The 141589-nt window shown below is 50.5% G+C and overlaps 2 protein-coding genes and 1 long non-coding RNA gene across 9 annotated transcripts; all 3 read left to right on the top strand.

The window, feature by feature from the left end:
• Positions 1 to 52674: 52674 nt before the first annotated feature.
• Tmem250 (transmembrane protein 250) lies at positions 52675 to 56404 on the top strand. 5 transcript variants are annotated; one of them, XM_034507369.2, is made up of 2 exons: positions 52675 to 53072; positions 54290 to 56404. In XM_034507369.2, exon 2 carries the CDS (start codon positions 54401 to 54403, stop codon positions 54818 to 54820), a length of 420 nt encoding a protein of 139 aa, XP_034363260.1. In that variant the 5' UTR covers positions 52675 to 53072; positions 54290 to 54400; the 3' UTR covers positions 54821 to 56404. The 5 variants fall into 5 exon arrangements, with proteins under 5 accessions (XP_034363260.1, XP_076793721.1, XP_076793722.1 ...); XM_076937606.1 differs by lacking the exon at positions 52675 to 53072 and adding an exon at positions 53115 to 53381; XM_076937607.1 differs by lacking the exon at positions 52675 to 53072 and adding an exon at positions 53402 to 53550.
• A 4025-nt stretch (positions 56405 to 60429) lies between these two features.
• On the top strand, positions 60430 to 67887 carry LOC143442910 (uncharacterized). Its single transcript, XR_013111535.1, has 3 exons — positions 60430 to 61554; positions 63377 to 64162; positions 66512 to 67887. It is a non-coding gene; the product is annotated as an uncharacterized LOC143442910 (long non-coding RNA).
• A 5300-nt stretch (positions 67888 to 73187) lies between these two features.
• Positions 73188 to 141183, top strand: Nacc2 (NACC family member 2). Of its 3 annotated transcripts, none has more exons than XM_076937604.1 (7): positions 73188 to 73563; positions 107266 to 107506; positions 107588 to 108205; positions 132074 to 132238; positions 134412 to 134517; positions 135064 to 135161; positions 136270 to 141183. In XM_076937604.1, the coding sequence occupies exons 2-7, from the start codon at positions 107326 to 107328 to the stop codon at positions 136779 to 136781; spliced, it is 1680 nt and encodes a 559-aa protein (XP_076793719.1). In that variant the 5' UTR covers positions 73188 to 73563; positions 107266 to 107325; the 3' UTR covers positions 136782 to 141183. The 3 variants fall into 3 exon arrangements, with proteins under 3 accessions (XP_076793719.1, XP_076793717.1, XP_034360853.1); XM_076937602.1 differs by adding an exon at positions 105585 to 105989 and having other exon boundaries at positions 107266 to 108205; XM_034504962.2 differs by having other exon boundaries at positions 73189 to 73563; positions 107266 to 108205.
• The last annotated feature ends 406 nt before the right edge of the window (positions 141184 to 141589 follow it).

Here is a 141589-nt window from a genome sequence, read left to right as displayed (position 1 = left end):
CCTCCCTGACCAGTGATCCCCCTCTTGGCATTTCCAAAGCAGGTGTGACACCGGGAAGCAGCTGCCATATCTGGACATATGGGGAGAGGCCAAGATCATGCCTGAGAAAGGTCCCGGTTCTATAGCCTGCAGGGGCAGTGGAGTTGCCCTGACATATCACAGATGACACCCAGCCAGAGTCCTCAAATGCGTGGATTCTCCCTGAACTGTCGGGGAGGGGGGGGCAGGTATCGGGTATCGGGCAGGCATTTCTGCAAGGCTGAGTGAGCCTGGCATCTTCAGAGATGAGCAAGAGGGGCGGGTGTGGGGTACTGGATGCAGGGTGGCTACCTGGGATTCTCTGTGAGTCCCACCAATCCGGTTACTGATGACCTAGTAAAGCTGGAGCCTTGCTGTGGGCCCTCTTCAGGCAGCTTTTAGCTAGCTGCAAGGTTTCACATTGGGATAGGTTCCCCCACTCCCCCCACCCCCAGGCTGGGGTTGGGGGTTGGAGATGTGAGATCAGGGGAAGTCCTGGAACATCAAAGGGAGTAGTTCATGGAGAACTTTGGGTGGAAACTCAGCTCTAATCTCAGCTCACTTTTGGTCAGCTGTGAGACCTGGCTGTCACTGGGCTGGACCATCTTTGAGCCTCATTTGCACTTTCCTTAGCTTCATTTATCAGGAAAATGCAGATCAGAGTACAGCAGGTCAGCAATCCACACCTGTGGGAGCTGTACCTCGGTGGCACCACACTCTTTCAATAAGTGCAACACTCTGGGGACAGTTCCCAACACCACCAAAGCAAGCAAACAAACAGTGAAAAATGCCACAAATGTGGGGAAATGCACCTCAGTCATGCTGCTAGGTAAAGATGGTGCCACGGGACTGGGGGAAAAACGTACAGAAGTCCCGTAAAAGCAAACAGTTTTCATCCAGTCCAGGCTTAGGTTCACACCCTGTAGAATTGAAAATAAGATCCCAACAGATACCTGCTCACAGATGCAGCACTGTTCACTGTGGGCAAACAGAAGCAGCCCAAACGCCCATCAGTCAATAAATGTACAACTCAAACTTCGGTCCTCATTACTGAGGGGATGTTTTCAGTCACACAGAGGGGATAGTGCACCTTGGGGTCCACACAGGAAGAGGAAAAGGCATGTGACTCCCAATCACATGAACACAAGAAATGTCCAAAAGATCTAATGCAAGTAGAACTTGGGATAAGCCAGGAAAGCTGAGGGACCCAAGCTCTGTTCTGGAAGATGGAATTTCATGGAACCCAGTGTGGGGGAGGAGGTCAGCATTCGCTTTATAACATCTAGTTCTGTTTCTTGACTTTATCTCCTTTAAAAAGAAAGATTCCCTTCTCTTGCCACCAGAGTGTAGCTCCCAGCAAATGGGCACACTGAGCAACTGTGCTCTGGTGAGCCTACCCTAGCTTCTCCCTAAGGTGGACATGGGCCTTATGGCAGCAGACAGTGGGCTTATTCTTTCAATTTTAGGGACCCTCTCCATAGCCTGACTGGCACCAGTTAGGGTCTAGTCCTTAAGCCATTAATGTTAGGTACTCTACCAACACATGAAGACTGGAGTCCTACAGGTTAGCCTTGACCTTGGAGCACCCTTTCTGGTGAGGAGGCTTAAGGAACCTATCGCCTTCCAAGGGCCTAGTGATCATTTCTAACCCCTGGTAATGCCCCTGGCTGGTCCACCCTGGTCACTAGCTTTGTCTGACCTCAAAAAGGTCAGAGATAGAGTTCTGTGAAGTTCATCTAATCCCTCCCTGTTGTCTCTCTTTGCTTAGGGAACAATGTTCCTGGGAGGGTAGCATTCACCCTTTGGAGAAATGGGTTTAGCAGCCACTGGCTCTGAATGGGAGGGGGACTGCCCATTCAGAAACACTTGCATGAAATACTTACCATGAAATACTTGCAGAAGGCATGGAAAACCATAGGTCCAATCTCCTTGGAAAGGAGCCAGCTACTGTTGCATCATCTGGGCATTCAGGATCCAGTGATGTGGTCAGAAGACTTCTGACCATTTGTCTCCAGGACAGCACCTATAGCCAGGCATGTCCCAAACTGCCTTGTAGATTTTGGAACATGGGAACCCTATACTTTCCAGAAGATTCTTGTTTGAGCTAATCCTCTAGGAAAGATTGCACCCAAGATCTATGCCCCTATTCCATGAGTCTGGCAGGAAAAACTGGGCCCCATACCTAGCTCCTCTGGAAAGGGCTAGCAGCCCCTCCCACCCTCAGTGTTTTGCTCAGACCGCTAGCTAATCCCATGAATGACAAGGTTTAAAATTTAATTAGCAGGTTTCCCCTATGCAAACTCTCCTCATTAAACTGAGTGTCCCATTAGTTAAAATGGAGGATGGTGGGGGATGGGGTGGAACTAAGGCTGGCAGGCTTGTCTGAGGTGTATAACTGGCAGGGAGCTTTATGGGCAGGCACACCCATTTCTCACACCTCTCCCTCCCCAACCCCCAGGCCTTGACTACCTCTGTTTTGGGTCAGAACAGAATTGATGTCCTTCAGGGGACATTAGTAGAACTCCCAGAATGACCAGGTTGTTAAGGGGTGTGGCATCTGGGACCCTCTACCCCTGTCCCAGATGATGCTGTGGCCAGCAGGGTCATGAAGTCTAGACACCACCAGGCATTTAGAAGTGTGATAGGGTAGGTAATACTGCCCCTCACCCCTGCCACCTGCTAAGGGCTCAAGTCACAAAGCCTGGTGGCCGCTGTGCCCAGGACTCTCACTCAGCTCCCTCCCCTTCAGTTTCAAATACCAGGGCCAGAAAGAAGAGGGTAGAGCTCAGTGTTTGTGGACCTGTAGAGCTGGCATTCCCGCAGGAGAGTTTGGAAAACACAAGGCCTCAGTGCGCGCGCGCGCGTGTGTGGTGTGTGTGTGTGTGTGTGTGTGTGTGTATTCTGCCTGGGGAAGAGTTTACTTTAAAAATTCTGCTTTGAAAACTTCTTCCTAGCTGGGAATGATGATACCTTTATTCTAGTGCTTAAGAGGCCAATCTCTGTGAGTCTGAGGCCAGCCTGATGTACACAGGAAGTTCCAGGACAGCCATATTGATTGTATAGAGAAATCTTGTCTCAAAAACAAACACAAAGAAAGCTGTTTCCTTAGGAAATGGTCAGTGTGGTCACTTCTCTGGTCCCTGATGACCCTCCAGAGCTATTGGACAGAGCTGGCTTTAGGACTGCTGGGATCTCAGGCCTGATGCCAGGCTTCTGGCTTTAGAAAGTCTCTGAGAATAGTAGTGTGACAGAGGAAGAGAACGTGGGCGAGCAGTAAAGCACCACCGTCTCCTCACATGTTTCTGCTATTCATGAATTTGTCAGAATAAAGAGTTGGAGGGAGCAACACTCTCCAGATATCCTATGCCAAGGAGTCAAGGTGTCAGGGTGAATCTTCCAGAGACTTCATGAGTCTTCCTGTAATTTGAGCATACATAGGGCTCTACCCAGGAGGACAATGCATTCCTTAGACTCAGATGTGACCTTGAATAAAGCAGCAGAGTTCTCCAGAGGGTCATAGGACAGAAATAAGGCTGAGCTGGTGCAGTTTTGAGTCTGGTATCTTTGAAGCACTGTGTGATGACTTTAAAAAAATTATTTAATTTTTATTTCTATGAGTACACTGCAGCTGTCTTCAGACACACCAGAAGAGGGCATCGGCTCCCATTACAGATGGTTGTGAGCCACCATGTAGTTGCTAGGAATTGAACTCAGGACCTCTGGCAGAACAGTCAGTGCTCTTAACCACTGAGCCATCTCTCCAGCCCTGTGATGACTTTTAACGCCACATGTACAGACTGAGTCTAGAGGTTAAAAGAATCTTTGTGTTGTTGCTTTTATTTTTAAGATTTATTTATTTTTAAAATTAATTTTTATTTATTTTTATGTGTATGAGTACTCTATCTGCACGTATACCTGCATGCCAGAACAGAGCATCCGATCTTATTAGAGATGTCTGTGAGTCACCATGTGGTTGTGAGCCACCTGATGAGGGTGCTGGGAATTGAACTTAGGTCCTCTGGAAGAGCAGTAAGTGTTCTTATCACAGAGCCACAGCGTCATGCAATTTATGTTATGCTTTTGCCTGGGTGAAAGCAGCTTGTCCATTAACAACAGGTAAGTGCAGGATCCAACTAACCTGTTTAGTGAAATGACAGGTGCAAATTCAGCAACAGTGAAAGACACACTGCAAGCATTCAGAGATTGGGAACCAGCCTATGGTAACATGAACCCTGTCTCAAACAAGAAAACAAACAAATATTAAGTGTTTAAAGAAAGTTAAGTACATTACAAAAGTTCTTAACCGAGTTCTTCCAGGGTCCCCTAAGTCACAGGAGCCCAAGTATGAGTTTTTCATATAAGAGAGAAAAGCATTTTTAAATGTGTCTGTTCGTTGAAATTAATCCCACACCCCAACTGTTTTAGGCAGAGCCTCATGATGTAGCTCAGGCTATTCTCAAACTGAGCTGGGTTTGAACTTTTGATCCCCATCCTCAGCTTCCCAAGTTCTAGGATTACAAGCTCATCCTCCAGGCTCATCTCTCCCAGGAACTTTTCCCTCCCTAGGCCTCAGTAGCCATATCTTTGGGCTCTCACAAGTCACAGCTGGGCAAAGTGAGCAAAAAGAAACTCCAGGTTGATCCCAGCTCCTCAGTTGTCTTTAGCCTGTCTCTTGGCCAATGGCTCCCAGACTGTTGCCCCTAAAGAAGCACCAATGGCCCCTTGTCTTGTACTTATAGCTGCCTTTTCAATTGTTTGGGTTCTTCTGTTTAAAGACACAATATAGTTGCTAGACTCAAAAGTTGACAGACCCAACCAAATGGTCTCAAGCTATCCCATCACTCAGGGCTGCACAGCTGCAGACAACAGAGGCAAAGGTGAGACTGTTCACCACCCAGGCTTCAGAGTATAGGAGAGCCTGTGCCGATTCTCCTTCTGAGCCAAGAAGGGAACAGGCTTTCTGCACCTGAGTCTGGGCTGAGATACACCTGAGCTGTTCCAGTTGCCAAGTTGGTGGTCCTTTCTTACTGCAGCCTTAACATTTCTAGAATAATAGAAGAGCCCAGAGTGGCTCCCTTCTGGAGCTGACTGGGCTCTTAGGACATTGGTGTGGGGACATGCAGGTCCCTATTTGGTACTGAGCATAAGTACTTAAGGAGCCAGCACAGGTGGACAACAAGCCTACAAACGCCTTTCTTCCTAAGACCTGGTGCCTTCACCAGTCCCTTGCAGCTGTACAGTCTGATAGCTTGAGCATGGTCTGTTGCTGCACCCCATGACCCAGCAGACCCCCCAACCATCCATCACCTCTTTATAACCTGATAGGGATGGGTTATAAACCCCTTGGCCACCCTAAGGCCCAATGACCCTGCTCTGGCCTCCCAAATCCGACAATATTACAAAGGATTTGTGTCCCCGAGGAATAATGCAGAGTTAAATTACATCCGCTCTGGCTTAAAATTTCATATTCCTATCTCTCATCTCCATAAAGAATTTCCACTCGAAGCTTCATGGGGTTGCCTCTCCCAGCTGCGCAATGCTCCTAATGAAATTATTTCTTCAGTGGGAGAGGTAGGCTTCCAGGCGGCCCGCCCACTGGGGGAAAGGTAAAAAGCCAGAGTTCAAATTATTTATCTCCCTAATAACTTAACAGAGCACATGCATTATGTGTCAGAGGCCGGCAGCTGTCAGGGCCTCAAGCAGCCCTGGCGGTGATGTGTGAGGAGGCAGGAGTGGAAGTCATCCCAAGGGCACAGCTGGAACAAAGGTGCTGTCGCATGGACATGTGCTGGGAGAAGTGGGTCCCTGAGCTCTAACTCCACATTGTAGGATGGGGACAGCAGCTTCCTGTGGGTGGCTGCTGCAGCAGCTCCTTGCTAAGCACAGGCTTTCCCCAGAGGCTGTCAGGAGCGATGGAGGGTTAGCATCTGCAGACTTCCTACCCAGGCCTGCACAGTGTTCAGAAAATGTGGCATGAATGAAGAGGCCCAGCTCAGGAGCTGGGCAGGAGTGTGGGGAGGAGGAAAGCTAGGAGCCTGTCCCCAAAGGGGACAAACAGAAGAAGGTGGGTTCCAAGGCAGCACCAAAGGAGGCCTATGGGGGACAGACACCCAGGATAAAGAGAGACACTCAAGGCAGGGAGCCTTAGAGGCCAGTTCCAGCTGGGCAAAGTGAGCAGAAAGAAACTCCAGGTTGATCCCAGCTCCTCAGTTGTCTTTAGCCTGTCTCTCAGCTCCCAGATGGCCGCTCCTTAGGAGACACCAATGGCCCCTTGTCTTGTACCTATAGCCACTTAATCTGTTTGAGCGGATAACCCCCAATATATCTCCAAATATTGATCAGCGTTAGGCTGATAGAAGTTCAAGCTCACAAGGTCTTGCTCTTTGACCCCCAAATAGGGTATGAATCTCAATCGAATAGACTGATATTCACACTTGGCTTCTACGCACGGGCCGGAGGCTGCGGGAAAATCAATGAAGAGTGCAGAAGACTCAGGATTTATAGAACACCTGCCATTTTAATATTAGAATAAATGTTATATTGCACAGGGGGAGGGGTCGCAAGGAAAATATTTCTTAGAGAGCCGTTTCCGTTGGAGAATGATGTGCGCGGGATTTTATGAAGTTAAATTTATAGACCTCATTTAGGCTTATAATTTAAAACTCCTGATGAGAAAGACATTAAGTAGAGTGGTGGGGTGGGGGGGAGGGGCTGGACAAGTGGGTGGGCCCAGAGCTGGAGTGAGTGCGAGCTGGGGCATGGGGCCAGGAGGCCATCTCTGCTGAGGCCTATACAGCTTGGCATGAGGTCATAGCAGGCTCAAAGAGCTAGGCTGGGCCGGGGGCAGCAAGTATCTCCTTCTCAGGACTCCAACCCTGGGGTGCTTGACACAGCAGACTTAGATCTCAGGACTCCAACCCTAAGGTGCTTGACACAGCAGACCTGGAGGGTGAGCCCACTTGCAGAGCTACACACACACACACACACACACACACACACACACACACACACACATTCGTTCAACATTTCCACCCAGCCAGGTCTACCTACACACGCCAGGCTTGGACCAGGAGGTACATTCCATACATCAGAACAGTCCATTTTCTCTGTTTGTTACTCACAAGCCTTTTCAAACTTCTTGGTCCGGTCTGCTTATGTCTGGTCTTCTGCCCAAAGGACTGAGAACTAAAGGGGAAGTGGAAATGCACATGCCCCATAGCAAAAATACCAACATATGAAAGATCAAGCCTGGGTTGGAGGCAATAGCCTTGCCCTCGGCTCAGCTCCAACCAGAGAAAAGGCCATTTGGTGACTGCCTAGCTTGTCCCTGGTTCCGCAGGTACTGGCCACTTCCGAGGGCCCACATCAACTGTCCAGTAGGTGAAGTCTGCATGCACAGTTGGGAAGTGGACCCCTCAGCACCACACAGAGACCTCTGCACCCTTCTCCCAACCTTCTCTTTCTCCGTCAGCACCAATGCTTCCTTGGTTCAGCCCTGCCCCTGTGATTAGGAACAGCTCCACTATGTGACCTGCAGGCACCAGAATAGCCCGGCAAGGACAGAACAGGAGTGTGAGGAGTGTCCTGAACAACAAATGGGTCCCAGGACTGTAAAGGACAAATTACCAGTGGAGCAGGGCACCTCACAACCCATACCTTCCAACAACATGGAAACCCACAGCGTTATTTTTATCCCAGTTCCTCTAAATGCCACCTGCTGCAAGTACCTCCTGGTCTGGGAATGTCACTTCTTTCCTGGCACGGTTTATAGGTGATCGGCTGCTGTCCTAGCCTTGCTGCAGCCCCGGGCTCCAAAGCCCCTGAGGTGTGGGGACAGTGCCTCCCCACCCCCACACAGTGCTGGGCTCTCTGAGATGCCCAAGCACTTTAATCACAAATGCTTGCTTGGGCAGTGGCCTTCGAGCCACTGGCTCTGTCTCTCCTGTAATGAGATGAGGGCTCTGTCCTGTACTTCCTTCCATAAACCCTGCCCACTGCCCACAGCACTGCTTGGGGTGGAGCAGGCATATTTTACATTTTCAACTTTATTAAAGGAGTGGGTTGAGCCAGGGAGACTGCATCCTCTCCGTGGTCCGTTCTGCCCCCAGAGGCGATAAATCTCAAAGCCTATGATTTGTGGCTTTGCGCTCCCAATAAATTAAATCTTTCTCGATGAAAAGGTTGGAGCTCCGGGCTCAACACAGGTCACTGTATTTGTCCACAGCGAGTGGCTGGAGAGCAGGCCCAGTCTATGCTGTCTACCCAGCAGTGCTCTCCTGCGTGTGCACAGCTTACTCTGAGGAAGGGCGTGGGTATGTGGGTGTGTGTGTGTGCAGAATTATTCAGCTGGGCCTTCCACATCAATAGACCCCTAGGCAGCTCTGTGGTTCCCTTTAAACCTTCACCGCCAGGGGACATTTTATCTCTTGACCTAAAAATTCCAAATTCCATCCCAGAGATGAAGTAAGCCCCTCGCCCAGCACAGATAGAATGGGTCAGGCAGCTCCACTCTCCATGGCTTCCAATAAGTGTGAAAGGAAGAGGTGGCCACCCTAGGAGCTGGCACTAAGCCTCAAGTGCAGTCAGCACTTGGGGATATGCTCTAAGGCTAGGACCTAGGACAGAGAATAGGGAAGAGGTGGACTCCAGCCTCTGGGTCTCACTGCCAGCTTGCCCCTGGCTCACTAGTGGGTGTCAGTGCCCTGGACAGGTTGGTACTGGAAAATCTGTGCTCCATCAGTTTCGTCTCAAACAGGAGAAGCCCATCCCCATCAGAGCCGAGCTCCCTGCCTTTCCTCAGAGGTGCCATGAGGGTTGGGGGTGATAGCGAATTCACAAAATCATTTAAGACTTTAAATACAGCTCCTGACTGTGTTTAAACTTCAAATCAGTGTCAGCGACCAAAAGGGCTGCATTTTAGAACAAAAAGATTTATGGCCCTAGTTAACACCTGACCTCCAAGAAAGTGCCTGAATTACTTGTACAGAGTAGCCTTGCAGAGTCTGAAGGAGCTGGGACCCTGTCCAGGAGCCAGAGTCAACACCGCTCCTGTTTCAGGCAGTGGGATTGACTGGGGTCTGGGAGCTCACATTTTTGATGGGCAGGGGCTTAGGCACTGGCACCGGACACAAAAGCCTTAACCCCAGCTTCCTGGACTCAGGTTGCAAAACCATTACGTTGATTAATCAAATCGCCCGCAAAGCCCTAGGCCTCTTTGGCTGATTGCATTGGGCAGCCCCTCCTGCAGCCCCCCTCCCCTGAAGTCCTGACTATTTATTTTCTTTTGGGTGGGAGAGTGAGGGGCTGGGCCAGGTCACCCTGCATTGGGGAGGGTTTGGTGTGGGAAGGAGGAACAGGCTGATGGACACTTAATTGCCATACAAGATATTGGCATTGATCCTCAAGTGGACAAAACAAAGACACACCTTGTATCCCAGAGGAGGCTCAGCTCAGGGAGGGAGCAAAGCAGGAAGAGGCCAGGCCTGTGTCAGAGGGTTTGTGTTCAAACTCAGAGTTGCATTTCTGGCCCACTTGCTGCCTGACACCTGTACACCTTAGAGGGGGAGACCTGAGAAGACCTCTCACCAGTTTTCAGAAGCACAGGTTTTACCTGTGTTCTCCCCATCTGAAGTAGAACCAGGCCACGCCCACACAGGCAGTTGGGCTCACAGCTGGAAACAGCTGCCATCTCCAGCACATCCCTGCTGCACACTCCCAGCTTCCTGGGAGTCAAGTCGGCCTCTCTTCCTTACACACTCCTGGACTCTTGCCCAAGGCTGGCCAGCAAACCGCTCTTTCAGAGACCCTCTCTCTCCCAATCCAACTGTGACCTCAGTGGCTAGAATCACGGTATGATCCAAGTCTCTGTGTGTTGCCCAGGCCTTGTAAGTCAGGATAGGAAAGGGAGTTAAGAGGCAGAGTGGAGTTGGCATGGATCAGACAGCAGAGCCAGGCTTGGGGCGATCATACATCAGGTCTATGTAGAAGTATTCTGAGACTAACACCACAGCTACCTACAGTGTGGCTTGATACAAAGGGAAATATTAGCCCTGGAGGCCAGAAGTCAGAAGCCTGGATGTGGTGAGACTGTGTTCTCCCAGAGGCTCTGCCTTTCTCTATGGCTCCACTGTCCCTTGGCTTGTGGTCACATCACCCAAATTGCCACCTCTGTCATCCCATGACTATTCTTCCTTTGCCCGTCTCTTTAAGGATAGCTGTCACTGGATGAAACTCACCCTGATCACAGGGTTCACCTAAATCTTGTGTGCAGAAACCCTTTCCTAGAGGCTGGGGAGGGGTTTAAACACTTCCTGGGGCACAATTTAGCACACTGCTATGGGAGACTCAGTTCTGCTGTGGCACAAGCTGGGTCATGCCCCAACATCTACCTAGATAGATATGTCTCTCCTCATTTAAAACAATGGCAGGGCCTACAGAACCATCCAGTAAGCCCTACTAGAGAGACCCTGCCCACTTCTTGGCCTAAACATTTAGAACTTGGGGCTCTTTCCACTTATAGGCAGGCAAGGAAGGCAGAAGGAAGGACCGGAAAGCCATGGGTGGTGAGCTGCTGCATGCATCTGCTCTCCCAAGCAGGTGTCTTAGTCACACAGAGCATGCTCCAGATGCCTTTGTGGCTCTGAGCCCCTCTTCAAGTGGAAGTTCTTTCTTATCCAGATTGAAACCCCAAGCTCTGACATTGGAACATCAAAACCCAGCAGATTGGTGCTACTGCGGCCGAGGCTCCACTACTGCGGCCAAGGCCCCGCTAGTAGAGTGTGTCTAGTCAGCATGAAGCCCTTGGTCTGTCCCCAGCACCAGTAAAATCTGGGTGTGGAAGCACACGCCGATGGCCCCCAGCACTCAGATAAAAGAAGAAAGATTGGGAGTTCAAGATTATCTTTCACTACATAATGAGTTCAAGGCTAGCCTGGGCTACATGAGGCCCTGTTTCAGAAAGTGGCGTGCAGATCATGAAATGGCTACTCTCAAGTGTGTCAACTACCTCTTTGGGTCATTAGCAGTGTACCAGGTACTAACTGCATCTCCTTGGTGTGTGGGCTGAGGCCTGTCCAGCCAGAGGAGCTAAGGACCAACTCACCCCACTGTGAGCCTTTGGAGGGCTCTTGCATGCCAGGCCTTCTGATCCCCCACTTTTCTCTGCACACTATGCAAGGTCAGAGGCCACCTTCTCAATCAAAAAGGACTGGGAGAAAACCTGAGTCCTTCTCCAGCAGTGCTGGAGTGAGGCCCCACCACACACTCATAAGAGGCTCCACAGCTCTGGCCCCACTGCCTACAAATTAGGATCCTCTCAGCTAGGCAGGTTCCTACCAACATCTGTGCCTTGGGGACCATGACCTGCACAGCGAGTCAACTGAGCCCCAGAAGCACGGAAACTTGCTCAAGGCCACACGGAGCCAATGTCACAGACTTGTTTGGCCTCCTGCCCTATCTCCCACCCCACAAATGCAGTGGAGTTCAGCTGCAGATCTGAAGCCACAGGGGACAGCAGCCTCATACTTCCTCAGAGACCCTGCTAGGTCCAAATCTGGGGAAACAAGTTCCAGGGTGCGGGAAGTGGATTCCATAGGCCCCTGCATACCACGTGCAGAGGCAGAGGATCTGCCTCTACTCAACTAGCTCAGCAGCTCACCCCTCTTGGTGCTGTCTCCTTTGTGAGGGTTAGGTGGGGCTCTGAAGAAGTGGGCCATGCAGAGCCAGGACTGGCAGGAGAGAGGAGGCTGCCAAAGGGTTTCTGATGGCATTGGGTTGCAAGGCACAGAAACCAGACCCGAAAGAGCAGTATCTGAGAAGGGAAGAGCCTTTGTTTGCTCTGGGGGTGAACTGCAGCCTCTGGCCTCCCTCTGCCTTCCTGCTGACTTAATCTAGGCTTTTGTTTGTGAAGCACCTCACAGCAGGAATTACCTGGGCTTTGGTTACAGCTCCCGGCCTAGCCATGGTCCTACTAATGTGCTCAGGAACAGGTGGTGAGGGGTAAGCAGGAGGCTGTGCAACCCTGGGAACTTTCACAGGAGCCCCCCCCCCTCCCAAATCTAGAGGCTTCCTGTGGCTTCCTGCTCTCTCTACACATGTGAAGACTGGAGGGGTGCAAGCTCGCAAGTGGATTTCTAAACTTGCAACCCAGCAGCCCAGCAGAGAAGGGCCACAGACCTGCAGATAAGTGCTTTACACAAACTAGAGGTGGTACTTGGTGAAGGCTTCCCTCTCCCATCTTTCATTTTAGAAAGGATCACATGTCCAGGCTGGCCTTGAACTTCTGATGCTCCTGCCTCTACCTATCAAGTGTTAGGATTACAGGCATGCACCGCCACACTTGATTTCTTAAGAGTCAGGCACTTGGAGCTGGAGAGATGGCTCAGGGGTCAAGAGCACCAGCTGCTCTTCCAGAGGACTAGGATCTGATCCCCACCACCCCCACACAGACAGAAAGGCATACATGTAGGCATAACCAACAATGCACATAAAAGTAAATAAGTTTTGTAAAAAGTCACTTGATATGTTGTTCAAGCCACCTTCAAACTCTTGAGCTCAAGCAATCCTCCTGCCTTAACCGCCAGAGAAGCCAGAGAAGCCGGAAGGATAGGACTACCCCAGGTGCAGGTCTGGTCAGCCGGAAAGTATAGGTCCTAAGGCTGGCAAGAGACTGTGGTGGGGAAGAAGGAGATGGTGACTCAGACTGGTGAAGCTGCGAGGAGAGGGAAAGAAGGAAGCTTCTAGGCAGAGAGTGACCTAGTCTGGCTGGCCCTGTCCTCAGTCACCAAGGAGAGAATGGAGTGTGAGGACCACTGGTGGGTGGTAGAGGGGGTCAGTACCAGGGGCTGCCTCGGCTGAGCAGAGGGCAGGCAGGCTTTGCAATGAGACCTACTCAGTAGTGCACTCATCTGAAGAGGAAACCAAGGGTCAGACAGTGTCCTGGTGACAGAGCTGGGTGTCTGCCTGCCTCACCTTAACTGCAATTGGATCTAGGATCCACTTCCCTAGGGGGTGACCCAGATCTAGCTGGTGACCCTGCCAGGCTTCCAGAGGAGTCTCAAGCTTGACACAATGGGAGTCCCTTGCCATCACTGGATAGCCTCTGCTGCCCCCTGGCTGTCACCCTGGCCAGGGACATCAACACTGACATTCCCCTTCCTATGCAACCTGGGATTCTGCAAACAGGTTCACCAAATTGTCAATTAAGTAGAAATCAATTCCAGGCCATTTATCATGGGCTGCTGGGGCTGAGCACAGAATGCCATCGATTGGGAGTGGTCCCTAGGGAGCGATTGAGGCCAAGTGCAGCCCCATGTCTGCTACACCAGGGCAGACACTGCGATCCATCACCTGCAGAGGTTACTGTGCTGCCCCAGGATCCAGGTCTCCCAGCAGGAAGGGCAGTGTACACACACAGGCCTGTGAGGCTCTCAATACTCTGGCCATGATGCTAAACTAAGTCCATAGGCCCTTTCCTGCTGTGCAAGGCTTTATCCCCTGCTTGGGACACTTTGGAATCTCCCTCACCAAGCACTGTGCTGATGCTGTCAAGGCTGCAGCCCTGGCCGGCGGTGGCAAAGGCAGGCAGCTGTCCCTGCCCCTATTCAGCTTCACCTCCAGGGCATACTCCCTATTCCCACCATCACTGGCTTGACCCCTGGGCTCAGACATGCTCCCTTTCCCGTCTCCACCCAGGGCCTTCTGTATGGACAGGGTTGGTGAGATCCTAGCTAGGGACAGGGATGTCAGCAGAGGAGAGACTCCACTTGAAACTTCCACAGACACTCCTCCAGGACTCCGCCCACACTACAATATCTACTTTGCCCAGGAATGTCTGCATTTCGATAACTCCTCCATATTCCAATATGTTGCTGCCACTACCTATTAAAGGAAATAAAACACCCGCTCCTCCCTCAATCCACAGCGGTGCTCCTCCATCATTGCACGCCCATGCTTCTCGCTCGCCCGCTCCTCCCTCAATCCACAGCGGTGCTCCTCCATCATCCCACGCCCATGCTTCTCACTCGCCCGCTCCTCCCTCAATTCACAGCGGTGCTCCTCCATCATCCCACGCCTGTGCTTCTCGCTCGCCCGCTCCTCCCTCAATTCACAGCGGTGCTCCTCCATCATCCCACGCCCGTGCTTCTCACTCGCCCGCTCCTCCCTCAATTCACAGGGGTGCTCCTCCATCATCCCACGCCTGTGCTTCTCGCTCGCCCGCTCCTCCCTCAATCCACAGCGGTGCTCCTCCATCATCCCACGCCTGTGCTTCTCGCTCGCCCGCTCCTCCCTCAATCCACAGTGGTGCTCCTCCATCATCCCACGCCTGTGCTTCTCGCTCGTCCGCTCCTCCCTCAATCCACAGCGGTGCTCCTCCATCATCCCACGCCCATGCTTCTCGCTCGCCCCACACCTGAGGCTCCAGGAGAAGCTGCCCACAGTGAAGCTGGGAAGTGACAGTGACCAAACAACAGAATTAGAGGAATGGAACAGTGGCCAAGAGCACTGGCATTTTTCCAGAGGACCCAAGTTCAATTCCCAGCATGCACATGACAGCTTACAACTGTCAATCCAGTCCCAGAGGATTTGACGCCCTTTCTGGCCTCAGCAGTATTCATACATGCATGCAGGGAAAGCATCGTACACATAAATAAATCTTTAAAGATACCCTAGTGCTTGCACATATACACACATATATGTATATATACATACATATGCACGATATATGTATACATGTATGTGGCTCTTGTGTTCCTGTATCTCCTTCTATTCCTTTGCCTCCAGGTCTTCTGAAAGTGACAGCAAAATCACATTTCAACAATTTACATAGTATACTTCTTATTTTTTCATATACATATGTATGCATATATAATGTATATATACATAAATATATGTATATATAAATATATGGTATATAATATATGTATATAATAGATGATAATATAAATATATGTGTATTTATACATAATATTTCCATATACATATGTGTGTATATATGTATATATGCATGCACACATATGTTTGTTTGTATGTATGTATGTATGTATACAAGAAGAAACAAGAGACTGTATAAGTTATTGAAATGGGACTTTGCTGTGTCACTTTCAGAAGAACCTGGAGGCAAAGAAACAGGCGGAGTCACAAGAGCCAAGGATCCAGTTTTATAAAATTTCTATACTAAGTCCAGGAGTCTCCAGAAACCTCAAGCAAAAGATATACAAATAAAGCAATATTAAATTACATTAGCTACAAGTATCTTCAAACCGGGGGGCAGAGGACAAGGCAGCTTAGCTCAGAGTCAGGGCAGTGAAAGGCTGAGTCCAGTGCTTCGTGCCTAGGATGGGGCCTGGGCTGTCCCCAGCACTGCACCCCATTAACCCCAGCACTCCAGGCAAAGGCAGGCAGATCTTTATGAGTTCTTGGACACCCTGGTTTACACAGTGAGTTTCAGGCCAGCCACGGCTATGGTGAGAGCTTATTTCAAAAAAGCTTAAAAGAAAACCTTAATTATCATGATGTGTTTTGAGGCTTACAATGCACAGTGGCTGGAGACATGTTACAGAAATAGGAGTGGACGTAGCCTGTATCACTCTAAGACAGGCTGTGCTATGTCTCAGACTCTGATCCCCAGTGCAACCATGAAAACACAGCAGAGGGTTGCCATATAAACCAGCAGAGGAGAAATGAACAGATGCTTGACTAGGGCTGGAGAGATGGCTCAGTGGAAACAGTGCACGCTTTGCAAACACGATGCCATGAGTTCAGTTCTCCAAAACGCTGTAAAAATGCCAGATGTGGTCAGCATTCAGGGAGGTGGAGACAGGGAGGTCTTTGGGCTTGCTGCTCAGTCAGTCTAGTGTAATTGGTGAGATCCTGGTTCAGTGAGACCCTGTCTTACAGGTTTTCCTGAGGACAGTGTCTAAGGTTTCCACATGCATATCACACATGTTCTTGTGCACCTGCACACACATGGGCATACACCCATGAACGTGTACACACACAACAAAAGACTTGATTGTTCCAAAAAGCCAGAAAGGGGAGCAAGGAGCAGAGGGGGAAGAGCAACGGAAGAAGTGGGAAGTGTCTGCCTAGCTGGGTAGCCGTGCAGGCCCTTAGTCCCAGCACTGGGGCCAGGAACTGGGGGGAGCAGGGGCAGGCAGATCTCTGAGTTGGAGACCAGAGCAAATTTCAGGCTAGCATGGCTACACGAAGAAACAAAACAAAACATACATACAAACAAAATGGTGCTGATAACCCTGATGCATGTCACAGCCTTAACATCTCCTTCAAAGGTCAGGGCTACAGTGTGTGGCCTCCGCACGGCCGGAAGAGTTCTGATGTCTCCTCTGCTGGTTGCATTTCTTGTCAACTTGACATAAGCTGGAGTCATCTAGGAAGAAGAAACCTCAGCTGAGAAAATGCCTCCATTAAACTGGTCTGTGGGCAAGTCTGTGGGCATACTTAGCTAATGATTGATGTAGAGCCCAAAACACCACACACACACACACACACACACACGCACACGCACACACACACACACGCACACACGCACACACGCACACACACGTCCCCACACACTTGTCAAGTGTGGTGTGACCATTCCACAGAACATACATATGTACACACCACACACACACACACACACACACACACACACACGCACACATGCACACGTCCCCACATACTTGTCAAGTGTGGTGTGACCATTCCACAGAACATACATAGGTACACACCACACACACAGTCTCTGCACATCTGTCATGCTTCATCTGCATTTGCAGGTAAGGAGCTGAGACGCAGGGCACGTGACGACCTGCTCAGAGCTGACTGGTGCCCGGGAGGATGATTCTCCCTCCTGATGACTTCTCCCGGGGTTGACCCAACCCCAGAGCAGTGTGGCAGCCTGCTCCCTCCCAGACTGAGATTCTTTGGTGATCATAGCTGCTCCTGAGCACCCCCAAAACCCTGTCTGGTTCCTTAGCCACCCTGTGGGTCCCCATGTAAGGAAACAGAGACAAACCTCTGCTTCTGATCTTGCTGCCCCAGGAACAAATTAGAACCTCACTGAAATCCTCATAAATCTTCCAAAGGAAAACTAAGGCGGAGGAAGAAGGGGGCGGGGAGTGAGCTGGGTCCCTTGTTAATTCTTCCAAACTGCTGTTTATTGAAATGAGGCTCCAGGGATAAACAGGAACCAGATCAATAGCGGCCTGTCTAATACAATCAGAATGGGGCCTTCCTAGTGACACTGGTGGCAGAGGCTGGGAGGGGCCAACCTGGGATCTGAGCCTCCCCTTCCCTCTGCAACACTAGAGGCACAGGCAGCTGACCTCTGGGCACACAAGGCTGCCTGCTCCTTCTCTGTCACAGGCCCAGGGTCCAGCTGGTGGGGAGCTGCATGACTCCTGCCAACTCTGATCCCCCCGCCTAATCCTGAAGCTCCAGGCCAGTCTCCACAGTCCCCCATTGCAGAATGCTCCTAGTTCAGTTCCACTTGGCCAGGCTGCACCCCACTTTTCCTGGCCTGTTCCCTGACCAAAACAACTCCTAGACCCAGAAGTAACCAGCGACTCATGCCTCAGACACCCTCCATCCCTTCATGCCGCCCCAGCCTTCTCATTCTGCTCTGTGTGGCCTTGAACTTTCTGTGTAGCCTAGGCTACCTTTAGACTCACCATCTCTCTGCCCATGTCTCTCTAGGCATGGTAGGCTTGAGCCACCATGCTCAACCCTTTTCTGTAATTTATATGAAGTGGTTGTCTAGGGTGAGGCTGTCGGCCTGTCTGTGTAGAATAAGTCGACAGATTGCCCCAAGCCTCATGCCCTGTGGTTCTGACTAGTTGGTCAGCCAAGCCCTGAAGCACCAGACCCAAAGACCTCCCCAGGGGCCATGGGTCTAGGCCTCTGCCTAGGAGTGGGTCAGCAGGAATGAGGAAATACAGCACCTCCTTGACATAGATTTGACATTTGTGGTACCCTGCTTACCGATTGCCCTGGTCTTTACACACCGGCCGGAGAATGACGGAGAAGGCCCTCATAGGCTGCTTCCCTCCACATCTGGGGCTGTGAGCCCTTTAACAGCCTTCCCATCCACCATGGCGGCTGTACTTCTCAGCTGCCTCCACCACCTTCTGTTGTATAAAAACTCTAGGCCGTGGTCTCATGGAGGCCTTGAATCAGTCTTTCAAGAGCGTTCTCCAAGCTCCCCACATTGCTGCACAACAGTCACTGGGCTCGGAGATGAGTTGATCTATGGCCTGGTATGGCTGCTGAATTCATCAGCTGTTTGGAAAAGAGGCCTGTGCAGTGGACATGTGCTATATAGTCTTCAGCCAGGCTCACAGGCTAGCCTTGTCCGTCACTGAGAAGGCCTGGGGGTTAGATAGAGGTCTGTGAACTGGCTGCATCCTTACCGCCCATGCGTGAAAAAGGCTTAGATGAAGCCATCAAGGCAAATTTCACCACAAGTCAGCCTGAGCCATTCACAGTGTGTGTGTGTGTGTGTGTGTGTGTGTGTGTGTGTGTGTTCTTCCAGTGGAAGAACAACAGGTCTTTAACCCTTGGGAGAGAGTAGAGGAAGGTCAAGACCCTCTACCCAGGTCCATGGCTGGGATCCAGTCTGAAAACATGAGACTGTTCTGAGAAACTTGGGTAACTTCAAGTCAATCAATCCATGCCAAGCTTTGCCTGCATCTGAGTCTAAACATAACTTGTGAAATTTGGAAAGTACAGCCACTTTGTTTCTGGGCCTTTCCCCAGAATGTACTCACCTAGGGCTGCTGGCGAGGAGTGATCACACAGGTAACCCGAGGAGGCCAATTTGCTGGCACCTCAGAATGGACAGGGCAGGGTATGGTTCTGTTTCCTGATAAAAACAAAAGGGGAAACAGGTGAAGCCCTTATGGAGTCTGCTTCCCCACACCCTTGCCAGTGAAGTCAGCCTCCACCTGGATCTGACTTCTTATGTCATATCTGCCGGGGTGTGAGGACCTTGTGGGCATCTTTGTGGACCCTTGAGGACCTTATGGACAGGAACTGGCAGTTGTCAGGCCGCAAAGCCAGGCCAGCTCCTCAAGCTTTCTCTTCCCTTACAACCATCCTGTCTGTGACAAACGAAGGAAACTGTCCCCTTAATACCACAATGCCAGTGGACAGAGGCATGACTCTCAAGAGACAGATCTGAGCAGAGAGTAGGTGTCTGTTTAACTACCTCCATTTCCTCCCCCCAGCAGCTTGGGCCCTCACAGACTGCCCCCAGGGTCTTACCTTCACATCCACAGAAATCCTGCTACAGAGACAAAGCCACCACAGGCACCTTAAGGCTCTGGGTTTGCAGCTCTGACCCTGTTGCCCGAGGATTACTTGGGGACCATGTGTGTGTTGTTGGGGTCAGCCTGTTTTTTGCTCAGAGTGCAGCTGCCCAGAGAGGGGCACATAGCAGGACCAGAGGAGAGGTGTCCCTGGTTTGACCTGAATGTCCACCTTTATGAAAAGATAAGTTTGCTGGCTGAAGAGAAGCTACTGTACCAATGGCTCAGTGGGCCTAGGAAGAGAGACCTGGGTCCTTTCAAGCTTCCATCTGGTACTTGGGACCCGTAGCTGAGTGGTTATGGCCCCAGAGGCTTCTGCCTGTCTATTGTCTCTGCTGGTTTGAGTCCCAGGCTATATTCATACTTCCCTTCCGTCTGTTTCTAAATACCCTCCCCTCTGGCCTCAGTTTACCCCTTTGCAGGACCCCATCTGTTTCCACTGTATGGATGTCATCATTGGGAGCTACAGTATCCTGTAGAAGCCAGGAGTGAAAAGATTTTTCTAAAAGCCCAACCAGGGATTGAGATATTTTACTCAGACAGCTCTGTCCTCAACTACCCAGGTGTCCTGGACCGCCCAGGAACAGGTGAACTGGGAAATAGGCTGGAGGGGCTTTGGAAGACAGTGAGCCAGATTCGCCCAGATCAGCTCTGTTAGAAGCTGGGCAGGGGGCAAGAGCAAAGATGCCCCAGCAAGGACCACCCCAGGACCCTCTCCCCTCCACACAAAATGAGGGCCCCTGGCTCGCACATGGGGAGGAAAAAAGTAAAAGGAGCTGTGGAGGCTAAGAGGAAATCAAAAGCAAATTATTTTCAGGATTATAGCTCCAAAGCCCCGGCGAGGTATTACCCATTTTTCATAGCAGACAAAAACATTTTCTAAGGGATCAATTTTGCCTGCAGAAGTCGCCTTCTCTCAACCCACAATCCATCATATTTCCACATTTGCAATTTCTGGGTGTCTGAGTGTTTTAAGTTTCCTATGAATTATTTTATAAAGCTTTCTTTCCTCCTACTGAAATGAGGTGGCCCGGCCCTGCCAGGAGGGCCCGACACCATCAGGCCAGGGCCGTGGTGCCTGGTGGGGGAAGGGATGCACTGCGGACAAGGGATGGGACAGACTTGTCTATCAGATGGGATCCCACATCCCTCAGCCATGATCAGAGTCTATCAGAGACCCAGAGCAGAGGTGTCCAGCAGAGACAAAGGTGGGGACTTGCAGCCCACCCCTTGGGCAGGGGGTGATGGGAAGACCGGTGGGATGGGCCGGCTCACCTGCTCCTGGGGCTTGGATGGTGGACGAAGGGAAAAGTTCCAGAAGAGATTTATTCTGCTGCATTGCTGAGGGTGGGTCATCCCTCACAAGGCTGTGTGTGTAAAAGCTCCGGCCTGTTGATTGGTCTGTCAGGGTGATTTGTGGCTCCCCCTGTAGTAATGGGGAGCAGGGGGGCTGGTGAGAGGCAGCCGGACAGATTGCTCAACAGAGTGGCCACCCTGAGATTTATTGACCTTGATCCACAATGTCCCTTCAGTGCTTTTAATCTGCCTTTTCTGTTGTCACTGGCTGTGGTAACGCCCCACCAGGGGCCCTGAGGCTTGGAAGGACAGGGACATGGGTGACATATCCTGAGAGCTGTACCATCTGTCCCTGGGGGTTTCTTCTCAGAAGAGGGCAGAGGGCGTATCCTCTGTGGGCCTGGGTATTTGCTTTTAAAAAACAGCTTTGGGACTGTGGAGATGGCTCAGTGGATAACGTGCTTGCTGGGCAAGCACGAGGACCTGAGTTCGAATCCCCCACCTGGGGAGGTGTGGTGGTTGCTTATGATGCTAGCATAACTTGAATGGCAGCAGTGTGAGTCCCCTAGAGAAAGCTGGCTATACAGACCGTAGACTAGCTGGAATCAGTGAGCTTGAGGTTCAATGAGAGACCCAGTGTGAACTTCAGGACACCCCCTTTTACTTCGCCCATGCGTGTTTACCTGTACACAGGGCAATCTGAACACACATACACTGGAGGGGGGAGGAGAAAGACAGAGAGACAAAAAACAAAAAAACAAAAAAAAACAAGAGAGGCAGTGAGAGAGAGAGAGAGAGAGAGAGAGAGAGAGACAGACAGACAGACAGACACACACACACACACAGGGCAAGCACACAGCCCGGGATTCGGCTGAGGAGTAGAACATCGGCTTGGTATGGACTGTACCCTGGCCTCTGTCTCTATCCCAGGACTAAGAAGGTTGAGGCAGGAGGATCAGAGGTTCCCAGCTAGCCTGGGCTACATAGGCAAACCCAGTTTCAAAGACAAATGTACAAAACATTTCCATTGCCTTCGAAACCCTCTGCCTTTTAGTTGTCACCTCAGCCTTGTCCTATCTGTGGCCACACCCAGGTGCCTATAGGTCTTTCATATAAACAGAAGCACATGCCATGTACCTTGTGTACTTGCCTGGCTCTTTCATTGCACATATTCCGAGGACCACCCTGACATGCTGTGTATCATAGTTTGGTGGGTATGTTCTAGTTCACAGCATGGGTGGAACCGTTTTCTTTGCCCATTTGTTTGAGGCAGAATGACTCTGAGTTGCTGGTCTTCTGCCTCTGCTCCCAGTGTTCAGGTTACAGGCGGTTCCAGCAAGCCCGGCCCAGACAGTGCTTTCTAACCCCACTCACCTGTCAATGGGTACTTGGGCTCTGTCCATCTTTTGATTGGACTTAATGCTGCTGGGCACCTGTTACAGTTGGATTATGGACTATCCCCATAGCCGCCTGTGTTTAACACTTGATCCCCAGGCAGTGGTAACGTTTTGGTACATGCAGGGCATAGGGTTGAGTCTGTGAGGCTGGAGGCACAGCCAATTTCTGACCTTTAGCCTCTGTTTCCTCATCCATTGACTTGTGTGCTGAGTAGTTCAGCTTGGCACAGGCTAGACTCATCGGGAAGAAGGAACCGCAGTTGAGAAAATGCCCCCACCAGATTGGTTTGTGGGCAAGCCTGTCAGGGCATTTCTTGATTAATGATTGCTGGGCAGGGGATAGCTTACGTGACCAGTGCCATCCTTGGGCTGGTGGCCTTAGGAGTGCATAAGAAAGCAAGTTGAACTGGGTGGTAGGGGTGAACACCTTTAATCCCAGCACTCAGGAGGCAGAATCAGGCAGATCTCTGAGTTTGAGGCCAGCCTAGTCTACAGATTGAGTTCCAGGACAGCCTGGGCTAAAAAGAGAAACTCTGTCGAAAGAAAGAAAGAAAAGAAAGAAAGAAAGAAAGAAAGAAGGGAGGGAGGGAGGGAGGGAGGGAGGGAGGGAGGGAGGGAGGGAGGAAAGGGAGGAAAGGGAGGGGAGGGGAGGGAAGGACGAATGAACAAATGAAAGAAAGAAAGCTCAGGACGCCAGAGTTCCCCGGTGGCTTCTTCTTCAGTTGCTGTCTCCAGAATCCTGCCCTGCTTGAGGTCCTGCCCTGACATCTCTCAGTAATGGACCATTTTCTGGAAGCATAAGATAAAATAAGCCTTTTTCCCCCACAAGTTGCATTTGGTCAGAGTGTTTCATTAGTGACAGAAACTCAAAGACAAGGTATGAGCCAACTGCCCTCAGGCTCCTGCCACCCCCACAGGCCCAGCTGCCTCGGCTACCCTGTCCCCATCCACCATGGAGGAGCAGAACCTCCTTCCTCCTCTAATTTGTTTCTGTCAAGGATCTCACCATAGCAACAAGTTAGGCAACAGGCTGTGTGTCTGTCTCTCCAGGTAGACCTGTTCTGGTGACTCACGGCTGCTCACTGGCAGGAGCACTTTGGGGTCACAATTACATGTTTGATCAGTGTGAGCAGCTGCAGGCTTGTCGGCCTCTTCTCCATTTTCCATATCTAACCTCACTATCAGAGCAGTCCCTGCCCACACCGCTAAGATGCAGAAAGCCACAGGGAAGCGCAGCTTGCCTGTCCATGGGCCTTGGGGGCTGAGGCTCCCCGGGCTCCCTGCCACTCACTGCCTCCTCTGTACATTCTGTTTCCTAGCTGGTCTTCCTGGCCGTGGCTTCGCAATCAAGGTAGAGGTTGCCTTGTGCTCACGAGTTCTTCCACTCATCATTTGCTGATCTCTGCAGTGACAGGCTGGTTGTCTGCCGCGAAGATCTTTCTAGGAATTCCTGGAGCCCTGCAGAGTAGTGACAGTGCCCAGAGTATTGGAACAAAAATCTCCCGGAGGTGCCATACATGCCTTCCCAGCCATCTGGCCGTGGCATCTTCCTGCTCAGGGACCAATGATGAATACCAAGTATTCTCAACCTAAGCGCAACAGACTGACCATTCCTCTCTCTCTGTGAGTCCCACGGAAGCCACATCCTTCCTCTGGACCTCCAGCTGCCCCCAAACAAGGTATTGCCTGCGAGGACCCAAAGGGCAGCTGTGACTTCCTGGTCCTAAACAGAGAGAGGATGGCAGGTAGGATCCTTGTTTTGTAGAGACATCCTGTGACTAAGCTTTTCACACCACACTCCCATCCTACCCCATCTCACACCTAAGCAGATTTTGACCCAGGATTAGGTGAGTGCTCGGGGTCCTGAGGCTGCCAAGTGGTAGGTATGTGGGAACCCAGCTGTCTTCCTCTCGGTAGCCTATTTGGGCAGAGTGTCCATCTCTGAGTGGGTGCCAAGGACCATGCAGAAGCACTCAGTGGTTAAGATCACTTGCTACTCTTGCAGAGGACCTGAGTTTGATTCCCAGCACCCACATGACACGTGGGTTCTTCCTTGGCTCACCTCAGTGTGCTCAATGGATTACACAGCACCCATGGCCTCTTTCCAAATCCATTCTTCCTAACTTCCTCAGTGAACCTGCCTTCTACCATCTTGCCTCCACTCGCTCGTCCATCTCTTCCTGACCACACTAAGCCCTGACCCCTATGAGGGCCTGAGCCCTGAGGATAGCTCTCATTCCTAAGTGGAGCCCTGGTCCTAGAGGAGGGGTGTACTGAACAAGCTTCTGTTCAGAGCAGAGGGCTGGCAGTTCACCCTTAGGGCAGAGATCTAGGATCAGGGTTTCCTAAGGTGCCGAGCACGGTTTCACTTACACCTTCCCTCAGAGCCTTGATTGTTGGACTCCTGTGACAATAATCCCCATTCTGAGACATGTCTAGGGAGGCACCATACACAGCCCCTAAAGCCTGCTGCCTAAAACTTTGTCATATGGAAGACAGAGATGCAGAGCGGGGACAAGATGCACAGTGGCCACCAGTTTTCTTTCCCAGCACCCAAGGGGGGAAGTGCCTGGGGCTCCCGGTGTTTGGAAGAGCTTCTCATCCCAGGCATTCAGGACACCTGGGGATGATCTACTCTCCACCTTCGTGTGAATCAATTTCCCTTTCTGCACACTGCAGTGTTTAAAAATCAGTGAGAACTTCAGCAAAGCAGTGGCTGGGCAGACACTATGAGGAAGTGACAGCAAACGGCACCGCCTCTCCCCAGACTCTCCTGGCCCAGGGACTCCCCCGCCCCGTGACCATCTTGGGGATGCCAGCAAGCAATCTGCACTGCCTTTGCACCTGGAAATTAAACTCCCTCAGCCGAAGGAGCCTCAGCTTCAATCACTTGAGCCTCCCAACCCCCACAGCAGCATCTTTTAAGCATGCAAATGGTGACACCTTGCTAAACGGTCAGTGGGATTGATCCTGGTGTTTTCATCCAGGAAATAAAATTAAAATGGAATTGGGTAGTTATTGGGCTGCCCGAGCACTCCCCAAGGGCCTGTGCCCTTCAACTGCTTGGGCATTTTCAGGACAGCTGCCTGCTCTGGCCCCTGACCCCCTTCCCGCTGGGATGTGTTCTGACCTTGAGAACTTCTGGAAGACACAGGTGAGGCTGCTGCTGACAGTGGGAGGATAGGATGTGGAGGCATCTGCTTCATGTCTCAGCTGGTTCTTTGTGGCGGGTTCTAGTTTCACATCTGTCATTCATGCCCCCCTTCACTGAACTGCTATTCAGGAAGAGAGCCAGGGCTCCCCAGATCTGCCATTTGTGGTCCCCATAAATCAGACTGGCTTAGAGTGACAGAAGTCTGGATCCAGGGTCCCTGGCAGAGGTGGATCAGCCAGGGCATTGCTGAGGACCTAACTTCCCCTTATCCTTTTGCACAAGCCCAAACCCCAAATGCTGTAGACTCTGTAACCCTGCTTTGCCTGGCTCTGACTCTCAAAAACACAGCCAGGGCAGAGGCCCGTAGGGTTCCCTGACTGCTGGTACTGTGAGACTGGGCTTCCTGGAAAGAGGCTGCAGAAGATGGAAGGAGCCCTCATGGACTTTGAGAGTAGCCTGGGGAGGTAGGAAGATGGAGCAGGTTGCCAAACTGTAGCCTGAGGCTCACCAAGTCCCAAGCATCAGAGATGGGGTAGTCTGCCTGCTGTCTCTGAAGGGCATTAGGGTAGTGGCACAAACCTGGGGCATGCTCACTGAGAACAGTAACGTGAGAATTTGGGAGTGTGCCTGGGACAAGGATGTCAGAGATGGTGACATTAAGAACTTGCTAGAAGGAAACCAGTTGCTGTTGCCCTCCTCTAGTGCACTGCCCATCCCCCAGCTCAGCCTACAGGGCCTGCTTTGCAACCTGCTTCGGAGGCTAGAGAGATGAGTCTGTGAGCCTGGTGGGCACTAAGGCTGGACATACAGCACGCAGAGCCATGGTCTAGGACCATGAGCACAAGCCAAGCCCTTGCTGACTCCCCTACCCATCTCCCAGGCCTTCCGTTCCTTAAGAATAAGCTCAGGGGCTACTGGATGAGCACAAGCCCATTGGTCTCTGCTATTTTGTTTAAAGTAATTTTCATCCATTGTGTGGGCTTGTCTTCTCACAAAACAGAAGTTGTTAACTTCCACAGTCAGCTCCACAGAAGGACAGTCGTCTCCACGAGAGACAGTCAGCTTCATTGCAAAACTTACCACAGCAAGAAGCACGTAGAGGCCAAGCCTTCACCGAAGCAGTGTGGCACCATGTAGTGTCCTTTGTACTTCCTGAGAGAATCTGTCCCAAATCCCTGTGGGAACGCTTTTGACTCCCACAGCCTCTGGCTGCGTCCACTGTGTGTGGATGTGATATGCCAAGTCCCCTTAGAAAGGCTGAGTATCTCAGGGCCTCCTTGTCCTGATTATGGTCTTGGCGACTTCTTCTTATGTGGTCATGTTTCTTTGGTACCGGGGTGGGGAGCAAGAAGCTCCCACCCTCATCTCTGATTTAAAATGAGAATGTTAATTGTGATGCGTGATTCTCTAATAATTAAACTGATTCATTTCCAACCACTGAGGTTATGCTGCATAATGTATTTAATTACCTAGATCTCCTGCACACGTTGGCAGGATAGCTCTGGAAAGTTCTAGGAAAGTAATACGCTTAATTATGAAATAAATCACTGTTTAGATTGATGTACATCTGGGCTTTCTGTGCCCTAAGGACCAGAAGCATATAGGGTGGGGTTTGGCATCCCCAGCCGGAGCCAGACTGATGGGCTGTTTGGCCCTGTCCTCAGAGGAAACTCAAGGGCCAGGCTAGAGGGCTGGACGAAACCATGACATCGCCTGGAACTTGGATTGTCTTGTAGGATGGTGGACACCTGACCTGTGTCCTATGGCTTTGGAGGTATATAGAGTCCTAGGCACCTGAGAGGCAATCTCATGAGGGTCAGTACTGGGGAGTCCTGAACCCCTAGTACTGCCTCCCAAGGCCCATGAAAACTGCTCTGCAGCTTTCTCTCCAGCCCTACCATTTTGGGCTAACAAGCGAAGGCCCCTATCCCTAGTAAAAGCCTAACTGTGGTGCTCCAGGCATAATTTCAGGCACCACTTGGACTGGCAGAGAAATTGGCAAGTCTTGGCATTACAAAGGAAGGCGTTGGCAGTGACCCAGCCAATGGGAAGAGATATAGTGGGGGCAGCCAAGTGTAGCTCTCCCATCAGGCCTAGATCCCTCTGCTATGAACCAAGGCCCCCACCCCACCCTGTGCTCAACGCTTGCCTTCCCCTCCCTAGCCCTGCCCATCTGGGGAGATCCCTGCCCTTTGGAATACTATCTTCCTGTCTTCTCAGCAGTTGCTTCTGCAGCTCACAGAGCTAGTGACTGGGAGGAGTCAAGGAGCTGTGACATCCGACCATCTGGGACATACAGAGGGACACATGCAAGTCAGGGGGCTGTTCCTGGGACCCCAATTATGCAGACTCTTTGTCCCTTGCAGTGGAATCCCTAGGTGGGAGGAGCTCCCTATGTGCACCCTTGGCCCCCTGGGAGAGGAGCAGGAGAAGGGGAGGTGCCTGCTGACAGGGCTCTGGTTACTGTGTGCACTGCCATCTGCCGCCTGGGTGGCTGGGCCTCGTGTATAATTCAGATGCCTTAGACAAGCCTCAGTGAGGCCCTGACAGCTGGAATGGCCTGATCGGATGTCATGACACTGGACACTGGCTGTACAAGACACGTGTCCTTTTGCCCCCTCTTCACTGGGTGACAGGTTGGGTGAAGAGCTGAGTGGGAGGTCTCTTACACTGACTGGGGGATTCTGGGACCTCATTAGTCAACAGCAGCTGGAGAGGTCATGGTGGGCTTGGGCCCTGTTTTCATTTTTTTGTAGTGTGGCCACGAGGATGCACCCTCAGACCCCAGGCCTCAGTTTCTTTATCTGTAAAAGGTCCCAGGGCAGCACCTGGGGCTGCTGTGTCTGACCAGTGAGTGACCTCTGGAGACTCAGAGTGCTCAGTTCCAAGCAAGAGTTCCTCTGGGGGGGTTATCCTTAGTCTTGTTCTGGCCCTGGCTGTACCCTCTGCTCCTGGACACCAAAGAGGCAGGTCCAGCCTTATTTCTGACTCTAAAACTGGGGTTAGTCCTTGGTCTGTGATGCCTGAAACTCATACCACTGTGTGGACTGTGTGGCCTAGTGGGGACACCAACTGGGATCGCCATTCATGGCTGTGTCCTGTGGTTCCCCAGGAAGCTGGGGCAGGGGAGGGGCTTTTGTCCTGTCTGTCCTGCAAGCTGCTGGGTGGCCTCTCTGCTCAGTCTCCACCCCCCACCCCTGGAGGAAGCAGGTAAGAGCTGGGCTCTAAGACCTACTGTTCTAACAGGTGTTAGGCCTGGCTATCCAGCAAGGACCCAACCTGAGTGACCCAAAGTCCCTAACCGACTTCCCAGGGAAGTGCTGTCCCTTGAGAAGAGGCAAAGAATGGGGAGGCAGGGCAGCCTTCCTCCATAGTCCTCAGGGGGAGTAGGGCTTCCTGGTGAGGCACTAGATGAGCTTCCAGCTGAGGAAGCTCCCAAGCTGTCACTTCCTCCCAGCCTGTCATGGGTGTGAGCAGCTGCTGGAGGGCCACTGCTCCTCATACAATTGAAGGACCTGAGGCCGTGCCCCTCCCGACTCTTCTCAGCTGTCTGAGCTGGCACTGGTACCTTTAGAACGGGTAACCAGAGCCACTCCCAGCCACCTGCGGCACTGCTGCTTTTTAAGAGGGATGCCGTTCCTTAAATAATTGATGAGCTGGATCTACAGTTGGGCCTGGGAAACATCTGGCAGGTGGGGAGCTTTTCACCCCCAGAGGAATTAGATTGAACCAACTGCTCAGCCATGGGGCTTAGAGGGTGGGAAATGGGGTTGCACCTCCCCTCCCACACCCTGGGGATTTACCCAAGCAAGAACCTATCAACAAGGGGGACCTCTTCAGGGTTCTCTTCTCCAGTGGCACACATGTGCTCATGTACACACTTGTGTGTGCATACAACACAACAGACACAGTTGAACACACGATACACACAAGAATACAAAAAGACACATTACATGTGTATGTCTTTCCCGTGGGTGCCAAACCATCACAAGCATACACACAAGTGTATACAGGTTTGCACACAGCAGACTATATTATAAATGTGTGCACATACTTCCGGGTACACGTATCACACACACAAACTACAATATTAGTGTGCACATATTGCATATACATACACCATGTATGTGTGCACCACACGTATATGCACACTTTGCACATGTACACACTACACATATACACATATCACATGTGTGCACCCTGATCCCCTAGGCCCATCAGAGGCCTCAGGGACCTTGGGATCCTTTGTTGTCTGAGAGAGTTCCATGTAAGTCTGGCTTCTGAGGTGGTGGTGGGAAAGAAAGGGGCACACAGCACCTACCTGGATCCAGCACCAACTTGTTGAAGTAACATCTCTTTTCTAGCCTGGGGACCTAGTGACCAGAGAGTAACACCAGTGGGTCATAGTGGTAAAGGGCAGAGGAGGCGGACGGAGCCTGGAGACTTGGAAGAACACCGGAGGGTATTTCATCCAAGGATGCCCTTGCCTGCTTGAGGGTTCTGACATCCCTGTGGCTACACAGGAAGACCCTCGCTTCCACTCACTCCTTAGAATATGGCACTGTTATCCCACTTTTTAGCTGAGAAGACTGAGGTCCAAATAAGAAAGAACATGCCCAGAACTGTTCAGCTGCCACTCTCAGTTCTATACACCTTCGTCATCCCACATCTGGCTCTGCACTGTCAGCTGTGCACATCTGGCTCTGCACTGTCAGCTGTGCACATCTGGCCCTATGTATACACCCTCAGCTGCTCACATGCAGCCTCAGGTCACTGCTTACCCATGTGGTAGTAACAGGGGCTCCACCAGAGGGCCTGGCAACTGGCTCTGTCTGGCCCCTGCCTTCTCACTGCATGTCTAGCGCCCCCAAAATGCCACTGTGTCAGAGTGCACACATCACATCTGTGTCAGAGTATCATTTGTGAGTGTGTTAGGGAGAAATAGGCTGGGATCCAGAACCTTCAGCAACTCATTCTAGAAGTCATGGCATCAGAGAGGAAAGGGAGCACCCTCCTTCTGCAGGTGGCACCTGAGCTATGAGGACGGACGTCAGCCCAGGACCCTGGGTAGTGTAGGGGAGGACACAAACATCACAATGGCTCAAGGGCAGTGTAGCTGTTCCAGCAGCCCTGTCTTCTGTCACTGGTTATGGCGTGTGGCAGACTGGATGAGACTGTCCACCATAGGATCTGGCATTGGAACATTTGCTTCTGAGTTGTATGAACTGTTTGTAGAGGTCTAGGCGATGTGACTTTGCTGGAGGAAGTACATCACTGGGGCCAGGCTTTGCAATTTCAAAAGCCTGAAGTCATTCCCAGTTTGCTCTCTTCTGCTTCTTGCTAGCTGTTGCTGTGGGTGTGGCGGCGCACGCCTTTAGTGCCAGCACTCAGGAGGCAGAGGGGAGTGATTTCTGTGAGTGTGAGGCCAGCCTGGTCTACAAAGTGAGTTCCAGGACAGCCAGTGAAACCTGTTCTATAAAACAAACAAACACAAAAAAGAGCCCCTCTCCCACATGATGGGCTCATGCCCTCTGAAACTGTGCGGTAGTTTGATTGAGAAGTGCTTTCCATAATCCCTGGTATTTGAATGCTTGATGGTGGTGCTCCATCCGTGGTCTTTGGGGAAGTTTGGAAGGTATAGCTTCACTGGGGGAGATGTGTCATTGGGGTAGTTTTAGAAGCATAACGACTTACAGCATGTCTAGTTTACTCTGCTTTCTGCTTGTGGTTTGAGGCCACAGATCTTCGGTATAACCGGTGCCTGTGGCCACACTGCCCCACCATGGTGGTGATGGGCTCCTGTCCCTCTGGAACTGGAAGCCCAAAAAAAACCCTTCCTTCTATAACTTGCCTTGGCCACAGTGTTTTATCACAATAGAAAAGTAACCAATGCACTGACCCAGTCCCTAAGTAACCTTTCAGACGTGTGTTACCTTTTCACTGGGACTTGTGTGGGTGCTAGCCCTTCCTCCTGCTATGTGCATTCATGTCACTCCACACCCCTGCCCCTGTCCCCAAGGTCATGGCTTTCTTGGAACAGCAACCCTCTGTGACTTGTGGACACACCTATTAGCTGACTTCAAGGAAGATCCTCAGAGGATGTCCAGAGTAGATGACCTGCCTCTGTAACCTTGACCTAAGCATACCTTCCTCGGGACTCTGGGAGTTGGGAGCCAAGGTGTGCTGAGCCAGCAGAGAGACTGCAGCAGGAGCCAGCTGGAGAGACTCTGAAGTCTCTCCATCAGGACCAGGATGGCACCTGCATCCTTTCTTTAGCTTTGTTGGCTTTGGTGACATGACACCTTGAGCCTCAAAGTTTCTGTTTGTCAGTGCGTTATCATCCCCAAACACCCTCTTGAGTCTTCCTGTCACCGCTGGGCTCTGCTGAAAACAAGGAGACAAAGATCTGAGAGTTGAAGCTGCCTGCTGACCTGCTATTTGTCCACATTACAGGAAAGGAGAGGAATTTGGGACTCAGGGGTCACAGTGGCTGATGGCCAGAGACCTCCACAGAGGTCTAGGGAAGAACTCTCAAAAGTGGCCCCACCTGGCTGGAGAGGGAGTCGAGTTGATAAAGTGCATGTCTTGTGTAAAGCCCTGGGGTTGGTCTTCGATACCCTGTACAGAGTGGCGAGGTCTGTAATCCTAGCACTGGGAAGGGAAGTGGGGGCAGGAGATTGTCCTCCACTACATAGTGAGTTTGAGACCATGCTTCAGATGTGTCAAAGAGGAAAGAGGTAGTGGGGTTGAGGGATGGGGTGGGAAGAAAAGAAAGATATAGATTCCCATTCTAGATAGAAACTGAATACCATCTCAACTCCTCCACCTCCCCTTACTCATCCAGAGAATGGGCAGAAGCAGAGTTGCTCATCCCCTACCACTGGGACTTCCTGGAGGGGTTGTCCACTTACATCTGGGTGGCTCACTCAGCTGAGACTCTGGTTGTCCTGTAAGGAGCCCAGCCGGGTCCAGTGAGGATCATTCTTAAAACCTTCCCAGGTGACTCAAATAGGCAGTGGGTGGAATCCCTGTGTGGGGAGCCTCCTACTAGCTCTTTCTTGGATCTGAAGGTTGGATGGCCTTGGGAAGGAGTGGTGAAGGGGTTTTCCAACCTCAGCCTTCTGCTAAGGACCTTAGGGCAGAGAAGGGGTAGCCAGTTCCTCACACCCTCAGGCCTGGAGCAGGATTGAGAGGTAGAGGGAAGGCAAGTTGTCTGGTTCTTCTCCTAGCCCTGACCTTCCTCTTCTCTTGCTCAGCTGGTGACAAATGGACTTGAAGGTTGGCAGAAAAGCAGTCTCTGAGGTTCCCTGGCTGCAGAGCTACAAGCCTGGGGTTCTCATTGGAAGAAAGAAAGCCAGAGTCCCCATCTAAGGCTCTGTCTCAGTTTCCCTTACATATCATGGATTGATGTTCCAGTCACCTTAGGACTTGTGGGAAACATTAGAGGGTCACAAAGGCAACTAGACTGTAGGAGCCTGCAGGCAACATGGAGGTGGCCTCCAGGCCAGGCAAGCACAAGGGGCTCTCTGGACTTCAAGTGCCCAGGCCATCAATAGGGACAGTGGGGATACCATGGATAACTCAGGCTGGGGTCTCAGTACTGTATATATCCCACACTTTAGCATCTGTACCCCACACAGGCCCAAGGCTGCTGGGTTGGGTCTTGCCTTAAGCATGAGTCTTGAGGTATCAGGGGCCATAACTCTTTTCTCTCCCAAAAAGCCCCTCTTCCTGTCAAGATGACTGTCCAAAAGTCATGCAAATTAAGCCCTCCCCAGTGTCTGCAGCCAGGCCTGACACCTCTGATCTCAGAGCCCTGTCATTCCCAGAGGTCATGCAGTGGGCCTAGAAGCAGATGACTAATATGTTCTAAATTTTTCCAATTTTACAACCTGAAGACGGCCTTTTAGCTGATCTCAGCAGTCAGAAAGGTAAGGGTGTCAGTTTATGAGGGGAGTAAGCAGGGCCTAAGCACGTACACATGCCTGCCCCCATCCCACCCAAAGATCGTTCCAGAGCCCCCAAGGAACATCTGGCCATAAGCAATGACATCTGATGGCCGTGGGGACTATTCTTCTGGCTCATAGAGTTGTTATTCTGGCCCTCACTCATTGATCTCTCTGAGTTTTTAAAGGAAATTTTATTTGTTTAGGGTTTCTAGTCATTAAGTTAAAACCAGAAAAATAGAGCAAAATCAATAGACAGAGCCATGTATTACCATGTAAAACAGACAGGGCAGGTCCTGAGCAAGGGTTCGCACTGGGGGAAGGGCAGCCAACAAGAACCCAGGATGGCTGAGGGATGGATATCTGTGGGGGTGGGCATAGGCTAGGGAGCACTCTGCAGGCCTTACTGGAAACCCAGGGGGCAGTTCTGGGAGACTACCAACCAGGTACGCTCTCATCTGCCCTGCCTCCCTCACAGAGAGAGGGTCCTAAGTTGGGGTAGGTGGAAGAATATCCTGATTAGGATAGGCCTGGTAGGCAGGCACTGGGTATCACTTACCTGGACATTTCCAGAGTATCGCCTGAGAGTGGTGCCTTTGACCCTTTCGGTGTGACTTGTCCTGGGGGTCATAAACATCTGTGCACCTGGGATAGGTCATTGACAATGGATCAAAGAAGCAGTTCTACCCAAGTGTGGTTTCCAGAGCTGGTGACCTCACTGCGATTACTTGGTTCTCAGCACTGTGAGTTTCCTAAAGTGTCTGTACCAGGACAGGAGACAGGGGACAATGACCCTGTGTGTGTCTCAGATAACAGGGCCTAGGAATCTGTACCTCATTGCCAGGGAACAGAGGGTGGGATGACTGGAAGAGGCTGAACCTTTGAGTTTGTGTATAATAGCTCAATTAAGAGATAAATCACGCCGGGCGGTGGTGGCGCACGCCTTTAATCCCAGCACTTGAGAGGCAGAGGCAGGTGGATTTCTGAGTTCGAGGCCAGCCTGGTCTACAGAGTGAGTTCCAGGACAGCCAGGGCTACACAGAGAAACCCTGTCTCGAAATCCTGGCCCCCCCCCCCCAAAAAAAAGAGATAATTCACAGAGCCAAGTGTGGTGGCACACAGTTTTAATTGGGAAGCAGAGGTAAGAGAATCTGTGAGTTCAAGGCCAGCTTGTTCTACAGAGTGGACTCCAGGCCAGCCTGATCTCAAAAAAACTGAAGAAAAAAAGAAGGAGGAGGAGGAAGAGGAAGAGAAATAATTTGTAGGCTGAGATGCAGCTTAGTGGCATCTCATGGCTCTGTGCCTCCTATGGCTTTGGGCATTTGATTCTCCAGCATCAGAGAAGAGAGGGTAGCATTTAGTGGAAGTGGATACATTCATTGTCAGTATCTACATAGATGTTTGCAGTCACAGTCACGAGCAAAACAAAGGCCTTCTGAGTGTTGGGCTCAGTTACACCCTCTCTCCCTGACGTCTGAGCTGAGATCGGGTCTCTCACCCTCTGGGTCTAATGTGGATATTCCCTCCTGTGGCACCTGAACTCCTTGCTTCTGTGATCATGATGACCTCAAATCCATGCATGTTTCAGGAGATCTGGGATTTGTCCTTTTTCACAGCCGGCTAATATCTCGTGTCATCCAGGCTCCTGGTTCTCTTCTATGTGGCCTGTACACTGTTGGCTCCCCTGGGCCTCCAGCTTGTAGATAGATGATGGACACATGATGGGGGGGGGGTGCTGTCACCCTCCAGAATCACAGGCCACTCTCTGGTGGCAAGTCTCTTTCCATCTATAGACAAAGGTCTATTGTGATTTTTTTAAAGATTTTATTTATTTCATGTATGTGAGTACACTGTCACTGTCTTCAGTCACACCAGCAGAGGGCATCAGATCCCACCGCAGATGGTTGTGAGCCACCATGTGGTTTCTGGGATTTGAACTCATGACCTCTGGAAGAGCAATTAGTGATCTTAACCACTGAGCCATCTCTCCAGCCCTATTGTGATTTTTTAAATTTTTTTGTTTTTGAGACAGGCTGTCACTATGTAGTCCTGAATGGCTTGGAACTCACTCTGTAAACCAGGCTGGCCTCAAATTCACAGAGATACTCCTGCCTCTGCCTTCAAAGTGCTGGGATTAAAGAGACATAGACCACCAAACCCAGAAATCTCTTGTGATTTTCAAGATTTTTAAAAATTGTGTGTGTGTGTGTGTGTGTGTGTGCATGAGTTTATGTGTATAACTTATATGCAGGTTCCTCAGAGACCAGAAGAAGGGGTCAGATCCCATGGAACTGTAGTTGCAGATGGTTGTGGGCTCTATGATGTGGGTGCTGGGTATTAAACCTCATTCTCAGAGCCAGAAGTGTGCTTAACCACTACACTGTAGCTCTCAACCTGTGGGCCACAGCCCTTTTGGTGGCTCAGTGACCCCTTCACAGGGGTTGCCTACGGCCATGGGAAAACACAGAGATTTACATTATGATCATATGAATAGCAACATTACAGTTATGAAGTAGCAATGAAAATAAGTCTATGGTTGGGGGTCACCACAACATGGGAACTGTTTGAAAAGGTTGCAACATTGGGAAGACTGAGAACCACTGCACCTCTCCAGCCCTGTTGTTGTTTTATATGTAAGATCTAGAATCTTCTATGAGCTCATGGTTCTGAACTCATTCTTCTGCTTCTCTGGAGAAACTGAACTGAAAGGAATTTTGTCGTTTTCTTTTTATTTGAAACAGAGTCCAGATAAAAAAATTTAGGCTGGCATGCTGACATCGAACTCAATGTGTGGCTGAGCGTGACCTTGAACTTCTGACCCTCTTGCCCCTACTTCCTGGTAACAGACTTGTACCCCCACACCCACTTATGAAGCACTGGGGAGCAGATCCAGGGCTTCATGCATGGGACTCTACTCACATCCCCAGGCCCCAAATGGTAATTTTTTTTATGTTTCCTTCCTTCCTTCCTTCCTTCCTTCCTTCCTTCCTTCCTTCCTTTCCTTCCTTCCTTCCTTCCTCCCTCCCTCCCTCTCTCCCTCCCTCCCTTCCTTTCTTTCTTTTTTTAATTTATTTTTATTTTTGTACATAATTGGAAGGGAGGGTTTAGGGAGAGGAAGCCCTCTTAGCCCTGGCTAAGCCCTGGCTGACCTGGTCTCTGGGTTTTCCCAGGCTAGACTGTTCATCTTTTCAGAATCACAGGACAGCACAGTGCCCCGCACCCATCTTCCCGCACTCGTGAAGCGTGTTTCATTCATTTAAACATTTTTAAATGACTATTTGTTTATCATGTGTGGAGGGGATGTAAATACAAGGCCAGAGCATGTGGAAGTCAGAGGTCACCTTGCAGAAGTCAGTTCTTTCTTAGTGGCTTGATCCTGGGTCCTGGGGATCAAACTTGGATCATCAGCTTGGCACATCAGTAACAAACCGTTACTGACAAGAGTGGCATCCCTTTTTATGGCCAAATGATATTCCTTCCCAGGAAAAATGATTGATGTGTTAGCAGTTGGGGGGCATTCAGATTGTCTCCACATTTGTGCACCGTGAGGATGTTGTTATGATCCTTTCCAGAAAGCTCTCTGCAGCCTGGAACTTTGGCTCTGTAACATTGGCTTCCACCTGACCACGTGACCACTGTGCTTAAAGAACCAGCAGGTGTTTTCCAAGCTCAGTCTCTATTAAATAGTGCTTTCAAGCTGGTGACTCGGAGTTGTAGCTATTGATTTGGCTTGTCCCTCACACACCCAGGACGGGCAAAAGCTCAAGGGCTTCCTCAGCTATAAAACTAGCTAGAGGTTAGCTTGGGCTACATGAGATCCTGACACAAAATTAACTACCTAAGTGCTCAAGTTCAATTAAAGAAAGTGAGTTTCCTTTTCTACAGCACCTTCCTCCCTGAGTGCCCAAAGGTCGCAATGTTTCACCCCAGTCTTTAAGAATACATCTGTAGCCGAGCAGTGGTGGCGCACACCTTTAATCCCAGCACTTGTGAGGCAGAGGCAGGTGGATTTCTGAGTTCGAGGCCAGCCTGGTCTACAAAGTGACTTCCAGGACAGCCAGGGCTACACAGAAAAACCCTGTCTTGAAAAACAAAACAAAAAACCCAAAAAACAAACAAACAAAAAAAGAATACATCTGTAATTCTAGCACTCAGGAGGCAGAAGCAAGTGGGTCTCTGAGTTCAAGACCAGCCTGATCTACAGAGTGAGAGCTTCAGGACAGCCTAGACTATACACAGAGAAATCCTGTCTAGAAGAGAAGAGAAAAGAGAAAGAGAAGGAAGGGAGGAAGGGAGGAAGGGAGGAAGGGAGGAAGGGAGGAAGGGAGGAAGGGAGGAAGGGAGGAAGGGAGGAAGGAGGGAAGGAAGGAAGGAAGGAAGGAAGGAAGGAAGGAAGGAAGGAAGGAAGGAAGGAAGGAAGCTCAGAGGCTGGAGGCATGGCTCAGTAGAGAGGAATGCTTCTAGCTCTTGCAGAGAGGACTGGAGTTGGGTCACCAGCAACTACACTGGGCCATTCACAACTGCCTGTAACTACAGATCCAGGGGATCAAATGCCTTCTTCTGGTCTGCATGGGTACCTACATACACTTGTGCATATACATACATGCATGCACGTACACATACATACATACATACATACATGCAGATACACAGACATATACATAAACAACAATTAAAAATAAATCTTAGAACTATAAGAACAGTGAAGTCCCACTGCCCACACAGTCACCATGGGGAAGTTTCCACCTGTTGCCTGGGACCGTGGAGTCCCCTCCACATCAGAGCTCTGGTTCTTCCTACAGATGCTGGACAGTTTCATGTGTCGACTGCATCCTGGAGCCTGGAGCCATTGGGCCCCAGTGCAGCCATAGAAGCCGTGCTATACTCTGGAAACCCTGGCAAGAGGACATTTGAAGTGCCTTGCTCAAAACCTGCTATTGGGCAAATGGCTTCCATGATCTCAGGTCAGCGATTGGTCACACTGTAAGACAACTCACCAAACAGATTCCTTTCCGCAGAAGCCACAGTCATGACATGGTTTCTGCTGTCTAAGGCCATTGTGGAAATATGTCTCTCCTCAACCCTGAAGAAACTGAGACCTGGGCCCTGTGGAGGCTCACGTGGGTGGGGGATGGGGGACTAGAAGTCCATTTTACAGTAGGGTTCAGGCTGGGGAAAGCTGAGAAGCAGTGATGAATGATGAGAGATCAGGGACAGAGTTCCCTTCTGATCATCACCTACATCCCCAGGATTCGGGGGTTCACATGATAGCAATGTTCATCCCCTAGGATTTGGGGGTTCACCATAGAGTTATTTGGCACTTGAATCCCATAGAAAATTAAATCAATTACCCAGTCTAATCAAGAACTCCAGGTTTTTAATTAAACTAAGCTTAATTAAATGGCGACCACGCAGCTCTGTCGATGTCCTGATCAGGCCCTGGGGGCTGGGAGCAGCTGAGTGGTCCATTGCTGGCTGCCGGCAGCTGGCTGAGAGGATCGATGGGTTATTTGTTCATAGGCGCTGGCTCTACGACAGGAAGCATGGCAGGGTGATCAGCAGCCAGGGTTCCCAGCCTGCCCTCCAGCCCTGGACTCTGGGAAAACCCCATGAGCACAGAGGAGACACAAGGGGACACTGATGAGATACATTAAGGTTGCACAGGAAGCTGGGAGCCCTGCAGCTGAGGTCCTGTGGCATCTGCAGGTAGGTGGCCATGACTCCAGGATCTGGTTTTGGAATGCTTGGCTTCTGCAGCATATCTGGACCTGGCAGTTCTCAGCAGGGCCCTGGCTGGGCCTCCACTCATCTTCCCTTATCTTTCTTGGCCCCTCTGGGTTTTTTATGCTTCCCCTTCCTCCCTCAGTCTAAGCTCATTGGTGATCACAGGGCCTGACTTGGTCAGAGGTATCAGTCACCTTTGCCACACTGTGACTGAAGACACAGGGGAGCCCTGGGGAAGCTGGCTTTCCTGAGGGTCACTCCACTGCCCCTGCAGATCCCAGTGCACATGCTACCCAGAGCGGGTGAAGTCTTTGACAGGTACTGTTTGCCTGGTCTACAGTGGAAAGTGAAAATGTACTGAGCCATTCTGAGACTGGGGGGTGGGGGGGATAAGGTACAAGAGAGACTGACTGTTTTAGAGTCTGCTCCAGGCCCACACGGGGGCGGGGACGGGGGCGGGGTTGGGGTTGGGGGGCCACATGTGAACAGGCCTGGGCTGGAGTCCCAGTTACCAGGCACCTGTGCCTAGAGACTTTACGTCTGTACTCATTGGAGATGCAGCCATCCAGAGCCTTCTTACTGCCCAGATGGTGCTCACAGTGGCCCTGAAAACCCAGTTGACTCAGAGACCCCACCAGGTCCTCTTCTATCTCCTAGCCCTTCTATCCTGATCCTGACCTCTCTCTCTAAGAGCCCATGTTGCCACAAACTCACTATATAGCCAAACTTAAACTTCTGATCTGCCTCTACCTCCCAAGGGCTGGGATTCAAGCTTGTGCCTCCATGACTGGTTTATACAGTGCTCGGCTGGAAGTCAGGGCTTTGTGTACACTAAGCAAGCATACTACCTACTGTGAGCCATATTCCCAACTCCTGACCTGGCCTCTCTAAACCATACTGGGACTCCACGGGCATCAGCAATAACTACTTCATCATCTTTTGCCTGGGAGAGTGAGCAGTCTTTGGGTGCTGGGGGGAACTCCGGGGCTCCAGCACTGCCAGGGGCTGCAGAGCAGCCCCTATCCTGGCATCTGAGATTCACAGACTTTTTGGTCTCATGAAGCACCTGGGACACAAGCCTGCTCCATTCTTGTGAGAACTCTCCATGCCTCTAAGGTCTACCAGCCTCATCCTCAACATGCAGCTGTGTTGCACCCTTCCCCCACTGAATCTCAGCCCTCAGCCTCGCAGCCTGTGAGCAGGTGCAGCTTCCAGCCAGCCTGGGCACCCGCTCTGATGGATGTCTGTCAAGGGAAGCCTTGCACCAGCAGCATCCCACCCCAGACACGGGAACCAAATGCATAATAAAAAAATAGAACCTTGACTGCAATTGTCTGATCTATATTTATTTCATAACATGTAGAATTAATAAGATACCGGGTTTGAGGTTGCTATGGCAACAGAATGCACAGAGGCTTGTCCAGGCAAATAGATAAATTCATAAATAATGCCAAAGTGCTGATATCAACAATCAAGGGACCCTGCGCTAAGGCTAGTCCCTCACCCCGGTCTCTGTGCACCCACATCTGGGGGCAGGTCATGAGCTTGTGCCACGCCACAAATGTCTTTTCAGGATAAAGGTTTCCCGAAGCCTGCCATGTAATGGTCTGAAGCTGTCAAGTAGGAGGTTTTGCTTAGCTGCTGTCTTCTGTAGGGACCAGATCAGGAGATGAATGGCCATTGAGATTAGGACGGGTGGATGACAGTGAGACACCCTCCCAACCCTCTTACTGTGCAACTGCTCAGACAGCTAGGTGCTCAGCCTCCTGTCCTGCTGTCATGAAAACAGGACAATTCACACGAAAGCATCCACTCATTCAGGAGACCACCTGTTTACTCGGCCCACGCCAACCAGACACCAAGTATGTGAGGGTCAGCGAGGGCTACTGCATAAGGGCACCGTCACACTGGCTGACGTGCTGGGTCACCAGGGACCTGACATGGAGACCGCCCCCGGTAAATGTTCTCCAGTGTAAAACGCTGGCCATACCCACACTACACCTGCGATCTTGGGAACCTCCCACTCTTCAAGAGCAAAATGACTTCTTCCCAGAAGCTGGAACTGTTGGCTGAGCGCCCACCGCACACAGCTTCCTACCAGGTCACAGACAGGACACAGCTAAGGCATGGATGGTCTGCTCTTGCCTTTCCTGGACTCACTGGTGTAAGCCCCTTGGTTCCTGCTCTGTGCCTCTCTGTATGGACAGTGTGGGGCCCTCTCCAACCTGAACGGACAGAACACAACTTAAAGAGGCAGGAAACTCTTTGAGTCCGAGGCCAGCCTGGACTACAGAGCTAGTTCCAGGTCATCCAGGGCTACACGGAGAAACCCTGTGAAAATAAAATAATAAAATAAAGCTGTGCGATGCCCTGTGTAGCCCTGTGAGGGGCAAATATCACATACCCCTGCCAAACCCACAAACCCTCAGACTATACAACATCAAGAGGGCCCTTGTGAAGCTGTGGACTTTAAGAAGGATAAGGTAGTCCTGAAACTGCCCCAGCAATAAGCCCTTTGTATTTTAAGGATACAGTCCACTTTTTACTACTATGCCCCCCTTTTTTTTTTTTTAAAAAAAAGAGACAGGGTCCCATGTAGCCCAGGCTTGCTTTGAACTCAATATGCTAGTGAGGAAGACCTCAAACTCCTGATTCTTCTGCTTCAACCTCTGGAGTGCTGGGATTATAGCCATGTGCCACCACATCCAGCTTAAGTGTTGCTAGAGATTGAACCCAGGGCTCCATGCACGCTAAGCCACCCCTCTACCAACCGGGCTACAGCCTCAGTCCAACGCCAACTCTTCCGTTGGCCCACATTCTCCTTGTAAGAGGCTATTCAGATTGTTCAGCCCTAACGGAACTATTCAGAACCCTTGGAGCACCTGGGGCCTGCCAAGACCGTCTCTATCCCGAAGACCTATCTGTCCAACAGATGTTTGTTGAGATGTAGCTGGTGACAAAAATGTGTAGGGGTATGAGTACCTTGGTTCAAGCCGCAGCCAACACTTCCGGGTGTGGGCCAGTCACAGGATTGTGGGTGATTTCCACACTTGTTCGTGACAGTTGCACCAGTTGTTGCACCAGCAAGTCTCCTTGCACATGTGCTGGGAGCACTCAGAATGTAGCAGTTCTCTCATCTATCAACCTCAGGCTTTACCAGCTCCACTAACTGCTGCTCCTGGCTCTCTATGCCCAGCAGCCTGTGTGAGCCAGCCACACTCACCTCATTGGACGGATGGTCTAATGCTTGTGTCCTCTATGTCCACTGAGAGGATGGACACCATGAGCATCCTGGAGGAACCTGACCCTGCTTTGTTTCCATCACAAATAACTGGGTGTAAGCCTTGCACTCCAGCCACCAGCTTTTCCACATCTGTGTTCTCCATTTCCTCACCTGGGAAAGGTGTGTGTGTGTGTCTGTGTGTGTGTGTCTGTGTGTGTGTGTGTGTGTGTGTGTGTGACAGGAGAATGAACCTTGGGAACCTAGGAGTGGTCTTAGCAGGTGTGCAAGAAAGCCTGTAGCCGCCCCCAGGATAGCTCCTTCTTTCAGAATAAAGCAGCGTAGGCTGCTCCCCTGCACAGAGGAGCTGTCACCCCCACTGTCACTACCACTCCACCATCATTGCTCCAACTGCACCTCTGTAGACAGGGCGAGAAGTGGAAAGAAAGCACAAGACTGCCCTCTAGTGTCCTCAGCAGAAAACTGCTCCAGTCTCCACTGGCTCCTCCAAAAGTAGCAAGCTCTTGGTGTGGCAGACCCTCTCACAGGGCTCTCTGGGAAGCAGGCCCTCTAGAGGTCAGATGGGGACCCAGCCCACTGAGTCAGCACTCTGGAGCTGTGGCGACCTAAAATAAAGAACCGCAAACAGCTCAAGGGCAGCACGGTGCCGCTCAGTACTCCCACACCCCTGCCTACCAACTGGCTCCACCCTGGTCATCGGTGACAGGGATATAAACACTGTTAGGCTTGGTGTTCATCATCACCCCACTAAAATATCCCCTAGGTGCTCCAAGGAAGCCTAGGCTTTTGCTCAGAGCCCACCATCTTGCTGAGGTCACTAAGTCAGGGTCCAGCATGGCTGCCACTTACTGTAAGAAGGTCCCGTATCCCACCTTGCACAAAGAGCTGGGTAATCAAAGTGAACTGAGGTCCTCAGAGGTGAACCAAGGTGAAGTGAGGTAAATGGAGATAAACTCTGTTCTGGAGTGCACAGAGTGACCCAAGGTGAGATGAACGGACTGAAGGGTATGAACTGGCCTCATACCACAGTCAGAGACAACAATGGGCAGAGCTCAGAGCTCCACCAGCCCCACCCCAGCAGAGACTGAAGCCTCGGACTAACCACAGCTCAAACCAGACGCATTCCCCCCCCGCCCCCCCACTCCCCCAAGCCCCCACCCCCCCCATCCCCGTGGCTGAGCCTGGACTTCAGGCCAGACCTTGGGGCAAATTCCCTGAGTGGCCCTCCTAGCCACTGGTCTCTGGCAGGTCAGGTGCTGTACCACTTCCACACTGACTGCAGGCTCTTAGGATACAACTCAGAACCTTGCTAGAAGGCAGAATTGCTTACAGTTGGCTGAGAAGCACTGCAGGGAAGGTGTTCAATAGGTAGGCCTGGGTTCTCCTCCACTTTAGGTAAAACCTGACTTTGAGGCACCAAGAACAGGTTGAAAGATCTGCCTCAGGATACAGCCTCCTGCCCTGGACCCCCTCTAGAGAGCTTCTGAAATGAAAACGGGCAACAAGCTTCCTGCTTTCTGTTCTCTTTCTTCTCTTTTCCCTTCCTTCCTTCCTTCCTTCCTTCCTTCCTTCCTTCCTTCCTTCCTTTCTTCCTTCCTTCCTTCCTTCCTTCCTTCCTTCCTTCCTTCCTTCCTTGTTTGCTTTTTTTTTTTTTTTTTTTAGACAGGGTTTCTCTGCATAGCCCTGGTTGTCCTGGAACTCGCTCTGTAGACCAGGTGGTCCTTGAACTCAGAGATCTGCCTGCCTCTGTCTCCCAAGGGCCACCACCACCAGTAATTCCTTGTGCTTTCTGTACCTAGGATCACCAGCCCATGGAGGGCCCCATCCACAGTGGACTGGGCCCTCCCCACATCAATTATCAATCAAAAAAAAAGTGTCCTTCAGAACAACCCTATAGAAGCATTTTCCCAATTAATAGTCTTTCTTCCCACCACAGATAGAAATGCCATAGTCCATGCTGTAGCCAGACTTCCATGTGGAGTCCTTGATCTGTGCTGCCGCTGACTATACAGGGCAAGGAAGCTTCTTTTCCGGGGGTGTGGATGACTGCAGACTTCCAGTTAAGAATGAGAGACTAGAGGTTTCAGGATCTTCAGAAATCAACCAGAGGGAGCCATGTGCATCACAGCTGAACAGGCATGAATACCATGTGACCCCAAGGATGTGTTTGCCAGATGGACCAGGTCACATGGCTTCTATATAAATTGGGATCCAGGCTCAACAATGTGTCCTCAGCAGAGACACCAGACCCACCCTGACTGCCCACCCTAGGAAGGCCACACAGCTGTACAGACTAGTGAAGATGTCTGTGTTCAGGTACAGAAAGAGCTCTAGGGTTCAGGCACTAGGTGTGTGCATGGGTCTTGTAGGTCCACTCAGAGTAGGGGTCTGGAGCAGGCAGACCCACGAAGGTAGGCACTGGAGCTCATGGGGGCAGACTGTTAGGTTGGGAGGACGAGAGGAATCTGTGGGTGGGGGCTGTTATAGAACGTCATCCTTTTCAACAGAGCAGCTATGTGACCACTTACAAGTCATTCCTGCTGCCTTCTCTCAAGGAGCATACAAGGAATGTCCTTGGACTTCTACCTGATATCTCAACCACTCCCTCCTGCACCTTGCTTGCATCTTTCAGCCCTAATTGCATGTAGCTTAGTGGTGGTGATCATGGTGGCAGCTAAAGTATAGATTGTGGAAGGTTAATTGAAAGGGGGATTGTTCCACCTATGCAGTTATGGGGACATTATATCCGTGTTGGGGTGAGAGTTTCTGGTGATGTGGGTACTTAGGTGACACCCATGCCCCAGTGAGCAGCTCCTTGACCAGTAAACTCTAGTTTGACAGGTTGAGCCTTGGTGGAATTGGTCTTGCTTTTGTCTTTGAATCCTGGAAGGAGATGATATAGATAGATAGATAGATAGATAGATAGATAGATAGATAGATAGATAGATAGATAGATCTATAGATATATATATATCTATAGATATCTATATCTATATATAGATATAGATATATATATCATCTCCTTGATGGCGTTGTTACTCTGCCACAACAGACTCACTGTGTGCTTACAAATGGACAAGACAAAATGGTACATTTTATGCTGTGTATGTGACATACTAGAGAGAGACTTGCAAAAGGCAGGGAGGGAAGGAGAAGCAAGCACTCCTGACCCTGGCCAATCAGATCTCTCAGGTCTACATCATTTGATCTTCCATTGTAGGCATGTCCTATTTACTAAAAAATCTTGATGATGGTGATGATGATGATGGTGTGATGATGATGATGATGTGATGACATTATGCCAGGCTTACTGGCACATGTCTTTAATCCCAGCACAGCAGTATTGGAGGTACCAGCCTGCATGTCCCTGCACCAGCCTGCACCAGTCTGCACACCCCTGTACCAGCCTGCACGTCCCTGCACTAGCATGCACCAGCCTACATGTCCATGCACCAGACTGCACACCCCATGCACACCCCTGCACCAGCCTGCATGCTCCTGCACCAGCCTCTTGCATTTGCAGTACCCTGCAGCCTTCACTGCCATCCAGTTCACATCTTCCTGACTCCTTAGTGCACACCAACTCCATAGCCTACTCCACCCCCAAGCCATTTATGTTTAGCAGCTTCCAGGCAGCCTCAGGCTCTGTCCCAGAGACTCTTGAGCCCTGGGATGACCAGTACTTAGGGCCTCACTGGGGTGTTCCTCAAACAGTACTGTTTGCCCTTGCTGTGAAGATGCCTGGTTGAGGCCAATTCCCTTAAGCAGCCAGCAGCTGGTTGCTTTGCCAGAAAGTAAGTCTGTTCCCAGGGGAAGCACAGGTATTCCAGAGGACCCCACGGTTGGACTCCCATGCTGGAAAGTGGGCAAGGACCTTTCCATGCAGCCAATGAAATGACACTGTGTGGTGTCTGGTGTCCAGACTCTTGAAAAGTTAGTCACGGCTGGCTGGACAATTCATCCCAAGGGACTTGTTGAAGTATGAATGCCTGCAGGTTTATTACAAGGATGCTCACTGTGGCATTATTTATAATTACAAAAACTTGGCACCGGCTCACGTTTCATTTCTGAAGGATGGGAGCGAGAAGGTGGGACGTGCTAAATGTGACACAGCCATTGAACATTATATCTGTGAAGGGGGTTCACAGACACAAGGAATGTTCATTCTATATGGTCGGGCAGGAAACACAGCAGGATGCAGACCCAGGTCCTCGCCATTTTTCCTATTCTGCTAAATAAAAGGAATAAAGTGTCTGCAACCAGGCCTGGGATGAGGCTTTATCCACTTTGGGGGCTCCAGGGTGGCTGGAGAAACAAGAGGGATCCAAATACCTCACACTAAAATGTAGGGGGAGGAGTCTAAGTGGGACCTCCCCCCACCCCCAGGCAGCAGACTAAAACAAGCATTTTCCCCTCTTTCTGTGTCTCTACCTCTGCATCCTTGTCTTCCTTTCTTTATCTCTATCTCTCTCCTCCCTAATTCGTACACTTGCTTCTGATTAAATCAGTTCATTATATTTTACAAAAAGCAACATGATGTCTGTATAATACTGGCCATGTTTGTGGAATACACACACTGTACAGGTCTCAGGGTGTCCCTGCAGTCTGTGAGATCTCTTAGATGTGGCCATAGTCTGCAGCACCAGATGGTTCAGTGTGGACAAGGTATGCCTCTGTGTTGGCTCTGTTCCACAGTGTACATGCCAAATCCTCACCTCAGGCATGGTTGCAGGCCACAGTCCTGTGTCCATCTCTACAGTGAGTACCTAATACTGCCCACCCCACAAAGACATAAGCTGCACTGGGAAAGCGAAGCATCTCCAAGCACACCCTTCTCGCGTGAGGGATGCATGGTAGAGATGCGAGCTTCTGAGGCCTTACAGAAGGCCAGGAGAGAGCCAGAAGCTCAGAGCCAAGCAAGAGGACAGGTATCAGTATGGAGGATACCCACTCTTCATTTCCCCAATCCCAGGCTATGGAGGTGGCTATTCTCCAGACTAGAATCTGTCTTCTTCATAGGAGGTGCAGGTAGGAGCAACCTCCCAAGTAAAAGCAGTAGAGTGCTTGCTTGCCACACATGAGGTCCTGGGTTCCATCCCCAGTATGGCAAATAAATAAGTAAAGCAATTAGATGTAGATCATGCTGCTCTTCATGGTCCCCATGGCCACAGGGCCACTGCCTCGGTTTGGAGCCCTGCCTGGACCCCCTTAGGGTGTGTTCACAGGGATTCATCTTTTCCGAGCCTCCACATCACTCTGGGCTGATTAAATTAGCGAATGCAATCACAATCTGAAGCAAGTTAATTGAGAGAATTTATTTGGGCCTGACAGTTTTATGCATAGTTGATTAAGTATTATAAGGTTTGTTTTTGATTTTGCATAATTTAACTTTAAATCCTGCACTGGGGGGCCTATCAACCATTAACGACCAAAATAAACCTCTTTTAAGATGCATCCATTTATGATTTATTTCTGAGTGCAGTATCTTCCAGATTTTTTTTTTTTTTTTTTGGTTCTGTTGCCAAAGTGACAAATATGTTTAAAGTGACATTTTAAGCCATCCCCTTTGCCCTATAAATCTTCTGGACTGGATACAAGTCATTAAAAGTTTTGAAAGAAGTACAAGTTAGTATTTATATTGTAACACGTGACATATAAATGCCCGTGTTTGTCTTTTGTCTGCCATAAACTATATCTTAATGCCATTCCCTGGGAGCTGAGCAGATCTCCCACGCTCCAGAGCAAAGATAAGATTGGTCACAAATCCTTACTGCTGTTGACAAGAAACCATTCAATCAACAGTGGTCCAGTTAAGTCTACAGTGAGATTAGCACAGGACTGGAACCTGGGGAAGACTAAGCTTGAGCCCAGCTTCTTTGACCCTGTTGAGGTTGAGGGCTAGGTAGTTCAAAGGGCATGCCCACCACCAGCTAAGGGCCTGAGGCCTTGAGGAAAACATGGTGCCTCTGTCTTCCTGTGCTGGGGTCTCCTACCTCCACAGGCCAAGGAACATTTCCCCCTATTCTGATGGCAATGTTTCTGAGCGTTTATTCTGCCCTATGCCTTGACTAAGGGTTAGGGTTGCTCTGTCATTAATCATTTAGGGTACTTCAAGGTCTGCCAACTCAGATTCAGGAAAGTGAAGCACGGTACCTGTGAGAGGGCAGGGGGCATTTCAGACCAGTGTGGCTCTGTAAGTGTGGTTCAGCCACCCTGGTGGCTCATGCCCCTCACAAAGCATCCAGAGGCATGTCTGGGTGTTTCCTCAGCATCCAAGGCAGTCTCTGTCCTCCTGTGTGGTGGGACCTGGGCAGGTTAATGCACCTTGAGGCCCCTGGGCCTTGCGAGCCTGAGGCCTATTACCCTCCAGCCTCTGTCGTGAATTTTCTTCACAAGGCAAGCATGTAAGATGGCGCACACGTGGTGTAAAGCACATCTCCACAAGAGGTGGGTTCATCCTGCATTTTGGAGTCAAGCTGTCTCCTTGTCAGTAAAATGGAGGCTAAGCTGTCGTCCTTGAAGTAGTTTATAAAGATTAATGTGGCCTGTTTTCTCACTGCAAAGTGAGAAAGACACTTGTTTCAAAGGATGACTGCTCCTGTTTTCAGATGGTGCAGACAGCAAGAGAGCCAGTGGGTTCCTGACACAGCTACCCAGCTCTGAATGCTGTTAGGATGATACCAAACAGGCACAGACAGGAATGAGCCTGTTCCATGCATGTTCACACTGGAGCAGAGCAGAGAGCAGAGGCAGCCTTGGCCCAGAAGCCCCTCGCTTGAGGCTCCCAGCAATTTAGCTGGGAGAATAACTCACAGGGTGACTAAGGTGCAAGGCGGTGGTGGCTTGGACAGTGTGTGAGGACTTTAAATGATGAGGGACTTGAGAGGTGAAGGTACTGAGGGACAAACAGAGGATGTTGGGACCACACTCCCTCCCTTACCTGGGGAAACAAGGGTGGCTAGTCCGTCCCCAGGAAGAGGATGCCCTGTGGAGTCTATTGGCCTGTGTGGTCTATAAGCTCAGGATGTTCCTTGTCTGAGATCAACGGCATCCCACAGAGAGTGATGGGCTTCACTGAAATACAACACGGGCAGAGTATTGGCCCAGTATGCTTAACTCTGGTTGAACCCTTAGCACCACCAAAATAAAAAATACATTAAAAAAAAAAAAAAAAAAAACAAGAGGAGGAGAGGGGAATGGACTAATCTACACCTCTTGCTGTAACCAATGCCTAGAGATAGGCAGCTCACACAGTAGGTATCCACTGCCTCCCATCCCAGCCTTCATCTTCCCATCCCTCCTGTGTGCGTGCGTGCGTGCGTGCGTGCGTGCGTGCATGTGTGTGTTCCTCTGCATGTTTGTCTGTACCATGATCTCCAGTCATCCTGGGTCATCATAGAGACTCCACTTTACAGTACTGACCTCTTTCAAGGCCTTAGTTTCCAAATAGTTACATGCTGAGGCCCTAAGGGTTAGGCTTCAACATACAGATGTACAGAACATAATTCATTTCACGGGTACTCTCTCGCTCCCAGTTCTACAAGCCAGGAGCTGGGGCAAGGTGGGGCTGAAATCTGTTCTGGAGTTTCTTTTGCAGGCTGCAGAAAGGATGTTTGGGCTGTCAGCTGGAGAAAGGACTTGCAGTGTTCCCAGGTTGGCAGTGTTTCTGGGTCATCTCACTGCAGAGAGCAAGCTGTCATTGGCTGCTGGCCAGAGGCCTTTGGTTCCTCCCTACAGGGCTCAAGGTGGCAACTGTCAGCTGTTATGCCATCCCTCCAGTTCCTGGGAGAGATCTGTGAGGGCAGGAAGGGTACCACAATGATCACTGTGACCTGGCCTCCTAAGTCACTCAGCTCTGGGCAGTACAGAGGAGTGGTCCTCATGGAGGGACCACACAGGGCTATCCGAGTGTTGCCTCTGGAGCAGAAGCAAGAGATCAGCCTTGCTGTGGCCAGGCCACCTTCTGCCAGCTCCACTGAACCAGAGAAGCTAGGTCCACAACTTTCTGTGAGGGCTTGTGTATTGCTTCCCCACTTTACAGACAAGGAAACTGAGACTCAGAGAGGCTGAGACTTTTACCCTTGGCTTGAAGTGGTGGCTGGGACACAGAGCAGGTGGGAAGCTCAGGATAATTTTTTGTTTTTGTTTTTGTTTTTTATTGTTTCAAGACAGGGTTTCTCTATGTAACTCTGGCTGTCCTAGAATTCACCCTGTTGACCAGGCTGGCCTCATACTCAGAGATCTGCCTGCCTCTGCCTCTGGAGTGCTGAGAATAAAGGTGTGCACCACCACCCCCTGTCATTTCTACCATGACCACAGCCTGGGAAGGGCATCTTTCTTGGACTCCTGGGGTAAAGGAGTAATTGTGTCAGGGATACAAGAGACCAGGGCATTTTATCAAGAACTATCGCTGTCTCAAGAGGTTGAAATTCTGTCACCAAGAGCCAGTAAGGAATGGGCCACCACTAGACAGTGGGCTCTAGTGTGCAGAGTGCTATAGCCCGCTGTGACACCTGCTACAGCCCGATGTGACACCTGCTACAGCTGTCCCAACAGCTATGCTGTGTGAGGTGAAGAGGGTGTGCAAGGACATGCATGCCACATGGTACTTAACTTAATTTTGGAGTCAACCCAACTTAAGAAAAATCTTCGCCTTGTCAGTAAAATGGAGGGCAAGGGGTTGTCCTTGAAGCACTTTATATGAATTCACATGGCCTGTTTCCCCACTCTGATCACAGAAGAGAAAAACTCAAAGTGAGGAAAACATTATTTCAAGTGAGGGTTGCATTCACTCTCAGCCAGTGCAGACAGCAAGAGGACCACTGGGTCCCTGATACTACCCAGCTTTGCCTGCTCTGTAAAGATGACACCAAAGCAGCCACAGACACGAATGAGCTGGCCTTAGTCCCCTGGGCCCCATGCCTGGGGTTTGGATTATAACATCTGGGACACCACGTGCACTGTCCCAGCAGGTGGCGCCAGGCCACTGTCCAGCGCTTGCCCACAGAGAAGCCCAGAGCAGATAGAGTGGACGCTGACAGAGAGACTTTAGGTTGACTTTCTATGGTAGGACTGGCCTGCAGCAGACAGAACAATTGGGACTCAGTCCTATCCTTGGGGATGACCCTGCTGTGGTTAGGCTTCAGGTCCTCAGAGGGTTCTGGAATCAGTTCAGTGGTGGCACGCTACACTTCCAAGAAGTAACAGAAAGCAAGAGAGAGGAGGTAACAGGAAGCATTCTTTAGTGAGATGTTCTGAGGGCTTTCAGTCTCTGAATAAGGGGGAGGCCAGCAGCGGCCAGGAGCAGCTCCCTACCCAACCTCAGAGGGAGAGACCCTCAAAGTCAGAGGTGAAGAGGACTCTGAGGGGGTCTTACAGGAGGAACAGGGCTGAGCAAGTGGAAGAGGACAGAGGGACAGAAAAAGTAGAGAAATGGGACTTTGCCCTGCAATGTGTCATGGAACCAAGGAGGGAAGAGTGAAGAAAACAGATCCTTACTCCAGGGTGACAGAAACTCAGGCCAGGGGAGAGAATGTTTCTTTTGGTTTTGAGACAAGGTCACATAGTTCAGGGGCTCCAGCTGACTTCCTACCAGCTACAGAAGACTTATTGTAAGCATTACTTCTGCGCGCACAGGGTGTGTGTGTGTGTGTGTACGTCAGAGGGGAACATGAGGGCATCGATTTTCACCTATGTGCCTTGGTACCTATGTGGATACCAAGGATGGAACTCAGATTGTCAATTTGGTGGCAAGTGCCTTTACCCACAAAGCCATCTCACTGAACTAAGATGTTTGTTTGACATACTCTAAGTAGACCTGGCTGGCATAGAGATCTGCCTGCCTCTGCCTCCTGAGTGCTGGGATTAAAGGAGTGTATGGCACATCCACTTGTTTTTACATGCATTCATTTATCTGTGGGCAGTACAGGCAGGATGTGCACACACCACAGCTTGCAGCTTCTCTTGGTCTCGAGTAGGCTGGGGTCTCCAAGTGTTCCAAGTGGAGAGCAAAGGTGCCTTTCCTGCAAAGGGTCCATTTCCCTTCCCTGGGGAGTGGGTACCACTTGCACTTGCCGCCTGGGCGTCAGTAAGCAGGACAGTCAATGTGGGATAACCCGTAAAGCTACTTTCTGGTCCTTCATGGGATGATGGCCTGACCCTACCTCCCCTCCACACCCTAACAACAAACGCACACATCAACTTTTAGCTGAAACCCACGGCACCTGCTTGTAGGACCCAGGCAAGGTCATTTAGGCCGGTGACACACCAGCTTAACTCTTTCTTTTGGCGCTCCCAGGATCCTTGTGCTCCACAGCGAGTACCCTTAAAGCCAGAGATCGCTTCATCTGCAACCATCTCTGCTCTCTGGGTGCCAGCGGTGCTCGTTGGCACACAAGAGACCGGGGCTCCACTGCACCACCAGAAAGGCGACAACTACCTCACACCTGAGCGAGAAGCCCCGTCCCAGACTCGCGCACGCGCACGCGCAGTGACACGGAGGCGACCAGCGTGGTCGCCCTTGGCTCCCCCATTTGCGCCTGCGCAGGACAAATCAGGTCTCCGGCTAAGGCCGCAGACCATGACGTCATGAACGGCTCGGGGCGCGAGCACGCGAGCGCGCGTCCTCCGAGAGTGTTGAATTCCTGGATGCTCCGCGCGGGCCCGCGGCGGGCGTTGCGAGGCTTCACCGTGTCGGTGGCGCGGGCGGAGGGGGCGTGAAGACCGCGCTACGGTGGCCGCCGAGGGACGACACTACGGCTCCCACGCTGGGACAAACGCCTCCGGCCCGGGCCGGGCGCGCCTTCCCCTCCGGGCCAGAGCCAGCCGGGGGCAACTGAAGGGCCGCGCGAAGCGACCCCATCTTCGGCGGCATGTGCCAGCCCTGGCGTCGCACCCCCGGGGCACAAGCTCAACCGCAGGCCCGGCCCCCAGCGCCGTCGGCCTGCCGCATGGTTCCGGACACCGGCACCGCCACGGAGAGGGCACCGGGTGAGCGGCCGAGGACGGGCGGGTACCGGCCGCGGACCTAAGGGCCGTCTCCACGGCAACGGCGCCCCGACACCGGAAGTGGCGCCCGCAGAGGACGCGTGCTGAGGGCCGGGGTCGCGCGTAGTCCACGGGCTTGTGAGGGCCGTCTCTCCACGCGCCGAGTTAGTGGGCCCTGGAGACACGTGCCCCGGTTCCGGGCCGCCCCATGGCGTGCACCTCCACCCTAGTACACCTGCTGCAGAATGCAAACCCCTCCTGTGGGGTGTCCAGTGACACGCCTGAATGAGGGCCATTGCCCTGTGTAGCTGGGTAAAACTGCTAAACCTCCCTGGCTCCGGACAGGTTTCCTCCCGTTGCGTCTCGGCCGCAGCTGCACTGGCGGCCATTTGCTCGGGACCTGCGGCGGTGAAGGAAGATGATGGAGTGGGAATCGCAAAACCCTGTTGGCGATGTTACCCTGTCCTGTTACCAACTTTTGGTCTCTAGTGTCGTATAGTTTGAAATTTAGGGTTTTTTTTTTCCCCCCATCTGCGAATTAACATAGGCAGCTGCAAATGACATTTTGCTTGGCGAAACAAGGAACCACACGCCATTTCTCCTCTCTTTGTGTCTCAGTTTGGAGAGCTCTGGCACTATGCCCGGCCTAGACAAGCCAGCAGTGCTTCTGTGTACAGGCAGCCCCCAGGGAAGAGGTCTTGGTGCCTCCATTTACAGAACAAGAGTAGTGGGAGGTGAGGTGGTAATCTGCCAAAATAATGCCAGAGTTCAGGCCTAGCAGACGACCTTAGGGTCTTGCAATGTGGACACCTCGTCTTCATCCCAATCCTTCTGTGATTCTGCATGGAGTGTCCTTGAAGGAGGTTGTCATTAGATAAATCACTACCGAAGCACTGCTGAGTAACGGGCCTATGGAAAGCAACCAGGAGCGGAGTGCATGGGGTCTTCAAGAAGCTGTAAGGAGTGGGCTTAGCTAGAGCTCTACTGTCCCGATCTATCGCTGGCAGCCCTTAGCGGGGACCCTCCCCGGCCGCTGCTGAGAGAGGGGCACCGTTGCTTTCCTTTCCCAGCACTGTGAGGTAAAATGTTAACCTTTGACCTGCACAGGTTGTGGGCATATGAAAAGAGTAAAGGGATAATCTTGGGATGCAACTGATATACGGACAGGAACAGCCTTGAGGAAGTCTCACCTGGCGCTCTCCTTGTATCTCTTCCTGCAGGCCAACACCTCCCCCAAGGCTCAGCTGAGGGCTCCTAGATGCTGATGACACCTATGCTAGCCACCTGGACACTGCACCACCACTGCAAAATAGCACTGCCGCCCGGGCCCAATGCCGGTCATGCCCATCCCGCGGCGGGTGCGCTCCTTCCACGGCCCGCACACCACCTGCCTGCACGCAGCCTGTGGACCAGTGAGAACCTCTCACCTGGCTCGCACCAAGTACAACAACTTCGATGTGTATGTCAAGACCCGTTGGCTCTACGGCTTTATCCGCTTCCTGCTCTACTTCAGTTGCAGCCTGTTCACAGCGGCCCTGTGGGGCGCGCTGGCCGCGCTCTTCTGCCTGCAGTACCTGGGTGTGCGGGTGCTGCTGCGCTTCCAGCTCAAGCTGTCAGTGCTGCTGCTGCTGCTGGGGCGCAGGCGCGTGGACTTCCGCCTCATGAACGAGCTGCTCATCTACGGCATCCACGTGACCATGCTGCTGGTCGGGGGGCTGGGCTGGTGCTTCATGGTTTTTGTGGACATGTGAGGGCCCGACCTCCATTGGCTCTTGATTGGGCCATATCAAGCTTCTTTCTTTGGAGGGTGGGGGGGGTTGGGGCTTTTTTTTTTTTTTTTTTTTTTTTTCCCCATCCCAGAGGTAAAGCCTGAAGCACACACAGAAAAGGGCTGAGACTACTCTGTAATGGGGGCACCACACAGCCTCCCTGTTGGCTTCTATGCTATCCTTCCCGTGTGCTTTCCCAGACGTGATATCCCCCATAGCCTCTTGCTTTGGGTTGCCTGTATGTTTTCAGGTTGTCCAGTGGGTGGCCCATGTCTTTTCTGCACCGTGAGACCTTCTGTGTGACATTCTCACCAACATCAGATCCAACCAGTGGGACACGAAGGGGTGCCTTTGGCCTGCACAGCCTCTTTATGTACCCTGTCCTGGCTGTAGCCTCAGGGACCCATCTGGCTATACAAGCAGACACACTACTGCCACTAACTGCGCCCACTTTGAGCTGCTTGAGTCCTAAGCTCATGGACCACTCTCTGCTGTCACAAGTGGCCGTGTCAGTCTTGAACCCCAAGTCAGGCCACAGAGTCACCGTGGTTTGCATAGGTGCAGTCTAGCAGAACAGCATATATGGGATTGGCCAGGTACAAGGGAGCACAGGCACCAAGGCTTTGACTCCAGAGCAGGGGCTGGTCCACACCCTGGGCAGGTCTGTGTGTCAAGCCATGCTGGAGCTCTGTCAACTGAAAGAGCCTAGAAAAACACTTCCGCTTAACACTGGGAGGAGTTTTTACTGTCTCTGAGGGATGAGTCCTCCAGCAGCCTCCCAAAGTCTTGGCCAGACCCCTGGAAAATAGGAGCAAACTGACTGTACTCCTTCAGTGGTATTTACCAGGTATTTACCGGCTGGCTGGGCTAGCTGCACCTTTCCCACATGCTGTTAGGCTTGATTTGTGAGATAAAAGACAGAGTATCTGACCACCTTTGGCCTCTGTCAGGGGCGGGATATGCTCTCACTGGTGACAAGGACCTGGGTGGCAAGTGAAGTGGTTTCAGTAGTAACTCCAGGGGTACGACATTGAGCATATCCTACTAACACATGCTTCACCCCAAATTGTCACCCTGGGAATGGGGGTGGCTCCTTTGACCCTACCCTGCCAAGAAAACCAATTGTGTTCCACTGATGAGAAACATAAGAAACCCAAGCAGGGAGCAAAGATGTAGGACTATTGACCTAGCTTTTAAACTTGTAGCCAGCTGCCGCCATTGGTCTAGCAAGAGGGCTCATGGAGGACGTCTGTCTGCCTCCCAGGATAGCAGATGAGGTGCCTTCCCAGGGGACCCTGCTGCTGTTTGCTTGCTGCAGAGAATTGTTTGCACTAAATCCCACTCTCCCCCAAAGCAACATTGTTCTTTGTTAATTAGCTCATGTTCCTCAGAGTGGCCTGAAACCCCTTTTTGCTGGGTGATGGTGGGTGTGTCAGGGCTGGTGGTGGGATAGATGATGGGACCTTGTCACTCATTGCACACCCAGCTGCCCAGTGCCCTGAGTGCCTGTTAAATTCTTTATGAGATGAATCAATCACCTGCATTAAACCTATTTTTTTAATGTGCTGATGGAGTGATTGCTTAAGTTTTGCTGTACTGGAGCCTCACACATGTTGGACAAGTGTGCAGGGACAGTGCTGGTATCTTTGTAAGGCAGAAAATCTTGTCCTTTTCAAAAGATGTCATTTACAATGTCATAGAAACTGTTCCCTACAAAATTGAGTTTTGAAAGCCGTTGATTTTAATGCTGAGTGTTGAAGCCTCAAAACCAGTGGTTCTATAGTCAGGTGGTCTGCCAAGGACCTAGAGTTGAGTTGGTCAATAAAAGTGAGGGCTGTGTTTCTGGTGCTTTCCAGGAAGGATGGGAGCAGCTTGAGGGTGCCATGCACACTTGAAGATGCAGTGTCTACATGCTGGGAGAAACAGGAAGCCATGTTTTTGTTTTTTAAGTGTGTTTGTGGGTCGTGTTACTAGGGGATTTCTTTTTTTTTTTTTTTTTTTTTTTTTTTTCATATTCTATTTTGTATGTACGGGTGTTTGGCCTGCATGTATGTCTGTGCACCTTTTGCATGCCTGGTACCCATGGAGCCCAGAAGAAAGTATTAGATAGAGTCTGTGGGACTGGGTTAGACAGTTGTGAGCCACCATGTAAAATGGAGAGCCCCTGGGAGAGCAGCCCGTGCTCTTAATTGTTGAGCCATCTCTCCAGCTCTGTTACAAGGATTTTGAGGTAGGGTCTCACTAACTTGTTCAGGCTGCCTTCAAACTCATTTTCAAACTGATTACCAGCATGAGTCACCATATCCAGCTTGAGGTTTGTTGAGTGTCTGTCTGTCTGTCTGTCTGTCTGTGTATTTTAAAAGATGGTTTATTTTTGTTTTGAATGTGTGTTTTTCCTGCATGTATGTGTGCCATGTGTGACTTGGTGTCCACAAAGGCCTGGAGTCATAGATGGCTGGTTGTAAACAACCATGTGGTGCTAGGAACCAACCCAGGGTCCTCTGGAAGAATAGTCAGTACTCTTAACTAATGAGCCATCTCTCCAGCGCTGAGTTTGTTTTGTTTTTGAGATAGAGTTTCACTATGTGCCTAGGTTGTGCAGGCCAGGCTGGCCTCAAATTCATAGCGATCCACCTGCCTCTGCCTTCTGGAATTAAAGGAATGAACCAGTTTTTGATAAGAGTAAATCACAAAATCCTTTGCCCCAGACAGCTCAGGACCTGAGGAGAAGGGGCTGGGGGAGGTCAGCTTCACAGACCAGGGCTGGTGTGTGGTAAAGATGAACCTCCTGGCCCAGGAAAAGCCATGCTGAGGGACAGTGCTGGGATGGCTGCTAAGGCACACTTATCCAAGAATCCAAAGCTGGGCTCAATAGCAGATAGGCATGATGAGGGTGGTTATGCAGTGACAGTAACCCATGGCGCTCTAAGCCACTGATCACACCTGAGGGGACAACATGTACTTTCCAGAAACCCCTAGACTGCTTTCTGTTATATGGGTCTGAAGAGGTGGGTGGGTGGGTTGGTTGGTTGGTTGGTTCATTTTACAGTGCTAGGGATAGAACCCAGAGCTGAACATGCAATAGACAATTGGCTTCCAAAGACTTGAAGTGTCTTCCATTGTCCCTTGGCTGGTAAGAGCAAGAAACCAAGATTTAACACCTTCTTTGAGTAGATGCCATCCTCACTGTCCAGTGGAGCCTCCAGGTTGAGAGGCCACTGAGCACAAGGAACATGGCTCTGGAGAGCAAGCTGCTCAGACTCAAGAAAGCTGAGGACCGGGAGTTGTGCACTAAGGTTACTGACCTGTTCTGTGCTCTAGAAGTGATGGCTTCCTAGCGGTGTCACAAGGCCTTGGAAGACCCTGGTTGAACCAGCTCCTTCTCACAACCAAGAGCCCCTCTGATACTTGGGGGTTATGAAGCAACTCCTGGCTTCTCTCATCAGCAGGACTGAGTTTGTGGGTCCTGGACATTAGCACTGTTTTTGAGTGTGTTAGGCTTGTGGCTCTAGGTGACATTTGAGTTATACCTAGGGTTGCAGACTGTCTGAGGAAGGCTGGAGACTGCCCTCTGTGGCAGACATGTAAGCCAGGCAGTGATCTAGGTCCTGGATAAGGCAGCATTTGGAGCCATTCATTTGCATAGCTCAAGAAACACCAGTAGTGACTGTGTAGAGACACTGCAGAACTACCCCCAGGCTGGGGCATTCTGCAGGGTAGAGACACTGCAGAACTACCCCCAGGCTGGGGCATTCTGCAGGGTAGAGACACTGCAGAACTACCCCCAGGCTGGGGCATTCTGCAGGGTAGAGACACTGCAGAACTACCCCCAGGCTGGGGCATTCTGCTAAATGCCTTGTTCAAGTAGATTTGTCTGTTTATTAAGGCAGCACGTAAGAGCATACAAATGGGAACGAGCCACCTGCTGAAGGGCAGGGTGGGGAGACAATGAAGGGCCAGACTTGGGCACAGACAGGATGGACCTGCCGACAGGAGTCCTCAGTGGCTGGATATGAAACAGGATCAACAGTAATAAAGCCACCCATCTGGTCAGCTGCTGTACCCTAGGCCCCTGATGCCATGAGGTAGAAAAGGCGACAGGGTTCACTTTCATGCTAGCCTTGTGAACTGACTTTGTGAAGAAGGGAAGGCAAGGGGCTGCCGCTGCCCAGGGGATGGGAAGGAGGAGTGAATAGGAATCCAGCTGCCTGCTAGGACAGTTCTGAGGTTTGCAGAGCTGCCCAGCTAGAGCTGGCTCAGGGGACCCAGTAAGAGCATTTAGGGAGCAGTGTCAGGGGGCTAGATGTTAATTTGAGAGATAGGAGCTGGGTTCTGGATCTTCCTGGAGGATGAGTCTACACCTCACCACCACCACCACCACCACCACCACCACCACAAGAAAGGGGCATCTTAGGAGAGGGGACTGTGCCCATGAAGACCTGGGTCTGGTCTCTAGGCAAGATGGCTGGGAGCTAGGGCCAAAAAGGAAGGAGTAGAGGTGAGCGGGCTCAGCCAGGTATAGGAAGCACAGATGGAAAGAAAGCCTGAAGCCAGTCCTGTCTACCCATGTGAGGTGCAGAGGCAGCGGCACTGTTACCTACAACCCTGGGGAGAAAATATATATTCTCCATCAGTCACAAATGGGATCAGAGCTAAGGAGCCAGCAGAGGGCTAGTGACAAGAAGGGCGCTGTGGCTGGGGATTTGTAGAAAAGAGAAGGCAGGTGCTGCAGGGCCCCAGGCTTGGGATGGACTGGTGGCTCTGAACACCCATTTGCTGCCCCTGTACCAAGTAGCAGCTTCTGCAATCCCTGGTGGAGACACAAACACAGTACCTGTGACCTTCCCAGGGTAGCGTGAGGAAGAGAGCCAGATGGTCCCTTACTCCCAAGGATGGCAGGGGCAACCCAGAGCACAGACCTGTGCCGCCACAGACTCAGCTGCGGTTATTGATGTCCCCTGACCTTGGGAAGGCCCAGTCCCTGCCAGCGTGTGAGGGGGAGGGGAGGGAGCGGCGGCGCCTTCACATGCTGATTCAGCGTTTTCTGGGGACAAAAAAACGTGCTAGATCCACAGCAGCAGGGTGCCTTTCTCTTATCCGTTTTTGGTCTTGTTTAGAAAGAAGGGTCCCCTTCTGGCCGGCCCTCCTAGGAATCCTTCCCTCCCCTAGAGGCACTAGCTCCCAGGAAACAGTAGTCCCAGCCAGAAGCAAGCAGGGGAGATTTTCCGGAAATCCCAGCATTCTGGCTTGCCTCCCCAACAGTTCCCAAAAGAGGGAGCTGCCCCCCAGCAGCAGCAGCCTTGCCCAGGCAGGGATGGTCCAGAGCAGCTGATTCAGCAATCTGGGGCCCAGTGCCCCTCCCCCACCCCGCCAGGCTGCTTGCCCAGGCCTGTTGGCAGCTGTGTCACATGGGGCCTCAGGCAGAGTTGTGTGGCCCGCACTGCGCCTGGGGGTGGGGTGGCAGACTGAAGGGCACAGGCTGCCAGGTGACCCTTCTCTGCCTGGCCAGCTACCCTACCCCATTCCCAACTTCCCCGCCCCCAACCACCCCACCCCCGACTCTCCCCGCACTGCTTTTCTAGTCTCCTGCCGGAGAGCAGCCATAGGAGGGTGCCCGTGGACCTAGGGGGAGGCACGGGTTGTGGTGCTGCCGAGCTGTGTGCTTTGAGGACTCTGGTACTGTCAGCTCTAGGAAATCTCATCCCAAGGAAACAGCAGCTACTCCCCATAAGCCAAGGTCTGGGGCAGATTTCTCATCTATCTCTGGTGGAGCCAACTATGACCATCTCCCAGGACTGCGGTTATAACTAAGCTGCATCTCATCCTGAGCCAGCCCAAGACCTCTAGAGCTTGGGCCCTCGGGAGCGCCTATATCAACAGGAACAGCAGGGAATAAAGCAGATACCCTCTTCCCTGGAGGTCTGGCTTATAGCTGATATTACTCCAGGCTGGGGTTTTATCTAACTGTGGACCTTGGGCAGGACATGGGAGTCTGTGTGAACCACTGACCAGGTCTTGGGGCAAGGCTGTGTCAGCTACTTGAGAACATGGGGCCTATAAACAAGCTTGCTGAGTTGGTACGCGGCCCTTGGTATCTTGTTACAGTGGGACCGTGGGTGTAGGTAAGCACTTCGGGCAGGGTGGGAAAGAGCCAGGGCTTTGGTCTGGAGTCATAGAGGAAGCTAGAAAGAAAGGGTGGGGTGAGGCAGGTCCGAAGCTGAAGGAGAGAACTGGATTGATCAGGAAGGCATGGCCAGTAAGGCAGGCAGGAACTTTGAGGGGTCATCTATCAAAGGGTGGGATGGGGGCAGCAGTGAGGGTAGGGTGGCCATCTTGTCAAGCTTGGGAGCCCATAGGTAGATGCAGTAGTCATGAGCTGCAGATCGACCTCCCCCCTCTTAACTCATTAAGTGAGGACAGGTATTCTTTTCCCTTTCTTGGAATATTAATGACAGTCTGCTGGATGCTGCATGAATATTCATACAGAGATCAATCAAGTCCAGGCTTCTGGTAGTGGCACCCGTGGTGGCACCAAGAGACAAGACCCGCCAGGTAGCTGGTGCTGTGTGGAGGGAGTGTCATCAGGAGTGTGGCCACACACCCTGCCACTCCTGCAGGTCCCTTGGCCCTCTGGACAAGCAAAGAGCATCCTGCCCTGTGGTCACTCTCAACCTGGGGACGCTGCAGCAGTCTGCTCAGGCTTTGGAGTGGGTGTGGTGAGTAGTGAACTTGGTGTGTTCATGCCCTCAGGTTCGCAGCCAAAGATGGACCCCAGGGAGATAAGAGAGGAATCAGAGCTCTTGAGCAAGGTCCAGCCTGCTGTCCTGCACAGCCTGAGCTAGTCTTTCAGACAGCCCCAGTAATTCCAGGCTGCCTGTTTGGACCTGGAACTTTATTCCCATGACCAGCCCCCTGACAGCCAGTAGACACATGGGTTTCCAGGTCCATCCAGTGGGCACAGCCAGTTTGGCCTCTCCCTTTTTGCCTCTGTAGGGAACATGGTTGTTATCTAAAGGAGACTAGTATGGAAACTCCATGTTTGTTTCTCCCAGTCCCCGCTGTAGCAGACTTTGTTCTGCCCCCACTGCCTGCCTGGAGGGTGAGGAAGTCCGGCATTAGTGAAAATTCATTATTTACTGCACTATGACATCATACCAAGATGAATTATTTGTGTGTTTTTTGAACTGTGCTATGATAGCCCTGTCTGTTTTCCTAGCTCTGTAATACACAGGGCACCTCTGGACACCATCCTCTCTGGCAGCACCGGCCACAGCAGCTGAAGCCCAGGTTTACTCTTCTAGCCCACTCCCATCCCTGCCAGCAGCCAGGCATGTACCTGCCGAGCGTCTGTTAGTGGAGAGGTGTGATAGCTATTTTTATCATTAGCATCTGGAATCACCATAAACTCTAAGGTTAAATATCAACTCGAAATGCATTCTCTTGAATTACAGGTTATTTTGAGAGTCTTTCATGGCCATTTGTTTGCAGAGAAGGCAAACCAATGGCTAGCCATTTGACTTCTATTTCTTTGAGAACGGAGTGTGAGCGGTGAGTGTGCAGGTCATTTAGATGTTTCGATGGCTAGAAGAAGCCCAGATGGCAGTCTCTGCCTTGCTCCCACAGTCTTGCCAGAGACAAGATGGCAGACAAATGTTTTTCCCATGCCATACCACACTTAGCTGCCATCTCCTCCAGGACCAGTGGAATAAGAGGAGTGGGGAGAGGCAGGACCAAGGCAGCAGGGTACAACCCTCCCATGGAAAAGGGAAACGGTGTTGGGAGTGCCCTCAGTGGGCAGAAGACTCTCCCAGATCCCTGCAGCCCCATTCTGTGGAGGCCTGGGTGGGATCTCAGTTCCACCCTGCTGCTCTCACTGCCCCTCGGCAGTCCTCCAGGTACCAGGCTTGGAGGGAGGATCGGAGGAACTGCATAGCACAATCGTGTTTCTGAGCCTTACCCTTAGGGTTGCATCCTGTGGGCTAGAGTCTTGAGGAGTCAGACCTGACTTCTGACCTCTGAGCACTGGCCTTGAACTCAGTGGCCAATTGTTAAATGAGTGAACAAGCAAGCGAATGAATGGATTGTTGTCTCTCACCTCCCTAGGCCTGGCACATGGCAGGCCATTGGTGTTCACTTTCTGAATGACTATGTCCAGCCTAGCTGCTGGCCTAGCCTGGACTTCTTTCTGTAAACAGTATGCCCAGCTCTTACCTACCATGGCCAGCAAAGGGCACAGTTGACCCCTTTGTCATACCCATTGGGTAGGACATATCTGTGGCTCTGTTGTCCCTCCTGGGAGATGAGTCCCTGCAACCAGCTCGACCCTCAGCCTTCTTCAGAGCAGGAGGCAACAGCTGTGAAGCAGCTGCACTAAGGGAAATTTAGGACAAAAGAGGAAGGAGATTAGAGCATCCAATTTAAATGGAGGGGAGGCATTCAGAAACCAAAACCGTCCTGCCCTAATTCCTGAGCAGAGGGAGTCACGGGCTCTGCAGCAATGACAAGAAACCAAAATACTCACCCAGTTTTCTCCTACAGAAGGAATCCAAGAGCTCTTGGCTAGGAGCCCACTCATGTCCCTGTCCTAAAGAGAGATCCGTACTCTGAGGATGATGATGAGGAGGACGAAGAGGAGGAGGAGGAGGATCCCACCTGTGTCTCCTGGTCACACTCTTCAGGATCTGGACTGGGATGTGGGTCCTGTTCTTTGTTTGGCAGGGACTCAGTGAGCATCTACAGGGAGGGTCCAGTGGTGGGGAGAAGCACACCTGTGGTATATGGAAGGAGCCTTAGGTGGTGTTCTATTGCTGTGAAGATACACCATGACCACAGCAACTCTTATAAACAGAAAGCACTTCATTGAGAATTGCTTACGGTTTCAGAGGTTTACGACCTTGTCAAGGAGCATGGCAGCATGCAGACGGATATGCTGCTGGAGATGTAGCCGAGAGTTCTGCATCCATCTGCAGGCAGAAGGAAGAGACAGCTACTGGGCCTGGCTTGAGCTTCTGATACCTCAAAGTCAACCCACAGTGACACAGTTCCTCCAACAAGGCCACACCTACCCTAATATGGCCTTACCTCCTAATCCTTCTAAGTAGTGCCACTCCCTATTCAAATCACCACAGAGCAAGACTCCAGCATCTAGGCCCAGCCCCCATGTCAGCCTATCTGACACTGTGATGAATCTGGCCAGCTTCCATCACAACCCTTGATGCATGTGCCTGGACCAACACAGAGATGCAACTCAACTCTCCTGGCTGGCTGACATGACTCAGGAGCACAGAAGCTGCCCACATGAGGCCTTCTTAGGAGCCCAGACAGGTAAACAAGTTCACATTTTTTATTTCAGCCTCCAGCTGTGTCCAGCTGCTAAACAAAGGTTTTGTCCTGCATAGCTTTATTGCAGAAAGCAGAGATAGAGAAGTCTGAGCACCTGACTCTGCTCTCAGAATTTCACTGGTGACCTGGGTGGGTTGTTCTATAGGCAGGAGAGTGAACAGTGGGCATACTCTGCTCTTTACCTGCTCCACCAAGCAGCCAGATCACAGGGGCCTCTTGGCTGCCAGGCTTGCAAGTACTGGGGGACCAGGCCCATCATGCCTCCCCTGGCTCAGCCTCCAGTGGGGCTGAGGGGGTTACATGGAAGGATGCCAAGTCCATGCAATGAAACAAGACACAGGGAGGATTGGGTTGGCCAGCTGACTGGACACTACCTTCTCAGAAACCCTGGCATCTCTGGTTTTCTGAAGCAAATTTACAAACCTAAGTCAATGAAGCAGGAATTCAGGGAGACTTTGCCCTGGTCTGAGTGGTGAAATAGGAAAAAAAAAATTGAAAGTGAGATAGATAGATAGATAGATAGATAGATAGATAGATAGATACATACATACATACATACATACATACATACATACATACATAGGGATACAAGGAGAAACCTCTGCCCTGGGAACAAGGAGATAGTCGCCATGAGCAGCTCTCTCCAATATTTTTGCTCATACAGGGTAGGAAGGGTTTGGCTTACTGGGGCAGGCCACAACACAGGGTGGCTCTCAGTGCTTTCTCTAGGCTCACCTCAATAGTGAGCCACTCCTGCCCTCTTCTTGGTACCTGCAGGACACTTTGGGATGAGATCCAACATAAACTGCACCATCTCACTAAAATGGGAGCTGTCACCAGAGCCCATCCTTGTTTCCACTTAAACCCTGGCTGCCCAGTCCCTCTCCCAAGGCTACCTTCTGCCCTTTGTCTCCCTGGACCCGAGAACTCCAGAGAGCTCACTGGAGCAGAGACTCACAGAGTAGAACCTTTTTGAGACTAGCTCATTTCTCAGCACTAAATTCTCAGCAACATTCCTGTGGTGGCGGGCGTCAAACTTCTCCCTGCTGAGGCTGAGGCTGCTGTGTTGTGTGGATGGGCCCCTTGGAGCTTACCCAGTGTCCTTCACTGCTTGCTGTTGCTTCCACCTTTGATTGGTATGCCAACAGAAACATGAGTGTGCAGGTAATTTCATTCACAGCAGCTTTCATTTATTTACTTGAAATTATTCTTTTTTTTGTTTGTTTGTTTTTTGTTTTTTGTTTTTGTTTTTTTTTGTTTTGTTTTTTGTTTTTTTGAGACAGGGTTTCTCTGTGTAGCCCTGGCTGTCCTGGAGCTCGCTCTGTAGACCAGGCTGGCCTCGAACTCAGAAATCCGCCTGCCTCTGCCTCCCAAGTGCTGGGATCAAAGGCGTGCGCCACCACCGCCCGGCTACTTGAAATTATTCCAATTATTTGTTATTTGTGGTGCTGGAGATAGACTCCAGGGTCTTATACATGCTGGGTAAGCTCCCAACCACTGTTACCACCCCAAGCCTTTGCTTCCGCCTGTTTTGGGGTGCTCACTTGGAGGAGGTGTTGTTGGACTGACTGGTCATCCAGTGTGTTGAGCTGGGTCGGGGTGCGGGGGTGGGGGGCTCTTTCAGGGATTTCTTTTTATTTTCTTTTAAAAAATGTATTGTTTTTATTTTATGTGAATGATAAATGTTTCACCTGTGTGTGTGTGTGTACGTGCACACAATGCCCACAGAGGCCAAAAAAGAGCACTAGAACTGGAACCAGAGGTGAGGCTAGCTGTGAGTCACTGTGTGGGTGCTGGGAACTGAACCCATGTCCTCTCTGCAAGAATAGCATGTTCTTAACCACTGAACCAATGCTACAGCCTTGCCATGGGATTTCCCCAGGCCCTGCCTGGCCACATTTCTCCAGCCACACACAGGATTCTAAACGCCCCATATCCTCCTCAGCCCTGACTGTTTGATTGTTTCCTTTTTTTTTTTCCATTTCAGCTGCTACATTGAGGGTGAAGTGGAACCTCCCTTTGTCTACATTACTTATTCAGCAGTAAATCTCAGAGGCTGAAAACATGCTAGGCCTAAATAAGAGTGTACAGAGGCTAGAAGCTTCCAGGATTAGCATCGTGACATGTGTCTCCTGCCTTGAACTCACTACAACACTGAGAATGACCTTGAACTCCTGGTCCTACTATCTCCATCTTTCAAATGGTGGCATTATGGGTGTGTGCCATACCTAGTTTATACAGTGCAGGAATACAGGGGTTTGTACATGTTGGGAAAACATTGTATCAACATGTAAACTGTACCCAAAACTCACTGATACACTTTATTCACAGGGTCTATCTTCCCTGCCGAGACAGAAGACCTAAGAAGCTTGTTGCAAGATATTTGATCATACTGTGAACCTCGAGATTGTTTTATTTACTGAAAAAAAAATATTTCTAGTTGTGGTGTGGCTCAGCCCTTTGTACACACCTTTAATCCCTCTGGCTAGAATACATAGACACACCTGCCCTTAGTACACACATTTAATACCAAACAATGAAGGTAAAGTTAATTTATAGAAAAAAGTACCCGTTGGACAGTGGGAAAGTGCATGCCTTTAATCCCAGCACTTGGGAGGCAGAGGCAGACAGATTTCCAAGTTCGAGTTCGAGTTCGAGGCCAGCCTGGTCTACAGAGTGAGTTCCAGGACAGCCCAGGCTTGGGGGAAAAAAAGTACCCATGTTTGAAAGTGATGCCTAATCGTGTGGCAGATAAAGTGACAAATCAGAGAAAGATTTGACAAAATAGGATCTGCCCAACTCTCACAAGGAGAGAGAAGGAAGGGAAGCTACCTGAGGAGCAGAGCTGAGAGAAGAAAGGAAGCAGTTTTACAGAGACAGGCTAGAGAGAGAAAAAGCTGGACACAGGTGAAGACAGAAGGAGCCAGGGACTGAGAAGGAGCCAGAAGATTAGAAGAGGGTGAGAGAGTTAGGTGGAGGCCAAGCAGAGCAACTCAGTCAGAGGCTGAGAGAGAAGCCAGATTGAAACAGTCATCCTGGAGAGGTGTTTGAGCCAGAACAGCTGAGCCAGAGCTCAGAGAGAACTAGATGGGGTGAGCTTATTCAGCAGCAAGTCTCAGAGGCTGAAAACATTCTAGGCCTAGATAAGATGTATGGAGGCTAGAAGCTTCCAAGACTAGGCCGGGGAATGACTCAAAGATACTGGAAGCCTCAGTATCTCAGCCAATGGAGTCACCCTGAAGCTCAGGGTGAGTCCTGGTGTGAGGTAGACCCTGTGCAGCTGCTAGAGACACAGCCTGTGGCCGCAACCAGTGAATGGGTTGAATCTTGAATCTACCAAGAGACTAGATTCAAGGCTAGGAATGGGATACAAGGGCAAGAGCCTGTATGGGGTGCTCTGCAGGAGGAACTCCACTCATACACCCCATCTTCCTTTGGCCTGTTGGTGGCTCAAATCTGGATACTGTGCCAGGTGAGCTGGATATCTAGGCTCTGGACCTAGAGTTAAGATAACTATGGTGTCCAAAGCTGACCAAAAGGATTGTGCTCTGGCAAGAGATCAGTTTGCGGCTCCTGCTCAGTGGTGGAGTAAAACCCCTCATTGTGTTCTAGACCAGTTTTGCTGGGAACAGCCTTTGACCACTTTCATTCTGGGAGTCACAAGCCATCCAGTTTGAGGGTTACTTTGCTGGGCTTACTATTGGGAAGTACAGCCTTCCTATGGGGAGCACAGCCTTCCTATGGGGAGCACAGCCTTCCTATGGGGAGCACAGCCTTCCTATGGGGAGCACAGCCTTCCTATGGGGAGCACAGCCTTCTTATGGGGAGCACAGCCTTCCTATGGGAAGCACAGTCTTCTGAGCCCAGAACTTCAGGCAAAGGTCTGTGGAAGGGTCTGGTCTTACTCTTTAAGTACCCTGGGCACCTAGTGCAGTTAGAGGTGCCAGCACTCAGGCAATGGTGAAGGTATCTGTCCCTCACCAGCCTGTGAACCTCCTGTCACGTCCCCAGGCAGTTCCCAGGACAGGGATACAGACAGCCTCAGGCTCTCAGACTGCAGACATCTGTGGGTTGCTGCAGCCAGAGATGAGACAGTGAACAAACAGGGCCTGTACCTGTATATGTAGGTCAAGCAGGGACAGGAAGTGCCAGGTAGTCCATGTGACTCTTTCATGCAGAGGGGAAATGGGCATTTATAAGATATTTTGGGGGCTAAGGATGTGTCTCCGTTAATAGAATGCTTGTCTGGCATGTACAAAGATTGGGTTTGACCTCCAGCACCAAAATAATCCTGGTGTGGTAGTATACACCTGACCTGTGATTCTAACATTTGAAGGGAGAGAGAGCAGGGCCAGAAGTTCAAGGGCATCTTAGACTATACGCAGTGAGTTCAAGGCCAGACTGTGTCACTGCAGGCACTAAAACAAGACGGGGAGGAGGTGAACTTGTGCTAAAAACCTCACTTAGGCCCACAAAGTAACCAAAAGCAGGACAGAGGCCTGGCATATCTGCCTTCAGCTGTCTCCTTTATTTGGCTGAAGGCAATAGATAAAAGTCGTTGTCCATAGTCTTTCCCTGTGGATTCTTCTTGGTTTCCAAAGCCCCACAGAACAGCCTTTCTTCCCAGGTAAAGATACTGACCTTCAAAATGAACACATTAGGGCTGGGAGCAGAGCCCTGGGTCAGTGGTAGAGTATTTGCATCGCATGTGTGGAACCCTAGGTTCAAAAGGCAATGGACACATTAACAATGGAAGAGCTTATCAGACCAACTTGCAGGACAGAGCAGAGCAGAGACGGATGGGCCGGTGGTGAACAGGACCACAGGCTGGTCAGGAGCCCTGACCTCTTCATTTGCCCTCTGTTTAATCCTGACCCTGTCAGAACCCTGAAGACATTCTTGGGACTCACTGGCCCCTTTGTTTGCCCTTCTTCCTAGTGTAGACATATTGGATAAGTCTCCTTTGTTTTTCTTATATTATGTGCATGTGTGCGTGGTGTGCATGCATATTTTGAGACAGGACCTCGCTATATTTGTCCTGGCTGACCTGAACTCACTATGTAGACTAGGCTGATCCTCAACTTACTTGTCTCTGCCCCCCCAATCGCTAGGACTGAAGGCATATGCCACAGTAGCCCAGGCCTACCTTGAATTTGCTAAGTAGCTGAAGAGGCCCTTGACGTTCTGATTCTCTTGACTCCACAAGGGGAAGATTCTAGGCGTGCTTGTAACCAGGCCCACTACTTGTCTCTTTGTTGTATTTGGAAATGGTTAGCTAGGCATAGCTAATTCTCATGGCAGCTGGAACAAAGGCACTGAGACAGGAAGAGTCCCAGAACTGGTGAAAATGGCAGCTCGCACCTAGGGTGTGACAGGAAGTCCAGCCGATGAAGCCACCACTTGTGATGGTGCTGAAGGTGGAATGTGGGTCTTTATTGAGTAACATCATGGGTGGAGGAAGCACAGGTCTTGAATTGAAGAAAGCAGGTCTCTCATCCTAGTCCTGGGCATTCAGACACACACCTTGGAGCCTACTCACAGGCCTCTGGGGACTTCAGTTCTGGAAGCAAAAGCTCCCATGCTTTCAAAATTCCCAAGAAAATGGGAGTTTTGTGTGGTAAGGTTTCCAGCAAAAGGCTGCTTAGGGCCCCACCTTTATGGCTATCCCCAGCCTGGTGTTTTCCAGATAAAGGGGGAAGACCCTGAGGGCTCAGGTGGAGGTGAGCCTGCCCCTCACAGTGGTTGTTATCAGTAAGGCTGATGGGCTGCAAAGCCTCATGCAGGACAGGCAAGCACTCTGCCACCAAGCTAAGTCCTGGTGCCACATGCTAGTCCTTCCTCCACACTGACCGAGTGCAGGGAGTGCTCCTCACAGGCCACACTTTGCGAAGTCCTCACTCTGCAGAATCTCTACTACAGAGCATCAAGTAAGTGAGCCTGAGCTGGCGAATTCGTCCTCCTAAACTGAATTCTTCTCACATATAAAACAGGAATTAGGAGAGCTGACCTCATAAGTTCACTGTCAATGTTGCCTTAGGCAATGTTCTAGGTCTGAGCACAGACACAGGCCAGGCCAAAATTTGTAAATATTCCATGCTTGCATAAAAATCATGCAAAGAGGCAAGCAAATGCTATATATGCAGGAGAAACAACCGCTACCCATTGCCTTTTTCTGCACATGTACATGTGTGCACATACATGTGAAAGCAGAGGATGATGTCAGGTATCCTTCTGGATTGCTCTCCACTTTATTTACTGAAGTAGACTTTGACCTAAACCCAGAGTCACCAGTCATGTCTGACTGGGTTTTATGTGAGTCTAGGGGATCTGAACCTAGGTCCTCAAGTTTGCACAAGAGTTTTATCCACTAAGACATGCGTATTTTCCTACCATATCGTGAATAATAATAAAAAAAATAAAAAGGAAAGGAAAGAAAAAAGAAAGGAAAGGAGAGGACTGCTCCTAGGTATGGTAGAGGAAGGTTTATTAGAGGTATGTGGGAGAGTCAGAGGCAGGGACTTCTAGGAGAATGCAGAGTGAACATGACCAGACTAAGCTGGGACATGTGGGGAGAGGAAGAAAGGAAGAAAAGGGGGGAAGGGGAGCGAGGGGAACCAGCTGCAGCAACCAAGAAGCCCAAAGAGCAGGCAACCAAAATGACTGGATTATTTAAGGATGAGCAACCCAGTGCCCTGGGTACGACAGTTCAGGGCAAGAATGCCAACTAGGAGGGCCCTGAAACCAGGACTGATGGATGCTGGGAGAAGCTGGCAACCAGGTTCACTTTGATATATTAAATAGGCAACTCAGCTGTTTGTCCCAAGTTTGAAATCTAACACTTAGTAAAGAAAGTGTTTATAAGCCAGGTGGTGATAGCACATGCCTCATCTCAGCACTCAGGAGGCAAAGACAGAAGTTCTGGGAATTCAAGAAACTCTGCCTTGAAACAAACAAACAAACAAACAAACAAAGAGGGCTAGGGGGCTAGAGAGATGGCTCAGTGGTTAAGAGCACTGTCTGTTCTTCCGAAGGTCCTGAGTTCAATTCCCAGCAACCACATGGTGGCTCACAACCATCTGTAAGGGGGTCTGATGCCCTCTTCTGGTGTGTCTGAAGACAGCTACAGTGTACTCATACATAAAATAAAATTTTTTTTTCTTTTTTTGGTTTTTCGAGACAGGGTTTCTCTGTGTAGCCCTGGCTGTCCTGGAACTCACTCTGTAGACCAGGCTGGCCTCGAACTCAGAAATCAGCCTGCCTCTGCCTCCCAAGTGCTGGGATTAAAGGCGTGCGCCACCACCGCCCGGCAAATAAAGAAATCTTTAAAAACAAACAAACCAAAATAGTTTTTGGCTGGGCAGTGGTGGTGCACTCCTTTAGTCCCAGCGCTTGGGGGGCAGAGGCAGGCGGATTGCTGAGTTCAAGTTCGAGACCAGTCTACAGAGTGAGTTCCAGGACAGCCAAGACTACACAGAAAAACCCTGTCTCGAAAAAAAAAAAAAGTTTTGGGGCTGGGAGTAGTGCTCCTATTCAGCACACTAGGAAACCCTAGATTTTGGCTTTGCCAAATGTTTCATTAATAGTAACTTTTACAAACTTAAAGGATGAAACAAACACGCACTGAGAGGTGTTTGAATGGCTCACTAGAGGGTATGGGAGGGGCTCCTGGCACCATCTATCTCCACCTGTGGGTTCCTTCTGTACAGGGAGGGCGACCTAGCCCTGCTCATTAGTGTCTCATGGACAGCTCTGGTGTCCTGAGCTCATTTTTCTTGTTTTGTTGGTTTGTTTGTTTGGGGTTTTTTTTTTTTTTTTTTTTTTTTTTCATTTGTTTGCCTGTTTGAGAGACAGGGTCTTTCTTATGTATCTCTGGCTGTCCTGGAGCTCACTCTGTAGAACAAGTTGGTCTCGAACTCACAGATATCCTCCTGCCTCTGCCTCCCAAGTGGTGGGATTAAAGGCACTGGAGCTGGTATTTAAAGTTAGGAGCCTGAAGGAATCCTCTGTAATTGCTGTCTCCTGTCTGGGCCACAGGCTTGCTCAAAGCCTTGGTCCCACTCACCTACTTGTGTGGAGTAGGTAGCATCAGTGCATTAACTGCCATTGCTGGTTGCCAGGTCACCATGCCCAAGTTACTTCTAGCTCAACCACATGTGGTTGAGGGTCTCTAGCATGTAGACTCTTGTCCCCCTTTCCTGACTATATCAGACAGCCCTCAATAGGCTGACAGTGTGGGGGTGGGCTTTTGGACTTGGGACCAAATTTAGATCTAAGTGGGGTTCTGGGGATAGCTCAGGACTGAGGTCCCATATCCATTTTCCTGGTGGGCCAGCAGGGGAATGAGCTAGTGTGTGTGTGTTGGGGTGAGGTTTGGGGTGTAGTTGTTTTCTAGAAGCAGAGCTGAAGCGAAGTTTAGGCCAAGGGCTAAAGAAGCTTTGTCCGAAGTTTGGACAAAGATGCTCCACCAAACTGATGCCTAGTAACTACCTTAGCCAGTGCTAAGCTCTTGGGGAGCGACGGGCCAACTTTTGTTCACTTAACACCCTTCCTCCTCAGTGACCTTGCTCATGACCTCTTTCCTGGTGCCATTCTTATTTTTCTGAAAGCACTGTTGTGTGGGCATAGGGTCAAAATGGCTGTGACCCTCAAAAAGTACTGCTGCCTGAGCACACGCTGGGACTCAGGTTGGGAGTGCAATAAAGGCGACTTCTGGGTACTTTGAGGTGTGTAGCCGGTTTTATTTCTAAGCACTTGACTTAGAACCACATTTCTGTCCATGAGAGCATGGCCTTGAGCAAACAGAGAGCACTGTTGATCGTGTCTGGAGACACTCTCACACGCCTGGATCCCACTGGGCCTGAATACTGCAAGAGCCTCTTCCACATGGCTGTAAGTCGGTGGGCAGTAGGCACCAGGGCCCGGTGGTACTTATTCCAAGGCTGCTCGGTCACGCGATTTCCCATCCAAGGCTGGTGGGTGCAAGCGCGGCCGCGGGGAATTAAGAGGTTGGGGCTCGGGTCTCCAGGTCCTACCCCAGTCCAGCCGCTGATCCTATCCCCTTCGGTGCCTAGTGCAGGCTCGGACAGTAAGCGCTCGGAAGGCATGGCGCAACAACTCTCGGGATCTCTCACCAGACCCCTGAATGCTTCCCTCTCCCGCGCCCACCTGGCGACGAGTGCGCGCGGGCGCGCGCGTTCGGCGCTCTGTCCCTTTAAACAGCCCGCGGGCGCCTCCCCCGCGCCCCGCCCCCGCCGCGGTGCGGCCGCCGGTGCTGGGCGAGGTCGGAGAAAGTCCGCGGGCGCCGGAGCTCGGGGACGCCGGAGCACTTCCTGCCGCGGGCGGCGCCGCAGCTGCCCAGGCCGGACTGGGCCGGGTGCCCGCAGGTACGGCCAACTTGGCGCGCGTCGCGCCGTTTCCGCCTCGGGCCAGTCGTCCCGCCCGCACTTCCCGCAAACTCCGCGGCGCGGCCGCCCAACTTGCGCACCCGCCGCCTGCCGCAGTGCCCGCCGCGCGCCCGGGGCGCGGCCGAGTGGGGCGCGGGCCGCTCTGGGGCTCCGCGCTGGCCCCGGGGCGGAGAGGCCGACTTGCCGAGGTGTCCCGGCTCAGAGCCTGGCCCCGACCGGGGCAAAGCTGGCACTCCAGGCGCGCTAGCGCCTTCCTTTCTTGTTGGGGTCCTCTGGCCATGGGAGACCCCGGGTTCGTCCCGCAGGGAAGGGGGAGCCCCGATGACACTGGCCTCTGGCCAGGGCGCAGGGGACACACCTCTCCTGGCGGGTCAGGTCAGAGGCAGCGCGTCTGCGCATCAGATTCGGCCGGTGTCCGGCTTCCCTAGCTAGGTGGGCCGGTTGGTGCTAGGGGTCGTCACTGCCTCTCTTTCTCTCCGGTGCCAACTCCAACTTTGGGAGACATTGGGTTTCGCCGCAGTGGGAGGGGGCTTTTGGCTTGTCCCTGTTTCTGCATCTCCGCAAAGTTGCTCAGGTCTCCGGACTCTTCTCCAAGAAAACTCAAGGGTGTGTGGGCTGGGGAGGTGAGATTGGTTGTGACTCAGTTCCCGCTTCTCCTTTGCATATGTTACAGGAGTCTGTGGGTTCATCTTAGCTCTTCTCTGGGTTCATTTTATGGGCAGATCTGTTCCGCGCTGCTTACTGCTGTTTTCCTCCTGGTGCTTTTTGAACCCTAGGGTTTGTGGGCTCCCCCATTCTCCCTGGAGCTGACCTCATCGCCAACACCCACTGTACCCTACTCCCTCAACTTTGAGATTCCGGATAGAGATGTTTGTTGGGCCCTCTATACTAGCTTTCAGGGGTAGCTCTCGGGAGTGTTGCGGCTGAGCCTGTCTGGGGGTGGAGTGGGCTGGGCCATGGCCCTGGCTAGGTTCTTGGTCCAGTAAAGCTCTTCCGAGCAATTCCTGTGCACGTTCAGTGTCCACATCCATGTTCTGGTCATCCCTGGTGCAGCCCTCTGGACCTGTTCTTCTGCCTCTGGTTCCCTTTTCTGTCCTCTTCCTCATCCTTCCTTGATGAAGGATGAGGGCAGGATGTCCCCTGGGGCTCTGCACTCTGTGTGGTCTTTAAATATGATGTTCTGGGAGGGTTGGCTGTGACTTTTCATTTCACAGTTGAGGGGACAAAGCGTGTTCAGCTACGGGCTGGACAGCCAACATTCCTGTCCCAGCCTCCAACAATCTTCTCCAGGCCCATGGAGCCACCCACTCTTCCACCAGTGTCCTTCACTCTTCATTCCTTCAAGGATGCTCTGTGACACTTCCTTGTTGGGTGGCACCTTGGCTGGAGCCCAAGTGAAGGGAAGAAAAGAGGTGACCCAGGGCAGTTGGCCCCTGTTCTTTGGGCCAGCTGGTTGGAATTAGCACAAGTAGAACAAGGTATCTCTTGTCACTGCACTGTGGCCCGGATCTTTCCTCAGCAGTCCTGCTCATGGCAGGACGGTGCTGGGTGAAGGCTGTGCACCCTGGCATCTGAACCTTGCTGATTCCGGGAGCTGGAAGCCATTTAGAATGCTGGGAAACACTATCAGAGAGAACCGCTTGTGCTGCAGGAGTTGAGCGCCAGGCTGCTTCTGAGCTGCTCACCATCCACCATCGGTCTGCGTTATGGACTGTCTGCATTATGTGTGGGTGCCCAGAGCACCGCTTCTTGGGAGAAGGCTTGTGCATGAATTTGTCAACCTTACCAAACCTCTTTTTAGACTAGTTCTTGAACCTATACTATCCTATCAGAAGAGTGGTTTCTCAGGAGCTGAGCTGGGGTGCTACAGAGGTCCCTTCTGCTTGATTTTCATGGTGGCCACTGTAATCTCCACTGTAATCTAGGCAGGTCTTGGCATAGGGGTCCAGCACTGATGGGGCAGAAACTGAGAGTTGTGGTTGCCTTAACAGAATGTGAGTCCCTGCCTCTGAGATCTGTGCCTTTGACATCCTTGATCCTAGAATGTGCATGGCACCCAGTGGCTGCCAACACTTACTGTTTATGTTTTCTGTACTCATTGTCCCAGACATGCATGCATGCATGTCATAGCCCATGAAGTCACCCCATCTCCTATCTTCTGGGCTCTGCTCCTCTCACCTGGTGATTTCCAGAGAGTTCTCCTTGGGTGTAGGGGTGAGATGAACCACCAGGCCTCCCAGGCTGCTGAGGGTGTGTGCTGTTTGTTGCTCCAGTGACCACGAACCACTGTCAGACCTCAGTCCCATACCTTCCTCTGCCACAAAGCCACAAACCCTCAGTGTGAGGATCAGAGAAAGTGACTTCTACGTATACCTCCTGTCCCAGTATGTGCTGCTGTCCTACAGTTGCCCACCCTTGCCTTGATAGCTGCTTATGTGTGTCTGGCCCATGCTGGCCTCCTGCTGGGCCTGGGTTCTCAGGGTGACATAGGCTGCCTTCCAGCTCTGAGGAGTCGTGGCTGGTTGGAATGGGGTTGGATGGGGGTACCTATGGCAGTGTTCTTAGGGATCATCCTCATCTGAGGAAACCTATGTGGACTTTGAGACCTGCTTTGCTGCATTTTTTTTTTTTTTTTTTTTTTTGAGACAGAATCTTATGTAGTTCAGCCTGGCCTTGAACTCAATACATAGCTGGATGACCTTGAACCCCTGATCCTTCAGCCTTCTAAGATCTGGGATTACAAGTATGTGTCCTTATACCCTACTTTAAGACTGGCCTTTTGGAGAAGGGAGCAGAGCCATGTGGTAGAGCAAGAGACACTTCCTCAATGCAAGAGGCAGTTACCAGCAGCCTCTGGGACACCAGGCTTTAGCTGTTCCTGGCAGGTGTAGGCTTCCTGCGCCTGGCTGGTAGGGGAGTGTTTAAAGTCTGCTTTGCCTGAGTGTAATTAGGTGATGAAGGGGTACTAGAGCCTGTTGAGGACTGACTTGCCAAGCCTGGCCCTGAGTTATCATGAGGTGGCTGGGGAAGCTGAGTTAGTATTGAGTGAGCATAGTCTCTACCTAGTGTCTCAGATGCAGGCAACCCTGCTCATAGCCTTGCCCACCATTGTCTCCTCCTTTTTTTTTTTTTCTTTCAGCCTTACACCATCCCCACCCCCACCCCTGGCTGGGCCCCTACTACTGGAGAAGCAGCATGTGATCTGGCCCGAGGTGGCTGCTCTGGCCTGCTCTCCAATGGAAGGCTCCTGGCAACCTCTGTTGCTGTTTTAGCAGATTCTCACTCTTTTCTAGGCTGCCTCCTGTTGGCGTCACCTGTACCGAGAGCCAGAGCCGGGCTCCTCTCTGCGGGCTGGGCTGCTCTCTGCGGCAGGTGGCCAGGCCTGTCTTTGACATTGGAAGTTTGAGTTTTAGAAGCAGAGATCTGTATGTCTGGTTCTCCCAGACTTGTGAACAGGCCTGTCCTCAATTTGGAGCTCACACTGTCTCTTGCCCTGAGAGGAGTCTGAGCAGAGCAGAGAATGGACTCTGACCCAGGCTCTGCCTGCCCTGGATCTGCAGTGCCAGGCCTGGTTCTGGGAAGCTACTGGATTAGGAATTTGAGGCCAGATTACTGGAGATTTTGCCCCCTCCCCAGGCTGTGTGACCCTCCCTCTCTGGGATTCAGGCTAGGTCTCCAAGCTGACTCTGCTTAGCCTGCTGCCCTTGAGATGGTGAGACCCTTGGTGACAATGTTGCTGGCCCTTTAAGGGGAGGCTGGTTCAGTCTAGGGAGAAGGAGGCTTTTTCTCTGGAGTTGTTTCCAGGTCCCTGGGGAAGGGCTGGCTGGGGCTCTTAGGAATCATGCCCCTCCTCCCTGCACCAGGCCTGGCATCCAGGAGGGCATCCAGCCACAGATGGGCCTTCAGCTCCAGGCCCGCCCCTTGCTGGTGTCTGGGAAGCAGGCAGGAGTGGGGTGGGGCGGGAACAACTTGGGGCCTGAAAGTGCCCATATATAGTCACCAGGGGGGTGAGCTGGGAGTCAGGCCTGTGAGCTGTCTGATCCTGGGGTGGCCAGTTCTCCCTGGCATTCCAGTGGGGAGGGATTGCCATCTGAAAGGCAGGAGGATCTAGGGTAAAGAACATTGGGTCCAGCAAAGCCAGCCCCCAAGGAATGTTTGTTGATTGAAAATAAAATGTCCCGATTCCTCTGTAATAAGATCCAAGAATACTTTGAAAACTTCCATTTTTAAAAGTCAGAGGTAATAGTATGTCCACAGTCAAGAGTGATTTGCAGTCCCTGAAGGAATAGTAGGGTTTGGTGCCTGTTAGTGAGGCAGTCTTTCCAACATGAAATGCTGAAACCCCTTTTTGGGGGGCTGCTGAGTGCCTAGTCTCACTCACAACCCCATATGGGAGAGAGGGGCATGCTAGCCTCAGCCTCTGATGTTTCTGGAGTCTCTTTCTTCTGTCTCCTATGTTGCTAGCATTGGTGGTGGGGTTTTGGATGTGGGCTGTTACCTGTATGTGGTGCGTTCTCTCCCTACTGGAGCCCTGGGGCTTCGTCCTTGGCCTGCTTCCTCTCCTCTGCCCCCTCCCGTCTTTGCTGCACTCTTGGCTCTGCTTTTAAAAAATCACAATGTTAACACAGTTTTTTGCTCCTTTAATGTAGTTACTATTGTGCTGCTAAGGGCCTTTGTTAAGTTTTGTATATTGATACTTTTTGTTGTTGTCAGCAGTTTTTTTCTTTCCTTTTTTTTTTTTTTTTTTTTTTTTTAGATATAAAGTCATTAGGGTGAGAGAAGATTAAAAAGATACATTACAATTAAAATGTTAATGAAATCTGCATCATACAACTTTTGAAACCCTTCAGGCATTTATCTTGCCTGTGTCATGTCCATTAACTTTGGCTATTCTTATTCCACACTGACCCCTGCTGAGAGATTTGTGCTGTAATTGGATTTTTTTTTCTTAAATAAAAAAAAGGGGGGGGGAAAGCTTTTAAGAAAATAGAGGTTGAGTGGCCGGTCCTGGTCCTGAAATGAAGAGAGTAGAAAACCAGAAAGCTTGGCTCCCTCACTGGGCAGGCTCAGAGCCCACTCCCTCCTTGGCTTTAAGATGTATATTTGGGGTGTGGCTTTGAAAGAGGGAGAGCCTAGAGGGATGAGGGTGTGAACCTGAGGGCCAGGTTGGGGCATTGGGTATACTTATTCCCCAGGGAAGAGCTAAGATACTGGAGTGTGTGTGATAGGAGACCCCGCCCCTATCCCTCCATTTTACCTGTGACTGTTTAAGGGCACAGTGATGTTTCTGGCTAGGGTTTTGGGCTATGAAAGGGTTTTTTCCCCAGGTCTTCTTCCCAGGACAGTTGAGAGTTCAGGGCGGGACTGCGTGACTTCTGGGCAGGTGGGTCAGACGTGTGTGCATAGGTAATGCCTATGTATGTATATACGCAGTTATGTGCTCATGTGCCCCATGGCCAGCAGCCCTGCTCTGGCCCCGGGACTGGCTTTTCCGGGACAGCTCTGTGGGCACCTGGCAGCGCTGGAGCTGGTCAGGTGATTGGCAGTGGGCTGCAACAGACAGATTTCATGTCTATGTTTCTGCAACACCTTTCTATAAAGGGAAACATAATTTAAAATATGATTACTTAGTGTTGTAACAGCGCCTCAGCCGCTCTGCTGTGAGGGAGATCATTATCAGTCTGATATTAACTTGCAAAGAATATTATGCAAATTGCCTGCAACTTGGGAATCCTGGCAGGCAGGGCTGGTCTGGCTTCCCTGGAGCTTGGGCCCATGTCCTTGGGGCTGAGACTTTTTCTTCTTTTCTTTTCTCCCTGCATACACAGGCCTCTTTGCCCTCAAGGTCCTCTTGGCAGCAGACCTGAGCCTTAGGTCTGTGGGGCCCCACCCACATCCTTGACTCCACTTTGCTACAGTGATAGGAACTAGAAGCCTTTTGGCAGGCTTGCTGTGATGTGGGGGCAGCATTTATCTGGGGTGACAGTACTGTGATCATGATCGTGGCTGGGCCTTGACACGGGCACTTGAGCTTCTGCGACTCAGCAGCCCCTGAGGAATGGACATGGCCGGGAGAGGCAGTCGTCCCACTGGTTGTATGACCACTGGAGCTGGGCTGCTTCCAGGGGTATGGAGCAGCACCTGTGAAAGGGTTTACTCTGCTCTGTATATGTCCTGCTGTGCTGTGCTTTTGGGCTCTGATGCCAGCTACACTATTATAGGAAGGAAGTGTTCTCATGTGTCTGCCCTCCCAGCTCATCCTAATGGGGATGGTACAGTCTGGCTAGGAGAACATTTCTTTCAACTTTTGTTCCACTGTAACAAAGCCCCACAAAGCAATGTCCCTGACTTTAAACAGTGGAAAGGCCCATTTTGGGGTTCTAGAAACAGTGTCTACCTGGTGCTAGTGAAAGCCCAGTCGTTCCCCTAAAGATGCCCCAGTGTGGTGAAACTGATGCCCACTGGGTGTCATCTTCTTGCTGTATCCCAAATCTCCTGATGCAGAGTCAAGGTCTGGGAAGTAGGCACCTGCCTGAGGAGGCCCTTAGCTTTCCCAGGGCAGGAGGCAGAAGCTGGGGATGGGGCTGCGGCCTCTCCCAGGAGCAGGCAGGAGGCTCTTACAAAGGGATAGATAGGGGCATTCTCAAGGATCGTACTGATGCTTATTCCAAGTGGTTGCTATCCACAATGCCAGGTTTTCATACCCAGGGTCCTCTTGGAGTGTGAGCCCTGACCCTTATTGTAGTTGGGTCCTGATCCAGGGCCTCAGTTTCTCTGTGTATGAAACAAGGGAAGCTGATCGTGAGCTCTGTACAGCATCCAGCACCCCATCAGGGTCTCTGGCCAGGGCTGATCCACCTTGTATCATACTGAGCCATCTTCTTCATGACTTAGCCAGCCACCTCTCCTGTGCTGCTACTCCTCCCACTGAGGATGACTTCTGGAGGACTTGGGGGTGCTACACACACTTGACCTTGCCTGCCTACACCATTCTTGCTGCTGTCCCCTTGTCTCTGCCTCTCCCTCTAACTCTGGATGAGCTCACCTCAGCTCCTTAACCCACCAATGCCCTGTCTGTGAATAAGGCCCTGTTGGAGGTTTTGGTCCAGGACAGAAAACCTTTGTGCCTGTGGCCCTTGCAGTACTTGCCAGCAGGGTGGGCTTTAGACATAGCATCTGCTGCTTCTCAAAGCTTAGTGGAGGATATGTGAGTGCAGTCCAGCTAGAGATCTTTGAAAGAACAGAGCAGAGGGGGCCGAAGGAGGGAAATGGGGCCGAGGCTTACATAAGCTGTGGGATAGGAGAGACAGACACTGTGTTAATTATTGTAACCCAGTTTAGCGGTGAGTCTGTGTCACATGAAGTGGCCTGGAAACTGAAGCGCGTGGGTCACAGTGAAGCCCAGGGGTGACATGGCTGACACAGGAACAGACAGTGTGGGGTGCATATCAGCTGCAGCTATAGGGGAGTCTGAGAGAATAAGATATCCTTGGGGTCCAAACCAACCCATATTGCAAGAAAGTATTGTTCCACAGTCCTGGGCACACTTGACCCCACCTGAGCCAGTGCTCTGTCCCCTTGTTCAGCTTCTTCTCTCTAACTGTGGGTGAGCTAACCTCAGCTCCATTTGTACCTGGGATTGAGTGTCAGGCCAGGCACTGTTTGGACCAGCACCTTGTTAGCCTAATGTTGGTGTCAGTGTGGTAAGATTGTGCAAAGTGACAGTCTTGGCTTCTCTCCTGACACACGACAGGCTCCCAGGTGTCTCTTCCTTTTTAGGTGACCAAGCATGTGGAGGATAGAGCCCATGGGCCCCGGGGTCACTGGAAGCTTCCCTGAGGTTTAGCTCTGGACTACTCAGGAAGTTCTTTACGGCACAGGAAGTTGTGTCATGATGTCCTTGAGAGTCCCTGCCCCTCCCCCAAATTCGTATGGGACACCTCAGGGTTTGGAGATGTACCTCTGTCTCAACTGGCAAAGGCCTCTGGGAAGGCTGGCCATTACCTTTCTTGCTTGGAAGACCTCGGGTGTCATCTATATGCTGCTTCTGAGGGGTGCCAGAACCTATGGCCCATGACCCAGACATGGTCCCCTTCTTGGCCCATGACCCCTTCTTTGGGCTCTGATAGGGTGACATGGTCTCCTCCAGCCTGAGGCCAAGAGTTGTGGAAGGGTAGCCCCTCCCCTTCTGAGCACTCTGAAGTGAGACTGGCTTCCATCCTTGCCCCCGCTGATCCCCCGCCTCCATTGATACACTGGCTACCCTCCATCCTTGCCTCCACTGACCCCCGACTCCGTTGATACACTGGCTACCCTCCATCCTTGTCCCCACTGACCCCCACCTCCATTGATACACTGGCTACCCTCCATCCTTGCCTCCACTGACCCCCGACTCCGTTGATACACTGGCTACCCTCCATCCTTGTCCCCACTGACCCCCACCTCCATTGATACACTGGCTACCCTCCATCCTTGCCTCCACTGACCCCCACCTCCATTGATACACTGGCTACCCTCCATCTTTGTCCCCACTGACCCCCGACTCCATTGATACACTGGCTACCCTCCATCCTTGCCCCCACTGACCCCCACCTCCAATGATATACTGGCTACCCTCCATCCTTGTCCCCACTGACCCCCACCTCCAATGATACACTGGCTACCCTCCATTTTTGCCCACACTAACCCCCGACTCCATTGATACACTGGCTACCCTCCATCCTTGTCCCCACTGACCCCCACCTCCAATGATACACTGGCTACCCTCCATTTTTGCCCCCACTGACCCCCGACTCCATTGATATACTGGCTACCCTCCATCCTTGCCCCACTGACCCCCACCTCCATTGATACACTGGCTACCCTCCATCCTTGCCCCCACTGACCCCCGACTCCATTGATACACTGGCTACCCTCCATCCTTGTCCCCACTGACCCCTACCTCCATTGATACACTGGCTACCCTCCATCCTTGCCCCCACTGACCCCCACCTCCATTGATACACTGGCTACCCTCCATCCTTGTCCCCACTGACCCCCACCTCCATTGATACACTGGCTACCCTCCATCCTTGTCCCCACTGACCCCCACCTCCAATGATACACTGGCTACCCTCCATCCTTGTCCCCACTGACCCCCGACTCCATTGATACACTGGCTACCCTCCATCCTTGTCCCCACTGACCCCCACCTCCAATGATACACTGGCTACCCTCCATCCTTGTCCCCACTGACCCCCGACTCCATTGATACACTGGCTACCCTCCATCCTTGTCCCCACTGACCCCCACCTCCAATGATACACTGGCTACCCTCCATCCTTGCCTCCACTGACCCCCACCTCCGTTGATACACTGGCTACCCTCCATCCTTGTCCCCACTGACCCCCACCTCCAATGATACACTGGCTACCCTCCATCCTTGCCTCCACTGACCCCCACCTCCGTTGATACACTGGCTACCCTCCATCCTTGCCTCCACTGACCCCCGACTCCATTGATACACTGGTTACCCAGTATTGACAGGTGACATAGTGGTTCAAATGCTTTCGAAAAAGATTAACAATAATCAAATTTAGAGATTACATGTGCTGTTTAAGGAACTCTTCCCAGACCTCTTAGGAATAAGTTACCCTGCATACTTTAGTGTATCTTGTTCAAACAAGAGCCACCTGCCACCTCCCTGTGCCAACACAGGCTGAGGCCTCCGTGGCAGTGCATGCTCCAAAGTACTCAGCATCTCTCACCTGGGACGTCCTTCATAGTGAGACATCTGGTACAGAGGCCATGTTCTGAGGGATTTATTTATTTTATTTTATTTTATTTTTTTGAAGAACATTTTATTGGCTACACTGCAATAGTAGCAGTGGCTAGCTGGGTGGTAACTAGAATTCTGCTTCCTGTGTTTGGTTTAATTTTTTTAACATTAATTTTCTTCCTCCTCTCCTCCCCTCCCCCCCCCCGTGTGTGTTGGTGTGTATATTCTCAGGTATGCACACTGTACAGTGTGAAGGTCAAAGGGCAACTTGTAGAAGAGTATATCTTGGCCCCCAGGCCCCCCCCCTTTCAAGCATCAAATGTAGGTGGTCAGCCTTGTGGCAAACTGCTTTACCCCAGGCTATCTCACTAGCCCTGTTTGTATTGGAGTATTAGAGGTTCTATTTGTTTGTTTGTTGTTTGTTTTCTTGAGAATGGGCCCCACTGTGTGGACCAGGCTAGCCTCCAAGTCTTGATCCTCCTTCCCCAACTTCTCCAGTCCTAGAATTACAGGTGTATGCTCCAAGCCAAGTTCCCCTGTGGTAGAATCTTGACCCATCTCTTGAGGTCAGCTGTGGGATTGTCTGCTTTGAGTTTTCAGATGAGGAGACCTAGCCTGGGATTATACTTCTGTAGATGGCTGATTTCTCTGTCATCAAGTTCATCTGTGTTGTGGCTCGTGCTGGCAAGTGCTGAGGGACGTCCGGGGCACTCTGGTGTGCTGCTGCTGCTGCGAGTGGAGTTACCAGGCATCTGTTCTGGGGGACCTAGAGCAGTCCACTGTCCCTAATCAGTTCTTGTGGTCTTGACCCGGAGGCCAGGCCAGTTGGAAGGATGTCCCAGTTTGGGTCTGCCTGTGGCTTCCCTGATTCATACTTGTCATGGCTTGGGCAGGAACATTGCACACGAACCACTGTGTCCTCTTGGTGTCACCTCAACCGCTGGAGATGGTGTCGTGCTCCACGCTGCGCTCCTCATCACTTGGGGAACATGCTGGAGATGGTGTCGTGCTCCACGCTGCGCTCCTCATCACTTGGGGAACATGCTGGAGATGGTGTCGTGCTCCACGCTGCGCTCCTCATCACTTGGGGAACATGCTGGAGATGGTGTCGTGCTCCACGCTGCGCTCCTCATCACTTGGGGAACATGCCTATCTGTTGTTTGAGTTTTCTCTCTGGTTTTGAGACAGTCTCTCACTGTAGCCCAAATGTCTTAAAACTTACAGTGTAGCTCAGACTGGCCTCCACTTATGGCAATCCTCCTGCTTCAGCCTCCTGTGTCCTAGGACTATAGGCACGAGTTGCTGCACTCGGCTTCTTGCCAGAGTCTCTCAGGCTGGCCTTGGTTGAGGAATGTTTGGCTACAGTGGAGGAAGGGTCAGGCATGGGATCTTGAGTGTGTGTGTCTTTGGTAGAAGCAGGAAGCTGTAGAGTTGCAGAATGCTGAGGATGCTAGGGGCATGTTACAGCCAACAACAGTTTCTGGAGAGGCAGATTCCCCCAGCCCCGATCCTTCTTTTTGAGACACAGTCCCACTATGTAGCCCTGTCAAGCCTGGAACTCCACATGTAGAATGATCTGGCCTTGAACTCAGAGTTCTAGGAGGCGAGAGGCAGGTCTCATCCTGAACGTGAGCAGCATGTTCATCAGGATCCTTGGGGCCTATGGGTGCCAGATGTGCCCACACAGAGAAGCTCGGAGCTGGTGCTAGGCTGGTTCTGCTGCTGTCTGTCTCTTGTTCTTCTTCAGTTTGTGGGACTGTAGGGGCCAGAGGTGGTGGTGTACCCAAGCCTGGCATCCCTGAACCTGATGATGGCAAGCTGCACATCCTGTTTCTCTCCTGACCCTGAAGTGCTTGGGTCTTCTTGATTGACACTAACAGGGTCTCTTCAGAGCTGTGACAGACAGTGTGGTCAGGACAGGCTAGTGAATGGACCTCCATTGTGAAGGACTAGAAGCTGGAAACTTAGAACATGTCTGAAGGTCAGAATGTTTACTTGAGGTTCAGCAAAGTGGTACTCTTCCCGCACAGACTGTGGGGGGTTTCTCTTGCCCTGGCCAGCCTGCAGGACACCAGCAGCCCCTGGTTTTGGCCCAGGTTCATATCAGCCCAGTTTGGGCTTCCATTGTGTCTCAGTCTGTATCCTGTTGTTAGAGCAGGATACCTGAGACTGGACAGTTATGAAGGATTGAGGTTCATTTGGGTCCATGGGCCTGGATGTTGGTACTGTACCTCCTCTTCATAGTTTCTGGTTGGGGGGGGGGGGCTGATGTTGCCCCAACTCAACAAGGGGAGTAGATGGATAAGTGGGTCTATACTTCAGGTTACTTTGTGACCCCCCCCCATATTTTTCTATTTTGTTTATTTTTTCTGTTTATTTTTCTGTTTTGTTTGTTTGTTTGAGACAGGATTTCTCTATGTAACAGCCCTGGCTGTCCTAGAACTCTTTGTAGACCAGGCTGGTCTTGAACTCACAGAGATTGCTTGCTGTGGTTTGTTTTTATTATATGGTATGTGACTGTATATGTATATATACGACACAAGTACAGTGCCCCTTGATGATAAAAGAAGGCAGCAGAACCCCTGGAGTTGGAGTCCAAGACAATTGTGAGCTCCATTTAGTCCTTTTCTTTTTCTTTTCTTTTTTTTTTCTTTTTTTATTTTATGTAGGTGAGTACACTGTAGCTGTCTTCAGACACACCAGAAGAGGGCATCAGATCCCATTATAGATGGTTGTGAGCCACCATGTGGTTGCTGGGAATTGAACTCAGGACCTTTGGAAGAGCAGTCAGTGCTCTTAACCACTGAGCCATCTCTCCAGCCCCTAGTCCTTTTCAAAAATAGTGTTCTTAACTGCTGCACCATTTCTCCAGCCACAGGAAATTCGTATTTGAAGCTATGACTCAAGCACCTTCTCTTGAAGGTCCTGCCTCGATGCATTGCCTTCTCTTTTCTCTTCTCTTGTCTTCTCTTCTCTAGGGAGGATATTTCTGTTTAGCCCTGGCTGTCCTGGAACTTACTCTTTAGACCAACTGGTCTTGAACTCAGAGACCTGCCTACCTCTGCCTCTGGAATGCTGGGATGAGAGGCGTGTGCCAACACCGCCCGGCATCATGGCTCTCATCTTAACTTGGTTCATTCCATCCACAGAGGCCCTGGGTTCTGAGCTTCTGGGAGTATATGAAGCTTGGAAATACGACCAGATCTCCCATTACCTCTTGTTCCCTTTTCTCTCTGAGCTCTCCACCACACCCCAGTGCCAGCTCTGCTGACTGTTAAGTAGTTTCCCCAGTTTTGGACAGAATGGTGAGGGGACCCTGAATTAATTTAATCTCTTTCCCTCCTCTCTCTCTAGACTTTCTCTGTGTAGCTCTGACTGACCTGAAACTCAGTATAGACCAGGTAGGCCTTAAACTTAGAGGTCCACTTCTCTCTGCTTCCCAAATGCTGGGATTAAAGATGTGTGCCACACAATGCCCAGGTGGGCCTTAATTCTTTACCAAACAGGTGAGGTGGTATCCACCTGTGGTGCCAGCTGCTTGAGCCTGAGGCAGGGCATTGTTTGGGTCTAGGAGTTTAAAACCAGCCAGGATAATATAGTGAGAGTTTATCTCAAAAAACACAAAACAAATGAAATGCAGTATAGAAGCTCATCCTAGAATCTCAGCACCTGAGGCAGAGGCAGGAGCTCATCCCAGAATCCCAGCACCTGAGAGTCTGAGGCAGGAAGTTTACCAAGATTTCCAGGCCAACATGGGTTCCAGAGTGAGTTCCAGGTCAGCTGGGGCTACAGAATAAGGTCTTGCCTTTAAACACCCAAATCATCAACAACAGAAACCCAGTCCTGACCCTCAAAGAATAGTTCCCAGCAGCTCCTGCCCTCTCCAGCCACTGGCTCTTCCCTGGGACCTGAAAGGCTGAGGGAAGGACACACTGACCTTCAGACCAGAGGTAGTGAAGTTTCTGGAATTGAGGACCAGCACAGTGTCAGGAAGGCTCTTTTCAAACTTCTCAGTCCTGCTAGGAGAAAACCAATGAGATTGTGTTCTTAGCACAGGTCTACACTGGCGGGCCAGTGAGACACCTGTGTGTTCCCCTGAGCTCTGTAATTAGAAGGGCCTGGCATGGCTATTGGGTAATCATGGTTTGAGGTAAGCTGTGTGAGATGGGAAATGAGTGAAAAAGCCAATTTTGTTGCCTAAGGAAGACAGTGTCTGATTTTTCCTGAGGGGAGAAGAAAGTGAACCCAGGAGTTGGGCTGATTGTGTAGTGGTGTAGTTTGACAGTGGCCATGGTGCTTTGGGGGAGGTATCACTGATGCTCAAATAATGCCCCAAGCAGTGATCCACGCAAGCCAAGCCTCCCATCAGGGACCACAGGAGGGATTTGTGGAGAGGAGCTGATAGGGCAGTGGGGGCCTGGCTCTTCTCCACTGTTTGGTAGGACTCAGCTGCCCCAGTGCTATGGGCTGTAGATCTCCTAGGCATGCTAGTTGGGCTGCCCAGTGCATACCCATACTAGCCCCTCTCTTTCAGGTAGGACACAGGTAAACCTGAGCTTCCAAAGGCCAAGCTGCTGGCTCAAGGAAATCAAACCGATTAGCAGAGCTAGGCTTGGGGCTTCAAGGCCCTTCACCCTGTTTGTACCAGGGCAGAGGGACCTCCATGAGTCCTGTCCCCACTCTGTTCCTAGACATAGACTAGGCCATCGAGGGAGGCCTCAGCCACCCTCCTGTTTGCTGGTGCAACCATTTTCAGGCTTTGGTGAACACATTGATATCCAACATGAGCTGGGATTGGGGCTCCTGAGATCCATCGAAGGAGCTAGAGGGTCGTTAGCTCCAAGTGTCCTCAGGTCTGGCTCCACTGTCCCACCCAGAGAGCTTTCCCACTCCTGCATGGATCTGCACTTCCATGTGCTTTCTACTGGGACATATGATCCCCTCAGCTGGAAGTAAGGAGAGGCTGGCCAGGAGTACAGCCTTTAGGCTGTACTGTGATAGTGTTCCTGTTAACTAGTTGGGAGCTAGGTGTCTGACTGTCGCCTGTAGAGGATTTCCAGGAACCTTGGCCTGATAGCTCCCAGAGTTGGCACAGTAGATTCAGTGGTTGAATCCTTGTGCTTAGAGAAAGTGTCCCTTGCTTGGAATCCAAGATGGCACATACTGCACTGTGTGCCAGCCAGACCAAGTAAGAATCCTGCCTTACCCTGCCATACTGTGGCACTTTGAGTAAGCACCTTGCTTGTCCCTGGTCTCCACACCCACCCAAGAGGCTCTGTTGCTTACTCTGGGGGAGCATTTTGCCTCCTGGTCCCTGAAACGGGCATAAGCTTCCACTTGCTGAGGACGTGCAGTGCACACACATGTCTAAGTGGTTTTTAGGATCTGAGCCCTAAGCTAATATAGCGTGTGCGTGTGTGTGTGTGTGTGCGTGTGTGTGCGTGTGTTTTTAAAGCCATGATTGAAGTCAAATTAACATATTTACCTTCAGTGCTCCCGTGGGAACCGTTAGAGAATCTAAGAGGTGCGGCGGCCGCATTGCACTGGTGACAGTGACGTGGATGTTAGCTCCCAGGGGATAGGTGCCTGAACCTCCCCATGGTTTCCTGGCTGCTTGTAGTGTTGCCTGGATGAGGTGAGAGACTAGTCTCCTGCATACATGTGACTCTGGCTGAGGCTGTGAGGTAATTGCTAAAGCCCATCATAGGTCTGCCTCCTGGTGGCCGCTTGGCTCAGCCTGGCCTGCTCAACCTTGTATGTCTGCCCCACTAGGGCCAGAGTCAGTGTGGTGCTGTGAATGAGAATGGCTCCCATAGGCATAAGGTATTTGAATGTGTGGTCCCCAGTTGGTAGAGCTGTTTGGGAAGAATTAGAAGTTGTGGCCTTGTTGGAGGAGGTGTGAAGTGGAAACTTAAGGGTCCTTTGGAAAGTCAGTTGGATGTTTTGTTAGAGCGTGAAGGGATGTTTAGCTGAAGCAGACGCGAGTGAAAGGATGTTCTGTGAAAGCAAGCACATGAAAGGACATGCGATGAAGGATTCTTCACTAATGACAGGCATGTATTGATCTGCCCTACATTTCAGAGTTTGCATTTGTGCACCAAAAAACTTCTGGTGGTGTGCTGCAGTTTCTTGTCATTTCCTCAGACTCGGGCTGATTGGCAGAATAATGTCAGCTGAGATGGACAAATGTGCTGAGGCAAGAACTGTGCTGAGGTAAGGCCCATGGAGGACACATGATGCTTAGAGGTTATAAATAGGACTTGACAGACAGTGATGGAGGCTGAACTTAGCTTGCTTATAGAGCTCGCTGTGCAATGCTTGTTGGTCTCGCATCTTCGCTGATTTTTGCTTTGCTGAGAGAGGCACAGCTGAGAAATATTCCTGGCGTTCCTCGAGGCTGAGGTCTGGCTGTTCCTGCTAGGTTGTGTCACCGTTGTTGCTCACCCGACACTACCAAACTGGACTGCTGATATCCGTGAAGAGTTTGTGAGTGGATCAAGCTGCTGCTGTGAACTTGTGAACTGAACTGCTGATTTCCAGACAATGTAGACTACAAAGAACCTTTCTAAAGAGGTCCACTCCCTCATATCCGCTCTTTCCCACTGCCTCTGGTAGGTGGTGGACTAGAAGCGAGGTTAAAGTGTTTAAGAACCATCGTTAAAAGTAAGCCTTGAAAAATTAAAGTTTACAGAGGTGTGTCACTAGGGGTGGGCTCTTTGCCATTCCCAGCTAGCCCTCTCTGCCTCCTTGTAGGATACAAGCTCTCAGGTACTTTTGTAGTGCCATGTGTGCCTGCTTGCTACCATGTTTCCTTCCATGGCAGTAAGGGATTCACCCTGAAACTGTCAGCCCCCAATTGAAACAGTTTTTTTTAAGTTGTCTTGGTCATGGTGGCTTAGCAAAGCAATTAAAAAGTAACTAAGTTCCCTTCTCCTCACCCTTCCCATGAGTCTTATGTGTTTTGCACCCTGGCAGCTTCAGTTCACTGTAGTCAGGGGCTCTTTCTCCTAAGGGCCTGTCTAGGGCTGAGAGCCTCAGATTTGCCATGGAGAGATAGGGTTGCTACATCTCTCGAGCATTTCTAAGTTGTTGAGAAGCTTTGGCCTTTAGTCACCTGAATGGAACTGGGCCCACATGTGCAGTCCTCTTCACAGGGTTTGGAGAGCATGGCTTTGGGATTCTGGAGTCTCAGGAATGTAGGGTGACAGGGCTGGGCACATGACATGCACAAGATGGCGCTGCTTCTGGGCCACAGGGTGAGTGCCTAGTGGATGCCTGGCACCCACCTCCCACCATCGCTGTTTGTCATGGTGCTCAGGATGGGAGCCAGGGTGAGGCTCCAGGTTCAACTCCAGTATTAGACTAAAACAGTATGAGACCAGGTGTGGTGGCCATGTCTGCTCCCAGCACTGAAGCGGCAGACAGCCCTGGCCTATAGAGCAACTCAAGTCAGTTACTGTTACATGGTAAGACCCTGCCTCCAGAAAAAAGGATAGAAAAGTGTATGTGTGTGAGAGTGTATGTTTGTATTTGAGTGTAAATGTTACTGACTTACATTTGTTCATAGTTTGTGAGAAACCTTTTTGGTTTCTATATTCAGAAGAGATATGGGACTCTACTTTTTATTGTTTAATTTTTTATTTTATTTAAAAATATCTATCATTGTGTGTATGTGTTTGGGGGTGGTGCACAGGATGTGAGGGTCCAAGGACAACTTTGTGTAGTTAGTTCTCACCTTCTGCCTTCACATGGGTTCCAGGATTGAACTCAGTTTACCCTGTGTGCTGCTTTGAATATGCTTGGCCCACGGGAAGGGGCACTATTAGGGGGTGTGGCTACTTGGAGGAAGTATAGCCTTGTTAGAGGAAGTGTGTCCCTGTGGAGGTGGGACTTTGAGGTCTCATATATGCTCAGTCTGTCCAGTCGGATCTGGACCTTCCTCTTGGCTGCCTTCTACAGAACTCTTGGCTCCTCTAGTACCAAGTCTGCCTGTACAATGCCATGCTTCCCACCATGATTATAATGGATTTCATGAACCTCTGAACCATAAGCCAGCCCCAAATAAATGTTTGTCTTTATAAGAGTTGCCATGGTCATGGTGTTCTTCACAGCAATGGAACCCTAAGACACCTTATAAAATGAGTTGGGGCTGGTGTGTTACTCTGTATTTGCTTGCAATGCCCAAGTCCCTGGGTTACATCCCCAGTACAATGAAAAAAAAAAAGCAAACTGGGAAATCCCTACATTCTACAAGGGATTATATGCAGAACTGTCTGTGGTACTTAATCCCCAGGAGGGCTCTTTGAATTTTGAGGTTTCTTTTTGAAATTTTGCAATTTTCAAATTAAAGTTTCAGTTTTTAAAATTTTTGTTTGAACATGCCCTTTTACTTTGGGTGGATCATGGGTAGTAGAGCAGGTGTTTGCTGAAGAACTGCTTCATTTATCACGGGCTGTCAAGTGTGGTGGTTTGTGTTACCTTCACAGCAGGCTCTGGTGTTGGGCTATAGTAATGGCCTGTGCTTTCTCTTTGAGACTGGTAGTTACTTTGTACATTTTCTTTTAAACATACTGTTTGCATTTACTTGTTTTGTTATGTCAGAAGAGTGCTGCCTATTTTTGAGTGTTGAGAGATACTTTGTTGCTTTCTTTGTTAAGTTTCAACTTGATTCCTTTGTGGTGGTCCTCAGAGATTATTACTGTAATTCTTCTTCCTCCTTCTCTCTCTCTCTCTCTCTTTTTAAATCTTTTTTTGGTTTTTCGAGACAGGGTTTCTCTGTGTAGCCCTGGCTGTCCTGGAACTCACTCTGTAGACCAGGCTGGCCTGGAACTCAGAAATCCACCTGCTTCTGCCTCCCAAGTGCTGGGATTAAAGGCATGTGCCACCACTGCCCGGCCCTCCTTCCCTCTCTTCTTCTTCTCCTGTGCTGGGTCTCAGGATGTCTGTCTGTCTGTCTGTCTGCCTACCTATCTACCTATCATTTATCTGACTTTCATTCATTCAGTCAGTCTAGATATGACCTTACTCTGACTGATTGAGCTAGAACTCATTGTATCGCCCAGGCTGGCATCAAAGTCCTGGTTGTATCCTTCTGCTTCAGCCTTCTGAATGTTGGGGACTATAAATGTGAGTCACCATTCCTGTCAAATTGCTTGTTTTTGTCTGTGTGTCAGTGTTCAATTATTATTACTTTGAGGCAGAGTTTAATATCACCCAGCTGGTCTCAAACTTGCTGATTTGCAAATCTGATATTGAGCTCCTGACTGTTCTTGCTTCCACCTCTCAAGTGCCAGAATTCCAGGGTTAAGCCACCATGGTGGGGTTGATCCCAGGGTATGTGAGGCTCTGCTTCTGGGCCCCAGCCCCAGCTCAATTGCAAGTCTTAAGTTTCTTGTGTTTGTTTGTTTGTTTGTTTGTTTTTGTTGAACTGCTCTCTGTTCTATTTAGTGCTCCAAAGTCTCTGGGACAGTGAGGTCCTGAAGCTGCTGCTGGGTGTGGTAATCCGCAAGTGATGGTTAGATCCTGATAGTTGATGGAGTTTAGTTCTCTGTGTTGCTGTTGATTTTCTGTTCAGTTGTTCTGTCGGTCAGTCGAGGGTTGGAAGGGCTCCCTGACCATTTGGCTCTGCCGTTTTCTGCTTCATGCTTGGTAGTTCTGTCCACATAAAGTGTAGCTGAGTGTTCTTTGTAGGCAGACCCTCCCGCTACAGTGTCTTCTCTTTATACGTTTTAACTATGAAGTAACCCTGCCTTCTTTTGATTATGTTCACATGACTTACCTTTTCCATTTCATTTTAGCCTATTATTATTATTATTATTATATTTATTTTACTTATATGAGTGCACTGTAGCTGTCTTCAGACACACCAGAAGAGGGCATCCAGATCCTAGTATTAGATGGTTGTGAGCCACTATGTGGGAGCTGGGAATTTAAGTCAGTCAGTGCTCTTAAGCACTGAGCCATCTCTCCAGCCCACTTGCCTATTTTATGATACTTGAAGGTTTAAAAAATTTTAATTATATCTATGTAACTGTCAGTGGGGTAGGTATGTGCCTGTTAGTGAGGATGCCCATGGAGCCAGAGGCATCAGATCCCATGGTGCTGAAGTTGCAGGCAGTTGTGAGCTGCTCCATGTGGTTCTGAAACCTGACGTAGGTCCTCTGAAAAACAGCAACACATGTCTTAACTGCCAAGGTCTCTTTATCACCACATTTCAGGATTTCAGTCTTTTTTTCTTTTTTGTTTTGTTTGTTTGTTTTGTTTTCCAAGATAGAGTTTTTCTGTATAGCCTTACCTAGAGCTTCCTCTATAGACCAGGCTGTTCTCCATCTAACAGAGATCCTCCTGCCTCTGCCTATAAGAGCTGGCATTAAAGTCGAGTGTCACCACTGCCTGGCTTGAGGCTTTCTTATGCAAGACATAGAGCTGGTTCATACATTTAAAAAAGAATGAACTAATTGCATTTATTTATCTGTGTGCTTGTGGGGGTTGAAGGTACACATGCCACAGTGCTCATATGGAGATTAGAGGACAGCCTGTGGGAGTTGGTGTCTCCATCTACCATTTGGGTCCTAGGTCATCAGGCTTGGTGGCAGACACCTTTACCCACTTAGCCATACTATCAGTCCAGGATGATGCTCTGTAGCCCAAACTGGCCTTGAACTCACAATGTAACTCAGGCTTGCCTTGAACTTATGATCTTCATGCCTCAAACTCTCAGTACCTTTTTTTATTTTCTTTACTCCCACCTTGCTCAATTCCCAACACACACGGAGTTTCAGTATGTCACACAGGCTGGCCTGGAACTTGCTGTGTAGACCAGGCCAAACTGCTTCTGTCTCCAGGTACTGGGATTAAAGGCACATACCTCTACCCTCAGTGTTTTTCCATCTCAAGACATCTTTAATTGTGTACTGCAGAGTTTGCCCGTGTGGTCATAATGGTTCATACCTGGTTAATGGTATGATCAGAGTGCGTAATCTTCATTACAATCAATTCAGAGCATCTTCATTACTCAACAAACAAACAGGCAGGCCAGGCTTAGTGGCACAGCCTTTAATCCCAGCATTTGGGAGGCAGAAGCAGGCAGATCTCTGAGTTCAGGGTCTGCAAAAGCAAGTTCCAGGATAGCCAGGGATGCTACACAGAGGAAACCTTGCTTTGAAAAACCAAAACTAAAAAACCAAAAACAAACAACAACACCCTTTAGCAGGCAGGCCCTCTGCAGCCCCAGCCCCAGCCCCAGCCCTGGGCAACCTCTAATCTTCCCTCTCTATCGATTACCTGTTCTAGACGTTTTGTACAGACAGTGTGCCCCTATACTGCAAATTTTATTCTACCATCTGATTTTCCAAATTTCATCTATTCTTCATTGCTTGATAGATGCTTGGGCTATTTCTACCGCTTGGCTATTGTAACCAATGCGTCTAGTAATCTGTGCTCTGCAAACGTTTGTGTAGATAACGTGTTTTCATTCCTCTTGCCTACTCGCCCAGAAGTGGAATTTCTAGGTCATGCAGAAATACCGTTTGACCTTTGGAGGAGTCTGCATTTCATGTCCCAACACTGGCTCTTGTCTGCTTTCTAGTTTTTTGGGTTTTTGGGGTTTTTTTTCTGTCTTTGAAGACACAGTTTCTCTGTGTAACTCACTTCTTTCTCTTTCTGTCTCTGGTGCTCTCTTTGTTTTGGGTGTTGGGGATGGAGGCCAGGGGCTGGGTTACATGTTAAACCCATGTCCCGTCCCAGCCTTAACGACGTCTGCGCCTCGTTGTGGTTTTTACTTCAGCGTTCTCGCTGGCTAATGATACTGACTGTCTTATGTGCATATTGCATTTTTGTCTATTCTTGGTGAAAAGTATTTTAGATGCTTTGCAATTTTTTAAACACTCTGTGTATAAGTCACATCAGAAATATGACTAGCAGGTATTCCTTAATATACTTCCCCCTACTGTGTGCTTGGGGTGGCGTGGGTGAGAAATGCATGGATGTGTGTGCACAGCTATGTGTATGTGGAGCTAGAGGTCTGTCCCTAGTGTCTTCCCCAGTCACTGTCCATAACACGGACAGTATCTCTCACTGAACCCAGGGCTCTCTGTTTTGGCTAGACTGTCTGGCCAGAGAACCCCTGGAATCCCCGTCTCCATTGCTCCAAGTATTAGGTTACGGGTACACGCCGCTATAGTCAGGCTTTACGTAGGATCCTCATGCTGGTGCGGCATCAGTAACCACTGAGCCACCTCCCCAGCCCTTATTTAGCTCTTTGCTGCATTTGAGTTCATGTTTCTCTGTGGTGTGAGGTAAGGGTCTGTCTTCATCTTCTCACATGTGCTTATCCTTGAATTCAGAGCCATGCTTGGAAGGTCTTGGCATCTTTATTAAATCAGTTGGCTATGCACATGTGAATTCATTTAAAGACTTTTCTACCCCAGTGATCTACACCTGTTTTCTTTTTTTTAATCGGTACCAGAGCCTGAACTACTGTAGCTTAGAGTAGGAGTGTGTTGCTTGTCTCACTGGATATCTGGATATCTCTGGCTGTCCCAGAATTCACTATGTAGACCAGGATGACCTCAGACTCACCTATTTGTGCTTCATAAGTGCTGGGATTAAAGGAGTGCACTACCACACCCAAGCATAAGGTAGCAGATTTTAAAAACCTTTTGTTGCCGGGCAGTGGTGGAACATGCCTTTAATCCCAGCATTTGGGAGGCAGAGGCAGGTGGATTTCTGAGTTCAAGGCCAGCCTGGTCTACAGAGTGAGTTCCAGAACAGCCAGGGCTACATAGAGAAACCCTGTCTCGAAAAACAAACAAACAAACAAAAAACCAAAACAACAACAACAAAAAACCATTTGCTCAGTTTGTGATTGTTCAGTCTGTGAGCTGGTAGGATCTGGCTTTGTCTTGTCTGTTTTGTTTTGAGGCTTTCCCAAAGCCCCTTGTAGCGGAGGATGACCTTGAACTCTGACACGCCTGCCTCTGCCTCCCAAGGGCTACAATTAAAGGTGTGCACTGCCATCCTTGGTCCTTTTTTGAAGTTCTTAGTCTTGATAATAAAAATTTTAAAATGAATTAAGAAGGAAGCGTGAGGATAGTTTTATTTGAGAGAAAAACAACGCAGGCGAGCTGTGGTCTTGGCAGCTGTCAGAAGGAGTGAGATGGAAAAGAGAAAGGAGAAAGTCCTGCTTTTTAAGTTAGGGTCTGAGACAGACGAAGGTTCAGCAATGGGGTTTGGGGCTCCATGAGATGGTAGTGTGAGAGGCAGTTATGTCTTTCCAAGGAAGGAATTCCGGAAACAGCTGTCTGGGTCCAGAGGGTCCCCTAGACAAGGCTGGATGGTCCCTTCCCTCACCACTTGTCCCTGGGTCTGTCTGTTTGCTTTGTGACAGGGTCTTATCAAGTAGCCTAGGTTTATTTTGAGTCTTCCTCGTCCCTCCTGCTAATCTGAGATTACGGGTGTGTGCCAACCTGCCTGGTAGCCCCAGTGTCTTGATAGTTTTTCTCAGTCTGTTAACACCTGGGAATGATTTTACATGGTTCAGGTTGCATTCCCTCTGCATTCTTGTTTGTCTTAAGCCCAGCAGACCCATTTTATCATCACCAGTGAAGTTTGCCTGGATCTAGAATGCAGGTGTGGAGTGGCCTCCTGTGGTCAGCACCCACCAGTCCAGACCTGTTCCTCCTCCCATTCTTCAGTCTTAACCTCAAGCCTGAAAGTTTACCCTTTTATAGCTACAGTGATGGGAAGGGTGGGCTAGCCTCATCTCCCGTGTAGGTGAGGGTATACTGCCTGTGTTGTCCTTTCAGTTTGCCCTCATTTGCATGCTTTGGATCTGGTAGGACTGAGCATTTGTTGGCAGAACAGGGTCCCTGGCAGGTATCTGGCCTTGGTGACTGTCTCTGGAGGCTATCAGGCTTGGGCCTGGTTCTTGTTTTGATGTTTGTTTGAGACAGCTGTCCTAGCTGCCCTGGAACTCATTATGTAGCTCTGGCTGTCATGGAACTCACTATGTAGACCAGGCTAGCCTTGAACTCAAAGATCCACCTGCCTCTGCTTCCCAAGTGCTGGGATCAATGGGGTGCACCATCACACCTAACTTGGGTCTCATTCCTAAGGGACCACACCCCCCACATCTTTTCACAACCCAGCAGATGTTTGTCCTGGTAGCCTGGGCAGGTCTTGCCATCAGCTCCCAACTGCTGTCAGCTCCCACTGCTGACGTTAGGCAGTAGAGTCTGGAGGTGCTAGCTTGAGCCTCTGGGTGTGAGGGCCACATGGAGTAGCTGATAAGGGCATCATGCACAGCCTTCCCAAAGGCTTTGTTGTTTGCTGATGTAGGATGTGACTGGGGAGGCTCCTGAACCTCATTAGCAGGGATGGACCTGTGGTGAGTCCTGGACCTGTGAGAGACACCTCGGTTTCTGGTAAGAGTGGCGGCTGCTGCTGCTGCTGCCGCTGGAACACCCCGACTGAGAGCTGTAAGCTGGGCACCGAGGTTTTTCATATCAGCAATTACCTTTTATGGCCTGGGGTACAGCAGCCTGGACGCTCGGATGTTTTTTTGTCATCCCTGAGCCCAGTGCAAGTCCACAGCCCTTCTTATGGGACTCAATGGGTGCTGTGCAGGAGCTTGGCAGATGGGTTTCCCAGTTAAACTCTGGCATGGAACATGAACACAGCTCTCTGCAGCCTTAATTTGCCCCCCAGGATTCCTGCTGCATTATCCATATTTCCTTTAATTTGTGGGATTTCTAGTAAATGGGCTTAAAAATAGTTCTGGGCCTATTGCCAGGGCAGATGCGGGCGGCAATCATTTCACCAGCAGGGATGGGGGTAACCCTTGTGTCTTCTGGGCCTGTGCCTCTAGCAGGTCCTCCAAGTTGGCATTTGTAGAGGGGAAAGGTACAGCATCCCACCTCTGGGTAGGAAGTCAGGTTGGGTCTTGGCTGAGGACTGGGGAAGTGTGAAACACACACCACACACACACACATACACACACACACACACACACACACACACACACACACACACACATGCTCCACCACCCTGGACCCCCTGCACAGAGAGGCCCATTCTGCTGGCTGAGAACCAGTTCTGTCTGGTTGGGTTGGTAGCTGGGACTGCTGGCCCCTAACACTTTGCTGAAAGACAGAGATGTTTATTGTCCAGAGTCTAACAGAGAGACCAGCACACTTCTGCTCTGGTATCTCTGAGCTACACTCAAATGATAATAAGGTCGGGGGGCACCTTTCAAGCCTGACATTTATAAGCTACTCACCTCTACTCTTTTTTTCAGGCTCTTGCTCAGCCCATGTCCCCTGGTCTTCTGTGGCACTGATTTGACATGTCCTGCGTGAGACAGGCCTGCCTAGACTGGTGTCTGGAGACTAGGATTGCCCCTAATTTAGCCCCTGGCTTCTCAGTCAGCACTTCTGGCCCTTGTATTGCTCTTTCCTGATGGACAGGATTATCTTGAGCATGTTTTCTGTTCTCAGCACAGGGAGCTGGCCCTTGTCTAGGACCCTGGTCCAACCTGCATGGCTGAGCACTAAGAGCTGTCCTTTGTCTGACGTCTAGGTCCAGGGCTCTTTGGGGGCACCCTTGACAGACTCTCAGCAATATCACTGCCCTTAGAGTTCTGTGATCTGTTTAAATGTTACCCCCAGGTTAGTGCCACATGCAGTAGTATGGATTCCCACGTTGGCCCACACCCCCTGGGCTCTGCCTCCACCTCTGGCCCAGAATTTTCCATCCTGTAGGTTTCCATGCTCTTCTCCCTAAAAGTAGGGGAGTTGTGCCTCATCTACGTCTGCAAGGCTGGAACTTTCAAGGGACAGTGCTGTCATTTGCGGTGGGGATGGGTTTAAGCCCTGGTCCTACAGTCAGGAATGGCCAGAGGAATGGGAGCATCTGATCCGCCCCAGAAATCCATTCCCAGACAAGGCTATAGGAAGTACTAATGGGTGTGTCCAGCCAGCTACATGTGAGTGTTCAGGCCACAGGGCCTCCAAGAGCTTTTCTTCTGCCCAGTGCCTGCTGCCCTCCATGAGAAGTGGGGGCTGGGCATCTGTCGTGGGTAGGAACTGTGTTGGGATAGGAGTGGAAAGATGCCTGTGGTCCTATTTTTAGGGACACACCCAGGTGAGGCTGACTTCCCCAAGGTCATACTTGAGTCCTTTGGGCCTCTGTCACTAGCAGCTACCTTGCTTGGGCATGGAAGTGGGGGCTCCCGGACTGTGTCCTCCCAGATGATTTAGTGCTCCTCTGTCTCTGATTTACATCAGCTTTTTACGCATAATTACAAATGCAGGGGATCTTTGTGTCTTACCTCGCCTCTGACTATTTATGGCATGATATGCAGATGAGGAGATCTATGAATATTAAAAATGGGGTGTTCTGAGAAGTGGCTGTCTGTACTGAGTTGGGTGACCCGTAGCCCAGCATGCATCTATGCCACCCTGTACTCAGCTCCCTCACAGCGCCTGGGATCCAGGTGACGCTCCCCTGGTGGGGAGGGTCAAGGTCACAGACTGCTGTGGGACCTGTGGCAAGTCCACAAGTGAAAGGGGTCAGCAGAGACAACTGCTCCTGCTGCTGGCTGCGGAGTACCCCCTGGTGGGCCAGGAACAAGGATCTGCTTCTGCTTCTTATTCCTGGGGAAGGCTGAGGGGGCAGGTGCATGCGGAGTCGCACTGGCTTTTTAAGTTATTAAACTATGCCCGAGGGAGACACTCTTCAAGCTTGCGTTATTTAAATTACAAATACGAGTAGGGAAGATTGTGGGCTCTTCTCAAAACACTCCTTAATTCTTTGGAAACCTTCTGGAAGCAGTCTAGCTCAGGAGAGTTCTGAATAGTGGGTCAGCAGGGCTGGGAAGCCAGGGCCAGAGAGGGAGATGTGGGGGGGACGTTCCTGCTATACTGCACTCCGTCTCTGAGTGACTTACTGATTATGCAACACATGCAGTGTTTTGTTTGCCCCAGCCCTAGCAGTTAACATCCCTAGTGCTTAGACCAGTTCTCAACCTTCTTAATGCAGCTCCTCATGCTGTGCCCCCTCCCCACAGCCATAAAATTATTTGGTTGCTACTTTATAACTGTGATTTTGCTATTATGAATTGTAATGTAGATATCTGATATGCAGGATATCTGATATGAGGCACCACAGGGGTCACGACGCCCCAGGTTGAGAGCTGCTGGCTTAGAGGTCCGAATAGATGGGTGTTTATGTCTCAGATAAGCTGTAGATGTTAGAATTGTTACATGCTTTTGCTGTTCCCTGTGGACGTAAGTTTCTACTGGGCCATATCGGTGCACAAGGTCCAGGTGTTATCAGGTGCAAGACTGACCATCATGAGGAGAGGTAGCAAAATCTGTCATTGTGATGCTTGGGCATGGTGGTTGTGTTCCATAGAGGACTCATGCTGGGTGGTCATAGGTCATGTCTGTCAGTCTGTCTGTCTGTCTGTCTCTCACACATGCACATACACACACATATACACATATGCATGCACAAGCGCGCACACACATACACACATATTGGTTTTGTTCTCTCTTAAAGGACTAGCAAAGAGCAGCAAGGAAGAAAAGATTGACAAGTCAATTTTTTGAGTTGGCTTCCTTCCCTTTTCCTTCTGGGAAAAAAGAAAAAAGCTAGCAGGCAAACATTGTGTTGTGCAGTTAGAACAGGATTTTGTGGCTGCTGCTGTCCCAGGCCTGTGGTCTGGAAGGAGAGACCCTCATCTAAGGGGGTTTATGTGGTCCCTCCCTTCTTCTCCAAGGAAACCTATCATGTTGGGGAACTGCCTCTTCTGTGACCCAGTGCTAGGGAGGTCCCCGTGCTTCCTCTCTTTCTCCAGGTATGGAGGCTGAGATATATTCTCCTCTTGTGGCAGAGCCCTGGGAACCTTATACGGTGCTGGCTCTGGTCCAATCAGTTGAACAGGGCCAGACCTCCCCTTCTTGCTCTTGTCATTTGATGACCAAAGACTCTCATGACTCTGGGTGTCAAAATTAGGAAGCTAGAGAATTTGATTATCAGGTGTCTGTGACTCAGACCCTGGGCCTGCAGCTCCCAGGTCTGTGGGCCCAGGCTTTTCATCTAGAGGGGTTCAGGTGGGCAAACAAGCAGCACATGCAGTTCCCATGAGCACTGTGGGAAGGAGCATTGCGTCCAAGACCAATGCTGCAGCTCCTCCACTTGCTTGGGTCCTCGTGTGAGATGCTAAAGATTCCATTAGCAGCAAGGCCTGAGGCAGCCTAGCTCTGCCTGATGGTATTTTAAAAGTTTAATGCAAACCTCAGGGCCAACCTGGTGCCTCACCCAGCTCTTGGAGACTTGAGCACACCCAAGCTAGCAGCCAGAATGCTGGGCGGGTTAACCCAGGGCCCTGGAGCCCCACACTGTTCCTTGGTGATGGCATGTCCAGTCAGCTATTGGGAAGGAATCAATAAAGGAACCGGCCTCCTTCTCTAGCCTACACTATGGTAGAAGGGTTTCTTTGCTGTTCTCACTGAGCTCCTGCCAGGCTATGTTCCTGAAACCCCACATGCTGTGTGCTCTGCCATTTTCCATCTGCAGCCCTCCTGGTGTTGATGCCTTGCACAAACCTCCTGGTGCTTCTGGCCTGGCCCGGGTGGGTGAGGCTGCCAGGGGAGGTGCTCTCCTGCAGTGCTGCCTTCCTTCCTTGGCAACTGTGTGGTGGTACCTGTGTGTTTGTTGAGGTCCAAAGCTTCCAATTAATGTAACAGAATTCTTTTCTTTTTTGGTTTTTCGAGACAGGGTTTCTCTGTGTAGCCCTGGCTGTCCTGGAACTCACTCTGTAGACCAGGCTGGCCTTGAACTCAGGAATCCACTTGCCTCTGCCTCCCAAGTGCTGGGATTAAAGGCATGTGCCACCACCACGGCCCGGCAATGTGACAGAATTCAATCCTGCAAAATAATTTCTCTCCTCCTTGTTTTCCTTGCTGGTGTCACCATGTGGACACCAAGCACTGTCCTCTCCACTTGCTAATAAGTTCCTAGTCTTTGGTGGGATTCCAGACAGGACATACAGGCCCTGGAGCTGAGACTGGTTTGGGGATGCTGGGAAAGTTGGCCTCTGCTTATTGGTGATCCTGTCCTGTCCTTGGAGATATCCTTGGAGTGTTTTTGTGCCTGCCAGCCTTTGTTTGTTTGTTTTGTGTGTGCCTTTGCTTCCCAGGAGTGTGGCTCTAAGGACCAGGTAAACCTTGGAGCACTGTGTGGCTGAAAGTTGTGCTCTCATTTGAATCTTTCCTGGGAAGTTAACTCTGGCAGGCTCTCCCTTCTGCTTGGTGACTGAACTCTGGCAAGACACTGCCTGGCCCCTGTGTACAAGTGTCTGGGTACAATTCTAGTTCTTTACTTCTGTTCCCAGTGCCCCTCATCAGTTTTCTTTCCACATCTACGTGTTGGCTTTGGTGCTTTCAAGGGACTGGTAGGACCCTAACCTCCCTTGAGGGATTGTCTACAAAGACCTCACCCATCTCTGATTCTGGAGTTGTCTGGGAACTCCCAGGAGCCTCCTCTGTGTGGGACATGGATACCAAAGGTAAACACAGCAGTAGGGCTTGTACCTGGCTTTGGGGTGTCTTTATGGGTTTCCCAAAGTAGGGTACACCCTGAAGATTTTTATGAAGAAACAATTTCTTAGTGCAGACGCTGTGAGGATGGATGGGGTAAGCAAAGGCAGAGACTGCCAATTTACTACTTGACTCTAGACATTTCCATAAGCAAGCAAATACAGCATAGTTCACCATGGAGAGGAGCCGTGCCAGGAAGGGGAGGGGTGGGGGAGCAGGAATTAAGTTACAGAAGAGCCAGGAAAGTGCAGTGGTACAGGGCCCAGTATCGGTTGGTGTAGACAGTCGTGAGGAGGTCTTGATGCTGGAGTAGGATCTGTCCTTTCCACGGAGCAGACAGCCATACTTTGGCCCACTTAGATGCAAGGCTCCCTCATTCCCTGCTGCAGCCCCAGAGTCAGCCCTGGCTAGTCTTACTTTCATGGTCCTGGAGCGTAAGCCAAGCCTTTATTTGATTCTTTTCTCCTAAAGTTCAGCTTTGTTTTTGCCCCAGCCAAGGCTTCTAAGAAAGCAACTTAAAACCAGCTCCGGTCTGGTTCTTGCAGGCTGGGTGCAGGCATCGGCCTTGCCAGCACAGGTGGCCTGAGGACAAGGTAGCAAATGAGCCAGTTGTCCCTCGATCCCTGGGGACCAGGTTGGCCTCGGCACCTTCTGGGAATATAATGGCCCCTTCTCTGCATGAACTGGACTGGCCCAGGTCCTGGGCACCAGCCCTTGAGGTATGGACATAAATGCCTCACCTGCTCAGGTCAAAGAAAATCAAAGACATCATCAGTCTACTCGGTAGCAGGTCCAAGCTGCAAGCTGTACAGATTCTGTCTCGGTCTGTGCTCTGTAACTTCCCCAGAGTCCACCCCTACCCCCACTACACAACTGACACCAGAGACTGCAGGTCATAGGAAATGGCCAGTGCTGCCAGGACAGAGACTTTAACTTGGCCCACATGCCAGGGCCCACTCTGTTGGAAGGGGCTGGTCCCAGGAGTGTTACTCTGGTCTTTGAATCTTTGTACCTGGTTACTGATCAGCTTAGCCTGAGTATTAGGACCCTACTGGGGCTGGGTCATACTGCAGCTTTGCTGGCTTCTGTCCCCTGGCCTGGCTTTGGGAGAGCCTCTGTTTGGTTGGGGTTTCCTGTGGCAGAAGCTGTGGCTCTGAGCGGAAAGTGACTTGTGGTAGGTGCTGTCCATCTGGGAATGGAGCCTTTTTGTCTCTTCTGTGCCGTGTGTCTCTGGGTAGCATAAGCCCCTCTTTAGCCGTGCTCAGCAGTTAGCCAGTGCCTCACACAGCCCTGAGCACACCTAGTCTTGCCCAAGATGGGCTTGTGAGGCCTACCTGTAAGATTTCTGGAAGGAAGCAGCCACTAAGTGGTAGGAAGGTTGAGGGACTGTTCTGGGTAGGATATGGCCCAGAGGTGACCCTGCCAAGTCTTGGGCCTCCTTGCCTTGTGGAGAACCTCCCTTCAGCGGGGCTGAGCACCAGTTTGTAGTCCTCAGGTTCCAGAGAACCTCATGGCCAGCCACCCTGAGGGGTCTTATTACCTCCTTTAAGGAGGCAAAGAGGACAAAGGCTTGGAGGGCTCTACAGGCTGGGCTTGCTGGCTGCTTCCACATCTGGATTCTCTCCCATCCATCCCTGTTCAGGGGCTTTTTGTCTGGAGCCCACAGTGTGTAAATAAGGAGGTGCCAGATGGCTCCTTTTTGTTATTGTTCTCCTGGTGTCTTGGAGGATTCACTGGGAATGAGGGACCACTAATACTGTCACCCCCTGAGCCTGTGTCACCTTGATAGTACTGCTTCTCAGTAGACACCACCATTGCCAGCTTTGACCCTTTCCTTTCTTGCAGATAGACTATGTTCTTTCTGGAAGCACAGTTAGTGACAGTGAGAGAAACTGAGGCAGGCTGTCCAATAGCTCTCCCTAAGGCCCTTGCAATTAAGCAAATGCTGTAAGCCTGGAAGGAGCTGCCTACCCTTTGCCCAAGCAGAACACAGCTGGCCCTTCCCAGAAAAAGACTGGTAAAGGGGACGGGAAACACCTTACTTAGCTGCATAGCTGGTCTTTATTTGCAAGAAGTATTTCAGGAAGCTGAAGGAGCAGGCACCCTTAACCCCACAAGGGTCTGCCTGGCCATAAAATTCCTCCTTTCTTGAAAAGCCAGTCAGATATGAGAAGGTGGGGATGAGGTAGAAGAGGGTTCTGGACCTCCAAGGCCCACTGTTATGGAGCCTGTGGCCCAGCAGAGTGCTTGGCTCTGAGGAAAAGTAGGAGAGATAGCTCCAGGGTCCAACCCCTTCCCAGTCTGTGCCCCTTTAGGACTTCTTTGGCATCGTCCTTCCTGCTCCCTATCTCCTGGCCGTGCTTTCACCCCTTTCCTATTCCCTAGCCCCTGCCCTGCCTCCTGCTCAGTCTCTTGCTACCCAGGAAGAGTTAAGTTCGAAGCGCTGCCAGCTCTGCAGACTGTTTGGAATAGTTTAAATGCTTTGACACTGGGTCTGTACAGGATGGCAGAGAGGCAGTTTACTGGGTAATTCATATGCAAAACTGCACTATAAATTTCCAAGCTGTCTCAGTTGCCGTGGCACCACGAAGCATTTCTCCACGTACAGTACAGTATTTCTGCCATCTTTGTTTGCATTGCAGTGAGTCATCAAAAGTCTGTCTTGCACCAACACCCGGAGCCGTGCATTCCTCTGGCACCAACGCGCCACTGTTTTTAAAGCTGGGGCTGGGAGCTGGCATTTACTTCAGCTCCCAAATCAAAGGCGGCTATTCATTCCCGAGAGCTGCCTGGATGTTCGTCTGCATCCGGCTGCTTCATTGAGATGCTGCTCGCTGCCCGGGAGAGCCGGCCTGGGTGCAGCTGAGCTGCGGCCGCCGAGCCCAGCGCCCAGCTCTCTGCCACCCCCACCCCTCCTGCAGGGCTCCTCACGCCCTCCCCACCTCAGGGTTCCTTGCTGCATTCCCCGAGCAGCTGGCGGGCCGGTGTGCGGGAGCCTGCTGCCAGGCTGAGTGGGCAGTGTCTGCCGCCGGCCACAGCCGCTAAAGGTAGGTCTTTCCTCTCCGGCTCTTGCCTGCCGGTCAGCCCAGCAACTTCTCTGTAGCGGGGGCACTGCGGGATGCCCCTGCGCTGCGCCCACCTGCCCAACTCCTGGCGCAGGGTGGCTCCGCCCTCCTTTACAGCCACCCGGCGCCTCTGCGGCCGCCCGTACTTTCCTCCCGTGGGACAGAGCGGCCCTTTGTGCGGCTCTGCAGAGTTGGGCCAGGGCCTGCGCCTTCTCCAGTCACCCCCCTTCCAGCCCCCCGCCATCGGCAGAGTCCTGTGCTGATAAACAGTGGCGGCCTGCCCTCTACCCCTGCCCCCTGGCGGGCTTAGTTCTGAGACCCTTCTACTTACCTGGGCTGGGACCAAGCCAGCTGGGATTGGCCGGTTTTGGAAGTGGGGCGGAGGGAGGGCGCACAGGCGGGAGGCTCTCTGCGACAAGCACCAACTCCTTTTGCATCCCTGAGGGTGCTCAGGACCAGGGTCCCGGTTTGGGGCGCCTGGAGCTGCCAGGAAGCACAGAGTGTACCCAGAGCCCTTCCACACCGCAAATAGAGGTCTGTCCCCAAGGAAAGAGCAGAGGAAGGAGCCCTCTGAGTTCTCCTTTAGTCCTCCTTCCTTGTTTCTCCTTATCCGGCAGGCAGAGGAAGCTTGAAGCTGAGGCAAGGGCTATGTATGAGAGGGGGGCAGCTGCTCTGCAGTTCCTCGGAGTGCCCTCCGCAGGCTGCTCAGCGGGCAAAGAGGAAAACAGACCTGAAACTCCAGCCCTCCCTGCTCTGGGACGTCCTTCTCAGGGAAGGCTGCACAGTGAGGGGCTTTTGGGTTCAGGGAACTTTTTGCCTCTAGAGAAGTCCTTGAGATTGCTCCTGGGCTCAGCCCTTACACCTCCCACCCCAATCAGTGGGTGACTTGTCTGTCCAATTCACTCCTGTCTTGTTTTCTGGAGGACTCTAGCCTCTGACCTGTGTCCTCTGCACAGATAGGAAGGACAAAGCTCTGCCCTCAAAATTACTGGGAGTAGTCCGTGGGTTCTAGAACAGAGTAGGTGGCAGGGGTTCTCATGCCTGTGTAAGGTCAGGGGCACTCTGCCCTGCCTCCAAGCCAGGATCCAGATCCTGAGACACCTCCCACCCCAAGTTCTTCTGGAAGGAATGTTCTAGCTAAGGAGAGTGTCTTAAGCAGGCTCTGCCCTGTCCTTCCCTTGTCAGAGGCTGGGAGCAGGTTGCTAGACAGGGGTGAGGGGCATCTGGCATTTAATTGACCGTGATGTTCCCCCAACAGATGTGCCTCATCCAGGCTGCCCCACGTTGAGTCTAAGACCCACCCACCACAGCACCCGCCATGTCTCAGATGCTGCACATCGAGATCCCCAACTTCGGGAACACAGTGCTCGGCTGTCTCAACGAACAGCGCCTGCTAGGCCTCTACTGTGATGTGTCCATCGTGGTCAAAGGCCAGGCCTTCAAGGCCCACCGTGCAGTCTTGGCCGCCAGCAGCCTCTATTTCCGAGACCTCTTCAGTGGTAATAGCAAGAGTGCATTCGAGCTGCCAGGCACGGTGCCGCCTGCTTGCTTCCAGCAGATTCTGTCCTTCTGCTACACAGGTAAGCTCACCATGGCGGCCAGTGAGCAGCTCGTGGTCATGTACACGGCCGGCTTCCTGCAGATCCAGCACATCGTGGAGCGGGGCACAGATCTCATGTTCAAGGTGAGCTCACCCCACTGTGACTCGCAGACCGCCATGATCGAAGATGCCAGCTCAGAGCCCCAAAGTCCCTGCAACCAGCTGCAACCGGCCACTGCTGCCTATGTCACGTCTCCTTCCGTGCCCATCCCGCTTCTGACCCGTGTAAAGCACGAAGCTATGGAGATGCCACCGGCCACTGCCTCAGGCCTGGCTTCCAAACGCCCACTGGAGACGGGCTCTCGAGATGGTGTGGCAGTAGCTACAGGTGCTGCAGGGACACCTGGCACAGCCCCTCTAAAGCTGCCTCGAGTCTCCTACTATGGTGTGCCGAGCCTGGCCACTCTCATCCCCAGCATCCAGCAGGTACCCTATCCCCAGGGGGAGCGGACCAGTCCTGGGGCCAGCAGCCTGCCCACCACTGACAGCCCCACCTCCTACCACAACGAGGAGGATGAGGAGGATGACGAAGCCTATGACACCATGGTGGAGGAGCAATATGGCCAGATGTACATTAAGGCCACAGGAAACTATGCAGGTAACAAACGGCAGAGCCTGGCACTGTGCCAGGCTTGCAAACAGCCTTCAGAGGGCATGTGCATAGTGGGACTTTATGATGATTGCAGCCTGGTGTGGAAGGTCACAATGCTTCAGGCAAAGTGTGTGGTCTGGAGGCGTTGGGCAGGAGCCCAGACCCTGCACATGGGATCTGATACTAGTCTGTCAGAGTCGTCTGCCTGACATTGAGCAAATGAAGGAGCTGGGGGTCTCAGTGGCCCAAGAGTCCCTTGAGGGTTTAATGACTCTTACACTTTTGTGTAAGTGTTTTGGAATGGGGCTCTGGGCCTCCTGGGTCTGGGTAGATAGCTTCTGTTTCCTTTTCATGGGGGAGAACTGGAACTGGTTTTCTCCTGATAGCAAGATACAGTGCTAGCCACTGCATTGACCCGGATGTGCAGGCCCACTACAGGGAATCCACCAGTGTATAGGGCCTTCCACTCCTACTGGCCACCAGTTAGGAGTCCAGGGAAGGACCCAAGATCCGTTTGTTCCTGGGACCCCAAGGCTTGGAGGTCTCTGTAATGCAGAACCTATTAACGGTGCCCTTTCCCACTATGTTGGTGGCTACACACAGCTCTGAAATGGGGTTGGGGCAGAATCAGTTGTGACCCGAGGGCAGGGGATGTTCACTGGGATTCCACAGAGCCAGGAAAGGATCCGATCTCTACTCATCCCTCAAGACCATCCTTGCACAGTCTCTGCCTCCTCTAGTGACCTTGCCTTTGGCTTGTTGGGTGGAAGAGTGTGAACAGGGAAGAGTGAATCCAGTATCATGTGTGTTGATCCTGCTCATCAGTGCCTCGATAGTCTGACTCCCTAACCTTGCCTACACAGGGACAGCCCAGCTGCTTCAACAGGCTTTCTGAGGAGCCAGTTGGACAGTGGCTTTGGAAGGTTTTGCAGAGCTGTCATGTATAGGGTGGGAACAGGAGGCCAGGCAGCTCTCAGCCAACCTTGGTCAGGCTAATCAAATACTTCAGCTCTCTTGGTTCATAGATAGTTTGAGTGTTAGGGGCTATGGGACAGGGACCTTGCCAAGGGTGTTCTGTGGAGTCTTGGGTGTCAGGAGGGAATCCTGTTTGACCCATTTTGTGGTGGTGAGGTGTACTGGAACATAGATAGGCTGTGGGGCTGGTCTGCTCTGTTGGCCTTGTACAGTCTAGCTTTCCTTGTCTTTCTCTTTAGCAGGCCTGTAAGTGGGGCAGAGAAGGGGTGTGCAATTTCTTGGTTAAAATCTAGGTTATTGTTGGTGACACTGCTACCCTGGGTGTGCTGGGGAAGGGAGTCATGGGATGAGCGGGTAGAGGGAAGACCTGGCCCTGACCATGGAGCTGCAGGCTCTCTGTGTCTGGCTTTGACTGGGGATAGCCTCACACCCACCACCTGGGCGCGTGGCCCATTGCTCCTTGCTCAGACAAGATGCCTGAGTTTGAGCTGACGGACTCTGGATTATTTGCAGGTGCCCTGATAAAGACTCCCTCTGGCTTTAGTTTCCCACCCCAAGTGAGGGGCTGTCCGGTGTCTCTCAGAGACCTACTGTCCGCTGTGTGTCCTGAGGTGTGATGGGTGGCTAGGACCCCCTTGCCTCCTCGCCCTTTAGGAGCTGTTCCCAGTGTGCTTTGCTGTACCACTTATAACAGCATCCTCTCTGAAGCCAGGCATGAGGATCTGCCCTGTAATTCTAGCACTCAGGAGATGAAGGCAGAAGGCTCAGAACTTCAAGGTCATTGGCTACATAGGGACTTGGAGGCCAGCCTGGGACACACTAGACCCCTTCTTAACCTCCTCCCTAAATAATGCGGCACCCTCGTAACCCAGCCCTCTGTGTCTTGAGCCATTTTAGTGCCCTCCCTCTGGGTCCTGTTCTGATCTTAGATGTCAGCCATTGCTGTTAGAAGCAAGGCCCCTGAGCTCTGTGGCGGGACACAGCCCCACCTTCCGGAGGCTTGATTGTCTCAGTTTACACAACAGGATGCCCATCTCTGCTTCCTGCCCACTCCATTTATCTCAGCCTACGAAGAGTAGGCCCTTCTAGTGCCCAAGACTTCTGCAGCAGGGCAACAGGCAGAGATGTCCTACCCTGATGTGCTGTCAACAGACACTTGGGAACTGCATGTTGTCATAGAGGGAGAGCTCTGAGAGCGGACAGGCAGGTGCCCAGTGTCACTCCCTTTGGGCTGCTGCCGAGCCCTCTCCAGCACATCTGTGTATTCGGGAGCTGCTCTTCCCCAGGCCAGAGAGATTGTCAGTGTCCAGCACTTCAAGAGCAGGAGGATGCTGCCCCGATCCTGGATCCCACATAGCCAAGGATACAGACAAAGCCATAGCCCAAGCCACTTCCCTTTTCCTCCCTCACCCCCACCCCATTCTTCTCTGGCACAGGAAGCTTATCTGAGCTCTCAGAGCTCCAGGCTGGGTTGTGTTGTCTCCACACAGTCAGCAAACCCAGGAGCCAGAAGCTGCCTTAGTCCCAGCAGCAGGCGCAGTGGGGTAGTGTGGGACCTGGGCTCCGGAGGGCCTTGGTTGTGCTCTGGTTCTGCTCCCCAGGCAAATCTGACCCCCCAGTCCCTTAGTGGCAGAGGCAGACATGTTGCTGCTTCACTTTCTGGGGATCACAAGTAGTTGTGCTGTGGTTGGTGTCAAGGTCATGCCACCTTTAAACGGTCCCCGTGGTAAGGCAGGCTTAGGATAGTAAACCTAAGAGGGCAGGGCAGTGACCAGCACCAGGAGGCCTCCCTGTCCTGTCCCACGAGAACCCTGACCCAGGCCGTGGAGCTCGCCCACCCCAGTGCTTCAGCAGCACTGATGGCAAGCCCAGCTCTTCTTTGCTCTGGAAGATGCTTAGCTCTGTCAGCTGTTCCCACTATACATCTGAGTCAAGCCCTGCCTGGTTTATGCCATCTCCCCTCTGAGGGTACCCACTACTGGGCTCTGCCCATTCTCCTCAGTCTGTTCTTTGAGAAAGGAGAACTGGCATCCATTTCGGTGGGCTACCATGTGAGGGCTGCCCAAATTTAGGGGAAGTTGGGGTTACTCACAGACTGCTCACCCACTATCTCCATTTGACATGGACAGACACCATTTGGGAGTTCAGCTAGCACATAGTGGCATGACTGTCCTGACTCTGCCCTCCCAACGAGATCCTCAAGGTGGTTCTTGGTGTTTGAAAGGGGAGGGGTGGCAGATTGCTACTGTAGTTGTGTGGGATACTGTGAGACCTGTGGTGGTGGGGGACATGGTGAGACCTGTGTGGGGCACTGTGAGACCTGTGTGGGGCATAGTGACACCTGTGTGGGGTACTGTGAGACCTGTGTGGGACATGGTGAGACCTGTGTGGGACATGGTGAGACCTGTGTGGGGCACTGTGAGACCTGTGTGGTATGTGTACATTAGCACATAGAGGCCAGAGGCATTCAGTCAGCGTGGGACTAGGGTTACAGGCAGTTGTGAGTGACCTGAAATAGGTGTTAGGATCCCAATTTGAGTCTTCTGCAAGGGCATCACACTCTTAACTTCTAGGCATCTCTTCGGCCAGTTAAGCCAGTTTTGAGGCGTGGCTTGGTTGTGCCCGCCAGATGTCAGCCCCACTGCAGGTGAGCCAGCGGCCCTCAGTGCTATTCTTCTTGCTGTTTTGCACCCGCTGTTCTTTTGTTCTCCTCTTTAATTTTTAGATTTATTTTGTGTGTATGTAGGTTTTGCTTGCATGTATGTGTGTGTGCATGCGCGTGCATGTATACTACCTGCATGCCTGCTACCCACAGAATCACAACAGAGCATTGGATCCTATGAAAGTGGAGTTAAAGATGAGCCACCTTGTGGTGCTGGGACTTGAACCTGGGCTCTTAACTACAGAGCCATCCAGGGCCCCTCATCCAGTTTTTTTTTTTTAAAGGGCATGAAGAGTTTCTAATTTACAAACAAGTTATCTGTCAAATATATGTATAAAAATGCTTTCTATAGCTAGCCCAGTGTGTCCTTATTATCATGATGTATATTGCAAACACTAAGAGTAAAATGTTTTGTTGCATACCAGTGTTGACTTATTTTTGAGACAGAGTCTCACTATGTAGACCAAGCTGGGCTCAAACTCACAGAGCTCTGCCTGCCTCTGCCTCCTGAGTGTTGGTATTAAAGGTATGAGTTGCCATGCCCAGCAAGACCAGTTTATTCATGTTTTTATAGCCAACTAAAGATTTTATTTTATTTTTTAAAAGATTTATTCATTTGTTTTATGTATATATGAGTACACTGTCACTGTCTTCAAACACACCAGAAGAGGACATTAGATCCAATTACAGATGGTTGTGAACCACCATGTGTTTGCTGGGAATTGAACTCATGACCTTTGGAAGAGCAGCCAGTACTCTTAACCGCTGAGCCATCTCTCCAGCCCCTATTTATTTTATTTTATTGAGACAAGGTCTCACTGTATATCCCTCGCTAGCCTGGAGATACTCCCCATGGAGATGAGACTGGCCTTGACTCCGAGATCTGTCTGCCTCTGTCTCCTGGGTCCTGCATTAAAGTGTGGACCCCTCAGATCTTATTTTGCTCTGTTTTGTTTTATTTTGTCTTTTGAGACAGAGTCTCTCAGTGTGTCCAAGGTTGGCCTTGGACTTGGTATAGTCTTGTTTCAGCCTCCCATGTGCTAGGACTCCAGGCCTGAGTCAGGCTTGTTGAGATTCTGTCTGCTTAGTACAGAGCTTGGTATGTATTTATTCTTCACATTCAGATCGCTGGTCCCCTTTGGGTGAGGTATGAGGTAAGAGTTTGTTTTTTCTGTATAGATGTTTGGAACTGTACTGAATTCACACCTTTGAGAGGCCTGTTTAGGAGTTTTGTTTCTGTCAAATTCCCCACTGGCTAAGTAACTGTACCTTTAAATAAGTCACCATGTTAGGGGTGAAAAGCCCTTTCTGTTTTTCTATTCAAAATTGTTTTGCCATCTTAGTCTTTCTTAGTGTCCATAGGACTCAGCTGTAGGGCAGAGTGGGCAGGGCCAACCTCTGAGCAACTGGAGCTCCTTCCCATGTGGCTTCTGGTCACCGCACCACACACGTGGCAGTTTTACTGAGGTGGAACCAGTGGGTCATAGCTATTGTTCCAGAAAGCATTGCAGCTCAGTGGTTTGGGATCATCCCCAATCAAGTAGCCATCACCCCAGTCAACTTTAGAACATGGTTCTCACTGCCTAGAAAAGTCCATACTGTGTGACGGTCACCTTACTTCCCGACACTCGCCAGTCCTGGCAGCTTCTGTCCAGTATACATATTTGGTGTTGTCTGGGCATTTCAGACACACAGCATTTCAGTGTCCAGACTTTCGTGACTAGCATTTGACATTAGGAACCATTGGTACTGGAGAATGGATAGTGTCTTCATTTTTTTCTTGCCGAGTAAGATTCCACTCTGAGGATGTGCCATACTTTCTCTGGCAGTCCCGAGCTCATGGATGTTTGATATTAGCTCATAGAGGCTATGAGCAGGAAGTTTGTCCGGTCGCCCAAACAGGCTCTTGTCTTTCTGTGTTTGGCACAGACCTGAGGATTGGTTTGAGTCACTATTTTTTGTGAGTTATATATACTGCTTATGATTTTATTTTCATTAATATATAGTCTTGTTTGTTTTTCTTGCATCTACCACCCTGTGCGAAAGTCCCGGGCTGTCCAGAGGTTCCCTGGAATGTCACTTACCCCTGTCTGTCATATGGGGACAGCATTTCATTGCCTCTTTCCAACCTCAGGGGCCATCCCACCTTCCCCTCGGCCCCAGACAGTTTTTCTATTAGGAGCTGTTCCTGTGTTGAACAGCTTGCATTGTTGTGACACGATACAGTGACTACACATTCCAAGTGCAGTTGGCTAGTTTTTCTGGAGAAAGTTCACGTGTTCATGAAAGCTGCTGATCTGTGTTTCTTTTGTGTTTTCATCTGTTTGTCCATTTGTCTGAGTGTCTGATTGTCTGAGACAGGGTCTCATTTTGTAGCCCTGCCGAGTCTGCAACTCAGAGATCCTACTGCTGGGGCTAAAGAAGTGTCACCTGCCTGATTCAGTAGCAGGAAATGCTGGCCCTATGCTTCTTGTCTTCATTGTTTTTTAGTTTTGTTCTTTACTTTTTTGTTTGTTTGGGGTTTTGTTTTGTTTTTTGTTTTTTATTTTTTATTGAGATAGGGTCTTATTTTGTAATTCTGGCTATCCTAGAATTCCCCAAATAAGCCAGACAGGCTTATTTAAAGGCTCCTCTTGCATGTGCTTCCTGAGTCCTGGTCATCACGCCCAGCTATAGCTTTTTAATCTTTTTCATAAGATTTACTTTTTGTGTGTGTGTGAGCACATGAACACACACACACACACGAGCATGCATGCACATGCCCACAAGCATGGACTTGAATACACAGAGGTATTCTATCCCTTGGAGCTGGAGGTACAGGTGGCTGTGTCCTGCAAGTGATATGGGTGCTGGGAACCAGACTTAGGTGCTCTGAAAGAGCAATATGCACTTTTAACCACCAAGACATCTGTCCAGCCTCCTCCTCTATTGTTTTGAGAACATTCATACAAGTTTGATGATATTTCCAGCTTAAAGTCTGGGTAGGAGTATGTCACTGGTGAGTCTACTAGAGCCTGGTGTATGTTTCTCTTAACTGTGGGAAGGCTTTAAATTCTCAGTTTATTTTAACTGCCAGTATTATTACCAATTACAATTTCCTTTAGTTACCTTAGATATAGAGCCATTGAGATCTTCCCTCTCATTTTGCTCCTGTCATGGTAATTTGTGTACTTCATGGAACTTACCCATCTCCAAAGTCTAATTTGATGTTAATATATCCAGTCCAGCCCCCTCCCTCCTTCACTACACCCCTCATTTCTTTTTCTTCCTCCTCCCTCTCTTCCACAAGCCCTACTCACACTAAGGAAGTGCTCCACCACTGCAGCTCCAGCTGTCTGAATCAATAGCAGACTGTTGGCCCCACACCTACTTTAACTCTCCCATCTGAAGTACACTTCTTGTAGATGGTGGATGGCTGGCTGTACAGTTTTTGTTTAGTCCTGTCTGACCCCCAGCCTTACGTGGTTGAAGGTGTTGGGTTCAGGCCACCATCATGCTGCTGCTGCAAGGTCTCATTTCTTGTGCCTCTTGCTCGTCTCCTTCCTGCACAGTTCCTAGCACCCCTTTCCTGCCGATGTTGGCTCTGTGTGTGTCTGCAGCTCTGAGCTGGCATCTGCATCTTATCTTGTACTCTGCCTTCCTGCACAGCTCCTGTCCTCCCTGCGACCACAGCCTTTCCTTTCTCTGAGTAATGAGTCTTGAGATAGGTTATTATTTTTACCTTAAATGGCTGGCTATCATTTATCCTTCCCCTCTTTGGTAACTTTTGGCATTTGCATGAGTAAAAGCTACTCTCTGGAATATAGCTCTCTGAGGATAAGCAGATACCAGGAGTCCTTCACAGTAGAGACTTGCAGTGGTGATGCAGGCTGATACCCCTTTTCAACCAGCTCTCTTGGCCCCCTCAAAGGCATCTCTTTCCTTTCATCTCTTGGCAACCATGGACCTGTTTTGTGTTGTATAAATGGGAATCCTGAGCAGCCTGCACCTTTAGAACCTTATACAGCTGAGGTTCAGTCAAGTGGTGTTTATTAGTGGTTCAGCTTGTGCCACATATTTGAGGTTCAGTCACATGGTGTGTGTTAGAGATTTGTTCTTTTTATGGCTAAGTCAGTCTCCTCCCAGATCTACATTGTTAAGTTCCAGAATAGCCATGGCTATGTAGAAAGACCCTGTCAATAATCAATCAATAAGAAAAATAAGAATTATACCTCACTCATTTAGTCTTTAAATGTGTTTTCTGAGCCGGGCGGTGGTGGCGCACGCCTTTAATCCCAGCACTTAGGAGGCAGAGGCAGGTGGATTTCTGAGTTCGAGGTCAACCTGGTCTACAGAGTGAGTTCCAGGACAGCCAGGGCTACACAGAGAAACCCTGTCTCGAAAAACCAAAAAAAAAAAAAAAAAAAAAAAATGTGTTTTCTGTGTGCAGTTGTTGCTGCCTTTGCTTTAAAAAAAAAAAAAACAAAAAACATTTATTTATTTATTTATCTTATGTATGTGAGTACACTATTGCTGTCTTTAGACACACCAGAAGAGGGCATCAGATCCCATTACAGATGGTTGTGAGCCACCATGTGGTTGCAGGGAATTGAACTCAGGACCTCTGGAAGAGCAGTCAGTGCCCTTAACCACTGAGCCACGTCTCCAGCCTGTTGCCTTTGCTTTTAAAGGCTGCTTCTGCTGGAGGTGATACGCTTGGTTGGCCGTACCTGGTTTTGGTACTGTAGTACTGCGCTCTTGTCTTATACAGAACGTGGTAAGTCTTAGCCATGCTGCCCACTCCTCTCTCTAGGCAGCTGTCTGCTTCTTGCGTGCACGCCAGTGTACTGCGATGGTCCCACAGGCCCTGCTTGTTTATCTATGACTGTTTAGTTTTTCTCCTTTAGCCTTTAGGTAAGATAACTTACTCCTGTCCCTGGAGCTCCCTCTGCAGCTCTACCCTGCCCTCTGGCACACCATCCTCTTGTTTCTAGTGACTGGGCAGTTAAACCCGCTCTCAGTAGTTGATTTTTCCTCTTTCTGTGGTTCTCCACATCTTTTCATTTGTAAGTAGATGTTGGGCATTGTCAGTGTGGAGCGTCTGCTGTATGGTGAGTCTCTTCAGGGTTGTCACATTTTCTACACTTAGCCATCCTCCTTGTGGATATTTAAATGTTTTGTCCCACTTTTTGTTGTTGTTGAGATAGAGTCTCATTTCAGGTTGCCTGGAACTCACTATGTAGCTCAGGCTGGCTTTGAACTTGTGACCAGTCCTCCTACTCCAGCCTTTAAGTGCTGCCTGACAGAATGAGCTACTGTGCTCAGCTCATCCTCTTTTCCCTGTGGAGTGACTTACCTGATTTTCATCTGTTTCCCAAAGCTTTTCCTCTGAGCTAACGCTCTGTCTCTCTGGCCCTCCCTCCCCTCTCCTCTTCCTCCTCCCCTCCTCTTCCCCCTCCTCTTCCTCCTCCTCCTCTTCTTCTCCTCCTTCTTCTTCTCCTTCTCCTTCTCCTTCTTCTTCTTCTTCCTCCTCCCCCTCCTCCCCCTCCTCCTCCTCCTCCTCCTCCTCCTTCTTCTTCTTCCTCTCTCTCTCTCTCTCTCTCTCTCTCTCTCTCTCTCTCTCTTTCTCTTTCTCTCTCTCTCTCTCAGTATGGTCTTAACATATAGCCCTAACTGGCCTGACTGAGATCTGCCTGCTTCTACTGGGATGGAAGGTATCTTTTATCAGAGGTCTTGTTTATATATTTATTGGTTGGTTGTTGGTTTGTGGTAGTGTCTCTTGCAACTCAGGCTGGCCTCAAACTTTGTATGCAGGCGAGGACCCAGCCTTCACCTCCTAAGTGCTTGGAATTGCAGGCATGTTCCATCACCCCAGCTCTCAGACAAGCATGTTATAAATCTCTGCTCTACAAGTTCTCCCTCCCTCCCCCTCTTCCTCCCACTTTCTCTTTTCTTGTTTTCAGTGTTGGGAAACAAAGTGTTGGAGTCTCACACATGTCCCATTGAGGTGTACCCACAAAATGTAATTTTGATATAAAGTTAAGATTTCAAAAATCACAGCTTTTACAAACTATTTGAAGAATTCTCTCCCATCCTCTCATGTTTGTAAAGAACAAAACCACTTTAATTTGAAGTAATTTTAAACTCACCTAAAAAGTTGTTACAAAGAGCTCAAAGCTGTGTCCATCACATTGTGTGGTCTCAGCCACAGCTTGTACCTTCTTCTTTTAGCTGCACCTGTAGTTTTTTCAAGGCATTTCAAGTAAGCTGCAGACACCGTGCCTCACACAGCACACGTTCTTACGGACACCATATTCACCAGGTGTGTCTGTCCCTCATCCCCCTTGCAGCCCTTGGGCATCATCATGATCAGGTTATTCATGGTGGATACTTCAGTCCATGCTGGCTTCACGTCTCTCTGAGTTCAGACTCAGCATCCTCCAGGATGGTCCCTGCTCTGGGTGCCTTCACATCTGCTGTTGTGGTGAGTAGAGGATTCGAATACAGATTTGGCACAGTACTAGTGACACTGCCCAGGGCAGTTTTGAAGCAGCTCTGCCAGGTGAGGTCACTGTTCCCCCTTGAGGGCATGGCTGCAGTCCTGTGAATAGGCAGCCTCCCTTTCTGGCGATGGCTGGCTACTCAGTGTGGCGGGAGTGACAGCTAGCAGCCGCGCAGCTCGTCCCGCTGACATGGCCTGCTGATTTATTCTCTTCCTTCATCTGTTGCTGTGATTTATTTACCTTGTTTTTTTAAAAAGCATTTTCCTACTGTCTTATTCAACAAAAACAGTCCAGGTTCACTTTCCCCTTCCTGATGGCTACCCCTGAATAAGTTGTTTTTAGCTTTCAGTAGGGACCGATCTATTTTAGTTTCCTTCCTCTTCCCCTCTTCCCTTCCTCTTTTCTTCCCTCCCGTCTCCCTTCCTTGCTTCTTTCCTTCTGTAACAAGTGGTTTGTGCCATTGGCCCTTGCTCAAGGGGTATTTAGGATGACATCAGGGCTGGGTTTATTTATTACTGAATAATAATAGTGTTCTCTCTCTCTCTCTCTCTCTCTCTCTCTCTCTCTCTCTCTCTCTCTCATGGAACTCATTCTGTAGACCAGGGTGGCCTCAAATTTACAGAAATCCCACCTCCCTCTGCCTCCTGAGTCCTGGGATTTAAAGGCCAGCAAGCCTGGCCTCCAAGTTACTTCTTTTTCCCCGCTTGGAGACAGGGTTTCTCTATAGCCCTGGCCGTCCTGAAATCACTATGTAGACCAGGCTGGCCTTGAACCTAGAGAATCTACCTGCCTCTCCCCCATATCTCGCTACCCCCTACCCCCACCCCCCACGTGTTGGGATTAAAGGCTTTCACTACTACTGCCTGGCTTCGAGTTACCTCTTAAAGGTGCACTCCTCTCTGAGTGTGGCCTGGCCCTAGGTTCTGGGATCACATTCTCCCTGCCACTTTGGCACTTATTATTGAAAGGGACATCTTAGATGCCACCCCATGCCAGTGCCCTCTTAGATACCAGATTTCTGTAAACTGTAAGAATTTAGTTCAAATTTTGCTGCCCTGTTGACTTTTTCATCCCGAGTGTCTTTTCTCTGCCTTATAAATTGCTCAGATTTTTAATTCCCTCCATCCTTGACCTTGGCTTGACCTTGGACTCATTTTCAATTATTGCTGAGGATCAAGGTGCCAAGTGCCTCTTACAGGAGCGACTGGGCATGGACTCTTTAGACTCAGCCACGGCCACCTGATGTCCCAGTTTCTCCTCACCGTGCTCTGAAATCCCTCATTACATTTATTCCTAGAAATCCATTTCTTGTTTTAATTATGTGTTTTTAAGTTTATTTCTGTAGTTGTGTGTTGCTCTTGATAATATATAGAAATGAACTGAGTGACAACGTTTTCTGATTTACTCTAATGGTTTACCTGCAGGGTCTTCTGAGATGTCTGTGTATATAATGGGGTTCTCTGCTAACAGTGGCTCCTCCCTCCTCCCTCCTCCCTCCTCCCTCCTCCCTCCTTCCTCTTCCCTCCTCCCTCCTCCCTCTTCCCAGGCCAGGCCTCAGGCTTGTTAGGCAGGTACTTTATCACTGAGTTACACTCAAATGGATTTGTTTATATATATATATATATATATATATATATTTATTTTTGTTTGATACAGGGTTTGTCTATGCAGCCCTGGCTGTCCTGGAACTCTCTCTGTAGATCAGGGTGGCCTTAAACTCAGAGATCTGCCTAAGGCTCTGTCCTGGGTCCCTGAGTACTGGGACTAAAGGTGTATACCACCACAGTGGGGTTCTTTTTAATTTTTTTTAAACACAAATATTTAGTTGTATCCTAGGCTAGCCTTGAATTTGTGACTCTTCTGCCTCAGCCTCCCAGATGCAGTAATTACAGGTGTAGGATACTGCATCTAGCTTGTTCTTTTTCTGATTCTCTGATCCTCCTGCCTCCACCTAAGTGCTGGTATTTCAGGCGTGCTCCATCCATGTGATTTATTTATATGGAGATAGAGACTGGGCCCAGGGCTCTGTGCATGCTAAGCAAGCTCTCTACCTGATGAACCGCAGCTCCAGCCCAGGACTTTATTTCTGGCGTTAACCTTTTCTTGCCTCATGGCATTAGCTGGGATTTCTTATGTACTTTTCATTCCCTGATTCAGGAAAAGCTTTTGATCCCACAGACTGCAGTGCTGCCGTAGGCCTGCTCCGGTACGGTTTTTGTTGTTGTTTTGTTTTTGTTTCTTTTTATCAAATTAGGGATATCCCCCCCCCCCAACCCCTGCCTAATGATAGCCACACACCACTTACATCAGTTAGTTTTCTGTTGCTCTGATAAACAAACAATGACCAAGGTAGCTTATAGAACAGTTTGTTTGGAGGGAGACTCCGTATTAGCAGAGGCTGAAGGGTGGGGCGTGGCAGCAGGCTCCCTAGGACTGGAAGCAGAGCTTATATCTTCAACCACAGGCATGACAAAGCTGAGAGACCAAACTGGAAGTAGGAAAAGACTCTGAAAGCCTGCAAGCCTGCATCCGGTGATGGATGTCCTCCATCAGGACCACCAAACAGCGCCACCAACAGAAGACTGAAGTGCTCATACACTTAGCCTGTGGGGAAATTCTCATTCAGATCATCACACTGGTTAATGCTGGGATGCACTGGGCAAAATGAAAGCCGGGAGCGTGTCACTGAGTGGTGGGATCCTGTCCTGTATGTGGCTTCCATAGATGAGACACAGGCCCAACAAGTGTATGCGTTTCCTATTGTGTTTTATTAATTTTATTTACTTTTTGGGGGTTGGTTTTTGAATGTTGAGACAGGGTCTCACTATTATCCCTGGCCATCCTGGAGGAGCTTGCTGTGTAAGCCAGGCTGGCCTTGAACTCAGATATACCTACCTGCCCTGCCTCCAAATGCTGAGGTAGCATGTGCCACCATACCTGGCCCTGTGCTGTTTATTTTAGAAGAACTTTGTGTTCCTGGGATACAGTCACTCTAGCTGAGAGGTAGGTAGCAGTCCTTCTGCATCCTCGGGATCCGACTTGCTAGAAGGGGCCTCAGGCCGGAGAGCACAGTGGGATGCTCCTGGCCAGCAGTTGCTGGAGCCAGGAAGCCAACCTCTGTAGCCAGATCCCCAAAGCTATGCTAGATGGCTCTGCCTTTGTTGTCTCTAGCTCTGGGCCTGAAACATGCCCACAGCCCCATGGCTCCCCGGGATCCCAGAATGTGGAGGTTCGAAGGCAGGGCCTGGATCTGTGTTACAGGAGTCCAGAAGCCTTGGGCCATTCATGGTTTGAATGAGAAATGTTCCCCAAGCCATGTTTTCAATGTTTGATCCCCAGCTCTTGAGAGAAATGTAGGCAAGGTGGTGCCTAGCTAGGAAAGATAAGTCTCATGGAGCTGGAGAGATGACTCAGCAGTTAAAAGCACTGGCCATTCTTCCAGAGGACCTGGGTTCAAGTCTCAGCAACCACATAGCAGGTCACAACTGTCTGTAACTCCAGTTCAAAGAGACCTGAATCTCTCTTCTTGTCTTTTAAGGATACTGCAAACTCATGGTATGTAGCTATCCATGCATGCTAAACACTGGCACACATAAAATAATTTAAATAAAGAATTCCCAGCCCCCTCCTTTCTGTCTGCTTCCTGTCTGTCAGGATGTGAAATGTTCTTCCCTCCATGAAGGACGGAGCCCTGTGAGTCTGTGAGCTGTAATAGTGGATTTCTTCCTTGAAAAGTCACATCAGTTACTTTCTTACAACTTAAATAAGGCAGAGTGATCTGTGGGCAAATGCCACCTTTTTATTTCCTAATACATTTAATAATTAACAAATTAATAATTTAGTATTGTTGTTACAGTTTCCCCTTGTTTTTTTTTTGTTTTTGTTTTTTTATTTGAGACAGGGTCTCATTATTTAGTCCTAGCTGACCTGATCTTACTAGGTAGACCAGGCTGGCCTTGAACTCACAAAGATCCATCTGCCTTTCCCTCCCAAGTGCTGGGATTAAACTCACGTGCCACCATGCCCAGCTGGCTCAGATTTTGTCTTATTCAGCAAATCTGGATCCCTCCCCTGCATAGTATCACTTTAAGCCCAACTTTCTTGTATTGGTTTCTCTTCTCTTGTTTGTTTGGTAGTTTATTTATTTTTAGAGTTGTGAATGCCGCATGGCTCATATATACAGATAGATCAGAAGACAACTTCTTGGTTCTCTCCTGGGGATCTAACTTGGATTGTCTGGTTTGACACTGGCACCTCTATCCACCAAGCTGTCTCATAGGTCCTACTTGTTTGTTTGTTTGTTTGTTTGTTTGTTTTTAAGATAGTATCTCACCACATAGTGTTAGCTGGTCTGGGGCTTGCTGTGTAGATCAGGCTGGCCTGAAACTCATACAGACCATCTGCCTCCTGGGATTAAATGGATGTGCCACTATGCCTGGCTTACTGCATTACATATATTTTAGTTTCAGTTTACAAAACCAAAAATCAGGGACTGGAGAGATGGTTCAATGGTTAAGTGCACTACCTGCTCTTCTAGAGGACGAAGGTTCAATTCTGAACCCACTTGGTAGTGTACAACCATCAGTAATTCCAGTTCCAGGGGATCCAGGCTTATACATAGTGTGCTGACATTGATTCAGGCAAACAACACATACACACAAAACAATTAAAAACATTAAATCCCACAGTAAGTAATGCTAATAAGATAAACTTCTCCTGTTAGGCCTGTAAGTCCTGCTGCTTTGGGATGCGCTCAGTGCTCCCACTCTACCTTGAATGCCAGGTGAGGTTCCACATGTTACCAGGTCATTACCACAACATATTTTGGTGTGCCCCACTGTCTTTATTATCTCCATAAATATTTTTCTAATGTATAACACCCTCCCCCTCCTTCTATGGCCCTTGGGTTTATGGCATCTGTTTCATTTCCAAGCATGTTTGGGACTGGCTCATCTTAGCAGACTGAATCCTGTGTGGTCCTGGAATATGCTCAGACTCTTCTCTCTAGAGTGTGTGGAGACTTGCTTGGTGCCCTACTTAGTCCCAAGTGTACTAAGCAGAGGTTGCATGGGCCACCTTATAAGCTGTACTGAGGTTTCAAGGCAGAGCTGGGAGTTCTTCCAGCTTGGCCTGGTCTTGGGTGGGCACAGAGACTGTGTGACTCTTAGATTCCTGCTGCTGCTTTGCTAGCTATACTGGGTGTGTGCTGATGTCAGGCTTGTTTTCTCATTATGAAATAAACCCCATTAAGACTGGCAGTGTTTCCTTACATTGATTTCTCTTGGTCTGATGTTTGTATAGTACCCAGTTCTCTTCTATGTACGGTGTACCTGGACTATCTTTTCTGCCTCTTGTTTTATCTTGTGACAGAGTCTCATTGTGTTTCCCAGGCAGGCCTGGAATATCTAATATCCTCCCCTCTGCCTCCTGGGTAGCTGGAACCCACAGTGCCGTCACTGCCCCAGCTCCTAGGTTTGCGTTATTGGCCTACGTGCCCACTCTCATTTCCTATAGCAAGCTGCTTTAAGGTTTGATCCCTCCTGTGCCCTGACCACTGTTACACCTTCCTTTCCTTCTCTCCTTTTTGCATTAAACAAGTGTCCTTTCTTCTGTAAATAAGGCTTGTGAGTTGTTAGTTGTTCTTCTAAGGCAGTGGTTCTCAAGTTGTGCATTTTTTTTTTTTTTTGGAGGTTGAATGATCCTTTCATAGGTGTCACCTGGACTATCTTACATACCAGATGTTTACATTACGAATCATACACTAGCAAAATCACAGTTATGAAGGAGCAACAAAAATAATTTTATGGTTGGGGGTCACTACACCATGAGGAACTGTATTAAAATGTCATAGCATTAGGAAGGTTGAGAACATTGCTCTAAAGACAAACGATTTCAGCATCTGTGCATTAGGATGTTATAGTCTTTGGGACATTTACCTCGAGCCATGAAGCCTCTCTGCCCAGGAGCCTCACCTCTCCTCTCTCATGCTGTCCTCTCTCCCACACCTGTTGCCCTGTTGCTGCCCTGGTATGTCTCAGTTCTGTGAGCACTGTAAACTCCACCCAGCTTGTTTTAGAAGTTGCTTTCCTGTATCTCCTGTGCATTTATCTTTATAGTACCTTCCATTCCCTGGCACTGCCTCTCCAACCTGCCTGGGGCCTGTGTTGGGTCTTTAGCCAGCAGCCTTCTTCTCTGTGGAGCATCACTGTCAACAATGCCAGACAATTGCCAAAGCCCAGGTTCTCCACATGTCTCCTATTCTGATCTGTCTTTTTTTTTTTTAAGATGAAGAATTTTTAAAGATTTTTTAAAAGATAAGATGAAGATTTTTTTTAATGTGTATGAGTGTTTTCCCTCCATGTTTGTCTGTGCACCATGTGTATGCAGTGCCTATAGAGGCCAGAAGAGAGAGAGCATTAGATGTCTCTGGAACTGGAGTTACAGGGGGTTGTGCCCTCCCATATGCGTGTGGGAATTGAACCAGTATCCTCTGTGTGAGCACCCAGTGCTCTTGACCACTGAGCCGTCTCTCCAGCCCTGTCTTCTGCATTCTTGTTTTCTTCTTTCATCTTCTGCCAACATCTGAGTATTTTTTATTGAAATTATTTTCTAGTTCACAACTCTTACCTGCTCTGTGGAATTCTCCAAATCGTCCTCTGAACTCAGAATTGTAGTTACTGCCGTGTTTTATCTCCTTATTGATTCTGGTTTTCTCTGAGGCTCCCAGTTTTGTTTCCCGTCCCTTTCCACACTCACAGCAGATGTAGAGAACATATCTGCTAATGATCAGATCGGATGTCTTTTTGTAAATTGCTCTTTTATCATTTGATCTGTATCTAATATCCTTGCTGCTGCTTTCTGGTCTTCCTGGTATTGTTCTCTTGATTGCTGGGTATTACTTGAAAACATTTTACAAGCCTGAGCATCTGTTCCAAGGAGGGCCTGGTGGCTGGTCCTCCCAGGCTGCTGTGAGAGGCCCTGGGTGGGCCAGCGAAGGCTGTTGTGAGCCCCAGCCTCAGCCACGGCTGTTTTGGGTTACAGCTGGAGCTGCCCCGGCAGACTCTGAGGCCCAGTCTGCCTCCCAGGACAGGAGCCGCCAGGCTGTGTATTGGCTCTTGTTTTTGAGTCTTGTCCTGCATACTTGCTATTTAGTATTCTATGGAGACACCCAGGGATAGTGTGGATGGTGCTCAGAATGCCGTCCCTGAGTCCTGTGCCTCTCTGTTCTCCCTGTCGCCTAGTGCCCCTACCTTGCTCTGTCTTTCGTGTCTTTGGGCTCTCAGCCCCTAGCCCTGGCCACTGAGGAGACCTCCATTTTATTTTATTTTATTTTATTTTATTTTATTTACTTATTTATTTTTTCAGCACAGCTCCTAACAGTTATTCTCCACACTGAAGCTCTTCTTGCCCTGGTGACTTCATAGCTGAAGCACAGTCTCGGGGGGTGAGGGGGGGGTGTAGATTCCTAGTGAAATGTGTTTATTTCTTCATAGCTAGGCACTGACTTAATTTAGAGATCATTAAAAGGGTGTGCAGTGAGCACTGCTTGCTTGCTGTTCCCTGTGGCAGCCATGGGTACCGTATTTTAGGTGCTTTTCCAAGCCCAGGATGCATCTGCGTATGTGTGTCCATGTATATACGTGTGAGCTATTAGTTTAGCCCTGTACCTGGCTTGGTCTTTATACACATAGATCTTTACTTTGACCTATGCCCTTTGTATGACTGTGGCCGGTTCTCTGTGTACCACTGGTCAAGGAAGCCACATCCTGTCCTGTGAGAGGGTGGTACTGTGTACCTCTTGAATGTCATTGGACAAAGTGTAAAGATTGACGGAAGGATGGAGACTAAGAAGGACACTTGGCCAGGGTAGTGATGACCACTCTAATGGTGATGGCCAGGGTAGCCCATAGAGAGAGGGACAGCCCTGGGAGTAATGGGGGGATCTAGCTGGACCCCTGCTAGGCCGGGCAAGCTTGGCTCTAAGGAGAAACATTGTCCAGGACCATGAGTGTGAAGGCTGTGCCAGCAATGTCAGGCTGGCCATCCAACAAACCTGAGGACCAGGCCACTCACAGGAGCCATAAAGGTCCTGAAAACAGAGTGTGTGGGGGGGTACTTAGATCCGGAAGCTTGGTCCCTGATCTGACATGGGCCCTGTGGGTGGTGTTGCAGTATACCCTCACTGCCTACGTCTTCTGTCAGCTGAGCATGGTGAGTCTGAAGACCACATGGCCCTCTGTTCTGTACCGGGAGCACACATCAGACATGAATATGTGCACATCCCTGGTCCTATATCCACTGTCCTCTCTGGGTCTCTTAGCCAGCTTGTCTTCTTGTGTATACAGTTTGCCACATTTCCTTGAATCTGAGATAGGTTTGTGCTACATTTTGGCATCTGTGAAATGGGTATGTGCAGGTAACATGTCTGATATCTGTCACACAGAGGCAGTTGTCCCTCTTGGCAAGCAGAGCATCTTGGCTCCCTTTTTGAAGGGCTCTGGAAACTGTGGGAAGGGATGTTGCTTCAGGAAGTGCCTGTACTGCTAAGGCTCTTATAGGACAGGTCACTATAGAGCCAGCTACACCTAAGAGCCTACCCCCAGCACTGGATGAAGACCTGTTACCCAGAGGAAAGAGAGCCACACTGGGTGTCCTTAACCTTTTAAACTGATGTTCAGTTGGTGCAAACCCTGGCTATCAGGCAGGTGCCTGAGCCAAGAGCTGCACATGACCCAGGCCTGGCTGGCATTGGGCAGGAAGTGACCCAGGCCTGGCTGGCATTGGGCAGGAAGTATGTGTTTGTTGGGGTAGGAGTGGGAGTCACAGTGTCCTGTGGAAGATCAGGCATGTGTGGGGCTCCCCTTGCCTGGGCGCAAGGGTAGCATCTCCCACGTTCTGCCTTCCTGCCATCAGTTACCAAGGTCTGGGTCATTACAGTCTGCTCACCTGCCCAGCTGTGAGGCCTCTCCTACAGGCTGCCTGCTCTTCATCCCTGCAAACCTGTTCCTCAGACCCAAGACCACTGTGTTCAGGTGGTGTCCTTTGGGGCCTTGCAGAAGTGGACAATGGTGGTTTGTTTTTCATGATTCCATTGTAGTTTCAATGTGCATTTCTTGACTGAATGTTGAGCAAACACTTTCTCAGTGTAGGTTCTCTTCCGTAAATCCTTCTACATGTCTCCCCATTTTTGAAACTTTTTAAAGATTTATTTATCTATGTGTATGGGTACTATATGGGTACTTTTGTCTGCCCTGGACATCTGCACAGCAGAAGGGGGGATATTGGAATTCATGGAACTATGGTTATAATCGGTTGTGAGCCTCCATGTGGGTGCTGGGGATTGAACTTCAGAACTTCGGACCTCTGGAAGAACAGCCAGTGTTCTTAACCATTGAGCCATCTCTCCAGCCCTCGGGGTTTGTTGTTTTCTCTGCGTAGCTCTGGCTAGCCTGGAACATATATTCTGTAGACTGTGCTGGCCTTGAGTTCAGTAATTCACCTGCCTCTGCCTACTCACTTGGCTTTTTGTGTTTTTGTTTCTAAGAGTTGAGTTTTGAGAGTTTTCCTTAGCCACCCTGTTTTGTTACTCTTTCACACAAATTTTGGTTTTGTTTGCTTCGTTTTGTTTTCATTCTGAAGACCTCACATTTCTGCTTCTTTTAAGGATTTGTACTGTGGGAATCATGTCAAAACTCTTAGCCTAACCCAAGAACAGTGTTTTCCTACCTTTTGCTTCCAGTTGAAAGTAGCCCTGGCTTTGCTTTGGGGTGACTGTACGAGGGTCTAAGCCTGCTCTGCTGAGCGGCTGGTCTGACTGTGCCTTGTACATGATGACTTGGCAGTATAGGTGCAGGGAGTCTTCCACGGTGTGAGTCGGCAGTTTATTCCACTCATAGTTAAGACTAAGGTTTATTTTCTGATTCTGAATTTTAAGGGGGTCATGTGTACATCTAGTCTGTGAAGTAGCTAGGCCTCTATGAAGCGCCAACCTGAGTGGCCACCTACCTACTGGCAGCCATTCTTATCAGCTTGGTTTCCTGATAGGGTTTCAAAGTGGGGTTGTCGTGCTGCTTCTGAGTGTGAATCCCAAGGACGTTTGTGGAACAAGGTAGGAGAGGCTGGGGAGAGGGAAGCTCCCGTGGGGATCCTCCTGGGATAGATCCTTTGGGAAGAAAACAGGCGATGGGAGCCATCTGCCCTTCCCTGCCTCCTCTCATCTGCCTCCTTCTGGTGCTGGCAAGGACACCCAGGGCCTTACTCCAGCTAAACATGCTCTACCACTGAACAACACCCAAAGTACTTATTTATTTATTTATTTTACTGCTTCTTCTTTCCCTTTTTAAACATAGGGCCTCATGAAGCTGACCTTAATTTGCTATATAGCTGAGGATGACCTTGAGTTCCTGATCTTCCTGCCTCTGCCAAGTGCTAGGATTACAGGCCTGAGCCACCATGTCCAGCCTCCTCCTCCTTTTAAATGTCATATTTTGCAGTCATTTTCAATGATATTAAGCATCTTCAGATTGTTCAGCCATCACTATTATCCTAACCACAGAGTTTCTTGACATCTTCCCAAACTGGCAGATTCCCTACTCAGTATCCACAGTTTGTTTCTTGGGTCTTTGGGGTTTGACTTAGCTGCCTTCCTGGGTGACCATGTTAAGAGCCCTGGAATGCAACCCACAATATCATGTGACCACAAGTATCCAGCTTGCTTCCATGGTGTAACCCAAGGAAGATAGGTCACTAATCCTGGAGAGGGGGGGATCAGTGCCTGAGTGACTAGGGGTGCCCCTATAACAGAGCTTTCTGCCAGGACTAGGAAGTGACTTTACTTCAGCCAGTGGTTAGTCAGCTCTTCATAGAAGTAGCTAGTCAGGCCGCACATGCTCTCTCTCTAGGATGCTCAGTCCTTGTAACCTGGTCTGGGGAATGTAGAAGTGACAATGATACCACTGAGACCAGTCCTGGATGATAGGAGACCTAAGTCTCCTGGTACTGAAACCTCGTGTGATCACAGGATCTCCCCTCAGCTCACAGTCCTCTTGGGGGAGGCAGGAGACGGCCCAGGGACAGACAGACTTCCAGCATACCTGGAACCAAGTACAGACCCTGACACTAGCAGGCCCCACGGAGGTTCACTGGGGCGGGGTGTGTGTGTGTGTGTGTGTGTGTGTGTGTGTGTGTGTGAGAGAGAGAGAGAGAGAGAGAGAGAGAGAGAGAGAGAGAGAGAGAGAGAGAGAGAGAGAGAGAGAAAATATGTCCAGTCTCCTCTGGGAGTGATTCTCTAGAGTTTGATATAACACCACCCTGTAGCCTGGGGAGTAACTGAAGCCACTCATACCTGTGATGTACGGACTTGGGGAAGGAGCTCAGAGCACCTTTGCAGATGAGCTAAGACTCAGATTGGTGTATTTTTAGCAGCAGTAGCATCCAGCACTTGGCAGGGCAGAAATAGAAGAGGTTTTTTGGGGCTCTGGGCTGACAGTCTCTGGCTCTTGGGGAGCTGGGCTGGGGGGGGTGTGCATGTGGAGCACAAACAACTTCTGCTGTTGAGAAAAACATCTCGAGAGAGCGCTGGCTGAGGATGGAGAATTATTTCTGTTGGTGAACACTCTTTATGTAAATGCCACGCACAGCGCACAGCGTTGGCGCTGCTCGTTTGCATGTGTAATCACAGCAGGCGGGGCAAGGGGGGCGGATAATTATGTTTTAAAATACCATCGGATTGTTTGATGTGTTCCCTCAGTCTCTGGGTAATTCCGGGCTGTAAAGACTCTTCATTGCTCTGTTGGATGGGAATGCCACCTGGCTAGTCTGACCACCAGTTGGTACCAGGGATAGCATCTCAGCAGCTTCCGTTTTTTCTAGCTTCTGTCCTCACTGGATGTCTAGCAGTACTCTAGGAGTTCACGTAACACCACAAAGTTGTGCTTATTTGGACTGCATCAAAAAGTAGTGGGCCTGAGGCACCCTGCTGTGACTCCAGACGCTGGGCAGAGCTGGGCTACAGATGGGCTTTCCACCCTGTCTTCTGGGCTGGAACCCCTCCTGCATCCTCCTATAGTGATTCACTGTTGCTTAGGGTATTGGTGGTCATCTCAGAACCCAGATATTGGTCCTTGGGGATGGGCACCCCAACATCTCCCTTACTGGCAGGGTGTCAAGATGACTTGCAAGTCCTTCCTGTGCGGGACCCTCCCTTGCCACCTGCCTTTAAGGGGCGCCTGTACAGTGGCCCCCTGCTGAGAAGGGCTGAGAGTCCCTAGTATGTGGTCATTGTGAGAAGGGGCCAGAAGCTAGCCTTGCTGTAGCAACCAGGTGCACCTGTGTCTGACCTTGGAGCTGTCTCAGGGTAAGATCTAAGTCACAGACACCTGCCTTGAGCCTGCCAGGCTCTAAGCCTGTGAGGCCAACAGGTTCTAGCTGTCCTAGGGCTAAGTCCTACCTGCACCACAAGACACATACAGAAACACAGTCCCAGATACAAACATAGACATGACACATACAGATGCATATATTCATATGTACAGACATTCAGATACACAAATGTATAAACATACATAGGACACACACACAAACACATGCATAGGCACACAGATACATAGAAACACACACAGCTAGGAGCACAGGAAGGGGTGATGTGACACCTGAGGTCCCTGAGCAGAGTGGCTCTATATGTTACTCTAGTCTCTGTGGCCATGGACCAAGGAGTAGCTGAAAGCCTAGCCCAACTGCAAGGCCTCCTGAGAAAAGGGACTGGAAGGGCAGTGGAAGAATGGAGAGACCAAGGCTGTGCAGGACTGGTTAGCACCACAGGTCCTCCTTGGTCTTGTATCATATATAGTGCCCAACAAGTAGTCCTTATTAAGGAGTCTTGGTCCAGGCCCCCGGTGACTTGTAGGAGACTGTTCATCTTGCCTGTTCAGTATTGATGCTGGCTAGCTGGCATCCTGCACTCTGTGGAGCACACTCATTTCCATGACTGCCTCTGTGGGCAGGTGGCACTGGTGCAGCCTCAGAGCTACAGGTACAGAGGAACTCTTAGGCCCAACTGCCTGTTCTAGAAGTGGTTTTCCGGAACATTTGCAGACAGCAGGGATGCCAGACTGCCTGGCTTTACTCCTGACAAAAATTTAAGAGCACTTCCTGTGCCAGGCCAAAATCGTCCAAGGGGACATGTCCTGCAATGTGCTAAGACATCTATGCCCTCATCTGGTAAGTAGAACTAGTCATATCTGGTTACCTCTTGCATGAAGCCACTTTGAGGAAGCCCAGGTCCCAACTTGGGCCCCTGTTCTGTTTCGCTGGCTGTCTCCTTCCGTGCATTTTCCTGGCAGCTTCACACTCTGAAAGGTGCAAGCTGCTGAGTTTAAACTCCACCTGTAGCTTCGAGGTCTCTGGTCAGGGTGTCCTATAGCCTGTTTCCAGCACATACCCTCTGGCCTCCCTGTCAGCTCTCTCCATAACCTGTTGTCTTGACACCTCTGGGAAACACCACTCACCCCGAGCAGCCTGTTACCAGGTGTAGGCAGGCATTCCTCATAGCTCTCTTCTTCTTCATGCTATCAGGCATCTTTCCAGGACAGTGCTGGGCGTGGAGGTGGACACGTATACTATGGAGGGCTGGCTGCCATGGGTCCAGGCTGATATGGAATGCTTCTGACCTGGGCCTTGGGGAAAGTAGTGGACAGGCACAGTAAGCCCAGGTTCACCCACAGACTCCAACCTAATTGGGTTAGTTTTTTGCCTTAGTGCAAGAGAAACCAGAGCCAGTGCCCCTGGAGAGCCGCTCCTGTGTCCTCATCCGTCGAGACCTGGTGGCACTTCCTGCCAGCCTCATCAGCCAAATTGGGTACCGCTGCCACCCAAAGCTCTACTCGGAGGGAGATCCTGGAGAGAAACTGGAGCTTGTAGCAGGTGAGGTGGCCCCACCCATCACTGTATGCAAATGTGCTATCCACTATTTTTCAGAGCTATGAACAATACACTCATCAGTCAAAAAGAAAGAAAGAAAAAAAGAACATCTTAAATTTCCTCTAATTTCCTTTTAGAAGAATGTGTCATTAAGAGGAGTTATTCAATTGAATTAATTTAGCATTTTAATTGAGTCCCCCGAGCTGGCCAGGCTTCTGATTGGCAGGGGCTATATCCATGATGCATTTTAATTTAGGTCACAGATAGAACCAAGTCACATAGTTACAGTGTCTCTCCTGCTCCAGTGTTCGGTCATAGTGTCTGAACCGTAGCTCACGGTGTAGAGTGGAAGCCCTTAGGACCAGTGCGTTTTTAGAAACGTCATCCCTTTATGTTGGGATGCTTGCATTTTGTAAGGCAGTATTCGGCAAGATCCAAGTAGGTGGTGCCCCATTGGCCCCCACAGTTTCCTTGAATTGCCCATTTGAGAAAAGTCTCTCTATATAGCCCTGGATTTCTTGGAACTTGATATGTAGACCAGGCTGGCCTCTAACTCACAAAAATCCCCTTGTCTCTGCCCCTGGGATTGGATTAAAGATGTGGGCCACCATGCCTGGGCTTTAATTGCTCGTTTTGTTTGCTTGGGAAGCCCCAAGCAAGCTGGACAGGTTCCTCAGCCCTGCACCTTAGCTCTGCCTCCCTGAACCACCCTCTCCTGCTTCTATCTTGATACCACCCCCTACTGGCACATCCTAGGTAGCATCTTGAGGCCCACTCTTAACAGAACAGAAACTCCAGATTCTGCCCAGTTTTCCTTCTCTCCTGGAAGCCGCTGCCTTAGAGACGTCATTACTAACCAGCTCTGCAGTAGGAAGCCGGATGCAGCTTCCAGGATGGGGTGGAGTAGGGCTGCTCCCTCCAAGTCCTAGGGCAGAACAGCATCTCTGGATGCCACTAGAGGCAATTTTTCTGACTGCTGAGGTATCTTAAGAGGCAGAAGTGTTCTTCAGGCAGGAGCGGGTTTCTGTCTTCACTGATCTCTTCCTTCTGCTAAAACCTAATAGACAGGACTGATGGGAAGATCCAAGAACCAGGAGTGGTGTGCATACCTGTAACCAAGTGTCTGGGAGGCTGAGGCAGAGGGATTGAGAACTGAAGGCAAGCTTAGACTCTATAGTAAGAGCTCGTCTTGAAACAAAGAGGTTTAGCCCATGCTCGGTCAGAAATAAGATAAACAACCCCGGTGGCACACGCCTTTAATTCTAACACTCAGGAGGCAAAGGGGAATTTCTGAGTTTGAAGCCAGCCTGGTCTACAGAGCTAGCCCAGGATGGCCAGGGCTACACAGAGGAACCTCTGTCTTGAAAAACAAAAGAATCAGATGAAGGAGACCCACATAAGTGGGAGTGCATGGCCAGAGCCACAGTCTGTGTACACCGTTCACTGTTTTTACCTGTGCTTCCCTCCAGTCAGTGACAGGCTCTTCTCCTGTAGCAGCACCTTGTAAACAGTGGCCTCCCTGACCCTGCTGCTCTCATAGGTTCTATCCTCTGCTCACCTACACTATACAGGGGCTCCTGGGACATTGTCAGCTCTCTTCAGGGTCTATGACTGAGAATAACTTCCCTGTTCACACTTGCACTAGACTTCCTTGAACACATGAGGTAGAGAAGCCAGTGCTGGGCCAGTGGAAGCCACAGCTGGATTCTCCAGACTGCTGTCCATTTCTCCCAGCTTCTGTCCATGGCTCTTTGGTGTCTGGGAAAGGACAAGGTGGAAAGCCAAAGTCAAAGCTAGCCCCAGAAAGTTCCTGAGGAGGTGGTGAGGGCCAGAGTAGTCTAATCCTGCCCACAGGCCTTAGCACAATAAAGGAAGCCGGGGATTAGGAGAACCTGAAGGAATGGGGTTTGCCACATCTTTCCCCAACCCTGGTGGCTTTCGGTTGAGGATGGTAGTTATGATAGGGAAAGTTTTGGCCTTGGCATCCTCCAGCCGTGACGTATTCTAGCAGGTGAGAACTGAGGTTGCATTTGTCCTAGAGGCCTCTCTTCACCTCCCACCCCTCCTTATGCTCCTCTGTAGCCTTTCCTGGCCTTAGCATCCCCCTTAGAGGACATGAGCCCTGGTTTAGTTTATAAGGCTAAAGACCTCATACATTGATGTTTGCTGACTTTAGGCTCCGGGGTCTACATCACACGTGGCCAGCTCATGAACTGCCACCTGTGTGCAGGGGTGAAGCATAAGGTCCTGCTGCGGAGGCTCCTGGCCACCTTCTTTGACAGGTAGGTGCTTGGGGGGCTGTAGAAGCTTTTAGGATTTCATCTAGCTGTGTGAGCTGTCTTGGTCATGAAAGGTTTGAGCTTTTACAGCCTTCCACTTTTTCCTAACACAAATGTGGGTGTCTGACGTGGAGATGCCCTAGAGAGGCCCAGAAAGATCCTCGTATGTTAGGGAGATCCTCGTATGTCTGGAGAAATACTGGCTGTGTACCCCTCCCCAAAGAAAGTGAGAAGCTATGTGTACTTTACCACGTGCATGGGCCAAAGGGCCCCTTCTCCAAGGAAAAGCAACTCACTCAGATGACTCAGATTTCCCATGGATAGTGCTGGTTAGTCAGCTTCCCAGCCTCGTCACTCAGGGTGCCCACTCACTGGGAGTTTTATTCCTTGGAGGAAGACTGGTCCTTCCTCTAACGTGGTACGTGACTCAGGAGGGAAGACACAGGTGGGTGTGGGAATTTGGGCTCTTTCACCTGTTATGTGAACAGGGAGCTGTTTCTTGAGTCACTTCTGGGCCAACTCTGCCTCCTTTCCTCGTCCCTCCTCCAGGAACACACTGGCCAACAGCTGTGGCACTGGCATTCGCTCCTCTACCAGTGACCCGAGCCGAAAGCCACTGGACAGCCGAGTCCTGAACGCCGTGAAACGTGAGTGGGCGGTGAAGGGTCACTCCGGTGGGGTGGATCTGGGAAACTCTAGGAATCCCATCTGGACTTGAGATCTCAACCCGAGGCAGATTAAGACCTCAGGGTCATTCTGGGCCGCGGGCTCGTGTCCTGCATGCTTGCTTCGGCCTGTAGCACTAGGACCAGGAGAGAGAAAAGAGCAGCAAGTAGAACTCGTCTCGAGGTGTTAACGTCCTTGGTAGGTTTCCAAGTGTGATGAATTCAGCTGTGAAACTATTTTAATATGTGAAATAGATCTAATTTTCCTTTTTGAACAAAACCCCTTATTTACATGTTGAGGTTATTTTGAGTCTTTGCCATCTGTTCGGCCGGCTTCTGCCTCCCGCTCCTGCGTGGCGGGGCGGAGCCCAGTCCATCTCTGTGGCAAGCCACCGCCTAGCCCTGTACCCTCAGATACAGAAGAAGCTATGCCACCCAACACACAGAGAGACTGGCCCAGAGCACAGCTGCCTGGGGCCACTGGCCCAAGCAACATCGTATGTTCTTACTTAGAAATTCCCTTTGTAAGACTAATTCTATTTTATAGAAGAGGGTAATTACAGTCCTGAAGAGTGAAGAAACCCAGAGATACCAGAAGGTGGTGAAGCTGGGCTCTTAGGGACCTGTTCCTGGTTGATGCTTATGGGGACCTAGGTCTGACCTTGGTCTCCAGCTCCTTAGGAAACAGAAGAGACTTTTGTTTTGTTTCGTCGATGAGGACACCCACACTCCTTTTTGTCTGCCCTGTCTGAAACCAGGGACAGTGTTGGTGAGCCAGCTTATCATGTCGGGAGGACCTGACTGTCTCATTTTTCAGGGGGAGCTGAGAAGATTAGACACAGGTCCAAATCTGGTGGGCACCCAAGCAGACTTACCTTACTGTGATAGACACCATCCCAAAGAGTCATATGGGTCTCCTGAGTGGAGGAAAGAAAAACTGACTTCTGGATTGACAGCCCAGATCAGGGGATCCTAGTGGGAATCAAGATTGCAGACTCTCCAGCCCTGGGCACCTTACTTCTGTGGACACTTAGGCAGCAGCGGGTGGGAGAAGCTACTCTCACTCCTTTTCCTCCTCTCGCCCATGCAGTGTACTGTCAGAACTTTGCTCCCAGCTTCAAAGAGAGCGAGATGAATGTGATCGCTGCAGACATGTGTACCAATGCTCGCCGTGTCCGCAAGCGCTGGCTGCCCAAGATCAAGTCCATGCTTCCAGAGGGTGTGGACATGTACCGTAGTGTCATGGGTGCATCAGCCGCCAGCCTGCCCCTGGACCCCGAGTTCCCGTCTGCTGCTTCACAGGTGTTTGAGCAACGCATCTATGCCGAGCGACGAAATGATGCAGCCACCATCGTGGCTCTGAGAACTGATGCTGTGAATGTTGATCTGAGCACTTCAGCCAACCCTGCCTTTGAGGCTAATGAGGAGGTGGATGGGGCTGGCTCGGTTATCCAGGAGGTGGCTGCCCCTGAGCAGCTGCCTGCTGATGGCCAGAGCTCTCCTCAGGCCTTTGAGCAGAGCAACACCAGCTCCAGCAGGCCTCAGACACCAGTGGCCACAGCAACAAGAAGGCCAGAGGGCACCTATGCAGGGTCCTTGTAAGTGGCCGGCAAGGCCGACTCACAAGGGACCGAGTACTAAAGCTGCTTGCATGCATTACTAATACAAACAAATGTGACCAAGCCACTTACCTACTGAACTGCTACTGCTGCCTGACAAAAATGTGATTTTTATTCTGCCTGTATTTAAAATGGATGAAGGAAACAAATGCATTCATTATACTGTAAACATTTAGGCCGCTGGCCACGCTCTGAGGGACAAAGGTCCCAGGGCAACTTTTTGATATTCCCCAGCTCAGTCTCCCTGGTAGTGCTCTCTTTCCCTTCTTGGGGAGGTAGAAGAGGCCACTAGGTCCCTAATGTCCTGACCTGACCCTGCCTCATCCACCCTTCCTCTTCCTCCTGCTCTGAAAGCAGAAGCTGGGGCAGCAGTGGCCTGGGCTGGAGGGGCAAACACAACACTCCATTCTTACCCATATGTACCCCACGGGGATAGTGGCGGGGAGTGCTGGGCCCCCAGAGGCCAGACTTCTCTTGTTTTCATTCCTCCCAGGAAGCCGGCTCTGTGTGTGTGTGTGTGTGTGTGTGTGTGTGTGTGTGAAAGAGAGAGAGAGAGAGAGAGAGAGAGAGAGAGAGAGAGAGAGAGAGGGGAAGGCAGGAAGACCAGTGATGGCCCTGCAGTAGCTATGGCTGGTCACCTGGGGGTGGGGGAAACATGAGGTGATCCCCTCTCCATACCTGCATCCTCACTCTGCTCCACCCAGACCCCCAGCGGCTGGCCTGCTGACCCCCCAGGGTCTTTCTGCCCCTGGCCATGGCTGCCCTCACCACCCTCTGCCTCTCCAGCCACTCTGGGATTTTGCTTGTTTGCTGTTTTTGTTTAGTTCAGATCTATTTTGTTTGTGGTTTGGAAACTTTCAGACCGAACAGAGGAAAAAAAAAAAAAAGAAAAAAGAAAAAAAAAAAGAAAAAAAAAAAGCGAGAGACTAGTGTCCCTGTCCCCAGCCTGCTGCGGATTTGGGTGAATACATGCCCATAACCCCCACCTTGGCCTCCCATTGGAGGCAAAGGGGGCCCAGGAAAGAAGAGCTATGTACAGCCAAACTAGGCCCCTGTGGGCCTGGCTAGTGGGCACTGCTGCCTGGGATGGGCTTATCGCTCACTGTGGGTACCCTGTGTAGTTGGTGACAGGTACAGGCCCTACAAGCCTGGGCCAGGGAAGTTGGCAGGTGTGGATCTCACTGGGGACCAGAAACAGAATATCATGAGGATGGCACCTGCAGGGGGCCCTTGAGGACAGCTGGCGGGCTTGAAGCTGGCGCTTTATCATTTTGAAGTGTGGGATATGCTCCTGAGACCACTTACCCAAGTGTCTCCTCTTGGACTCTTGTCTGAGGACTGCCTGCCTACCTGCAAAACCTAGCAGCCTCTGAGGTGCCCAAGGACACTCACCATAGCAAACTTGAAGGTCTAATCCCTATCCCTCTATGCATGAGTTTGCGCCCTGTGAACCCCTCCTGTGCCCACAGGCTGAGCAATCTTCCCCATTTGGAGGGTAGGAGACCTGAGGTGCAGTTTAGGCTCCCTCTGGATCGCCTTTTTTTTTTCAGGCACTTCCCTGTCTTGGGGGCCTCACAGGTAGACCCCATACTCTGCTGACTATACATGTCAAAACATGTATAGTCATATCTCCCCCTCCCCTCTTCTGAAAGACCTGTGGTATGGGAAAAGACAAGGGGCATCATGGCAGGAGCTGTGGGGACTGAGCTGAGCTTCTTCCCCTGCTCCTTGGTAACCCAAGGCCTGCATTCCTAGGGCCAGTTCAGAGGCTAGCTAATGTCCAGCTCTGGAACTAGCTGCCCAGAGATGGACCTCTCACCTCTCCCATTTCCATCTTAGTCCTAGGTAGGTTGGAACCCTAGCCAGCCCTTTAGTGACTTGGACCAAACCCTCCTGGTGCTGGGTGAAGACCATAGAACTGTAGAGGGTACGACAGGACTGGGGGCAGGGCTGTGCCCTTCCCCTCTGGAATATCCCTTCTGCTCCCCCCACCCAAATTTGCACTTTAATTTGACCATCCTTGGGGACCTTTGGGAGACAAACCCACCTGTTTTGGTTGGTGGTAGAAGGGCTCTTTCTCATCCCTCCACTCCAAGATGGGCATGGTCTCCACCCTGGGCCAGCATAGGGAAGGTAGTGCTGGCCATTACAGGAGACAGTGGCCTCACAGAATGCCTGATCACTGCTCGGGCTAGCACAATGTCCTCAACCTGTGTCCCTTAGTGTTTATAATTGCCATCTGTTTTGTTCTGGGTAAGGAAGGCAAGAGCTATAGGTAAAACTTCAGTGATATTAAATGTGAATGGATTCTGAGCTCTCCCTGTGCCCCGGGTGGGCCAGGCAGAGCGTTTTGCACTAATGTGTCCCATGGTGGACGTGGTGGGGAGCGTTTGCAGACATGCATGGCCAATGACTGTACCTGCTTGGGGGGAGGCACTCCCTCTGCATCCTGAATGTACTGTGAGGCAGGCGGGTGGCAGGCCTGGGCTCCGAGGGGCCTTCCAGAGTGCCTTAGCATCTTTTGATTATTTTTTTCCAAGGAAAACCAATTTAAAAAAAACCAGACCCCCTCCTTTGTTTACAAGATGACTAATTCCAGAATCGGGGCTGTCTTGTCCTGTTCCGTGACCCTGACTCGTCCAGACCTTATAGGTGAGAGCCTCTCAGCATCTGTCAAATGTCTACACCTCTGTTCCTAGCTTGACTACTAGCAATATGCACATACTATGTAGAGTCTATTGTAGAAACTATGGCTACATCAGCATCTTTGCCATGAGGACAGTCGGGACTGGATCGGGTTGGAGCTGCTGGGGCAAGGCTGGATCCGGCCATTACTCTTCTGTCCTCCCAGAGCAGGCAATAGTCCCCGAGGCTGCTGAGACGAATACAGCAGGTCCAGGGCGAGGGACCAGAGACAGGGCTGATAGTGAGCTTGGAGGGGCTGCCTGTCTGCCCGGCTGTCTCAGTACTTGAATTCTGTATTGTTTTCTATACCAGTTGCTTCAGCTAACATCTGACTTGGTGTCTTACTTTGCCCTTGAATGTGGATGAAGCCAGCGATGTGTGAAAGGCAATTGGGGAGAGACTCTGAGGAGTCCTTCTGTGACTGCCTAGGAAAACTAGCTATGCGGTGTTTGTTTAGAACCTAAAGGAAGGCGGAAGAAAGGGGCAGTGAGGGCCGGCAAGCTGACAGGACCAGTCTCCTCCAAGGGACTGTGGCGTGCCTGGTGCTACCTGGCTCAACAGCGGGAACTTCCTAAGCCCAGTGCTCCTCAAGTCTTGGCTCTGCCCCACTGCTCCTTGCCTGGGTTCCCTAAAGATGGTGATTCTTAGCTGATGGGGGAAGGGCAGATGGCCCATCAGCCAGCTGAAAACTCAAAAGACCCTGTTAGAATCTGCTTGCTGTGGATCCCAAATTGGAATGGCGACAAGCATGTGACATCTCAGCTTTACCCACTGCTTGGAATGGTGCTGCTGCTGTGTGGTTCTGCATGTCAGGCAGCCCAGCCTGTGCCGCTGGAAGAAGGGCTCACTACAAAGTGTTTCAAAAGTGGCAAAGGTGTTTGCTTTGTTTTGTTTTCCTAGAAAAGGAAAAGGATGCAGGATCTAAAACATTCTGATTGAATAGCCTCTGCTTGTGTCCCATCAGTCGCCTCATTGCAAGCATTTTGCACACAATTGTGATTTTTATGTCAAAAGAAGCCAAAATTTGCAATACTATTTTTAGCAGACAAAAAGAGAACTCAGTATAAAACGTATAAATATTTTTGACTTGAACATTTTGGGTGACTCTGGGTACAAGAAGAACATTTATCCCTTAAGTGGGATGTTGGGAGAAAAGGACCCGAGGCACTGTCCAGGGGTTAAAGTAGCATCATAACTCATGACTGTTAGAAAATGCGTTAATAAAGTCAGTTGCTCCCCTACCTCTAAGGAGGCCTTCACAGAACCGCTGAGCAAACACTACATCCTGGCTTTCTTTGGTTTTAGGGAGGAGGAGGCTTTGTTTTTTGGTTTGTTGTTTTTGTTTTGTTTTGTTTGGTTTTGTTTTGGTTTTTTGTCCCTTCAGAGTCCTCCTCTCTCTGTGCTGTGACCCTGTAGTGACAAGACTGTTACTTTGTAGCCATGGCTGAAAACATTGTATCAATAACAACAACAGCAACAAATTAAAAAAAAAAAAAAACAAAAAAACAAAAAAAAAAAAAAAAACAAAAAACCCACACACACAGCAATGTCTGCAAGCTGACCAGGGAAACCCAAGAGCTATGAGCCTGTGCTCAGAGCTGTTTCAGAAGTGGAAATCCATGACAAAAGGATGTCATCATTAATTGTAAAGTGCTTTGTAAAGTTCACATTTACAGAATAATAAAGTCAATTCAAACCCAGCTTTCCTGAACTTTGCTTGGCCAGTGGAATTGGGGACACAGTATTGGAGAGAAGTCGGGAAGAGATCTGGCTGTGGAAGAACCTGAGGCTACCTGTCCCCGAAAAGTCCCTATCTGAGAGGTACAGGAGTGTGTCACTGCCTAGACTGAGGAATGGTTTTATTCACAATTTATTGTCTACAAACTGGCTCTTCCTCTTCTCCTGGCACACCTGCCCTCTTTTGGATGTGTGGCTCCCTCTGTCCCCTCCCCTTGGCCAGGCCTGCCCCCAAGTGGGCAGAGGGACAACTGCATGTGGGTAGAGTTTATCTGGGCTAAACTGGGGTTCTGGGTTTGGGCCTGGCAGTTGGTCTCCCCATGTCTCACTGCCTTCAGTACTGGCTGAGCTTACTCTGGGGTGGGGTGG

Source organism: Arvicanthis niloticus, chromosome 6, assembly GCF_011762505.2.
Source record: "Arvicanthis niloticus isolate mArvNil1 chromosome 6, mArvNil1.pat.X, whole genome shotgun sequence".
NCBI lineage: Eukaryota > Metazoa > Chordata > Mammalia > Rodentia > Muridae > Arvicanthis > Arvicanthis niloticus.
This window is presented reverse-complemented; position numbering and strand designations above follow the sequence as displayed.

Bases quoted from the DNA above. Each gene is read 5' to 3' on its own strand.
- Tmem250 (XM_034507369.2), top strand. From the start codon at position 54,401: ATGCCGGTCATGCCCATCCCGCGGCGGGTGCGCTCCTTCCACGGCCCG.
- Nacc2 (XM_076937602.1), top strand. From the start codon at position 107,326: ATGTCTCAGATGCTGCACATCGAGATCCCCAACTTCGGGAACACAGTG. The intron at 108,206-132,073 runs GTAACAAACGGC...TTTTTGCCTTAG, and splicing joins GGCCACAGGAAACTATGCAG to TGCAAGAGAAACCAGAGCCA. The intron at 135,162-136,269 runs GTGAGTGGGCGG...TCGCCCATGCAG, and splicing joins AGTCCTGAACGCCGTGAAAC to TGTACTGTCAGAACTTTGCT.